We start from the raw sequence: 115,175 nt of genomic DNA, 5'->3' as shown, positions 1-115,175 counted from the left end.
AGATGTCCTGATTTTATAGGGATAGTCCCAATTTTTGGGTCTTTTTCTTATATAGGCTCCTATTACCCCCCATCCCCTGTCCCGATTTTTCACACTTGCTGTCAGGTCACCCTAGCCCCAGCCTGGAGCCCTCTTCCATACCCTGAACCCCTCATTTCTGGCCCCACTCAGAGCCCGCATCCCCCACCCAGAACCCATATGCCACACACACGAACCCCCTGCCCCAGCCCGGAGCCCTCTCCCACACCCCAACCCCTCATCCCTGGCCCCACCCCAGAGCCCTCACCCCCCTCCCACACTCCAACCCCCTGCCCCAGCCCAGTGAAATTGAGTGAGGGTGAGGGAGAGCAAGCGACAGAGGGAGGGGGGATGGAGCAAGAATACCAAAGCAGCCCACCACTGTAGCATTTAATTTCAGAAAAGGGGAACTACAGAAAAATTAGGAAGTTAGTTAAACAAAAATTAAAAGGAACAGTGTCAAAAAGTATATCCCTGCAAACTGCATGGAAACTTTTTAAATACACCATAAGAGACACTCAATTTAAGTGTATATCCCAAATTAAAAAACATAGTAAGAGGACCAAAAAAGTTCCACCATGGCTAAACAACAAAGTAAAAAAAGCAGTTAGAGGCAAAAAGGCATTGTTTAAAAGTGGAAGTTAAATCCTATTGAGGAAAATAGAAAGGAGCATAAACTCTGGCAAGTGAAGTGTAAAAGAATAATTAGGAAGGCCAGAAAAGAATTAGAAGAACAGCTATCCAAAGATCAAAAAAGTAACTGTAAGTAACTGCAAAAAAAATTGTAAGTACATCAGAAGCAGGAAGCCTGCTAAACAGCCAGTGGAGCCACTGGATGATCCAGATGCTAAAGGAGCACTCAAGGATGATAAGGCCATTGTGGAGAAACTAAATGGAATTCTTTGCATTCGTCCCCATAGCTGAGCACGTGAGGGAGATTCTCAAACCTAAGCCACTCTTCAGATGACAAATCTGAGGAACTGTATCAGATTGAGGTGTCATTAGAGGAGGTTTTGGAACAAATTACTAAAATAAACAGTAATAAGTTGCCAGAACCAGATGGGATTCCCCCAAGAGTTCAGAAGGAACTCAAATGTGAAATTGCAGAGCTACCAACTGTGGTATGTAACCTATCATTTAAATTAGCTTCTGTACCAGATGACTAGAGGATAGCTAATGTGACAATGATTTTTTTAAAAAGGCTCCAGGGGTAATCCCAGCAATTACAGGCTGGTAAATCTAACTTCAGTACTGGGCAAATTGGTTGAAACTATAGTAAAGAACAGAATTATCAAACACATAGATTAACATGATTTCTTGGGGAAGAGTCAACATGGTTTCTGTAAAGAGAAATCATGCCTCACCAATCTACTAGAATTCTCTGAGGGAGGTCAACAAGCATGTGGATCCAGGTGATCCAGTGGCTAGAGTGTACTTAGATTTTCAGAAAGCCTTTGACAAAATCCCTCGCCAGAGGCTCTGAAGCAAAGTAAACTATCATGGGATAAGTGAGAAGGTCCTCTCATGGATCAGTAACTGGTTAAAAGACAGGAAACAAAGAGGAGGAATAAATGGCCAGTTTTCAGAAGGGAGAAAGGTAAATAGTGGTGTTTCCCAGGGTCTGAACTGGGACCTGTACTGTTCAACATATTCATAAATGATCTGGAAAAAGGAGTAAACAGTGAGGTGGCAAAATTTGCAGATGATACAAAACTACCCAAGATACTTAAGTCCAAAGCAGACTGCAAAGAGTTAAAAAGGGATCTTACAAAACTGGGTGAATGGGCAACAAAATGGCAGATGAAATTCTATGTTGATAAATGCAAAATAATGCACATTGGAAAACATAATCCCAATTATACATATAAAATCTAAATTAGCTGTCACCACTCAAGAAAGAGATCTTGGAGTCCTAATGGATAGTTCTCTGAAAACATCCACTCAATGTGCAGCAGCTGTCAAAAAAGTGAACGTTGGGAATCATTAGGGAATGTTGGGAATCATTAGGGAAGGGATAGATAATAAGACAGAAAATATCATATTGCCTCTGTATAAATGGATTGAATACTGTGCGCAGATGTGGTTGCCCCATCTCCAAAAAGGTATATTACAATTGGAAAAGGTACAGAAAAGGGAAACAAAAATTATGAGGGGTATGGAACAGCTTCCATATGCGGAGTGATTAATCAAACTGGGACTTTTCAGCTTGGAAGAGAGACAACTAAGAGGGGATGTGATAGAGGTCTATAAAATCATGACTGGTATGGAAAAAGTAAATAAGGAAATGTTATTTATCCTTCTCATAACACAAAAACTAGGGGTCATCAAATGAAATTAATGGACAGCAGGTTTAAAACAAACAGAAGGAGGTATTTCTTCACACAATGCACAGCCAACCTGTGAAACTCTTTGCCAGAGGATGTTTTGAAGGAGGCCAAGAGATAACAGCGTTCAAAATAGAACTAGATAAATTAATGGAGGATAGGCAGGGATGGTGTCCCTAGCCTCTGTTTGCCTGAAGCTGAGAATGGATGACAGGGGATGGATCACTTCATGATTACATGTTCTGTTCATTCCGTCTGAAGCACCTAGCATTGGCCACTGTTGGAAGACAGGATACTGGGCTAGATGGACCTTTGGTCTGACCCGGTATGGCTGTTCTTATGTTCTTATTTAAATCAATGCAATGGAGTGAAATACAAGTGACATTATGAGACCTCAGTAAAGGTGCAAAGGTCCACTTTCAGAATCAGGGCTTAATTTAAGATATAACAAGATATAACAATTAATTATTATTTATTATTATTTTATTTGTACTTCAGAAGTCCCAGCCATGGACGAGAACTCCAGTGTGCTAGGCACAGTACAAACACAATCAAAAAGGCAGTTCCTGCCCCCAAAGAGCTCAAGAGACAACAGGTGAAGACGGACAGACAAAGGGAACGCAAGGAAACAATGAGAAAGACAAGTAGATATAACAGACAATTGGGGAATGGGACAGGTTGATAAAATTGTGTGGTTACATAGATTGTGCACTATTAATTTGTGTTGAGTCATTCAAAGTCCAAGTTCAATTTCTTTTTAGGTTATTTAGTACTGATATATATACATGCATAATTTATTTCCCTTTGCTTTTTCTTACTTTTGTAAAATGCATTAAGTACTTGTGGCATTATAATTGTATGTTGTAATGGCAACATGGTTAATTTACAAACATAATTATTTTTAGTTCTCTATTTTGTTTTTAAATGGGTAAGTGGATTACTAACTCACAGCAATGCACAATTATTTTATTTTACGGTAGCCAAACCTCTTTGGTTATTGCAGATCGTCAAATGTTAATCGTCAGAGCTATCATTTTTATCAGCCAAATCCTGATCCCGTTTACTTCAATAACAAACCTCCTGTGTGTAGCTATATAATTTTTTTGTTTATTGACACCTGACTAAAGTATTTTACTATAATTATTTTTTGTTGGTTGTACCCTGTGACACTACGATCCATATTCTTCATAGAGATATTATTATAATATGGTTATGGCATAACTATAAGGTATTTTATGCAAGATAGGTCATGTGAGATATCATTGAAAAGGTTATGATTTACTGAATATGATTATCCTATTTGTATGCATGTATCATTTTGGTATCTGAAGTTAGGAATATTGTCTATGCATCTATTACAAATGTGTTTACACCTGGGGAACGCCCACTAGGCAGAATGCAATCAGTCTAGACGGCTGACTGGGAAGGGCCATTAGAGAAAACAATAGGCCTTTGAAGAAGTTTATCTCCCAACCTGGGAGCCTTCCTGAGGATGCTTCAAACAGCCTCAGAGTCATGACTACTATGACACTTCAGGGGCATGTGACCAGATCACCTGGTACTGGACTCCATCTTGGAATACCAGTGTTTTTCCACTGAAAGGCACGGGAACCTAGCTTAGAAACAAGGGGTTCCCACCATATGCAAAAGCTATTTAAGGCAGGAGAGTGACATCATCGTGGTTCTTTACTGACTCCCCACCCAAAGAGACTCCTGGAAACACCTGAGGAACAAGGACTGAACTGAGGGGAAGGGCTGGACCCAGGCTAGAGGGATTTCTAGGCCAGAAAACCTGAGGTATTAAGCTGCAAGCAAGTGCAGCTTGCCTTTTAAGAGCCTGCAGCCATCTAAAATCATCATTTAGGGTAAGAATTTGCTACTCAGATCTAATCTTTAGTATATTAATCTTAGATTGCATTTTTGTTTATTTGCTAGGTAACCTGTTTTAATTTGTTTGCTATCCCTTATAATCACTTAAAATCTATCTTTTGTAGTTAATACATTTGTTTTTGCTTTATCACAAACCAGTGTGGAAGTTATAACTTGGCGTAAAAAGCTGTTGTATATTTCCTCTCCATATTGAGGGAGGGGGCGAATTTTATGAGCTTACGCTGTACAGTTCCCTGTGTGGCGCAAGATGGTATAATTTTGGGTTTACACTCCAGAGGGGGTGCATGCCTAGGCGGCTGGGAAGTTCCTTCACTGAAACCTTCCCACGCAGAGCTTATCACATCATCTGCATGGTGGGTGTGTTCCTGCCTGTATTTGTGCTGGTGAAGGTGCAGACTGGAGCCTGGGAGAGGGCTTGGCAGGCTGGTCACTGCAGTACAATGTAAAGGAAACCCAAACAGGTGGGTCAAGAGGACTCAGTAGTACCCCAGTTCCAGGTGGCACCATGGGCGTACCCATCACATACCCATTTTTAGTTTTTTCTATATAGATATATATGGTATAGGGACCACCCTTCCTTACAGTCACAATAAAAGCTAATTACACCTGCCTACTGAGTGTATCAGCTCCACTTCTGGATTGGCCAGAAAAGGCTGCTTGAAAATGCCGTGAGGTACAGCCCCTGTCAGGACTAAACTTAAAATAAGCGGCACATTTCACTGTTTTGATTGCCAGCCTGGCCAGAATACAATTATATTAAATAGCAACATTTAACATACTTATATAAACTGAAAAATAACTGTTCACCGCACAATTATTATTTTTGTAGGTTTTGCTATGCAAGTAGGCATACCGGTGGCTGTATTATTGCTCTCTATGGACTACTTGATACATTATGATGAAGTATTCCTGTATATGTTCTTCCCCATTGTGCGTTGTACCTTTGTGCTTAAGATGTTCATTCACTACATATATTAGGCCTGAGAATTCAGCATGAGTCCACTTTATTTCCCAAATGTTAGAGGACAGAAAACTGTACCCTCCCGCTATCTGTACATTTTTGAGCATGTTTGTGTGACAGATTTGTTCTTCCACAGCTAGAGAAGATAAGTTCCTTTTCAGGAACATGTCTTTACCTTCTCCATAACCGAATTTCCATTTTTCATATCAGGACCTCTATCCCCACATCTCCAACTAGTTGAGATCTAGCCAGGAAACTCCTCTCCCATTTAGCAATTTGGAAAGGGAAAAGGGGTTGAGATCCATATGTTGACAAGCCCTCCTGCAATGCACTATTGTTGCATCCATATACAACAATATGAGTTACCAAACACGTAAAAATATAATTTGTGATTCATAGAGAAGTATTAAGGTAAATGGTAACATAAATTGAAAGGAACTAATGGGTCTACACTATTCTTTATTTTTTTTTAATATATTAAAATACTCTCAAGTTTAAACTTTTTTATACTAGGAACCGAAGGTACTTTGACAAATGAATGGAAAGGTTGGTTTGATTTTAAAGAAATATTTTTAAACTGCTGTAGGTGGGAGAAATACAAATAGTGACTTAAAAGAATATGACAGGTTTCAGAGTAGCAGCCGAGTAGCATCGCAGAGTAGCAGAGTAGCATCTGAGGAAGTGAGCTGTAGCTCACGAAAGCTTATGCTCTAATAAATTGGTTAGTCTCTAAGGTGCCACAAGTCCTCCTTTTCTTTTTTTAAAAGAATATGGTATCTTAAGGTTTGATAAAACACGGCAAACTTATTTAAAATGGTTACAAATACAGTGGGTTTTTTTTTCTGAGTAGCTTATAAGTAACAACTAATTAGTAAGTAAATGGTATATGTCCTTTCTTAGACCCTGATTCTGCAAACATTTATGCAGGTGCTTCATTTTGTTACTATAATTCCACTGATTTAAATGAGACTGCTCACAGTAATAAAGTTAAGTGCATGCATAAGTGTTAGAATTAGGATCTTAAAATGGTCATGGATGCAACTGCAAAGAGGGAATCATTATTGTTTATATAATGCCAAAGATGAGCATGATGCTTTACAATATAAAGATGGATTCGTTGACCTAAAGAACATACACAAGATTTCCGTTCAGCTACGGTGGTAACATGGGCTGCTAGAAAGTTTTAGAAATGATTGGATAAGTCCATAATGGTCAGACACCAGTAACCAGTAAAACAAGTCCCTGGGACAATTATTATCTTGTCCAAGATGTTAGCACTGTAGCATGAGAATTGGGCTTTTATTCTTTTTCTTGTGTTATATACACCACTGCCCTCTGCTGGATACACGGTGTTAAACCTGTTTCAGAGTAACAGCCCTTCAGAGTTATAAACACCTCAGGAATGGAGGTTGTTCCTAACACTGAAACGTTCGTAACTCTGAACAAAATGTTATGGTTGTTCTTTCAAAAGTTTACAACTGAACATTGATTTCATACAGCTTTAAAACTTTACTATGCAGAAGAAAAACGTTGCTTTTAACCATCTTAATTTAAATGAAGCAAACACAGAAACAGTTTCTTTACTTCGTTAACTCGTTTTTTAAACTATTTTTTACTAGTTTACATTTAACTCAGTACTGTTCAGCACAGAATTTGGGGTTTTTTTGGTCTCTGCTGTTTGCGTACTTCCAGTTCCAAGTGAGCTGCGTGGTTGACCGGTCAGTTCGAAACTCTGTTGTTCGTAACTCTGAGGTTCTACTGTAAATGACAACAGACACAGAATATCTTGTATGCAGTGTAGTTTACTCCTGGGAGAATTCTGCACTGAAAAATTAAAAATTCTGTGCACAATATATTATTTGTCAAAATAATACAATGTAATCATGCCAGTTTCAATTATTTTGATAATTTATTTCAAAATACCCATCAGCAAGTATGTCTGTAACAATACAGGAAACAAAAACATTCAGGAAACATTTTTTGACAAATAGATTATTTATTAGGCATATTAATACAGAGCTTTGCATAATAATTAATTTAAACTACAGAACAGAAACGTATTTCCCGTATCCCTCAGAAGCAGTGCAAAGGCTTAGGGGAGTCGGGGGTAATGGAGGAGCTGAGGGAGAGGAAGGTAAGTGCTGGGAAGGAGCCTGGGTGTGAACTTGGAGGGTTGTTGGGTGTGGGTGGGAGAAGTATGGAACAGGTTTGTTTGGGGGTGGGGAGGGATATTGAGAGAGTTGGGAAGCCTCCCCCATGTAGACCCTGGCTGACCCCTAGCCTCTCCCATTCAGTCAGGCACAGGTTGCAGAGCAGTTTTTAAACTAAGAATGAGGGAAAGCGGATTGCTGCAGAGGAGCACATGGATCAGACAGAGACTTCTCTTAGAGGAGAGTCTACTGATAGAAATTCTCTAGGTTTTAGTCAGGAGGAGAGGATGGAAGTGGATAAAGTATCAGCCAGATCAGATGAGAAACATTCACATAAAGAATCTGACACATCAGAAAGGGGCAGACAAATAAACAGTGACAAGTTTTTAAAGTGCTTGTACACAAATGCTAGAAGTCTAAATAATAAAATGGGTGAACTAGAGTGCCTCATGTTAAAGGAGATATTTATATAATAGGCATCACAGAAACCTGGTGGAGTGAGGACAATCAATGGGACACAATCATTCCGGGGTACAAAATATATTGCAAGGACAGAACAGGTCGGGAGGGAAGGGCGGGGGGGGGAGTGGCACTATATGTGAAAGAAAATGTAGAATCAAATGAAGTAAAAATCTTAAATGAATCCACATGTTCCATAGAATCTCTATGGATAGTAATTCCATGCTCTAATAAGAATATAACAGTAGGGATCTATTATCGACCATCTGACCAGGACAGTGATAGTGACGATGAAATGCTAAGGGACATTAGAGAGACTATCAAAATAAAGAACTCAATAATAGTGGGAGATTTCAATTATCCCCATATTGACTGGGTACATGTCACCTCACAACGAAATGCAGAGAGAAAATTTCTCAATACTTTAAATGACTGCTTCTTGGAGAAGCTGGTACAGGAACCCACAAGAGGAGAGGCAATTCTCGATCTAGTCCTGAGTGGAGCGCAAGATCTGGTCCAAGAGGTAACTATAACTTGGAAATAGTGACCATAATATAATAGCTTCCTGTGGTGGGAAGAACACCTCAACAGCCCAACACTGTGGCATTTAATTTCAGAAAGGGGAACTATGGAAAAATAAGGAGGTTAGTTAAACAGAAATGAAAAGGTACAGTGACCAGAGTGAAATCCCTGCAAGCTGCGAGGGCACTTTTCAAAGACACCATAATAAGAGGCCCAACTTAAATGTATACCCCAAATTAAAAAACACAGTAAAAGAACTAAAAAAGAGCCTCAATGGCTTAACAGCCATGTAAAAGAAGCAGTGAGAGATAAAAAGGCATCTTTTAAAAAGTGGAAGTCAAATCCTTGTGAGGTAAATAGAAAGGAGCATAAACACTGCCAAATTAAGTGTTAAAATGTAATAAGAAAAGCCAAAAAGGAGTTTGAAGAACAGCTAGCCAAAAACTCAAAAGGTAATAACAAAATGTTTTTTAAGTACATCAGAAGCAGGAAGCCTGCTAAACAACCAGTGGGGCCCCTGGACGATCAAGATACAAAAGGAGCACTTAAAGATGATAAAGTCATTGCAGAGAAACTAAATTAATTCTTTGCTTCAGTCTTCATGGCTGACGATGTTAGGGAGATTCCCAAACCTGAGCCGTCCTTTGTAGGTGACAAACCTGAGGAATTGTCATAGACTGAAGTGTCACTAGAAGAGGTTTTGGAATTAATTGATAAACTGAACAGTAACAAGTAACCAGGACCAGATGGCATTCACCCAAGAATTCTGAAAGAACTCAAATGTGAAATTGCAGAACTATTAACTATGGTTTGTAACCTGTGCTTTAAATCAGCTTCTGTACCCAATGACTGGAAGATAGCTAATGTAACGCCAATATTTAAAAAGGGCTCTAGAGGTGATCCCAGCAATTACAGACTGGTAAGTCTAACGTCAGTTAAACAACCAGTGGCGCCCCAACTATACATACAATATGATGGGGGCTAATTTAGTTACAACTAATCAGGAAAGAGATCTTGGAGTCATCGTGGATAGTTTGAAGACGTCCACGCAGTGTACAGCGGCAGTCAAAAAAGCGAACAGGATGTTAGGAATCATTAAAAACGGGATAGAGAATAAGACAGAGAATATCTTATTGCACTTATATAAATCCATAGTAAGCCCAGATCTTGAATACTGCATACAGATGTGGTCTTTTCATCTCAAAAAAGATATACTGATATTAGAAAAGGTTCAGAGAAGGGCACTAAAATGATTAGGGGTTTGGAACAGGTCTCATATGAGGAGAGATTAAAGAGGCTAGGACTTTTCGGTTTGGAAAAGAGGAGACTAAGGGGGGATATGATAGAGGTATATAAAATCATGAGTGGTGTGGAGAAAGTGAATAAGGAAAAGTTATTTACTTGTTCCCATAACACAAGAACTAGGGGCCACCAAATTAAATTAATGGGCAGCAGGTTTAAAACAAATAAAAGGAAGTTCTTCTTCATACAGTGCACAGTCAACCTGTGGAACTCCTTGCCTGAGGAGGTTGTGAAGGCTAGGACAGGGTTTAAAAGAGAACTAGATAAATTCATTGAGGTTAAGTCCATTAATGGCTATTAGCCAGGATAGGTAAGGAATGGTGTCCCAAGCATCTGTTTGTCAGAGGGTGGAGATGCATGGCAGGAGAGAGATCACTTGATCATTACCTGTTAGGTTCACTCCTTCTGGGGCACCTGGCATTGGCCACTGTTGGTAGACAGGATACTGGGCTGGATGGACCTTTGGTCTGACCCAGTATGGTCATTCTTATGTTCTTATGGCTCCGTCCCCCTGTGTCCCTTCACCCCCACTCAGCCATCCCCCATGGTTCTGCTCCCCATCCCTACGTGACCCTGCACCCCCACTTAGCCACTTCTGCTCCCATGGCCCTGCACTCCCATACACCCAGCCCCATGTGGCTCTGCACCCCCACTACCATTCAGCCTCTGGCCCAGTCTGTTCCCCCAACTAGCCCTTCTGAACCCCAGTCTATGTGATCTCCCAGTAGTCCCATGTGCCGTGCTCTGTTTTCCCCCTTCCCCCCAATATCCTGTGCCTCACCTGGCCCCATGGGCAAGGTGCTGTGAGGAACATAGCTTCTCCTCTTCTCTACAGGCTGCTATGACTGGTCCAGCAAAAGATATTACCTCACCCACATTGTCTCAGAGAGAATGTTCACATTTGTATAGAATGCTTTTGTAGAAGGGAGGGTCTGAGTTATACTTATTTAATTTAATGAATTAGAGAAATACCTATTGCTGTGGTACCTATGTAGTTTGTAACATGACTTTAAACTCAAATTAAATAGTTACCCAGGGTGAATGGTAGGGTAGCATTGATCACGCAAACTATGTCCCTCCATCCTGTCTCAGAATATGTCTTTTCAGCTTGATTTTACAAGGTGCTGAGCAATCTGGCCCTAATCTTGTAAACCATGTGCCTAATGCCACTGACTTCAATGGAATGACTCTGAAAAGGATCAGGGGGTTATAATAGATCACAAACTGAATATGAGCCAACAATGTGATGCAGCTGCCAAAAAGGCTAATATAATTCTGGGGTGTATATAAGACATGGGCGGTAACTGTCCTGCTCTGCTCTGCATTGGTGAGGCCTCAGCTAGCGTACTGTGTCCAGTTCTGGGTGCCACACTTTAAGAAAAATATGGCCAAACTGGAAAGTTTAGAGAAGAATAACAAAAAGATAAAAGGTTTAGAAAACTTGACCTATGAGGTGATGGTAAAAAACTGGGCACGTTTAGTTTTGAAAAAAAGAAGACCGAGGGAAGACATGATAACAATCTTCAGATATGCTAAAGGCTATTATAAAAAGTTTGGTGATCAGCTGTTGTCCATGACCACTGAAAGTAGGACAAGAAGGAATTAATGTAATGTGCAGCAAGGGAGATTTAGGTTAGTCTACTGACAAACCAGCCAACCTGGGGATGATCCATAACAATTTAACAAAAGGCACTGAAATGTAATCAACTTGTGTGAATTTCAAAGAGATATATTAGACTCGCAATTGTTAACAATTATTTGTGCAATTGTTAACTCATTTATTTGTAATAATAGAAATCAAGGGTAGATGCTAGGTGTGACTATAATATTATCTATGTTGTCTTCAGCTTAACTATCTATGCTATAATGAAGTACTGGCTGATTGCCTTATGTGAATGAATCCAACTAGTTTACCTGTGTATGCATAGGAAATAGAAAATTAGCTTGAAAGCAATGGTCCACAGACAATCTGCACTCCCTATTCTTTCTGGGGGGAAGGTCCTGCTTTGACAAGAGGCTTCTCAGCTTGCTAGAGAACTATAAAGGGTCTGATCCTGCCATCTCTAGTCTGCTTAAACTTTGAACAGGGAAAGTATAAGTCATAAGATGGAGAACTTCCAAATAATTATTTGGAATATCCTGGAAAATGCATGGATTTTAACAGACATTACATCTAAGCTGCCTTTGGATTCTGACCTGAATCCAGAAAGACTTTTATAAAGCAGCAGCCTCCCCATCTCTGCTATGAAACTGTCATGAGGACTTGACACATATTGGTATGTATATTGATCTTTTAACCATTTGCAACTCTCATTCTTTTTCCTTTTATTATTAAACCTTTAATTTTAGTTACTAAAGGATTGGCATCAGCATAATTATTGGGTAAGATCTGAGACTCATATTGGCCTTGGGCTAAGTGTCCGATCTTTTGGGATTGGTGAACCTCACATATGATAGGTTTCAGAATAGCAGCCGTGTTAGTCTGTATTCGCAAAAAGGAGTACTAGTGGCACCTTATAGACTAACCAATTTATTTGAGCATAAGCTTTCGTGAGCTACAGCTTACTCTTTTTCTTCTCACATATGATGAATCAGGTTTTCAGTAACCCCTCACTATATTAGATTTGGCAGTCTAGATGGGAGTCATGGGCTGGAATTCTTGAAGGGGACTATAATTGGCTTCTTACTAATCAGTGTGGTATTAGAGAAGCTGTTTCCTTACTGGCTTGGTGAATCTAGTCATTATAAAATAAATCACCACTTTTGGGGATTGTCTGCCCTATTCCTCACAGTCTGCCCTAAGAGTAGCATTCTCAATATGGCCCATCCAGGCACTGCGGTTACAGTTAGATATTAGGAATTTTTTTAAAACTGTAATGATAGTTGAGCACCAGAATAGGCTTCGAAAGGAGGTTGTGGAATCCCCTTCATTGGACGATTTTTAAGACCAGATTGTACAAACACCTGTCAACAATGGTCTAGAGTTACTTAGAGGAGTCCAATGGCACCTTAAAGACTAACAGATTTATTTGGGCATAAGCTTTCGTGGGTAAAAAACCACTTCTTCAGTCTTTCAGGTGACATTGTGTGGATACAGACTAACGGTGTGGATTGCACCCTCAGCAAGTTTCTGGATGACACTAAACTGGGAGGAGTGGTAGATACGCTGGAGGGTAGGGATAGGATACAGAGGGACCTAGACAAATTGGAGGATTGGGCCAAAAGAAATCTGATGAGGTTCAACAAGGACAAGTGCAGAGTCCTGCACTTAGGATGGAAGAATCCAATGCACCGCTACAGGCTAGGGACCGAATGGCTAGGCAGCAGTTCTGCAGAGAAGGACCTAGGGGTGACAGTGGACGAGAAGCTGGATATGAGTCAACAGTTTGCCCTTGTTGCCAAGAAGGCCAATGGCATTTTGGGGTGTATAAGCAGGGGCATTGCCAGCAGATCGAGGGACTGATTGTTCCCCTCTATTCGACAGTGGTGAGGCCTCATCTGGAGTACTGTGTCCAGTTTTGGGCCCCACACTACAAGAAGGATGTGAAAAAATTGGAGAGTCCAGCGAAGGGCAACAAAAATGATTAGGGGACTGGAACACATGAGTTATGAGGAGAGGCTGAGGGAACTGGGATTGTTTAGTCTACGGAAGAGAAGAATGAGGGGGGATTTGATAGCTGCTTTTAACTACTTGAAAGGTGGATCCAAAGAGGATGGATCTAGACTATTCTCAGTGATAGCAGATGACAGGACAAGGAGTAATGGTCTCAAGTTGCAGTGGGGGAGGTTTAGATTGGATATTAGGAAAAACTTTTTCACTAGGAGGGTGGTGAAACACTAGAATGCGTTACCTACGGAGGTGGTGGAATCTCCTTCCTTAGAAGTTTTTTAAGGCCTGCCTTGACAAAGCCCTGGCTGGGATGATTTAGTTGGGGATTGGTCCTGCTTTTGAGCAGGGGGTTGGACTAGATGACCTCCAGAGGTCCCTTCCAACTCTGTTATTCTATGATTCCTCTGATACTTGGATTTACTTCGTCCTGACTCTGCTCAGGGGGCTGAATGTGATCGCTAAGTCCCTTCTGTGACTCTCTGCTTAAAATTAAGAATGTCCTTAAATACTTTACTAGATAGCAATTAAAGCAGGCAGCAGGATCCTGTCCCTTGCGGGGAAGGAGTGCTGTTGCTGCAAGGCATTAAGGCTGCGGACAGCTACAGACAGTGCAAGACCCCCGCCAGCAAACCCTACAAGGAGGCAGCAGAGCAATCACTGCTCCGATGCGCCTCGTGGGGGACTCAAGTCAAGCTCAGCGGAGCTGACCGCAGCTCTACCAAGCCCCACGTGCTTCGCCCCAGCGGCGCGCACGAGAAGGAGAGATCGATCGATCGATCGATGGGCAGGCGACCGCTTCGCGCGTGAAGCAAGCGCGGCGAGCTGAGCGCGCAGCCCCGCCCCCGGCCGAAGCCGTCTTCATTGGAATGTGTAACGCTCACGCACGCGCGGCTCTTGGCGCCGGCCTGGGCGGAGTTTGACGTTCCTCCCCTCAGTCCGTATTGCGTCACTTCCTGCTCACGCGCCACCGCGCAGCATTGTGGGAACGGCCGCGGGAAGGAATCGCCGCGGGAAAATGGCGGCGCAGAGGGCGGCAAGGGAGGGCGGCGGCGGCGGCGGCAGCAGCAGCAGCGGGCGGCTGAGCTCGGACCTGTTGCTGCACCCGGAGCTGTTGTCGCAGGAGTTCCTGCGGCTCACCCTGGAGCAGGTGCGGCCTGGGAGGGGGGCCCTCACCAAGCCCCAGGGAGTCCGCGGGGCGCCCGCCACCGCCGGGGGGGGGGGGATCCCTGGGCCAGGAGAGCCCCGCCTGGGCAGCGAGCCTCTCGCCGGGAGCCCTCCGACCCCGGGCCCCGCAACACGTCCCCCCCGGGTCGTGCCGCGTGCCAGCCTGAGCCGGGCTTGGAGGCGGGGAGGTCGCTGCTGTAACCCAGCGCGCCCCGCCGGGCGTCGGGACCCGAACTCGAGTCCCTCCTCTGGTTGTACCCGTGTGACGGTGGGAGCCCGTGTCACGCGGATCGATGCTTCCCCGTGTAACGGCCTCTGCACATCGCAGGCAGGCCCCGGAGAGGCGCTGGCCTCCTCCACCCCAGGATAGAGTCCGCTTCCATTTTAAAGCTTTATTTTAACAACGCATTGTCGGTTCGGTTTGGAAAACTTGTTCCCCTTGAAAGCTGGCAGATTTGCCAGAAAGTAAAAGAACATTGGCACGAAGTTAGAAGGGAATTCGTCAAACTGTTGGGTTATTTTAAACGTACATTATTAAAATACCCTGATCCGAAAGTAACTTTAAGTAAATATATTAGTGTACATCGTTGTGGACAGTTTGAGTTCAACTCCTTCTCCAGTTGAAGTCATAGGGGTTTATTTGCTATCAGTTTAAGTGGAACTAGAATTGGGTACCGTTACCCTTAGCTTGTTAAATGTTACCTATGTGAGTAGTTATCCTGAATTTTAATGTGCTCTCACATATAGAATTATAGGCATAATGGTTTACAGGTTCAAGGCCCATGTGTGTGGGAGAGTATGTTTCATTGTCTTGGTTGGTTGTATCTTAGAAAATCAGCATTCGACTATAGATAGCTAATGGAGATCTGCCTTCCACTCAGATGATAGATGCTTGTGTTTTGGGAGCTGAGGAATCAAGAATCCAGATCTAGGGACTTGAAAGACCACCTGTGTGTGATTTTTTATGAAGAGGTAGTAGCTTCTCTGCAAATAAGGTTGCAAACGCATTACAAGGTTGGCTTGATCCCTTTTGTAATTCAGAGAAATTCTCATAATTTAAAATGTTTGGCATTGAGTTTAATTGAACTAGAATGTGCGCTGAGAATTATTTAAACCCGTTTTTTCAGATGACCTAACAAAGGCTGTGATCCTGCTGTTGGGTCCATGCAGGTACCTCCTTATACCTGCATGGAGTCTCACCAATGTATGTATTGATGATCTGCAATGTTCTATAAATCATGTATTTCATTACTTGTTTAAAATGTTAGTTATGCTAAATTAACTGTTGAAAAAATGAAATGCCATTAAAGTTATTTGCATTTGGAAGTTTCTCCTGTTAATAGTGGCTATGTTCCTTTTCCCACAGAAGAACATACTAGTTGAAAATAGTGCAAAGATCGACAAAGATGGCCTCACTAATCTCTATGTTCAACATGCAATACCATTGCCTCAGCGGGACTTACCCAAAAGTAGATGGGGAAAAATGATGGAAAAGAAAAGGGAGCTAAATGAAACAAAAAATGAGAGTAAAAGGTAATTCAATTGTGCTTGTAACTCCTGGATTGCTGTTGGCACATTTTGGAAAACAAGATCAACCTAATTATTTTCTACTCAATTCATAAAACTTGTAAATTGCGATTTCTGTACATGTTGCTAGCACTTGCAGGGGATGCTGTGTGTGAGATTTCAGAATGTATTACCATAATGGTGACCCAAAAGGGGAAGAAGTTCAACTGTAGCAATAAAATGCTGATAATAATAATACCTAGTTCTTATACAGTGCTTTTCATCAGTAGATCTCAAAGCACTTTGCAAAGGAAGTAAGCATCCTTATTCTCATTTTACAGACGGAGATAGATAGATGAAAAGCTTAGCACTTGTCATGGCTAATAGTAATAGTTGTTACTATTATTACTTGTAATTGTTACTATTGACATTACTGTTACTAATTGTAGTTGTTAGTTACAGTTAACATGTCTCAAATCAATATCCACTCATAATATAATTACCCTATATCATTCACACTCAGCTGGTTATGTCTACTTTACAGAGACTATACTTATGTAGGTACGTTGCTGTAGCTATGCTGGCATAACCCTGTAGTGTTGGTGCAGCCTTGATGGAAGGGGTTTTTCCATCAGCATAGGAATACCACTTCCCTGAGCAATGGTATTTACATTGACAGAAGTATTATTTCATTGATGTAGCTTCGTCTACATTGGGGGTTAGTTCAGAATAGTTACATCAGTCAGGGGTGTGGATTTTTCATACCCCCTGACTTATGTAGCTGTGTTGACCAAATTTTTAAAAAGTAGACCAGGCCATAGTAATTTATGCTTGCTTGTGTGCTAGGAATTGAGGAAGGATTTTGGGCACCAGTCTGCAACAAAAGTGTGTGTTGTGTTTAATTCAAGACCACTTTTTGAGTTGAATAGCTCTTCTCTCATATAAGGCCTTAAACTCAACTTTGATCAGAAAATAAAGTGGTCTGAAAATTTTATTTTATTTATATTTCAGTTCCACACTGTGGTCCTAATTCTGTAATATGATGATCATGGGCAGATCTCTATACCCATGCCAAATTCCTGTGATTTTTTTAAAGGGCTTCCCTGTGCTTCACATTAAAGGTTCAGGGCCTCAGTTTCTGACAGCTTTGTGTGAATGCAACAGATAGACAACTAGATGAACTCATAAAGAAACTGTCTGTATTCACGCACTCTGCAGTACTTCAGCCAGTGAGCAGACATAAGCATGCAATACTGATCTCATACATCAACAGTGTTTTGAAACAGCTGAACTGGACTTGAAGTTTTTGGTACAGGCATGCAGATGAGCACACCAAGAAACCTACATTTCTTAAGAATTCCTGTACCCAATTTTACCACTATATATAGATCTCACATGTGAGTGGAGTTTGAGTTCGCACATTAGAAATAATTATGATGGTACAAATAAAACTTGTTTAGAGTTACACACATTTTATAATAAAAAGTAATATATGAAGACCAAATAATAGAAATAGGCCCATTTAGACAGCCACTCTGTTTTTGGTAAGGGTTGCACTGTTAAGGTTATTTTATTGGTGTTTAATGTATGTTGAAAGTCCAATTACTGTTTAGGTGCTTCCTATTGATTAGCCACTATTAGGCAACTTTAAGACTTTTCAGTAGTTAACCTTCTGTTCATGTTCAACGCTTAAATAATTTTGTCTGGCGAGTGTTTTATTGGGTTATCTTTTTACTGCTAGCATTCATGATGCACACAGTGTGGAGAGGGTAGGAGACAGGCTGCTGAAGGCTTTTGAAAGTTCTAGACTTAGAGCAGTTTTGGTAAGTAAAACTAAAATGAACATAGAGAAACTTCAGTTATTGTAACACCCTAGTGAGATGAATCAAAGTAGTTCACACGCTTTTAGGAGTGTATAACGTCTCCTCCTCCATTTCTGTTGATGACCTTGTAGTAGAACCAATATGGTTCTACTTTGCATGAGATGGAGCAGTATTTGGAGAGCTTCATAACCATCCTCTGTGTGCTGTAGAGTTCAACTCCATGAGGCTGCCTGAGTGTTGCTGTAAAGAAGGGTTTTGTGAGTGTGGGGGATAAATCTACCAGCTATACCCCGTAACACAGTATGGAAGCTGCTTCAGTGATAAAGCTGAGTTGCTGCTAAAGAGCAGCTTGCCTGCTGTGGAGCTTGAAGGGAAAGGATTCTTGCCTCGCCCTACCAGACCTTGATGAACTCCTCGGAGCACAGCACAACTGTTTAGACTGTGTGCTGGGGCTCGGAGTTGGGCCTTAGACAGTTGATACCTCTCTGTTGTTTCAGGATATCTGTCTGCAGGCTCAGGAAGACAACACTACATCAGTTTGCATTTTGTTCACATTCAGCAGGTAATCGTCACAACTTTAAAGATTACACATTGAATTGTTTTTGAGTGGAAACTGAAATTCTGCAGAAACAGAGAGTTACCTGATTGCCCAGAAGTTGTTTCCTGCTTTAGTGGCTTCTTTAGGAATATCTTCTAAATAAGATATCACTCTGTCATTTGTGATAACAAAGGTGCTGTTACTCCTCAAAAATACAATATGAGTGATCCCCACAATAATGAATTCCAAATATCCTACCTAAACATATATGTAGCTCCTGAGTGTCAGTATCCACAACAATTACTTAAAGAGCAATCTTTAACTAAGGAATATCTGCTACATCTTTAAGCATGTTAAGGAAAGAGACTGAAACAGATACTATAGCTTTGTATACTGGTTTATTGGGGGTGGACTTTGAAGATAACTATTATGGAGTGCATTCAAGATTAGGGTGCTGTTGTCAGGAATAAAAGTTGCAAGGAAAAATCCAGAGTGAGTGGTAGAGATTAACTCTCTTCATTTGTGTGGGTAGGTTGCTTTTATTAGGCTCTTTACGTATTTTGCTCATTTAAGTGTTAAATTAATGGAATCATTAAACACAATTGCAGTATAATGAAGGGCAAATCCGAATGGCCAGCTTTGATGCACGGTCAGTTAATGTTGTCCTGTGAGCATGGATGCATATGCACTCTTCAGCTGTTGTTCCTTTCATTTTTAAAGAAACGTTGGTAAGTGCTATCATCACACAGCAGATCTCTGGAATTTCATTTATTTTTGTATTTAAAGGCTATCAGCAACTCCATGTTTAGTGGCTATTCTAATGATGATGTAATTGAATCAGATGGGTGTCATGACGTGGGTATTAAACATGATTGTATGTAAAGTATATTCATTCTTATTTACATTTAAATAACCATGTATCTCTAAACCACTCATGTATAGCCACCTCAGTGATACTTATGTTATAAAGTAACACTTTATTTGGACAACTTCTATGAAATGTATCACAAATATAAGGTATTGTCACAAATGAAAAATCAGTAAATGGAATGGTTGACGCTGGAATCTATTCATTAATTTACAGATTTTCAGGTTTCCTGGTGATTGTCTTTTCCATGTCCCTGAGGATTAGAATGCTTTTAGTCCTTACCTCAGTGTGCGTAAAAGGACAGTTATGTTAAAATCATATGTTAACTTTTTTGCCACGTATGCTGTTTGTTTGCCTTTTGAATTATCTTTTGGATATACACAATTTGACAGTGTTTCTCTGTTTATAAATAAAATATTTAATTAGCCAGACTTGATTGCATGTAGATTCAAAAGCATGAGCAATTCTAACAAAAAATAAATTAGGCCTGCTATTTTGGCTCAGGAACAATTTATTTCAGAAATAGCGGTTGGGTTTTTTTGCTAAATATTTTCACTAATTCTCTGTCTAGCCCCCATTTGGGCTTTTTCACTGTAAGAATCATGAATAAATGCAGATGTTCACAGTGATTTTTATAAAATTTCAAATTGATGGTGAATCTCAACTTAGACGAAGAGGGCAATTCACAGCTCCTCAGATATTTGCCTTATATCTGGAATAACTTGTATCTCTTTTGATACTGTCAAATCCTAAAATAACTGTAAATGGCAATATTAAGGCTCTGCTAAATTTGACAGTCGTATTGTTTGGAATGAGTTTAAATAGGGTAGCTTGATATTTTTGAAGCAATTGCTTTAATTTAAATTGGAGCGAGTAAAACAGTTTAAGGAAAATGACTGACAAATATTGCCAGGTTGGGCTAGATTAATTTTTTGAATTGTCTGTTTACATTGCATATATCCTGAGTTATTAACTGAACTCTTGATGATCTAGTTTGTATTTCTGAGAACTTTAAAACTTGTATTTTCAGTGTTACAACTGTGGAAGGCTTACGGAAACGGCCACTAATTGTATTTGATGGCAGTTCAACAAGTACAAGTATAAAAGTGAAAAAGACAGAAAACGGAGCTACTGATAGTCTAAAACCTCCTCCAGCTGGAATCACTGCTGATACTTTTAGGAGATTATCTGTTCCTTCAAACGCCTCAACATACATTTCAGCCTCCAATTTATCACAGGAGGCTAAACTGGAAACTGGGAAGAATAAGGATAAACAGAACAGTGTTCCAGTGACTAATAGTATATTGGCTAATCTGAAGTTGCCACCTTTGACCCCAGTAGCAGGAGCTGCTGTTGTGAAATTAAAGAGAGCAGCTCCAAAAGAAGAATCTGAATCAGCGGTATGTATGTTCACACCACTGTCTAGCTTTTTGCAAATCTTTTCCTTGAGCATATGAAGGAGCAGGTAGGTCCTCAGATCCCTTTATTGAGAATCCTTTATAACATTATAACTGTTATATTTTAGCTTTATTTGAAAGTCATTTTATATAATTTGGTATACACATTACTGTAGTACATACAGTATGGTTGGTATTGTGCAAACACCATAGGAAGAGACAGTCATTCCCCTGAAAAGTTTAGTAGTCTAGTGTAAAGAGACCAAACAGACAAAAGATGGGAAGGTAAACAGGGGCACAGAGAGATGAAGTGACTTGCCTAAAGTCGCATAAGAGCTGGGATTCGAATGCTGGTCTCTTGATTCCCTGTCCTATATCTTATCCATTAGACTGCCCTGCCAGTAAAATAGTAATTCTTTAGCACTCATCACTCATATTAATAACTAGCATTGCAAAATCACCTAGGAGTACCAGTCATGGGCCAGGATCCCATTGTCTGGGTACCTTTCAAAGAAAACAAAAAAATGATCCTTGTCCCAAAGATCTTACAGTCTAAGTACAAGACAGACAACAGGTGATTAGATGAATGAGCACAAGGCAGCGATGAGATAATACTGGTCAGTATGATAGCTCTATCAGCTGTCTAGCCATTATCAAGTTGCTTTTCTAGGCATTGTTACCCAAGGTTTTCAGAATCCGAAGCTGTGGATTAACTCTTTCACTCCAGGTGGTTTTAGGAATAAATCAGTGGGAACACAATGCTTCCATCTGATGAAATATTGATACAAGGAAGCGTGCTCTTATCTAAAACTACTATTTATTAGATTTAAGTGTGCACACACGAGCAATAAGTTTAGGACATCCAAAATAATTACCTAGAATCTGAGATGGTATTGAGTAATTAGCAGCAGGTCAGCAATGACCGCTTGCTTCCCTGCCGGGGAGTATGGTATCAGGAAAACGTCTCTCATGATAGCTTCAGCTCCAAAGTACGGTCTATTATCTAGTCTTTTTTTATCACTAAATTTTTACAGAACCATATCTCATAGCAACCCCCAATGGGTCATTACTACTTCTAATTTCAGTCAACTAGTTATCAACAAAACATTCCTAGCAGTCTTAGCCATAATAAGCTTCTACAGCAAAGGCACCAAAACTATAAGTCTCCATCCACTTATTTTCTTTGTTTTTATTTGTTTTATTTCGTTCCTTAGAAGGCTTTATTTCACAATGAAGCAAGACTCAAGACCACATTATGGCTGATTGAGTAACACTTAGCAAACATCCACCCTGTTATCACAAGACCCTGTGACCCCATAGAACAATCTCAGCTAATGGAGAAAGTGGCCCCACCCCCAAAGAAATGTTCAAGTCAAGAACCTTTGAGGAATGCTAGCAGCCACCATCAGCCCCAAATGCTCACTGATCACTATTTTAACTTCTTCTCCAAAGATGATACCAGCTTCAGCTACTGGTCTCCAGTTACTTGGGAAAGCAAGTCTTCCTTTAAAAATCATCTGTGCTATTAGGGAACCTTCTCAGTAGTTTGTTTACTGTCTTTGGAGATAAGTTTCCCATCTGGCCCAGGGACTCCTGTTTAAGTCTTTCCTTGTGCTCCGCATCTGTCTTTGCCATACAGTCATAGAATGTCTGGATCTCCTTGGCACAAACTGCATGGCTGAACTCATTCTGCTTCCAGCAAGCCTTCGGTAATGGCATCTCTGTGGTACACGTTACCTCTCCCAGGTGCAGGCGGTGGTTCGCCACCTGGTTGGCCAGCATCAGGGGGCGGGTGGGGCACATGGTGGGGCCCACCTCTGCTGCCTGGTGGCCAAGCGCCCGAGCCAGGCCGGGTACACAGGTGCTGCCATGGTCCTCGCAACGGGCCGTAAAGTGACAGACACCTAGTCCCACGTGACCCCCGTTCCCAGTTCGTTGAATCTTTTTTCCCCTCCTCCTATTCTGATTAGCAGAAAGTGCAAGCCTGTAGCTAGTATTTGACCTTGCCTCAAAAGCCCTCCTTGTCCAAATTAACCCTTAACTATGTGGTGTTCTATTTTATTAATTCATGGTGGCTGAATGCACACACTATGGCTGCAATTAGTGTGATCAAATTCTGGTGTAACATACCCCTCAATTCCGGGGTAACAGCACCACAGCAAAGAAGAAGGGATTTGAAGGAGTACAATGGGGTGGCTTTATGGATGTTGTTGGGGAGCTCCTCATGCATGAGGAGCAACATGGGAGAAAGCATGAAGGTGCTTGAAAACTTAACGGAGCAGTGAAGGCTGGTGTCATTGGCGGAGCAAAGGCAGGAGTTAGCATTGCGATAGCATATGAGAGATGGTAGGTTGGGGAACAGGGTTTGAAGGGCCTTGAACTATGTCTTCACTTTCATGTTTGATGCACTGGTTAAGTAGGACCCAGTGGAGCAATACAAAGAGAGATTTCAAGTGACAAGCTGAGGAAGTGATCTTCACAGCAGCATTTTGAGCATTTTTGGCTGTGAGTGGGGCAAGAGAAAAGGCCACTCAAGGCTAGTGAAAAGGATGTTGCAGGAATCAAGACACACACTATTGAGGGTCTGGATGAGTCAGGTACTCATTTGTATGTTTAATCTCAAAGGCAGCTCTTCCAGCAGCACTTCAAAGCCATGCTGAAGCACTAGATCAATACTGACCCAGCACGAAGCTGAAAAACATCGCTAAACTACTACAGTGTTCTTTAGAGATCTTTTAGTCAAAACTTAAATAGGTTTTCGAATTTGTTTGGTTCACAGCACAAAGGTGCTGTATGGTACGTCTACAGGTTTTGTTCACCTATTAAATATTTAATAGAGCTGTCCATTAATTGCTGTTAACTCAAGCGATTAACTCAAAATTAATCACAGTTTTAATTGCACTGTTAAACAATAGAATACCAATTAAATGTATTAAGTTTTTTCAGATGTTTTTCTAGATTTTAAAATATATTGATTTCAATTACAACACAGAATACAAAGTGTATCGTGCTTACTTTATAATACTTTTGTTACAAATATTTGCACTGTAGAAATGATAAAAGAAATAGTATTTTTTAGTTCACCTCATACAATACCATAATGCAATCTCTTTATCATGAAAGTGCAACTTACAAATGTAGAATTTTTTTTGGTTACATAACTGCACTCAAAAACAAAACAATGCAAAACTTCAGCACCTAGAAGTCTACTCAATCGGACTTCTTGTTCAGCCAATCTCTAAGACAAACAAGTTTGTTTACATTTAAGGGAGATAATGCTGCCAGCTTCTTATTTACTATGTCACCTGAAAGTGAGAACAGGCATTCACATGGCACTTTTGTAGCCTCATTGCAAGGTATTTACGTGCCAGATATTGCTAAACATTCGAACGCCCCTTCATGCTTCTATGCTGATGATGCTTGTTAAAAAAAATAATGCATTAATTAAGTTTGTGACTGAACTCCTTTAGGGAGAATAGTATGTCTCCTGCTCAGATTTACCAGCATTCTGCTATATATTTCATGTTATAGCAGTCTCGGATGATGACCAACACATGTTGTTCGTTTTAAGAGCACTTTCTCTGCAGATTTGACAGAAAACAAAGAAGGTACCAATGCGAGATTTCTAAAGATAGCTACGGTACTAGAATGAAGGTTTCAGAATCTGAAGTGCTTTCCAAAATATGAGAGGGACGAGGTGTGGAGCATGCTTTCAGAAGTCTTAAGAGTAACACTCTGATGTGAAAACTACAGGATCCAAACCACCAAAAAAGAAAATCAACCTTCTGCTGGTGGCATCTGACTCAGATGATGAAAGTGAGCATGCGTCGGCCTGCACTGCTTTAAATCGTTGTCAAGCAGAACCCCTTATTAGCATGCATGCATATCCTCTAGAACAGTGGTTGAAGCATGAAGGGACATATGAATCTTTAGTGCATCTGGCACGTAAATATCTTGCAACGCTGGCTACAAGAGTGCCATGTGAACACATGTTCTCACTTTCAGGTGACATTGTAAACAAGAAGTGGGCAGCATTATCTCCTGCAAATGTAAACAAACTTGTTTATCTGAGTGACTGAACAAGTAGGACTGAGTGGACTTGTAGGCTCTAAAATTTTACATTGTTTTATTTTTGAATGCAGTTTTTTGTACATAAACTTACAAATGTAGAATTAACTTTCATGATAAAGAGATTGTATTACAGTACTTGTATGAAGTGAATTGCAAAATATTTATTTTGTTTTTATAGCACAAATATTTGTAATCAAAAATATGAAGTGAGCATTGTACACTGTGTTCTGTGTTGTAATTGAAATCAATATATTTGAAAATGTAGAAAACATCCAAAAATATTTAAATAAGTGGTGGGTCTGTTATCGTTTAACAGTGCAATTGCAATTAATTTTTTTAATCACTTGGCAGCCCTAATTTAAATAAATTCATGTTCAGAGTTGATTACCACTGATATTCTTGAAATCAAAATCTTTACTGCAGTTTAGATTGTTTTGTAGTCTGTTAACATAAATAATTTAGGCCCCAGTTTAGCAAGATATTTAAGCATGCGCTTTAATTTAAGCATGAGGTGTCAGTGTGAATACTCATGCTTAAAGTTACGTTTATGTTTAAGTATCTTGCTGAACTAGGCTGTAATGAATGAGCCAATGGTTTAATTTAACTTAACTATTAATTAACCAATGGCTTCAGAGTTCCTAGAAGAAAAGTATAAAATAGGAGTTAGTGTTTCTTGGTCCTTGAATTACCATGTTCCAGACACTTATTTAAAATTCTGTCAGTACAGCCCAAATTCCTCATGCAATTTTAATTTGGTAATACTGTTTACTTCCTGTCCTAAACTCTTTTGTAGAGTTTGGTTGTATGGGAAGTGATTCGTGTGTGCATATTTGAAGGATGGTATATAAATGGAAGATATTTTAATTGATTTTAAGAGGGGTGTATCTTCTGTCAGAATAAGTGACTTCCTGTTTTGCTGAAATTTGGTGCACAGGTTGTTGGTCATGAGCAGACTTTTTTCCATAATTAAAGAAAACTGTGTACATAAGGTAGTAAAGAATCTTCAACATACGAGAGACGCTGCTGTTGGGAATGTTACTGTGCAGCATTAAACTAAGTCTCACCAAGGGCCAATGTTAAAAAACTGTTTTGCTAAAGTGGCAGATGGTTCCACTAGTATGAAACCCAACAGACTTCTTGCATATTGGTGCTTTCCATTTCAGGCATGCTGCTGTTTGTTTAAGAACCACTCATGGTGTTGGTGTTAATTTGTAAAGTCTGGTCTGTGTCCTGATTACCTTAAAGACCATCTCTGCAACTTCCCAGTGGCTGAGATCAGCTGAATTGCTGCTCACAACATCCAGATTTGCATTCTCAGTTTGGTGTCAGCGTCTGTTTTGAACTCGAGTCTGGATCCTGCTCCCCTGTTTGGTCTGCCAGAGCTAGTTTGACTTTCAGGGTATGGTGCAAAGTCCATCTGTTTATTCAGGTGTTTGCCTGTCTAACCAACTGAAGACTGTTTCATAGTTCCTTCTTATTTTTGATGACTGTTGGAGATTGATTTGGAGGTTGTCTGTTTGCTGCCAATTCTTATGAATTTTTTATTTTTAAATTTGCAAGTGCACAGAGGCTTAAGCAATGGGTTCCTCATTTATACGTGGTAGTGTAAAGAAATACCTGTTTTTCTGTAGTTGTAATTTTTCAGCAGTTTTACGCAAGTAGTCTTTTAATTGTCTTTAGAACAGAGCAGCATTTTTAAGATTCTTTAATTTTTAAAAATTAGATTTAATTATATTTAATTTTAAGAGTAGATATTCCTATATTTGCTTTAAAACATTCTTAATGGATCAGACTTTAGTTTAAAGTTCTTATATGGATGTATTTCTAAATTACTTATGTTTTCCAAGTAAGAGGGATACTTTTGGTAAACGTGCTCACCACCACAAAAAATGGATGAGTTTGCAAGAGGTTAAATTTATCAGCCTTTATAGTTCTTCTTCCTTTTTACTTTCTGGGTAAGCCTGACATTTTAATTTCCTCCAGAAGATGGCATCAGAAAGTTACTATAATGTTCTCAGCTATCCCTCTCTGGATATTGTACAATAACTACTAAATACTGTCTAGTGCAGCACATCTAATATTGTATACTTTCTTCTATTCCAGAATGACCTAAAACCTACAGAAGCAAAGAAGAAAATCCAGCATGTAACATGGCCATGAACTAGTGGGGGTCCTGGAAATGTAAATATATCATTCCTGTAGTTCAGAACAGTTGAAGTACATTTCTCTTTAAACTATACAGGGATTCACATTGTTGTGGAGTTTTCTTAAGTTTGAAAGCTCCCTAATACAAAGCTGGAATCAGTCTCACCAATCACCTTAAAAGTGTCTACCTTCTTGCATTGAGAGTGGTTTCACTTTCCCTTCCAAAGGTGGTGGTATTACAAGATACTAAAAAAACCTGCTTTTGAATTTTCAATTATACTGTAGTTCATTTCCTACGTGTCTCTACAAAACACCTTTGTGGGTTTAAAAATGTTCATATTTTATACTATACAGCTAAATTCAGTTTAGTAGATCATGTCCTGGCTAAATACCCAACACAATTGTTGAGGTTCCAGGTGTATGAAAGATTGTGCATCCAAACCCTTTTTGGGTTCCAGAAGATAGTTACTTAAACAATATAGTATAAAATCATCGGATTGACAGCTTTTATTCTAGAGAAAAAATTATTTTTGTTATATAGAACAAAACTACAGAATTGTATTTGTATTACATTTTAAAATACAGGTTAAGTTGGTAATAACAGATGAACTACGTAACATCCTTGCTTCAAATTGAAGCTTCTATAGTCATTTGAGATGAAAAAATGCACATGGAAGCACATTATTAGAATCTATATTCAGCATGAATCTGAGGGAAAAAAATGAATGGATTAGTGCCATGCTTTTATATACAAACTTCTGTATGCATGTGTGCAACACATTTCTTTTGTTATCCCCGTTATTATAATGCTTGTTAAAATAAGTGGGAAATCCTAGAATGCGGGCCAACACTCTCCTCTCATCAACACATAAAGAGGTAACAATCACTGCAGTGAGTTAGGATAGTATACTCTTAACAATGTCTTGCCTCTTTCATACCTGTGACAGTTATTAAAATGAGATCTTCAGTTTTTCTTTGAATCCCAGTGGATTCCATTTAGATTATTACTTGTGTGGTGTAATACACTGGATTTGGTCCTATGTCCATTAGAATCAATGGCAAAACTATTGATTTTGGTGGTTAAGTGGGCCTGATCCTTCACGTACTTTGAGTGTATGTGGTAAACAGTAAAGCTTCTATATACAAAAACTAATTTGAAATCTTTGTTCCTCCCATATGAAAGCCTTTCACCACTGAATTTAAACATGAAGAAATCCTTGTTCTGGCTTTATGAGCCATTTGAAAATGCTGTCAGCAGTGATCTGAAAGCTTACTTAGAATTTTTTTAAATATATATGTATTGAAAATATGAACAGTAGTCTACATCGGATATGGCTGAGACAGGAGTTTCCCATTCATTATTGTGGAATCAAAGGCACTTCTGAATGCTGTAAAATAGTAAGAATGGTGTGTTTTTTTTAAATATTGTGTGCTTGTTTCCTTTTACTAAACACTAAAACCTGTGTGCAGGTTTTATACTTCAGTACAGAAAAGTTTCACATGTTAATGTACATTTTGTATGTAAAGAGTGGTCTTTTAAGTAGTTTTATCTTATTTAAATAAACTGAATTAAAAGTAATCTTTTTCAGTAGTGTAGATCTATTTTGTAATGAAATTAAACCTGTTGAATTGAAATAGTGATGTGGAAGTGTACTCGAAGTCACTGAGACGACTACTTAAAGTTATGTGCATAAGTGTTTGCAATATTGCGGTTGTAATTTTGGTAAACGTTACACCTTTTTTACTAAATCATCCCATAAACCTAACTTAATTTTAGAACACTTGTCACAATAATTATTGTGACATCTTACTCGGGACAACCGGAATTGTTAGCCACCATGTTACCACTCTGCCTTAGGAAGAGTGAACTTTGCTGCTGCTGCTGAGCTATGTTTCAGCTCCCTGGCACACCAGCTTGACAAGCTTGACACACCTGCCTTTCCAACAAATGCTTCAGGACTCTGCCAGTCCAAACCTTGCATTGAGGGTAACCATCATTGAACCCAAGTTCCCTGGAGATGTCCTTCTGCAGTGTTCAGTCCCTCTCAATAGACACTCACAGAAGTTAAGTTTGCTGCTTCCAAAAAGACAGAGCACACATTAGTCTTAAAATAGCTGAAGACTTACACTTCGGTATAACAGCACTGAGAGTTTTGTAACAAAACAATAAGTTTATTAACAAAGAGTGTATGTTTGAATGATTTCAAGCAAGAGTTAGAGATATGAAAGATAGGTTACAAACAAAACACGCTTTCTAGTGACTGAAACAACTTCAGAAAGTTAGTCTTTGTCTAAGCAGATTTCCCACCTATAGCCAGTTCGCAGAGACATCAGTTTCCACGGTATGCATCCGATGAAGTGAGCTGTAGCTCACGAAAGCTCATGCTCAAATAAATTGGTTAGTCTCTAAGGTGCCACAAGTCCTCCTTTTCTTTTTATTTATCTTATATGTAGATGTACTTCCATTGTTTTTGGCCTGACCTTCCTCCGTTTACATTGGAGACACAACATAGTCAAGCAGGTAAAACAATATTCATTTGTCTAGGACAGGCTGAGCTTATGCATTGCTTGCAAAACACATTTTAAAAATATATTTCCAACACCTACTATAGTTCTTTATACACCACCCATCCGTGCATCATGCAATAATATTAATGACCAGCATCTTACCAGTTTGCATACAATACCTGTGTGACACCTTTTATAAACAGATTATGATAGCAGTGACTTTGTCCATGTAAGGCACACTTTCTAGCTATTCCCTAATTAGAGCTCCTTGAATATAAATTGTTTGTTCTTGAAAGAAAGATTATGCAGTTTAGGAAATTATTTGAAAGGTAGATACATACATTTTCAAACATATTACATAAAAAGAAGTAAATTGGCAAGACCGTTAAATTATAACCTTTTTTCATATTCATGTCATGTTAAAAATTTTTAACAACTTTATTATCAGGTATATGGATCTCTTACAAACCACTGCAATATTTAAAATAGCTTAAAGAATGAAAGTGATCAACAAATATCTGACCAAATACCCAGCTCTATATATGTCTGTCATTGGTATATTTCTTCTAAAGAGCTATTTGTTCAAGTATACATTCCTTGTGTGTCTATGGTTCTGTGATAAGAGGTCATATTTACTTAAAGATTGTTTTTTTGTTAAGGCCAGAGGGGACCATTATGTCTGGTTTGGCCTCCTTAACTATGCTCCAGGGAAGAACTGGCTTGTGTACCTTGGATGATGCTAGATTTTAAGTTGACTCCCTTCCATCCATCCCCCCCCCCCCCCAGTTGTGTATCTAGAAGTAAGTATAGATCACTGTATGTTTAAATAATCTGAACAGCATTTTTAAATGTTTAATTTTACTTGGATGAACTTTCTGATATTTTCCCCACAAAATAAATGGCCACATGTCTGCATGCTACCCATTTAAAAAGCAAATCAAATCAAAGAACATCAGGGGTTTTTTGTTTTTAACCATACAAGATAATGGAAAAACTCTAGGCCAGTTCTAGCTTTTTCACTGCTGACAATAAAACCTGGAGAAGGGAGTTCAGGGAAGGAAAATTCTTCAAGATTCCCCTTGAAAAATTTTCCATTCTGTCTTGGCTTCAGTTTTGGCTCCTTGAGGGATAAGTCATTGGGATTCATAGAAGGCTAGGGTAGTCCCTCCGTACTTGCTTTGGGACATCAACGTTCCCCTCTGCTTTCTTGAAACTATATTGCTAAGGCAGTTCCTGTCCGTGGCTGTTCACAGAGGCTTCATCCATCACTCTTTTTAAAATGGGTTCTTTAGGGTTTGCCCTCTTTTAAACCTATATATCCTAACTCTCAAAGGGGGCTGCAGAAATCACTGCTCTCTTCCCTTCTGTACAGAGCAGGGGAGATTTAGACATGAATTCCAGGTTTTCATTTGATCAGGTTATGGCTGGTCCAGCTCTCTGCTGTAGAAATGAGTTCCACTGCTGTATTTTGGTTCACCTTCTGAATTTTTCTTTCAGATGTTGATTGCTTTTTGAACCAGTAGCTTCTGATGCACACCTAATTTGCAAAGTTTAATAACTGCAACAATAATTCTAATAAAATCACTTGTGGTGTTGGAAGTGAGACAGTAATTCCATGTCCATGTAATCTAAATACTGAGAGGTAATACCTATATGAAAAATGTGAGAGCCAGTCAGTGAGATGAAGTTAATGTATGTTGGGGTTATAAGACTTTCTTGTATGAATGTATTGCTCGAGCTTAATAGGGGGCTGTGGGGGAAAGCAAGCATGGAAGCAACACAGGGGCTCCCGGCAAGCAACCTCCAAACCAACCTTGAGGGGCAGTTACAAGCTGGTGGGAGAAAACATTGTCTTCAGCCAAAATGCAAGCCTTGTTTTGCCAGGGTGGGAAGCCAGAGATCAAAAGAACACCTAACAGTCAAAAAACCCTTTCTGGGGGAGTCAGTTTGCGGAAGGGCAGGTTGACACAGAAAGAGATTCTGCAGAAGGGTCCGAAAGATTTTGTGTCTTTCCCCAGATCCAGGAAACAGTAAGTCTTAGGGAAAGGCAGATATATGCATATAAGCTGGTTTATTGTTTTTCAAGATGTTTTTTCTCTGAAATGCTGTTCTATATAAACAATGCTTTGATTTAAGAAAGCTGTTTGGTCGCTGGTTGCCACTGCTATTACTCCTGGAGGAAACAGGTATGCAGGGAACTGAGCTTCTGTCACACCTGCTGAGCTAAGTGCAGTTAGCACCAGTAACTACAGCCCAACGCCTGGTCTGAGAGTGAGAGAATCATATGATTCCACCCACAGACAGATGATGGCTTAAGACCTGAGAGAAGGGGATCCACTCAAAGTGACTAGGAGGGATCAAAGGTATGGTTAGTCAGGTAAGTGTGACAGTGACTTCTGGGTTATTCTATATTGTGCACAACACAGATACCTAGTGTACTTGTTGATGGTTCGGGTCCTCACTTTTTTTTTTCCTTAACACTGTGAAGAAGTTCAGGTCCCAAGTGTGACCTGTTTAAAACTATTGTTTGATCCCAGATACATTGCCACCTTAGCATGAAATTAGAAAAACATTGACAGGATATTACATATAAAATTGTGTTTTATGTCCTCCTGGCTATTTTTTAACAAACACTGTTTCCAGAGTTGTACTGACATTTCTAAGGTTACTAGTACACAATGATGATGAATATATTGTTTTTTTTAAAAGTTAATTTGAAATTTTGGCCTGTCTCTTCCCACCCCAAACCCACCTGGTAGATGGTCTTGAAGAGATTGCTAGGGAGCTGTGCTCTGCAGTATGCAAGATTTATGGTAATCTCTATGTAGCCTCTCTTTGCCCTGACCATTTCCACTCTGGTTCTGCTGCATGCAGGACATTCCAGAGCCTTTACTTAGAGGGCTAATTCCTGCAGTCGGAAGCTCAGCAAATTGATCAGGTTACAGCTTCCTGCAGGAGGCGCACTCAGGAAAGAAAAGCTACAGGAGGCTTCCATCTTGGAATATCCTGAGGAAGAATGCCTTTGTGTGGTTTTGACAATGCTTTTTTTCCAGAAGTATGAGGGATTTCTCTTATTCACTGTGATTGAACTTTTAACTAGAATTAAACCTAAAATAACAGTATCTTGTAAGAAAATTACAATTTATTTTCTGCTTCCATATTAGTTTTTGAATATTGTTATTTCTCCGTTTGTTTTAAATGAAGGAATTTTGTGTAGAAGGTAGAAGAACATAATTACAGTTCATTTGAGGGTCACATGATGCCAAGATAGTTGGAGAGCATAACAAATGGCATGTGCAACAAAAAAATGGACTACATTAGTACTTCAAAAAAAATCCATTGGTTTCAAAGTAACAGCTGAATGGTGAGAGAGGTTTCCAACATACAATTTACAAGTGTATTTTTCTCTGTCTTTGTAGTGCACCAGCTTACACTGCTGGTGACATCACATGAACTCTGTTGGAGCATGAAATTGGGCTGTCAAAACTTTTCAGTCTATTGTACAGTTTCTCAAAATTTAATTTTCTGACCTTGCAGCGAATGATGTAAAGGTGAAACAGACCTAGGATACTAGAAAAGAGCACTTACCTTTACTCCTAAGGACAGCTGTATGCTTCAGCAGACAATAAATTAAATTCTAAATACACTGCTTCGCAGTGTTGGGTCAACCAGCATACTAATCTAAAATTGATGGATTTAAACAATAAACATGACAAACAGGGTAGTTGAATCTGACTTTATATCTCTGTGGATGAAAAGTTTGGAAGTCTGTTTCATGCCAAAATTAGTGGAATTTGGCCTCTACCCAAGTACCCTTTGAAACTGTCTTGATATTTTAGGAATCCCATAGAACTTCTGTGGACCAGCAGTGAAGAGATTAATTTGGCCTGGCTACAACCTGCTCATTGCGGTTTTCAGTGTATACCTTGAAACATGGATTATTTTTGAATCTTTATTACTAATATAACCAAGAATTTGACATTGCTCCTTAAAATAAAAATGAACTTTTCTGGTGACCAACAACATGGAAACATTTGGAAGGTTTAGACTAGCAGATAGTAAGTACCCTGTCGTATATGGGAACAATCTTGTCAACAGCTGTCTGGGATGCAAACATGGATACAGAAACCAAGTGATCTATTCTGAAAGTATGTAGAAAAAAGTATATCATCTGTGCTTAAGGTTTCCATACATCCAGGCACACAGTTCAAGGACAACTGCTACCATATTTTGGAATAATTTATTTATAGTGCCTAGAATATCACTTTTCTGGTGTGCTGCTTGGAGAGCCATCTTGAATGCAATCAGTACCATGATCAGATACCATGGTGATAGATGCAGTATAAGGACCTAGGTGGGTAGTATTGTATGAGTGCTAAGTGCATTTTTGCTCATGTAGAAAGTCAGTGATAAAAATGATAGGGTTCACTTATCTGATATTGTAAAACCAAAATTGTTTGGGACTGGATGGCTTTTTTTCTTCATTAAATAATGTGATTGTGCAGGTAACTCTCACATATACAATTAGTTCACAGTTCTGTTTGCAAAACCGCACTACTCTACTAATTTTATTTTTTAAAGGCACTTCATTGCAGGTAATAAGTAACCCATGTTGGGTACAAAGATTTCCAGAGTTGCCTTTTCTCTCTTTATTCTGAAAGCTGATTTGCATCGGTAACTATGACAGGGAAATTCTTATATTCTGAAAGGACGTTAGGTATAATTAACTGACTGAATACAAATTACTTCCATCTGGAAGCAGGTTTCAGAGTAACAGCTGTGTTAGTCTGTATTCGCAAAAAGAAAAGGAGTACTCTCTAAGGTGCCACAAATACTCCTTTTCTTTTTCCATCTGGAAAGTGCATAAAGAGGGTATTCACTGTCTGACATGGCCATTATTCTTGAAGTTTGTGCCAGGAGTCTCCTTCAATGGATTGTTTTCCATTATAATATTCCACTGCCAGCACATTCTGTCACCCACAATTTTCTCTGCTGGAAATCTAAACTAGAAGTGGTGCCAGACCAAAAGGTGTTGGACATGAATACACATGTTGCAACAGTAGCTATGCAAAGTTAAAATTAACATTTGTCCTGGAAGGGAAATTACTTTGTGACTTCTGTACAAATAAATCTCTGGTGTGTTCTCTTAAGCTCTTAAATTGTTTGCTAAATTTTGAGCTTAGACCTAGAAAGAATTATGTAAATTAAAAAAACAGCATATGGCTGGATTAAAGTCTTGCCTTCACTGGTGAGGCTAAACCACCCCAAAAAATTCATATACCAGTCAACAGTTAAAGTCCATTCATGAATACATTTGGAGATGTTAATTTAGTTTTTCTCCACCAGTAATGTTTATTACAAATTTATACCACTTGTAGCATAGTGAGTGACCTGTTCAGAAGTTGTCTTGTACTGAGCAAGCACAGCAACTGAACTGAAATATTTGTAGGTAACATGAAGACTTTGGAAGGTATGATTGAATAAAATACAAGTTGATAAATTGGAGAAACTGGCTGAGATTGAAATAAGATTGAATACAAAGACATAAAGAGGTTCATCTCTGAGGAATAATCAAATTCACAAATATGGTATAGAAAAATGATAGGTAGATGATAAAAATAGCTTAGAGACAGCTCTCCCATTTTATAAAAGCCTTGTATAAACTTGAGGGAGGTAAATATTATCTCAGTGTTACAGGTGGGGAAATGGAGCTATGAATTGAATTACCGAGTGCTGCATGCACAGACTCAGAAAAGTCCCCATTTCTCAGCTCTAATTTCAGTCCATTAAACCGTACCGTTAATAACAGAAGGATCTGTAGAGCCCTGCAAATCCGCTTTATAGCTGTGGACCATGTTTGCGGATCACGGATTGTATGCAGATACAAATTATGTATCTGTACAGGGCTCTAAGGAGCTGAAGGCAAAAAATAATGGAAACAGGGTCAGCAATGGTACATTGTTACATAAAAAAAAAAAAAGAAAAAAGTTTAAATTAGGATGTACTTAAAAAGTAATGTGTAAAACAAACCAGGTAACTATTACACTGTATCCAGCTCTGAGTGAGGTTGCAGCAGACAACTGCTGTCACCTGTGAGAACTATATTTTAAAAAAAAAACATGGGGAGAGGAAAGAACAAATTATATTTTTCAGTGTTAACGAGGCTCCTACTGTCTGCAATTCTGGTCCCCCATGTTTTAGAAAGATGAATTAAAACTGGACCGGGGTAGGGCCGGGCTACTAGGATGATCAGAGGAATGGAAAAGTAACCTTATGAGAGGAGACTCAAAGAGCTTGGCTTGTTTAACTTAACCAAAAGAAGGCTGAGGAGAGATGTATTTATAAAGAACAATCATATCAGAGGGATAAATACCAGGGAGAGGGAGGAGATATTAAAGTTAAGCACCAGTGTTGACACAAGAACAAATGGATATAAACTGGCCATCAAAAAGTTTAGGCTTGAAACTAGATGACGTTTTCTAACCATTAGAGGAGTAAAGTTCTGGAACAGCCTGACTACAAGACTGAGCTTGATAAGTTTATGGAAGGTATGGTCTGATGAGACTGCCTACAGTGGTTTGTGGCACATCTGCGACTGCTAGTAGCAAATATCTCCAGTGGTCTGTGATCAGACACTAGATGGGAAGGGCTCTGAGTTACTACAGAGAATTCTTTCCCAGGTGTCTGGGTGGTGATTTCTTGCCCACATGTTCAGGATCTAACTGACTGCCATGTTTGGGGTGGTGAAGGGTGCCCTGGGATCAGATTGGCAGAGAAGATAGGGGGGTTTCACCTTCCTCTGCAGTATGGGGCATGGATCACTTGCGGGTTTAAATTAGTGTAAATGGTGGATTCTCTGTAACTTGAAGTCTTTAAACCATGATTTGAGGGCTTCAGTAACTCAGCCAGAAGTTATGGGTCTATTAGATGAGTGGGTGGGCAAGATTCTGTGGCCTATAATGTGAAGGAGGTCAGACTAGGTGATCATGATGGTCTCTTCGGGCCTTAAAATCTATGAGTCCTTAATCCTGAGCAGTGTTTTATCCTGCGGGACTGCCTGGGATACACTACTCATACTCCAGGAAGGATTTGACCTATTCCCTTTGGAGCAAGGTCCCATCCTGGTAATGCTAAAATTCTACCTGGCAGCATAAATTAGGCTAAAAGACTACAACATTTCAAATCAGAAAGAGATTAAGAACACTATAGATCAGAAGCCAAAATAAGTTGTGTGTTAGATGAATATTGGTGCATGACTTGAATGTGTTGTGAGGGATGACGCCAAAAGCAGAATGCCTTCAACCATCTGAAAGCTGTTCATTATGTCTTTGGCTATTTACTCTTCAAATATCCCCCTAACCATAGTTCATGTTGCTTTTTTGTTTAATTTTGGGTTTCCAGTTTGTAATGAATAGATCAACTAGCTCTGGCTAAAGGCAAGAACTTTGCACTCTGAGTTTCCAGAGAAGAGACTCAATTATATAAGAACATACCCCTAGTAATTGTGAACCATTATTAGGAAAAATTAGGGCTAAAACACTTCTGGAGATCAATGTCTGCAAATGCTTTCAGATATTTCATGATAAACTAGGTGAGAAAACCAAACCAAAACAAAAAATTGCTGTGTTTTACCCATAAAATCATACAATGTTTTGGACATGGTCAATATTTTTATATAAGGCCATACGGATTCTAAATTGACCACCTGTCCTGAAAATAAAGATTTTACATCAACTACAATTTAGAAGAATCCTTTTTACCATATTTTTAAATACAGCAATTGAGCATACACTAATTATTGTAGTGGGTGATATTACTTGGTCTTTTTGCACATTTCAGTTACTATTTATTTCTCTTTGGAGAGCCTTCCACCCCTTGAAATCCATGGGAGATTACCTGCTATTTTGGTGTGTCCATTTGAGGATAATTATCAGAACCCTGCAAATTCACTAGTACTTCAGGGAAGTGAGTTGTATTTATATGGCTTATGTTGTATTTTTTTAAACTTTGGAAATGTTCTATGTACACTCTACTTTAGCAAATGTTGACACTTTAAAAGTAATAAAATCAAAATCACAAAAAAATTGAATTTATTAAATGATTTTATTTTAAGAAATACAATATGTAGTGTAATTTCAGTTGATACTGACAGTCACAATTTGTTCTTCACACAATGATCATCTAGTCATGCAATAAAATATTTGTTACAGAACACTCCCACTTAAATGATTAATAATCCTTTTCTCTTAGTTAAGGCATGGCACAGATCCTTGAACACTTGATACACGCCCTACATTCTCATCTTTCTACACACTTGACAGCACAGTGCAATTACACATTCCAAGAACACTAGGCTTGAACTCCTGGTCCTATTGAAGTCAAACCGAGTTTTGCCATTTACTTCAGTGGGTCAAGATTTCACCCTGAATCTCTATCTATGAAGTTATAGCACATAGCCATTGTAATCCTTCAAACATATCACTCCCTTAAAGACTAAGGTTTGTAAATTCAAATATTCAGTGAAGAAAAGAAAATGTCAATAACAGCCAAAACATTTCATATCTCAAGTCTTGCACTGATCTAGGTTAACAGTGTAAATTCTTAACCATCAACAATCCATCTAGAGATTCTGAAATCATTTCTTGCCTCCTTCCCAGTCCACCTTTGGATTTAGATAGAAGGAAAAAAAGGTTACGTGATGTGAATGGTACTGAGAAACACAGAAGAGTAGAGTCTTCATATGGTTGACTAAAGCTAGTACACAACATCGCATGTTTCGAAAAATGTCTTGCAAGCACAGCTCTGCTTTCCTCCTTGTTTTAAACTTTAAATATCTTTCCCACACTCGGGGCAAAGGATGTCATCCCTTTCTGTGAGGAAGCCGCGGCCCACTAATGAAAGAGAACACTTCTTACAGTTAAAGCAGTCATTATGCCACTGCCGTTCTTCAAAGGAGATATACTTGGTTCCTCCGAGTCCTATTTAAAAACCAAAAGTGATAAGGAAAAACAATGGAGTACCAGTCATCAGGTGGCTTAGTGTAAGAATGTATTTGGGGACTACTATTGATATCAGATATAAGGCAATGAAAAACTTTTTGTGAGAGAGAATTCCATTCCTGCTTTGTGTTAGTCTAATTTTGCCATCCTTACACTTGTTGAGTAGCATCCTAGGGCTTATCTACAATTAAAACACTACAGCTACGCTGCTGTAGAGCTTCAGTGTAGACACTTCCCTTTGTCAGTGGGAGAGGTTCTCCTATTGGCATAGGTAATCTACCTCTCAGAGAGGCAGTAGCTAGATGAATGGAATAATTCTTCCATCGACCTAGTGCCGTCTACAGGGGGATTTAGGTCGGCTTAACTATGTCACTCAAGGGTGTGGATTTTTCGCATCCCTGAATGACATAGCTGGTTTGATGTAATTTTCTAGCATAGACCAGCCTTTAATCTTCATGCTACTCAGTGTGAGTATGAACTGGACCTTAAATGATGGACTTGAGCCTTAACTGATGGATTTGACAGAGAAATGGGGTATAATGTACACGAGGGAGTCAGAACAGAGAGGAAAGATATGGGTTACAGAAATAAGATAACACGGTTATTCAGTACAGGGATACATATGTCCTGAAAGGTTAGGGTTTTTTAATTTTTTTTTTAATGTGAACTTGCTCAATTGTGAAGGTGACATTGCAGAACTGGGATTGAGTGATCTGAGTAGAACGAAGGGAATGGTTTGACAGTTTTGATGTGGGTGTGTCAAGAAAGTGGAACCATGAGAAGAAAGTGCAAAAATATTTGAGAGAAAGAGGTGAAGGGGCCATTGAGGATGGCCTCATTGGTGAAGCAGAAGTTTGGAGGAATGTAAAAGGGGACAAGGGCCCAGATTTCAGGATGAGCTATGCGTTGCATGACCTTGGAAGCAAGAACAAGCTGTTTGAACCTGATGCTGAGGGAGCAGTCAGAGAAGAGACTGAAAGGATGTGTGCAACGTGGTTGAATTGACAGGTGAGAGATGATTTTGGCAAGAGTATTTTGGACAGTTGGGAGGGAAGTGAAGTTAGTATCAAAAAGCTCAAAGGGGGGAGATTGCAGCATAAAGATAGACAGGAAATGTTGAATTTCCATGATGGCAAAGAAGTGCTAAGTGTGCCATCCAAAGTGGACTATTGGTAATGGCAGGAGAGGTGTAAGCAGACAGGCAACGAGTGAAATAATGGCGTGGGGCAGAGCAGTGGTAGTGTCAGATGAGAGAGACTCAGAGTTGTGGCTCAGAACCTCAGTCTTGGACTGTATAACTCACATGTCTAAAGCATTGACCACCTCACATGGAGGGTTATATTTTTATGCTTAGTGATGTTAATTCAGCACTATATAATTGTTCTCTTTAATATTTTTATATTGAATGGCAGTGCCTCAAAGCCTTGTGATTTCTAGGCACCTATCCTGAAAATCCAGGAAAACCCCATTGCAGTCGAATATGAGACATAATTAAATGTACTTCTGGGAGGGAAACTACAGTTGGTAAGTACGGTAGTGTCTCAGAAATAATACCATATGGGGTATGTATGTCCTACTATATGCAAAGCTGTCTTAGGATATGTCTACATGTTCCTTGGAACTCAAATGAAAAGGAGAAAAATTCAAAGTAAGGACTCATTCAAATTTTTCCAAGACCCCAAAGACTCAAGTAAAAGTGCTCAAATTCAGGATATGATAAGATTGGGATACTTGTTGTGTCTCTTAAATTAAGCTGACCACTACATTGCTCACAAATATTTTTAAAATTAATTGCTTTCGGAAGATCATGGTGGTAAGACACCTACCACTGATGGGGTTGGTGCATCCCGCACACTTTTTGGCATAGAGATTGCAGAAGCAGCTCAGGCAATATGCAAACTCATCCCGGGAGGTAAAGCGCTGTCCAGACAACTGCTTCTTGCATCCAGTACAAACAAAGCACTCCTTGTGCCAGGGCTGCTCCCGGTATGTCACACCTCCTGTTGTGATAGCCTGTGGGGTTGGGGGGTGGTGGTTGTTTTTTTTTTTCAAGAATAAAAGAGGTTTTGTGAGGTCACCTTCTTACTGAGGATGACTTATTTTTAAACCAGGTATAACATTTATGATTGCTGGCAGGAACTGACTTTGAGACGGAAGACTTGGTTTGGGATAAGTGATTATTGTGCCCAATTATGCAAAGTCTCATCCTTAAACTACTCATTTGCTCCCTTTTCATCTTGTAATCTTGCTCAAACTTGTCCGCTTTGTATATAAAACCCTTACACCATTCTGCTTCATTACTATGTTTTTCTCTACTCCTTTCCTTGTGCTCATCTCAACGTTGGCCTCCTTTCCATGCTTTCACATAATCCCATCCCTGGTGGTGAAATAATTTATCTCTGAAGCTTCTGCTGTCTGAAACAGCCTTCTTTAATTTTTCCTCCTCATCAACAAAACATTTAATTTCAAATCTCTTCTGAAAATGTCTCTCTTCTCCTTTGCTTGCATCTCTTTGACCCAGTCCTGGACATCCATCACATAATGAGTCATTCAAACCATCCCACTGAAGTCAATGATACTAAATTATCTATGTGAGCAAGGAATCAACCACAATCAATCCTTCGGGTTGCAGGATCAAGTCATAATTTATTTCTTCCGCTGGTATTTTTAAATTCTAATTCACTATAGAATGGTGGCATATGAATTGTAGGAAATATGTTGTGCAAACAATTGACCTGATCCCGCAAACACCTGTGACTTGTTACTGAGTAGTGACTTCAAAAATGTTGATTTCAGAAAATATATGCTATAAACATGGCAACTTTTTTTTTCTTTTTTCCTCTTGATCTTTATGGTTGGGATTTCCAAGAGGATTCTGCATGAGACTAACTCAGCTCCTGTTGAAGTCAAGGGGAAAATATTATTGATTTCAGTGGGAGCTGGGTTGGACCACTGCGGAGTGCTTTAATTTGAAAATTTCACCCTCCATGCCTTTCCCGCACTCAGAGCTAAAGATGTCATCACCTTGTAGGAAACATCTCATGGTAATGAGCATTGAACTTGTTAATAAGGGTTTGCAGGACTGGACCCTAAAGTTGTACTGCATTTCCTAAGGTCAGTTGATTTTATCATTGTTTTCATAACAATTTATCTCACACATAGGAAAAACAAAAAACCCTCCACCAATTTGGTAGGTATGACAAATTTTTAAATTTGAGATACATAAATTAAGAATAATACCTTCTTACACTGGACACACTGCATGGCAAACTGCTTTTCATAGCAGGGTACGCAGAAGTTTTGATTATCTTTGGGGATGAAGGTCTTTGTTCCAATTGGTTGTTGACAGCGATGGCAGATAAAGCAGGTCTCATGCCAGCTGTTGCCCTTATACTCCATCTTGCGCGTACCTGTCATGAGATCAAAGCACAAAATGAAGCCCTTCATGCTGACAGTTATAGCAGTTTTAACCATTGTAGTTTTTAATTGGTTCTACTGATTGCTAGAACCTGTGTAGTGATTAGCTAGCATAGCAAGGAGTTAGGTGCTGTTCACAGAGGAAGTTTCCAGAGTTTGCGAGTTATGGTAAGGAGAGAGGAGTAGCTACAGAGAGCCACAGGCTTCCTTCAGATGGCACTGTGAGAATTCATTCATTAGGAATTCTTGTGAAATCTGCAGTATTAGCCTTACCTTTGCTCTGTTCCACACCTTTTATTAAAGTCCTACGGTTATTTTTTCATTTAGCTTTTGCTTTGTGTTTGTGCCTCAAATACAAGAACAAGCGGACGAGTCTGATGGAAATGCCAGTTATGTTATTCCCTGACCCTTTTACATAAGAACGGCCATACCGGGTCAGACCAAAGCTCCATCTAGCCCAGTATCCTGTCTTCCAACAGTGGCCAAAGCCAGGTGCACCAGAGGGAATAAACAGAACAGGTAATCATCAAGTGATCAATTCCCTGTCGCCCATTCCCAGCTTCTGGCAGAGCCTAGGGACACCATCCCTCCCATCCTAGCTAATAGCCATTGATGGACCTATCCTCCATGAATTTATCTAGTTCTTTTTTGAACCCTGTTATAGTCTTGGCCTTCACAACATCCTCTGGCAAGGAGTTCCACAGACTGACTGTGCGTTGTGTGAAGAAATACTTCTTTTTGTTTTAAACTTGCTGCCTATTAATTTCATTTGGTGACCCCCTAGTTCTTGTATTATGAGAGAGAGTAAATAACACTTCCTTATTTACTTTCTCCACACCAGTCATGATTTTATAGACCTCAATCATATCCCCTCTTAGTTGTCTCTTTTCCAAGTTGAAAAGTCCCAGTCTTATTAATCGCTCCTCATACGGCAGCCATTCCATACCCCTAATCATTTTTTTGCCCTTTTCTGAACCTTTTCCAATTCCAATATATCTTTTTTTTAAATGGGGTGACCACATCTGCATGCAGTATTCAAGATGTGGGCGTACCATGGATTTATATAGAGGCAACATGATATTTTCTGTCTTATCTATCCCTTTCTTAATGATTTCCAACATTCTGTTCGCTTTTTGTGACTGCATGTTGAGTGGATGTTTTCAGAGAACTATCCACTAGGACTCCAAGCTCTCTTTCTTGAGTGGTGACAGCTAATTTAGACTTTATAGGTATAGTTGGGATTATATTTTCCAATGTGCATTACTTTGCATTTATCAACATTGAATTTCATCTGTCATTTTGTTGCCCAGTCACCCAGTTTTGTGACATCCTTTTGGAGCTCTCGCAGTCTGCCTGGTACTTAACTGCCTGGGATTTTTCCAATAAAACATATACTAGTTGGGCCAGGACATACCCATCACATCTGCTCTATGCCTCTGAAGTCTATAACAAAATCGATAACAAAGTCTTCTCTGATTTAAACGATGAAGCATCTGACCCTGCGAGCATCGTTGGCTGGCTGCATGCCCATTCAAACATTCTCTGAGATCAGTTGCCTTTAAACCATGCTTTTTGTTGAGAAAAGGAAAAAAACTTGAAACAATCTTAATTCTTTGGAGTCAGGAACCTAAGCCCTCTTCTTGCCCCAGCATTTCAGAGGTTGTTCTTAAGCATTCCAGACAATATCACAGATGCCACATTTTCACGTGCAAACTTCTTCATGTACTGACGCATATTTTTCTCTGTCAGCAAATTAGAACAGGAATAATCCAGGCCAGAAGCAAAATATAACTACAAAAGAAATTACTACCATTTGTATTGTCAAACAAAACGTATAGATCGTATGTTTACATTTAAAAGAATATCAATTTGCGACAAGCTGATCAGGTATTAGCTGGTGGCTAAGGGCATGATTCTGCCCTTTGATGACTGATTTCAGTGGATGCCAAAAGCATTTATCCAAGGACCTTCCCACCTCTCCTTCCCCAGATTTTAGATCTTTCCCTTAATAGCCCAGTGTGTCATTCCTTCACTTACTTTTTCTCTTCTTATATTTCTAAAATGTGTCCTGAGACATATGATAGGACATGTTTTAAAAATGAAACATTAAATAAAGAAATAACTGATTCATAGCAAATATGTTAATTGACAATTATCTTGCTTCATGACACTTCAGTGCCTCAATGTTTCTTATTTTATTAATGCACTACATTAATAATAATTTTCAGATGAGACAAAGGAGCAACAGAATCAGTCCCTAAAGAAAAGAAATATCTGGCTATTAATGAGAGGAGATCTGGAATCTGAGAGGGGTTGCATGCTGGAGCAAAATATTTGTTTTCATATCTTTGGTTGGGAGGCAAGATGCATTGGGCTCTGAGGTAGTGATGACAATGAAACACAGTCCAGTGAGGCTTCCTTGTTAATTTTATATCTGCCAGACTGAAATCAGTGGAAGTTTAGGCTGTGTGGAGACTGCATGATCAGTCTTTTAATTACTGTAGTGTTTAATGTAATGTCACAAAACTGCTTTATCACATCTAAATTGAACATTCGGTGCAGCAAAGTAAAAACCAAGAGCAGCATCAATAACCATCTAGACATGTATCTAATCTCTCCTGTCTGTCTTGGGTCTTCCTGAATTAATCCACCTGGGCACTGACCCCGTTGCTGCATCACCGCTCATATAGCACACTAAGGAAGAAGATGGATACTGCATGTGTAGCTCTCTGCTCACAATGGTGCATACAGTGTAGAGCAGTGGTTTTCAAACTTTTTTTCCTGGGGACCCAGTTGAAGAAAATTGTTGATGCCCTCGACCCAACGGAGCTGAGGATGAGGGTTTTGGGATGTGGGAGGGGCAGAGGGCTGGGGAGCTGGGGTGAGGGCTGTGGGTGAGGCCAGGAATGAGGGGTTCAGGTTGTGGGAGGGGGCTCTGTGCTGGGGTTGGGGTGCAGGAGGGGTTCAGGCTCTGGGCTGGGACTGGGGATGAGGGGTTTGGGGTGCAGGAGGGACTCTGGGTTTGGGGGTGCTCAGGGCAGGGGGTTGAGGTGCAGGAGGGGTGCAGGGCTTGGGCAGCATGGCCCCGTGACCCCCCTGCCTAGAAGCCGAACCCACTGCTGGCCGCTTCTGGGGCACAGTGCGGTGTTGGAAAAGGTAGGCACTAGCCTGCCTTAGCTGGGCAGCACCCCCGTCAGGACTTTTAATGTTCCGTTTGGTGGTGCAGGCCAGAGTGACCCAGCGCCTGACGTGCCATGACCCAGTAGGGGGTCGCCACCTGAACTTTAAAAAACACTGGTGTAGAGCAGCCTGATTACCAAGTGTGCTGGTGGCTTTCGCTGCATACATTAGGCAGGGATGTGGTTGCAAAATTTTTCATTAATTGATTTCCTGTCTGGGTTGTAAGCTTAAAACAAATGGAGCACACCAAACACTAGGAGATGACTAATTTAAAATAATGTTCATGAACACTCCTCCTCACAATTAAAAATGACACAATTAGCTATTAACATACAGTTTGTATGGTAACTTCCAACTTATCTGTATGTGTGTATATATACATATCTTACTATATGTTCCATTCTATGCATCCGATGAAGTGAGCTGTAGCTCACGAAAGCTCATGCTCAAATAAATTGGTTAGTCTCTAAGGTGCCACAAGTCCTCCTTTTCTTTTTGTGAATACAGACTAACACGGCTGCTACTCTGAAACCTGTCAATTAACTATAGTTCTCAACTAATAAAACACAAGTAATGTATCTATGCTCCTGAAAAGGGGAAAGAGAGTACATATGTGGAACCCTAAGCAATTTTGGCCATCTGCTTTTAAAGACTTTTGCATTATTTCTATTTGTACATCCTATCTTATATCCCAAGCCCCTGCAATTTTTATGTCATGGCCTGTCAGGCACCCATGCCAATTTTCACGTGGTTAACATGAGTGCCAGTTCAGAAAGGATTCAGCTGGAATAACATCCTGTCGCTGATCATTACCAGGCATACATAATGGATTCCTGAATTTTAAGAGTAAAAACTGGTTTTATTATCTATTTCTAGATCCAGCCCCAACCTCTGCCCTTTTAAGCCTTCAAATTGTTATGGAATGTTATGGCATTGTAAACAACAGAGCATGTTTAATGGTCTCTTACCATGTGCCTCTCAACAGCTGTTTCTTGGATAGCCAAACTTGACAGGGAACTGGTTCCCTCGTTTCAGACTCAGGGACTCAACAGCACTTTGGAGGTAGCCTGGCTGCTTTTTTTCACCTTTCATTGAAAAGCTAAATGGGGAGTATTTAGCTCCCAATTTAGCTATTTAAGTAAAAAGTTAAACTTTAAAAGCACCCTGTTGCTCTTCAGATGGTAGCAGCCAGTCAAGATAGCGTACAAGAAAGAAAGACAACACTAGACAGACAAGGTGTATAAGAACTTTGGCTGTCCAGGCTGCATATATAGTGTACAAATTGATTATGGCACGATTTGAATGCTTATCAAAAATTGAATTAAAAATAGAACTGAGACTTACTTTTCCCCCTTTCTTTGTATTAATACATCTCATTTGTATAATTGATGTATGGAAATCTATTATGTGAATTAGGTGATCTGGATAACTTAAAACATAGGTTATAAAATCCCCAACTGGCCCATCAGATTATGAATTAGGACATTCAGTACTGTAAAGATATTTGTTACAAAGGAGGCTGGGGTTAGTTTTGATATTTGACCCAGCTTTTTTTTTTTTTTCTTTTTTTTTTTTGGTCTCATCCAATTTCCTGCCATTGCAGCAGCCTTGGCATTTGGACACCTTCATCTCTCCCTCTGTCTCCCAGTGGCACATAGTTTAATTTCCTGAGGACTGAAATGCTTTAGTATAACTCAAGTCTTTGGGCTTAATATAAGGGCATCTGAAAATGAATAGCCTGTGATATACAGAAAATGGTTCCTTCTGGCCTTTAAACCATATAAAATGAAATGAAGTTGAGAGACTGTCAATGACTTCAGTGGGCTTTGGGGCAGGCCTTAAAGTACAGACAAATGAAAATTGGTATATCCTAACCTGGCATGATAGTCTTCTTACACTCATTGCATTTGGAAGAGTATTCATTGGAATAGCATTCAGTACAAAGTAGATGCTCCTCTTTTGCAGCAAAAGGTTTGTCCACCAATGAGTTCTTGCACTGGAAGCAGTGGAAACAGGTTTCATGCCAGTGCCGGTCCTTGTAGGACAGATCCTATAGAAATCCAAAACCACAGAATAAACAGAATGAATAATTTGCACAATTGTAAGTTGGGAGAATAGCCAAGCATATTCAAGTCTGAATCACATAGCCAAGTGTTGAGGCTCATTCATACAGCTCAGGAAAACAAATTGTCCTGCTTGACAATGAACTGAATTGCTGTGGTTACTCAAAAGGGCAAAAGACAATTCCATCTTCTTTAATAGGCTTTAAACAAAACCCCCCAAACCACGTAACCTTTGTTTTTTGTAATATCGCAGAGAAACAAGTAGTCTCATTTATGTATTTTCCCTGAGAATTAAGTCATTAACAGAAATATAATATATTTTCTACCTCTGTCTTGGCCATTGTTGTCTTCTAGGTCATTCCTTCTTAACATGGGTCTTGGTAGAAATCTCTGTTCCACGTTCATCTCCGGTATTAATTCCATTTATTAATGGATTTACACTAAGGATTGAACTGGCCATGTATCTCTCCATTTTTTAGGACTAGATTTAGTTCACTTTTACTAAGACACTAAATATGGGTCAGAACCGTTACTACCACTTTGCTGCTACTTACATTGCTACTTTGCCATGGGCACCCCATATAGACGCAATGTCACATCATTTCTGTAGGTGCCACTCTAGAATTGTCTGATACTAAGATTGGCATCAGAGTTCCAAACAATATTTCTTCCACTGAAATGTCAGTGCAGAAAATTATTTTAAAGGATTGTCCTTTTAGAAATTATTAAAAACCCATGTCCACTGTAACTCCCAAAGTCTTTGATGTTTCAGACAAAACCCAGATTCAAACCATCCCGGTTTTACAAAATAAATCTCAACTGAAGAGGTTTTGGAAAAAAAAAAGAAAGGGGAAAAAAAAGGAGAGCGCAACCCCTTTGCATTTTTGCGTAGGTTGAATAATCAGAATTCTTGGCTTACCCAAGGGCATCTGCCTCTTAAATGTATAGGATCTCAGAGTTTGCATTGATTCCTGTATCATGAAAAGGCAATTTTTAAAATACACTGGAAAAACTAACCTTTCACTTTCCATTTAAAGACTTACCTATAACTGACAAACTGCTTACACTTAATTATATTGGTGAACAGAAGAGAGAAGAATCAATCAAGGAATGTCAGCAATTTTCTATCATCAGTGAGACAGAACATTAACAGTGGCACAGGGAGAAAATCTTGTTTGAACATCTGCCCTGCTCACCTCAACTCCCTCAAAATCTTTTTTTCAAGTAGTCATTGAGGATGTTCTTGTTTTTTCCAACTCTGAGGTCACACAAAGTGTAACACCCATAGAGATTCCTATTTCACTGTTTTCAAAGAGTTATTCATACAACTTGCTCTGTTCACGTCAGACAAAACCTTCTGAAACAAACCAGTTTCTGATCCTTAAATATCAGATTTTCTAACATCAAAATGAAAAAAAAAACACCCTCTATCTTGTTGAAGAGATTGATATTTACATTACTTTCCTGAAAGGAAGTTGAACAACTTAATCATGATCTCCAAGGAATAATATTTTTCCTGGAAAAGTGTAACCTAGAGCCAACAGGGAGTTTTCCAAAATGTGAAACTTGCTTGCTGGAAAATGGAATGACTGCAGATCTATGTTCTTTATTGTTGTCTTTTGTGAAACTGGGGGCATTTTTAAACTTAGGAAACTGGAAAAATAAGAATTTATCTCTTTTTTTCTTTTTCTTTTCTTTTTTGCTGTGCTCTTCAAAGTATTTTTTACCTCCAAAGTTGGTAAAGTGGGTATCTGTTAACTGCTCCCCCCCCCCCTCCGCTTTTTGCTTATATAAGCCTCGCCAAAAATGTAACTTGTACTTTTTAAAGTTGGAAATAATGAAGCCCATGCCTTTTCCTTTTTTTAACAGTAAAATGTTCTTTGTCCAGAAGCCTCTAGAGTAATCAAAGCTAAACAAAGCTAGGTTAAATCTTGAAGTGTAATGTAGACCTATTGGCTTAGAGAAATTGCTGAGCTGTGGTTGAGCAATGGTGTGCAATGGTGACTTGAAGCCAAATTATGTCCTACCGCTGGACCAGTCTCCAGTGCAAGCTAGAGCAGCCTCAGACCTCCTCTAATTTGCATTGGCTGCTCACAACTGCGAGGAGCTGTTCCAGCAGCAGGGATCATGGATATAAAGACACTCGATCCATCATCACTGCATGGATGAGGCCAGGAGGGAGACATAAAGCCATTACCATGGTAGTATGACATTCAAGGATCCCCCAGCACTAGAAGGCATCCTCAAGAGACTGGTTAAGCTGGATTCATACCTGCTTTGTGCAACCCGAGTGGAGCAAAGCAGCCAGAGTGCAGATGAGGATTTGTCCCAACGTGTCCATTGACCCTGATTTTTTAAACCTGCCTCCAATATTGTGGGTGAAACTTTAGAGGCTGATTTTTGAAAATGTATGCTAGCTTGTGCCAACTGATGTACAGTTAAGAGATCCTGTTATCCTATTAATATGGGAAGCAAGCACAGGTGAGAAATGTAGAAGGATTACCCTGGATGGATCATGGGTCTCTGACCCAAAGTGTACATATGCACATTTGTTTATGGTATGAATGTTGTATAGCCTATGCAAAGAAAGAGCGCGCTAGCCAAATCTGAGGGATATGTGTTACTGGTTAAAGCAGAAGGGGGAAATTGCATGCTTCTGCAGAGCTTAAAAAAAAGCCTATAGCAGAATCTACAGGGAAAATATTTAGCACTTAAGTAAGTTACTTTTCTTCTGAGCTCAAAAAATAATTTTCCTCCCCTAGCTGGTTTCATTTGATGAATAAAACCCCCCTAATTTAATAAACTTGTTTGAATTAGAAACAGGATGGGGGCGCTTCTCAGCCTGATCTTTCCACAAAGGTCAGTACTGCATTACATAATGTTGTCCTCAAAGCAAACTTCTCCAAATCAAGCCACCTTATGTGAAGTGAGATCGTATTTTTTCCATAATTCTTCCAAAATTTACACATTCAGGAGACAATTTATTTTTCCTCTTCTGTGATATGACTGTAGGTGAATAACTTTTTTTTTAACTGAACAAAATCATAAGATTAGAGTTACTCGGTTTTATAAGCATAAATCCCTTATTGCCCTGAAACAGTATTGTTTTTTTGTTAGGCTTTACTACTCAAGCCATTGTGTTTTCCACTGAACTTGGTCTCCTCAGAGACCACAGTAGGAAGAAGGAGATTAGAGAGGTTATGAACAGGAAAGTAACCAAATATATTTGTGTTCATGAGTTAGTGAAAACATCAGCATTTTTACTAGAAACAATGTTCTCCTTAGAATCTAAGGCAGGAAGAGTAGGATACAATTTCAAAGTTTTGTGTAAATTTTTGGTGTGCAGGTCCTGTGGTTGAGTGATGCACTACTAAAACCAGCACCTCGCTGCTTAGAAAATGTACAGGTGAAGGTCCTTGGTGTCTCTTTTTCCCTTCACAACACAACACAGGATATCAGACAAGTCAGATTTTCATTGCCAAAGCAAAATAAGAATTGCAGCTCAGCAAAGGATTGAGATTTAATTGAAGTGTTGTTAAGATAACCATCCTGTTCCATATATTACTGTTGGCTCCATTTTCTGTTTGCCGTGCATATTTAAGATTGATCATTTTGATTAATTTTTGGCCCACCTGCTGCCAGAATAGCCTTCCACAACAATCCTCTTTTAATTTTTTTCTCAGATTTTGCCAACAAATTTTTTCATTCCTGTGTACATCATCTTACGGTCTGCATTAGAAAGGTGAGTTGTGGGTATTTCCTGTATTGATGATGATCTCTGCGCCAAAGAGACTGCAAAGAAACTATTTTTAAAAACTTGTAAAGAATGCTAAGATCAACTCAAAAGTCAAATTTAAGCCGTTAAGAAAATGTGAATATCTGAGGTTTTGAAAATTACAGAGGAATTTCCAGAAAGAATGTTCAGAGTTTCAAGCAAGCAAGAGTGGGGAACAATAGCTGCAGCACAAGTCCACCAGTGACTTGGGCTTTGAAACCTAATGGTTTTGATACAAATTCATTCTTTCTTAAGAGATGATCCTAGGAAGCTGTTGGCATATGAATAATGTGCAATGGCTTTGAAAGCAACACGGGGGTATTTTTTTAATGTCTACTAGTGCTTCCTGCCATTCAATACACAATGTTTTTAATCTGCCTGTCAGAGTTTTATAAACATTAGCTAGAAATGCTTACAGTTAACACGATGGCCTCAGGCCAGATGTATTATTAACATCACATGGTGTCATTTAGTTAACTGTGTTTCTGTGAAAACCAAAATTTTCAATAAAGTACCAGTCTGTATAATTTGTGAATTATATTCATAGTCATCCATTCAAGTACTATAAAGAGACTGCAAGATTTTAAAAAAAAAACCCTTTTTTTTTTTCAGTGTAAGGCCCTGTCTACACTACCCCACTTACGTCGGCAAAACATATGTTGCTCAGGGCTGTGAAAAAACACACCCCTGGGTGTCATAAATGTCACCAGCATACGTGGTGGTGTGCACAGCGCTATGTCGGTGGGAAAGCTTCTCCTGATGACACAGCCTCCACCACTTGTTAGGGGTGGATTTATTATGTCAACAGGAGAGCTCTCTCCCATCAGCATGGAGTGGCTACACAAGTGATCTTACAGCGGCCCAGCTACATTGGTACAGCTGTACTGCTGTAAACTCACTAGTGTGGACATGGCCTCGATGTCTTACAGAGAGGGTTTAGTGGATTGTGTTCTGCGTTGCTGTGCTGGAGACCCAGAGCCTGCCTCTCCTGTCCTCTCACAGGCACCTATTTTACACCGCTTTGACTCCATAGACGCTACTCCTGACTTACACTGGTGTAAATCAAAGGAGGATTAGGCCCCTACTGCCTTGAACATTGTGTGCTCATTTACACCTGTGCACAGTGGATATGAAGTGTTACCAAAGCAAATACGTCAACTGTACTTGTGGTAATATTTTACACCCACTTTCCACAGTTGAAAAAGACCCCTCAAGGTACAAAGCGGTGGAGAATGAGGCACCCAAATCCTTATCCCAGTTCTGGCCTCTTGCTACCTGGCTATCGGGTAGTAGGAGTCTGAGGAAACAATGAACTGAGCCACTTGGCCATTGATAATAGAAAAGTGCTATGCAGAACTGAATTAACCCATCACTGGGCCCTAGGCACGCATACACTTCTGGGCCGCTACCTTCTAATATGACTCCCTGCAGCAAGTCACAACATCACTCACTCAAATTTAGCCCAGTGCCACTCCATAATTTGAGTGAGTGGCGTTGTGACCTAGTGCAAAAAATCCCAGTGCCGCTCATATTTGAGCCAAACTGCCCCTACTCACCACCTCCCCAAATTTGGGTTCTAAGCATGTGCCTAATTTGCCTATATGTTAATCCAGCTCTGTGCATGAGGCAAAAATGAACGCTTTGCCAGCTGCAGAGAGACTCCTCGGTTTAGAAGCATGGCAGTAGCTATGACCAAGGGCCTACAGGGAGTATCAGAAGTCCATAAACAAATAGAGATCCTCAGGGCTCCATCAGTGACATTGAGGACTGGGGAAAAAAGTAATCTTACTTGGTTGTCTTGCTTCTACTCTCACTTACACCAGTGTAACTTCAATGAAGTTACTCTTCATTTACACTGGCATAAGTGATAGGAGAATCAGGCCCATAGGGTGTTTCTTAAATGTATCAAATTCTAGTTTGAAAATTTTCAGCTGTATAGAACCTATACCTGAATAAGAAAACAAATACAGATCCTTCATTGGCCTTCGGTTTTTATTTTATATGCAGTAGATAAAATGATTAAAATCAGCTTCATTCTAAACTCACATCACGATGCTTGTCAATATTGACAGGTTTCAGAGTAACAGCCGTGTTAGTCTGTATTCGCAAAAAGAAAAGGAGGACTTGTGGCACCTTAGAGACTAACCAATTTATTTGAGCATAAGCTTTCGTGAGCTACAGCTCACTTCATCGGATGCATACTGTGGAAACTGCAGAAGACATTATATACACAGAGACCGTGAAACAATACCTCCTCCCACCCCACTCTCCTGCTGGTAATAGCTTATCTAAAGTGATCACTCTCCTTACAATGTGTATGATAATCAAGTTGGGCCATTTCCAGCACAAATCCAGGTTTTCTCACCCTCCGCCCCCCCCCCCCCACACACAAACTCACTCTCCTGCTGGTAATAGCCCATCCAAAGTGACCACTCTCCCTACAATGTGTATGATAATCAAGATGGGCCATTTCCAGCACAAATCCAGGTACTCACCCCCCCTTTTTTTTCCCAAAAATCACACACACAAACTCACTCTCCTGCTGGTAATAGCTTATCCAAAGTGACCACTCTCCCTACAATGTGTATGATAATCAAGGTGGGCCATTTCCAGCACAAATCCAGGTTGGGCTATTACCAGCAGGAGAGTGAGTTTGTGGGGGGGGAGGGGCGGAGGGTGAGAAAACCTGGATATGTGCTGGAAATGGCCCAACTTGATTATCATACACATTGTAAGGAGAGTGATCACTTTAGATAAGCTATTACCAGCAGGAGAGTGGGGTGGGAGGAGGTATTGTTTCATGGTCTCTGTGTATATAATGTCTTCTGCAGTTTCCACAGTATGCATCCGATGAAGTGAGCTGTAGCTCACGAAAGCTTATGCTCAAATAAATTAGTTAGTCTCCAAGGTGCCACAAGTACTCCTTTTCTTTTCACACACACAAACTCACTCTCCTGCTGGTAATAGCTTATCCAAAGTGACCACTCTCCTTACAATGTGTATGAAAATCAAGGTGGGCCATTTCCAGCACAAATCCAGGTTTTCTCCCCCCCCCCGCCCCCCCCCCCACAAACTCACTCTCCTGCTCGTAGTAGCTCATCCAAACTGACCACTCTCCCTACAATGTGTATGATAATCAAGGTGGGCCATTTCCAGCATAAATCCAAGTTTAACCAGAACGTCTGGGGGGGGGGGTAGGCTACTTTGCATAATGACTTAGCCACTCCCAGTCTCTATTTAAGCCTAAATTAATAGTATCCAATTTGCAAATGAATTCCAATTCAGCAGTTTCTCGCTGGAGTCTGGATTTGAAGTTTTTTTGTTTTAAGATAGCGACCTTCATGTCTGTAATTGCGTGACCAGAGAGATTGAAGTGTTCTCTGACTGGTTTATGAATGTTATAATTCTGGACATCTGATGTGTGTCCATTTATTCTTTTACATAGAGACTGTCCAGTTTGACCAATGTATATGGCAGAGGGGCATTGCTGGCACATGATGGCATAAATAGAGACTGGGAGTGGCTAAGTATTAGTGCAAGGTAGCCTATTTCCCCTTGTTTTTTCCTACCCCCCCTCACCCGACGTTCTGGTTAAACTTGGATTTATGCTGGAAATGGCCCACCTTGATTATCATACACATTGTAAGGAGAGTGGTCACTTTGGATAAGCTATTACCAGCAGGAGAGTGAGTTTGTGTGTGTGGTTTTTGGAAAGAAAAAGGGGGGGTGAGAAAACCTGGATTTGTGCTGGAAATGGCCCAACTTGATTATCATACACATTGGAAGGAGAGTGATCACTTTAGATAAGCTATTACCAGCAGGAGAGTGGGGTGGGAGGAGGTATTGTTTCATGGTCTCTGCGTATATAATGTCTTCTGCAGTTTCCACAGTATGCATCCGATGAAGTGAGCTGTAGCTCACGAAAGCTTATGCTCAAATAAATTGGTTAGTCTCTAAGGTGCCACAAGTACTCCTTTTCTTCTTGTCAATATTGTTATTTTTGTGGTTTTTTGGGGGGGAAGGGGGCTGTTTTAAGACCTGTGGGATAGATCCATCCTGCAGTAAAAAGAAAACTATAATAGTAGAAATGATTTATCTGTTTTGTTATTCTTTCCAATAACTTTTAACAAATCTTCACTGAGAAACTCTCACCTTCATTTGCAATACTGCAGTTACATTCTCCACAAAGACAGTTTTGTCTTTTCCTTACACTTCGAAAAAACCCCAGTTATCTGAAATATTAAAATGTTACTACCTACCTTTATCAGCCATTAAAGAGTGTCTAGTTTAAAAACACAGAAGATAAGTATATTGGATAACACCCACACTCCCTAAATCCATAAAACTGAGTTGAAAAGTTCAGCCTGAATAATTCCTGAATACTTTGTCTGAGATTTGTTGAATTCAGTCCAAGGTTTGGGATTCTTGAATGTCAACGCATGGAAATATCTTCTCAGGGTATTAGAAAGAGACATTAGAACAAAAGTGCATTCTAGAGAGGGGCAGAAATATGATTTCAGTTTATCAGGTCAATCAGCCTCTCTCCCTTCCCTGTTCTGTGTGTTTATGAGCTATAGAAAAGTTGGCACTGAATTTACCATTTCATAGATTATTGCCTGTTCCCTGCCATAGGTAGCAAAACCTTCTCTCCTATCTCCTAAAGGGGCCCTCCCAGTGACTTTTCAGTTGGGCTGGGTATGACACGGAGGCCCACTGAGGATTCACTACTTTGCGTCAGCAACTCTTGTCAGGCCTAATGTACTCACTACACCTCACACACTGGTGTCATAAACTGGATCTAGAAGGTGTCATATAATATATCATTTGAGAACTAATGACACACTGGTGATTAATATAATTGTGAAATGTGCGTGTTAACACTTTTTGAGGAATTATGGATGTTCACTGAGTCTGTGACCAAAGGGAGAAAGAAGTTTTCTCCCAGACAGGAGGGAAGGCAGCTATCTAGCTGTCTCCAATGTAAATTAAGCAAGGTGTGACCAAAGACAAACACATTTACATGCAAGGTAAACAAAGCCACCAGGTGAGCCCTAACTACTTAACAATCTCAGTGGAGGTTGGAGATTGCACCCCCAGGAAGCCTTCCTGCCTCTTGAAGCAGGGCCAATGAACTCTGGGAAGATATAAGCAGGGAGAAAAGGACATTTTGGCATCCATCACTTGAGGAATTAAAGGGGTCAGAGCTCTTGAAATCACAGAACGCTGGATCCTTCAACCAAGGGGGTTGAAGTCTCTGGGAATTGAGCACAGGTGAGAAACTTGCTGAAATTAAGTTTTAGTCTTAGAAGCATATTTTTACTTTTGTTTGCTTGTGATCCCTTCTAGCTTAGTGATACTTGATATCACTTAAACAGAGGACTTCTTGTTTAATAAACTTGTGTTACTTTTATGATAAACCAGTTCAGTGCTGTGAATAAAATAGTGTTTGTCAAACCCCAGTTAAATGAATGAGCTGCTGTTCACTGTCTCATTAAAGGAGAAGTGAACTTAACTTCTGTGTGTTCCAGGAGAGGGCTGGACACAGCAGGGCAGACAGTTTTGGGGAAATGCAGGGCAGGGTGGGTGGGGGGGAATGGGGTTACTCTGCAAAAAGGAGCTGGAAGCCATGGTGTGACCTGCATGCGTGCATGCTGTCTGTTGGTGTTAGGGCTGTTCGCCACAGCACTATAGCATTAAAAGCACACAGAGTGGCAGGACAGGTGGTGACATAACCCCTTACTGGTCTGCATTGAACCCTAAAGCGTCACAGCGGGTGAATGAATTGGGAAGAGAAGAACTGGCATTTGTAACATTTTTTGAGAGTCCAATCTCCTGACCGCACCCCTTACTAGGTGCCTAGTCCTTAGACCCCCACAGTGCACTTCCATGCCCCCCCATTGCATTTCCACCACCCTAGGTCAACTCTCCATTGTAATTCTACCATGAAAATCATAGTTGTGCAAACTGCTTATTGGCAGTGGTTTGTGATTGTTACATGAGCAATTTGGACATGGAAAATGTATATATGAATGTCTGAGGTAAGTGGCTTAACTATTACATTCTAAACTGGACTAGGAAGGTTTTGAGATTATTTCTGGGGTCCTATACATAGACTGCAGGATTGTACCCTATTCAATATGGTTTTGAAAATACAGGCCACCACTCTTGGGTTCAGCTGAGCCATGCTCAGTGCAGAATCGGAGGGGAATGGGGAAAGATGACCTTATGCCATGTTTGCAGCTCTCTGATTCCAGGGCCAGATAGGGATGAATTTGGCCTCCAGTGTAAGTTAGAGGAGAGCAGCCTTAAAGCTGCTTTAAGAGCTGCCTGTGTCCTGAAGGAGGCATTTTGGCCGTCACCAGAGAGCTGGAACAGAGGAGCACTCTAGCCAATCCCTTGCCCCTGACCACATCTGCTAACCTGGGGGGTGGGGTGTAGAGCTGGTGTTCCTGAGAGAATACATTTATGCAGGGGTGCAATGGGCGCGTATCTACCTCACACATGTGGTGAAAGGATTAGTGTGGGTCTGAGAGACCAATTAACTCGTCTGGTTGCATAACGCCCAGATGGGGAGAAGCTAGGTGGTGTTACAAAGGAAGGAAGTCTGGAGCTGCAGGGAGAGAGATGATAGCTTTGCTATCACTCTCTGAGAACTATAGGGTAGAGAGACTTGCAGGAAGCCCAGGGAGAGAAGATGGTTGGAAGACACAGTACTGGAGTAAGGTCCTGTGGCTGACTGTCACAAGGGCAGGAACTGGACCTGTGGGAAGGAGCTCTGGGAGGTGTTGCTCATTACAAAGAGCCTGGGAAAGGGCTGGGAGAAAGGCCGAAGGAAAGGCTAATAGTAGGAAGGAATCCAGGGAGGCTGTGATCAGGTGTCTGGCAAAGCAGATCTTGGCTGCTGATCCTAGGGTCCCTGGACTGGAAGCCAGCACAGCAGCTGAACTTGGGTTCCTCTACCAGCCTTGAGAAGGTGGCATGAAGCTCCCCTGACATACGGGAATAAGGATGATTTAAAACCCTGATTGAAGGATGTAAGGACCATCAGGCCTAGGGTCGGGGCCAGAGACCTGGTCTTGGAATTACTTCTTATATTTTTTGTTACCCCAGAAGAGGATGGGACTAAAATGAGACCTGGCCAGAGGGCTGAGTCACGAGATGGGGCAAACTGCCACAGCACCATAGTGACAGTTGCCAGAGGAGACTAGAGAGGAAACAGCTGCTACATCATGCAAAGAGATCTGAGTGGTGAGTCCCCTACTACAGTCATGCAGAACACAATGCCATCCACAATCTCAGAAACAACCCTGACATTATAATCAAAGAGGCTGATAAAGGAGGTGTTGTTGTCATCATGAACACATCTGACTACCAAAAGGAGGCTGCTAGACAACGCTCCAATACCAAATTCTACAGGCCACTTTCCTCAGATCCCACTGAGGAATTCACTAAGAAACTGCACCATCTACTCAGGACACTCCCTACACTAACCTAGGAACAAATCAACATACCCTTAGAGCCCCGACCGGGGTTATTCTATCTACTACCCAAGATCCACAAACCCGGAAATCCTGGACGCCCCATCATCTTGGGCATTGGCACTCTCACTGAAGGACTGTCTGGATATGTCGACTCTCTACTCAGATCCTACTCCACCAGTACCCCCAGCTATCTCCATGACACCACTGATTTCCCAAGAAAACTACAATACATTGGTGATCTTCCAGAAAACACCATCCTAGCCACCATGGATGTAGAGGCTCTCTACACAAACATCCCACACACAGATGGAATAGAAGCTGTCGGGAACAGTATCCCTAATGATGCCACAGCACAACTGGTTGCTGAGCTCTGTGACTTTATCCTCACGCACAATTATTTCAAATTGGTGACAATATATACCTCCAGTCCAGTGACACCGCTATGGGCACCCACATGGCCCCACAATACGCCAACATTTTTATGGCTGACCTGGAACAACGCTTCCTCAGCTCTCGTCCACTCACATTCCTTCACTACCTACGCTACATTGATGACATCATTATCATCTGGACCCATGGGAAGGAAACCCTGGACGAATTCCACCACGATTTCAACAGCTTCCACCCCACCATCAACCTCAGCCTGGACCAATCTACACGGGAGGTCCACTTCCTAGATACCATGGTGCAAATAAGTGACGATCACGTTAACACCACCTTATACTGAAAACCCACCGACCGCTATACCTACCTTCATGCCTCCAGCTTCCATCCCAGACACACCACACGATCCATTGTCTACAGCCAAGCGCTGAGGTACAACCGCATTTGCTCCAACCCCTCAGACAGAGACCAACATCTACAAGATCTTCACCAGCATTCTCAAAACTACAATACCCACACGAGGAAATAGGGAAACTGATCAACAGAGCCAGACGTGTACCCAGAAGCCTCCTGCTGCGAGACAAGCCCAAGAAAGAAACCAACGGAACTCCACTGGCCATCACATACAGTCCTCAGCTAAAACCTCTCCAACGCATCATCAGTCATCTACGATCCAGCCTGGACAATGATCCTTCACTTTCATAAGCCTTGGGAGGCAGGCCAGTCCTTGCCCACAGACAGCCCGCCAATCTGAAGCATATTATCACCAGCCACTACACACCGCACCATAGTAACTCTAACTCAGAAACCAATCCATGCAATAAACCTCGATGCCAACTCTGCCCACATTTCTACACCAGCGACACCATCACAGGACCTAACCAGATCAGCCACACCATCACCGGTTCATTCAGCTGCACGTCCACCAATGTAATGTAGACCATCATGTGCCAGCAGTGCCCCTCTGCTATGTACATCGGCCAAACTGGACAGTCCCTATGTAAAAGGATAAATGGACACAACTCAGATATTAGGAATGGCAATATACAAAAACCTGTAGGAAAACACTTCAATCTCCCTGGACACACAATAGCAGATTTAAAGGTAGCCATCCTGCAGCAAAAAAACTTCAGGACCAGACTTCAAAGAGAAATTGCTGAGCTTCAGTTCATTTGCAAATTTGACAGCATCAGCTCAGAATTAAACAAAGACTGTGAATGGCTAGCCAGCTACAAAAGCAGTTTCTCCTCCCTTGATGTTCACACCTCAACTGCTAGAAGAGGGCCTCATCCTCCCTGATTGAACTAACCTCGTTATCCCTAGACTGATTCTTGCTTGCATATTTATACCTGCCTCTGGAAATTTCCACTACATGCATCTGATGAAGTGGGTATTCACCCACGAAAGCTTATGCTCCAATATGTTTGTTAGTCTATAAGGTGCCACAGGACTCTTTGTTTCTTCTACTACAGGGAGGAATTCCTGGGTAGCCAGTTGTTAGTTTTATGGACACTTTCTGCTACAAGAGTGTAGGAGACATACATGTTGTCTGTTTCATAACTCCCCTTCCTCCCCATGTTACCTGGGTAGTGTTTTTATTGTTAAATGAACAGCTAAAATATTAACATTTATCACTTGGAGAGAAACTCAGTAACATTTTTAACCTATTAAACACAAGGCTGATGTTCTAAGTTTCCCCTAGATGGTAAAAAATACTCTCCAGTTCTCATCTGAAGCACTTCACTTCCATTCAAACAATCCTAACGCCAGCTGTGTAAAGCAGGTAATTATTAATAGCCCTTTTATAACCCATAGAGAAACTGAAGCAGAGAGGTTAAACCCTAAGTTTTCAAAAGTGACCCTATAATTTTGGGTATTTCACTCTTCTGGGTGTCCAGCACTGGAACCCTAGAGCCTTATGTTCAGAGGTGCTGAGCATCCGCAACGCCAGCCAATGGGAGCTGTGATTACTCAGCGCCTTGGAAAAGTGGGCCTGAGCATAATCAAGTTAGGCATCCAACATTACTGGATATTCTTGGAAATCTGGACCGAAGCACTTCCTGACAGGTGTTGAGCTCTTTTAATTCCCCTGGATCTCCAAGGAGGTGCTTAGCACTTTGGAAGGTCAGGTTCTTAATTACCTAGTCAATAAGACGTTATGGAGCAGACATCTTCCACCCAGATCCCTCTATAATGTGGTGGGGTTCCCTTGTGGAGGGGTGCATGCTTTATGCAGGGAATGGACCTATCCAATCTATTTTGACAGAAGTGATGTCAATGAAACACAAGTCCAAGGTACCTTACAATCACAGCCAATTGGTTTTTTGCATTCCTCACAAGTGTTGGAGTAAAGGCTCTCGTAACACTTCACACAATAGGGGCTCTCCTCTCTCAGGATGTACTTCTTGCCAAACAGGGACTCCTTGCAGTAGTGACAGTCAAAGCGTTCAGTCATTTTGGTGTCTAGAATCCTGACCTGTCATGAAGAAGAAAACAAGCAGGTTCAGACTTATGACTTATTATCTTGAACTCCAATGAAAGCAACAAGATGGCATAGATCCCCTTCAGACCTATTGCATTGTACCACACCTATACTTAATTTGATGCTAAGTAATTTCAACACCTTTTTATTAATTAATGAATTAAATCCTCATGTGAGGGGAAATTAGGAACATAAGGATGGCTGTGCTGGGTCAGACCAGTGGTCTTTCTAGTCCAGCACCCTGTCTCTGATAGTGGCTAGTGCCAGATGCCTCACAGGAAGGTGCAAGCATCCTCATAATGGACAGTAATGAAATAATCTGCCCACAGGAAGTTTTCTTCCACAATAATGCTTACAAAGTTTGATTCAGCAGAATGGTCTTGCTTGGTGAACAACCTGGTTAATCTAAGCTGTTTCATCCAGTGTCTGAGTTGAGCATTTCTTGCTGTGAAGAGTTTTCAAGTTGTTTTGTGGATTATATCATTCAGATTTGAAGTGAGCTTTCTGCACATATAGAAATACAGTACAGACCCGTTTATGTGCGAATCCGCTTAAAGCGCCTTAGCGCCATGCCTCCCAGCGCTACCTATTTAACACGTGAGACTCGTTAACACGCAGTACAGGAACTTGCTATTTAGCACTACAAATTTGCTCACTAACTCACTGACCTAGAAAGCGACAGGAAGTGCGGAGTGGAAACGTGTTGTATGTCTTTACCAATATTGGAAAAGACTTATCACACATGCTTAGTCATTGTCACGCTAGAGAGAGATATAATATATAGTAGTTTTATATAGTAATTTATATACTACATTAGAAAATTTTAACTGTAGGCCTAATACAATGGCAGAGGGCAAGTGTCAGCGTTCCCACACTGCAGAAGAAAAGCCAGCTGCAATAGATCGACTAAAAAAACCTAGGCCAAAGTTTCAAAAGATGTTGGGACTCCCGAAGCAACTCTCCGAGGATGGCTAAAAAATGAATCTAAATGGAATGGCTTTGTACTAAATATCGATTCTGCAGCGGGGCTTAAGTGAAAATGTGTGTTATTCAGCAAATCCCACAACAGACACAGCCATGCACATGGGGTTTGCTCAGGAAAGGCTGAAAGTGGGCCAATCCTTCAAGCCCAAGCGACAAAATATGGAAATGTAATGGGGGATGAATCATTCCAAGCCAGCAAGGGGTTTATAAGTCGTTTTAAAAAGCATCAGGGCATAGCGCAGGTATCAATTTCTGGAGAAAGCCAATGAATCAGCTGCAAACGCGTTTCCCGCCGAGTTAAAATCTACTTTACAAAATGAAGACTACTATGAAGAACAACTTTATAATTGTGATGAAACAGCTTTATTTGCAAAACTGCTACCCGATAAGACTTTAGCCTTTAATTACGAGACACAGAAAACAGCTGGATTTAAAAAGATAAAAGATCGTGTAACTCTTCTTTTTTGTAGTAATAAGATGGGCAGCCTTAAGCTTGCCCCTCTTCTCGTTGGCCGCTTTCATAACCCTCACTGCTTTAATCACCTCAATAGAGCCAAACTGCCAATAATATACGCTAACAGCAAAAATGCTTGGATGACGAGACATTTTTCAACAACTGGTTCCACAATAGCTTTGTTCCAGCTGTTCGTAAGCATCTGCGGTTGAAGAAACTCTAAGCCAAAGCACTTTTGCTACTTGACAATTGTCCATCCCATCCTCCAGCCGAATCACTGGTTTCGGAGATTGTGTCATGCACGTCTTCAGGCATTTCTGAATCCCTGAAACAGTTAAACATGAAGGAAATTATTTATTTAGTTAAGAAAGCTTGGGATGGAGTAAAACAAAAGTCCATTGAAAACTGCTGGATAAAGGCTCTCGGTGATGCCTTTTCTGTCAAAGACTGCTCAGACTCAGAAAACTCCAGCAGAGGCACTGATTCAGAGCCAGACTTTGAAGGATTTTTGGAAGAAGATGTCCTACAAACACGCACGCAGACAAAAGAGGATAAAGGTAAACTTCTCTTTCAAATGATAAAAAATTTTAGTTTGGATATGTCACCGGAAATCATTACCGAGTGGCTGGAGATGGATGAAGATTGCCCGACTTCAGAATTTCTGTCCGAAGAAGAAATATTAACGGGCTGCGAGGCTACGTCAGACCGCAAAAGTGATGGTGAGAATTCTAATAACGCAGGCCCTAAATGACAATGATGATGATGAGGAGGAAGAGGATGTCGTTGAAAAGGTCAAAATTTCGCCCACAGAGGACCTCAGTGCTGTAAAAACTGTTGTAAGATTTATGGAGGAGCAAAATGTAGAAAATATCGAAATCATTCATCTGCGGCGAATGACAGACTGCATAAGAGAGAGAGAAAATGCGAGCCAGAAAGAGCAGAAAATAACGGCGTTTTTTTCTAAGTGAATCATAGATACTTTTTTCAGTACGGCCCTCTTAACCCACAGTCCGTTAACACGTGGTCATGATGGCTTGACTCCCGACAGCCGCGCGTAAATGGGTCTGTACTGTAGTTGAGTCAAATATGATGGGGAGACAGAGTGCTTTCTGTGTGAGGTGTGGCCTGGCCACTGCCAAAAGTCCTGAGAATGGTGTGCAGACTGCAACCTGGGAATTACTGTAGCTGTACAGTAATTATAGCAGCAATCATAAGATAAAGGGGTAAGGAACTGATAGCACAAATGCGAGATCTGTAGGCCTAGAACTATAAGAATAGCTTAAGCAGTTACCATAAGTATAAGGCCTTTCAGCCTGCATAACAGCAGTTACTCAATAAGCTAGCATAAGTAAGTAAACTAACGGTGATCTTAAGTCACAGGATGGCATAAGATTCTGTTCATTGTTTTGGAACAGTCACAAGCGTTGCAAGAAGACAGTCTGTACCTACCAGTTTTAGAGTATTTTTTTGAGGAAATATTGTATATGCCTAACCACAGGTAACCATAGTAATTCAATTGATGTATGTTAATAACCTTTGCTTAATTACAGTACTAGCTATAGGATAAGGGGTCTCTAATATTAAGAGCAAGGAAGTTAAGGTATGGTAAAGGAGGGAAGAGCTATGCATACATATGCATGAGGACCATCAAGGTCTATAAAACATCTGGTCTCAGGTACAGCCGTTGGGACTTCTTCATCGGCGTGCCGGAATCAGACTAGGATCTGTCTCAACTTCTAGAGCTCTCCCCAAGAACAGAGTGCGTACGTGGCTGTAATTGTGCTGGCTGCCTCAACAGTGTTCTATTACATCACTTTACTTGTCCGGGTTGGTCCACTTATTGGATTAACTATTTTAATAATAACAATTTTACAATCACAGAAGGTCTTCCTGGAGTGTGAGTGGTGTTGTCACTGGCGTGCCCCAGGGGGCTCTCAAAGCAGTAATTATGATAATACTGGGCCTGATCTTGGGACAAGAACCTACCGAATTTCAGAGTATTAATTGGATTCTAAATCAATAACCTAGGATCTGCTGAAGCCATTATTAGACAATGAAACTTGCTATCCCACAGGAAGGCATTGACAGCCAGTCTTCTATTAAAGAAGTGATTATTAGGATCTCACTAAGAAATCACCTTTTGACCCTGACAATCACTCCAGTTCTCAACTAGACTCCAGTCTTCCTCATAAAAGAATGATTATTCAGAAGGTTGTAGAGAAGGGAACTCAAATGAGATCCAGAGTCCTCTGGTCATCTTGGCATCTAATGAATTTGGCTGAGGCCTGGCTGTTGCTCAGACACTATACTGATTGTGTTGTTTTATGCTTCCTTCTGGAGATGTGGGTGAAGACCAGATGTCTATGCTGAGTCTTTTCGCTCTGTCAGTGGGATTTTGTACCACTGAGCTGTTGGCACACAATGGCATAGGCTAGCGGGGTCACTTTTGAATGCTTCCATTCCTTCTTTTTGAGAGATCCCAGTGAGTTGTGCTGTGCAATTGCTAACCTGCACTGAGCCATGGGGTGGCTTCAGTTGCTATTTCTATTCAGCTTGTTTATGGGCCATTAGATGGGTTAGAAAGGAGGTATGAGCTGGTCTGTAGATGACACCCATTCCTATATCTATTCCTCTGATACTATCCAATGCAGTTGACTGATTTATCCAGTGTCTATGAGAGACTTGGACATAGAGGAGAGTTAGCTATCTGAGATTCAGTTCAAATAAGACTGACTTAATGCTTATAGACTGGGAAAGCAACTGAAAGAAACAGCAGAGATTATGTCCACTTCCCTACATGAGGAATACTTACTCTTTTATTCAGGTTCACAAATTGGGGGTCTTATTGAACCCCACCACTCATTCTGAATATGCAGATAGCAGCTGTTTTTATTATTTGCCTTTGGTTAGAAGGCTGAGAGTTCCTTTTAGGTGCACTTTGTTACAATTATCAATGTCTTTTCAAATTAATTGCCGCATTGTGAGCTGTATCCAACTACACCTTAAAACCATTCAAAAATTACTTCAGAGTGTGTAACTGTCTGCCAGGGAAGTGGTTTCCCATGTGGACTGCAGTATACCTGTGCACCATACTCAAACTGTTTGCCCGTTGGTTACCAGATGAAGATTTAAACTGCTTTTGGTCTTATAAAGCCTTAAATGGTTTGGGTCCTAATAACTGAAATGACCATCTTCCTTACCTAAAAGAAAAGGAGGACTTGTGGCACCTTAGAGACTAACCAATTTATTTGAGCATGAGCTTTCGTGAGCTACAGCTCACTTCAGCGGATGCATACTGTGGAAAATACAGAAGAATTGATTTTCCTTAAGATGGAAGTGAAAATAAAGTTTCCTCGCTTAGTTAAAAGACAAACAATCAGTTCATCAAAAGCCCTGAAACTGGAACTAGCAACATGAATTATTATTGACCATATTTTCCTCACCGAACTCTGTGTGCACATATTTTGGCCAGGATTACAGGCAGTTGATGGTGTTACTGTGTAAGCAGCTCTCAGTTTCTGTAATTTCAGATAACGGAGGACAGACTTTGGGAGGTGGAAATAACTGGCCTCTAAGAGGAAGAAACAGAGGCCAGTTATTTCCACCTCCCAAAGTCTGTCCTCCGTTATCTGAAATTACAGAAACCGAGAGCCGCTTACACAGTAACTGCATCAACTGTACTGGTGGTGAGACCTCACCAACAAAAGACCAACAAAACATGGTGAGACCTCACCTGGAATACAGTCTGCAGTTCTGGTCTCCCATGTTTAAGAAGGATGAATTCAAACTGGAACAGGTACAGAGAAGGGCTACTAGGATGATCCGAGGAATGGAAAACCTGTCTTATGAAAGGAGACTCAAGGAGCTTGGCTTGTTTAGCCTAACTAAAAGAAGGTTGAGGGGAGATATGATTGCTCTCTATAAATATATCAGAGGGATAAATACCGGAGAGGGAGAGGAATTATTTAAACTCAGTACCAATGTGGACACAAGAACAAATGGATATAAACTTGCCATCGGGAAGTTTAGACTTGAAATTAGACAAAGGTTTCTAACCATCAGAGGAGTGAAATTCTGGAGTACCCTTCCAAAGGAAGCAGTGGGGTCAAAAGACCTATCTGGCTTCAAGATTAAACTCGATAAGTTTATGGAGGAGATGGTATGATGGGATAATATGATTTTGGTAATTAATTGATCTTTAAATATTCATGGTAAATAGGCCTAATGGCCTGTGATGGGATGTTAGATGGGGTGGGATCTGAGTTACCCAGGAAAGAATTTTCTGTAGTATCTGGCTGGTGAATCTTGCCCATATGCTCAGGGTTTAGCTGATCACCATATTTGGGGTCAGGAAGAAATTTTCCTCCAGGGCAGATTGGAAGAGGCCCTGGCGGTTTTTCGCCTTCCTCTGTAGCATGGGGCACAGGTCTCTTGCTGGAGAATTCTCTGCTCCTTGAAGTCTTTAAAGCACGATTTGAGGACTTCAATAGCTCAGACATAGGTGAGAGGTTTTTCGTAGGGGTGGGTGGGTGAGATTCTGTGGCCTGCGTTGTGCAGGAGGTCTGACTAGATGATCATAATGGGCCCTTCTGACCTTAATATCTATGAATCTAAGAGCGGACAGGTGTAGTGTATTAAATTTCTCCCCATAGGAATGTGCTACTTATGAAGCACCAGGACTGGCAGTCGTAAGTAGTGCACGTATGTAGCACATTCCTATGGGGAGCAATTTAATACACTACACCTGGGTAGGGAAAGCTGTGCCTCCCCAAACAGCCTGGCCCCCACCCCCTGTCCGCCCCCTCCCACTTCCTGCTCCCTGACTGCCCCCCTCAGAACCCCTGACCCATCCAACCCCTCCTGCTCCTTGTCCCCTGACCGCCCTCTCCCAGGACCCCCGACACCAACCACCCCCTCGGAACCCCACCCCCTATCCAACCCCCCACTCCCTGTCCCCTTACTTCCCCGCCCCCTATCCACACCCCTGCCCCCTGTCAGGCCCCCTGGGACTCCCACACCTATCCTACCCGCCCTGTTCCCTGACCCCGACTGCCCCCTGGGACTCCCTGCCCCTTATCCAACACCCCTCGCTCCCCGCCCTCTTACTATGCCGCTCAGTGCACCAGGACTGGCAGCCATAAGTAGTACACCATAAGTAACACATTCCTACGGGGAGAAATTTAATACACTATACCAGCCCTCCATACAGTTTCGGAACCCCAATGTGGCCCTCAGGCCAAAAAGTTTGCCCACCTCTGGCCTAGACGCTATTTAGGGCTTGTCTACGCTTAAAACACTGCAGCAGTGCAGTGTAGCACTTCAGTGAAGACGCTACCTATGCCAACAGGAGGGGTTCTCCCATCAGCCTAGGTACTCCACCTCCCCAGGAGGCAGCAGCTAGATCCCATTGACCGAGTGCTGTCTACACCAGGGCTTAGGTCAGTTTAACTGCATTGCTCAGGAGTGTGGATTTTTTCACACCCCTGCGCAACATCGTTATGCTGTCCTAATTTCTTCATGTAGACGAGGCCTTAATAAACTAATCAGATTGCTTCACTCTTTACCTAGAACTCCCTCTTCTTGGCTGGTATCATGGATAGAGCGTAAGCTCTTTGGGTCAGGAACTGTCTTTTTATTGTGTTTCTTCAGTGCATAACACAACAACGCCTCCAGCTGCTACCATACACAGGTGCCGGCTTCCTCCGAGCCCCATGGGTGCTCAATCCCCTGCCCTCCCACTTCCTGCCCAGTTCCACCCCCTCCCCCGAGCATGCCTCATCCCCGCTCCTCCCCCTCCCTGCCAGCGCCTCCCGCATGCCGGAGAACAGTTGATTGCGGCGGGCAGGGGGCACTGGGAGAGAGAGGAGTTGATCGGCCGGGCCATTGGCAGATGGGGAGGGCTGCCGGTGAGCACTAAGAATCCACTAATTTTTTACCGGGGATGCTCCAGCTCTGGAGCACCCATGGAGTCAGCGCCTATGCTACCATAATACAAATTAATAATAATACCATTGCTATTTACATCAGTACTCATCAAAATCCTAGTAATAAACAAGCCTATCCCATCATAAAATCTCACTTCTACCATGATCCACATCATAAATAAAGCTCCAAAGGAATACAGAAATTCTCAGGCAACCTTTTCTTCACAGGCCTGGAAAAAAAGATGGATGCTTCAGCATGCCCAGAATGTTAATATGTCCAGGTCCTGCCATGCCAAGTAGGGCAGTGATTGTAAGACAATAATCAAAGAATAATTTAATACATTAACTTTACAATGTGCTTCCTTTCCTTTTTCCATTGAGTAAGCTCATTAGAAGAGAAGTGGTTACTAAAATTTACACTGCCACACTGAGAAACACTAAAAAGAAAAACAACGGTAAAAGCAAGAGGGAAATATCCTCACTATAAAATGTAGGAGACAAATTATATTAAGAGACTCAAAGCTTTTAACTCTCACTGTAATGGCATACTGAGATATGGAATGAAATCCAGGCACTGTTGAAATCAGTGGCAGCTTTGCGATTGACTTCAGTGGAGCCAGGATTCCACCCACAGTCTGTACTCCTGTGAGCATGAGATTCTGCTAACCCTCTGTTTAGAAATTAAGTGTTCCGTGTTCAGACACTTCCCACACATGTGATTCTTTTAAAAAACCGCTGTGTGCATGTAGGATTTTTCAAACCTTTTATTTTCCTTCATTCAAGAAAGGAAGATTTCTGTCTGGCAACTCCACTGACAAAGTCCATGCAGACACGGAGCATTTGGAAACTATTTATGTTAATGTTCCAAAGGCTAAACTGTAAAGATTTATGATGTCCTTTGTAGTTACGATGTACCAGTCTGAACTATACAACAGATTTACTGCCAAGAGATGATCTTTCCTGTAACTTAGCAGTTATGGGCACAATCGTTATCAATCATCTTGTTGCACCATCTGCCTGCGAATTTTCCAAGATCTAATAATTTTTCTGACCAAGACCATAATTCCATGCAGGCATCAGAGGCTAATGTTATTACTTTTTTTGTTTATTTGAAGAAGAGACTAAACGAACATTTGCCAGAAGCATTAGTTGGAAAAGAAGGCATAAAGGGCAGATGGAAATCCACCTGAATTGAGCTGTATGGACCCTAATATGGAATAGATATTGTACAATAAACTAGGGTGATTCTACGGACTGGCTGGCTGATGGGGAGAAGGAGATAAGATTGCTCACCTTTGAGCGCCTATTTGAGTTCTAAGTAGCCATTGGGCAAGGAGTATTCGTTTATGGTGAGTGTTATGCCTGATTCTCAGGAAGAGGAGCTGACTGTCTTGCTGTAACTTGTTCTGGGCCAGATGGAGCTATGCCGATTTGCACTGGCTGAGGAGCTGGACTTCCGTGTTTGCTGGGCTTTGTCATTGCACACCGTTGCTTTTTTTAAAGTCTATTTTAGGGCTTTCGGTAGCACCCATGTGGCTCTCAGGAGGGTTAGTCTGGTCTTCAGTATGAGGAGCCACAAATGGCTAAAATATGTCAAAGTTGAAGGTCTGTCAGGCTATGCATCTTTAGTGAAAGATCTCAGTTCTCTGCATGTGCTCCTGTGTGTTGTCTCAGAGGTGGCTGATTTTGTGGCATTTTTGGCAATTAACTGTCCGTGTTTCTAGTATGTGGTAGTGTCGCTTTCATGTGATTCTTCTCTTTCCTGGCATGCAGTCCTCTAAAGGTTTCCAGATTTAGTCTGCTTTACAGAGCTAATAAAGACAACAGGAGAGTTAAAACGCCTGGGGCGAGATTGTACTTAGTCCAGTGTGGAAAGAGGGCAGAAGGGGCTTTTCCTGCTTTCTGCCCCTGGGCAAGGGCTAGGTATAGTCCTGGACCTTGCATCCCTAACATGTAAGGACCAAGGAAGTCTAGCCCCGGCAATGACACTCGACTCACAAATGGATCGATGCGGGGCACTGGTCTGTGCTGCACCCTGGGGAAAGGTGCAGTAGTGGGCACTGCTGTGCGTATTCCACAAGCACAGTGTCTCAGAGTGGCTGGTGTTGTACTTCTCCTCCATGAAGGTGCACATTTCCCGTCCTTGGCTGAGGGGGAGGGAAAAAGAAGAAGAACTTTTCAAGGATACTTCGATGTTAACCTGAGTACCAACACCCCATTCCAAGCATAGAGACATCCCATCTTTCTGAAGGTCACTGACTCCTAGAGGGGAGTGGGCAGAAGCTTCCTCTTCTGCATTTCCTTTCATCATGGGGAAGCATGACTTCAACAATCTCTTCCATTTGGTGACCTGTGTATCCTGTATAATGACAGCTGTACTAACTCTGTTACCGGGTGCTTAACCACTCTCTGTGTAAACTTTGCTGCTAACTTTCTTTCTCAATTGGCTGGTTGTCCACCTCTTCTTTCTTTTGTCATTTCTTTTGAAGGGGAAGGGAGGGAAGCCTCCTAATACCATGGTACAGTGATCTTTTTGTAAGCAGGACCCAAGGGTTTAGTGGGAAAATTCAGTACTGTGCCTTTGAGAAACCAAAGCATCTTAAGAGATGCTGTTGCTCTCTTTCAGAACATGCCCAGCCTCAAACCCCATGACTGTAGTCAGACTGTGATCTTGACCAGTAAGTGCTGATAGAAAAAAGCAAATCTTTTAACTGTGGATTTGTTCCTTGCTTCATGCGCCTGGGGGTGTGTTTCCAAGAATAAAACAAAGAGTTTGGAGCTTGCAAAAAGCATTCTTAAGACCTCCCAGAAGTCATTCAGCAAAACCAGGGAAAGCATGGAAGGGTGCATCACTCTACCTCTCCAATAGATAAATAGAAGGTTTCTCAGTTTGGTACTTTACACAAACATTAAATAACAATGATCTATCTATATATCAAGGTATTTATATAGCCCCTAATACCATAATATCTGAACACCTCACAATTGTTAATGTAGTTACTCTCTCTGTGCCTCAGTTCCCCACCTGTAAAATGGGGATAATAGTACTTCTCTACTTCACAGGGTGTTGAGACTATTAGTCACTTGTCCATGGTCACACCGGACATCTGTCAGACCATGGTCTTTGAACCCAGCCTCCTACGACATAGGCTAGAAGTCTAATGACATATCAGCTGGATGTCCAGGTCCCAGTTGAGTCTCTGTGTGGGTTTTTTATCTCAATGTAAGTTATTTTAAAAAGTTACAATCCATTTTAACACCTCAAGTAATTCTGTGTCTACTTTTAAAATTATAAGACTTTGAAAATAATGGATCATCTATTCTGCTGAACAAAAATGTTTAAGAATTAAACACATAATGAAGAAGACTTTGGGATGAGATGAAAAACTATACTAAAAAAGAGGGAGAAAGAGTGACTTGTTCCATTCATGGTGATGCAGCATTAACTCCCATAAGCCCTGAAATGCAGAAGTTTACATTCTTATTGCAGTGTTAAACTCACTCAAGTTGCTTGTATTATTATTAGTGTGTACGTTACTACTCAGCAGCCTAATTATTATAATAAACTATTCTATAGAGAGGGGCACGTGCAAATTAACAATGAAATAAGAACCATCATTTTTTAGCTTTGTGACAGGCAGGGGTACTTGAATATTCAGCTTTGAAGGAAACCTGCAGTGTTTCCTGATCAAACCTTTTTCTATATACTTACTCACATACATAGCTAAATACTTTTGATATTCTGATTTCTCTGTGGCTGTTGGTATACCTCTGATTTATTCCCTGGAGGCTGCCAATATCCTACTATCTTCTACCCTCATTTGGGGTAAAATTGCATCACAAATAACTCAGTATATGTAAATGCAACATAATTTTAATTGTGCAATTTTAAATCAGGCAAAAAATGTAAATAAGGTCCCCAGTCCTTCGGGCTGACTGAGCTGCCATCTTTCTATCCTCCACCCATACGCTAAAGCTACCCGGGACCAGCTTATTCCCCAGCACAAGGTGAAACAGCCTCATGCCTACTTTAACCTACATGAGTTTGTAACCAGCCTCTGGGTGTTGGAGGAATGGCACTGAGCAGACCTTATGCCTGCTGGGGATTCCCAGAATGGGGGAACCCCCAGCTGCTATTAAGGCAGCTTTATGGCTCATTTGCAGGGAAGAAAAAGCAAGGACCTCTTCTTAAATGGTCCCAGTTGAACTTCAAAGCCTACCACCTTCCATCTGGTGTAGGTATTTACATCAGTGTGAGCTGGAGATAACATGCTGTCCTTCGAATATGACTGTGTTTCACACCCAGCTTACACAGGAGTAAATGACTACACAAGGTTCAGCTTATTTAATGGAGAATTGAGCCAAATGGACTTACTTATGTGGTTATGGGTTTTGGAACTGGATCTTAATTTTTTTCTGAAATTAAAGCTTGACTTTACAGACTGCAACAAAATTTGTCATGAGATCTTATAATTGCAAGAGCTGTAACTTTTGTCATAATCCTGATTTTCTCCAGCTCCTGATGTTCAAACCTAGTGGATTTTTTTGGGACAGTGTCATGCAAGTTTCTATGAGACATTTAAAATCTTCATCATGTAAACTGTTACAGCTCCAGTCCCTGTGCTTGAGTGCCTGACTCTGTGGGTGGGGAAAACGTCCATGTTGATTTCACAACCAGGCTTCATTGAGCTCGCTTAAAAATCATAACACCCTAGTTAGGAAGCCGGAAAGCCAGAGGGTACAGGCCCTGTCTATGTCCAGTATCCTTGATAGCATCCTAGCTGAAAACTCTCCGTACCTGCCCCCAAAATGCAGATTTGGCACCTCCAAGTGTTGGCATCCAAAGCAGCCACCCTGATTGCCTGACCCTGTCTTCAGGACAGGAACTGTGTTTTGGAGCATCTATGTACATTCTCCTAGAGTATAAGTAGCAAGCAGTGATAATCGACAAAAAAAATCATAGCAGAGGTGGAACTGAGCTTGTATATAGTGGCATGAACACTGCTAATTGTCTGGTGACCACATCATGTTCTGCAGAATGTAAGTCTTCATTTAAACAGAAAATCTAGCCCTATGATTGCTAAAATATGCAAGCCCATAGTGACCATGGAAGATTTGAATGTTCAGCAACAGCTGAACCATCTGAGCTGCCCTATTCATCTCAATGAAGTGTTAATTCTCAACCTAATGATAACAGTGTAAATACTAACATTGTTAGCTGTTTCACTGTTAATAACTTTAGTATAAAACATCCAGATGTTGTGGGATTATGGTGAAGTATTCCCACTTTTTTCTCCACTATGACACCTGCTCAACAGCAATCCCCCCGCCCTCCAATCATTTATAATTTTATTAGTATCCAGCTAATTGTTTTTCAAACTTGGTCAAGGCTATACAGAACTCTAAAATGAGCTCTACCTACAAGCCAACTTTCAAAGCCCACCCTTTTTCAGTTATCTGCCCGGGATGGGGAAACGGGTAATAATTTTTATACAGTGAAAAAAGTGAGGCGGGGGGAAGGGGGTGCTGGCCGGGGTTTCAAATCCAAATGGCTGAATCAATTTTTCTCAAACTTTCAGGAGCCAAAAAGTCATAATTTGGCTAAGGAAAAATAAATCAAAGATGTTAGCCCTAAAGGAGAGAGCTTCTGAAATGTAGAAACAAATGAAAATAAGGGATCATAATAGAAATTTAACTGCAAACTTAATTACAAAATTCCCTACCAATTGCCTGCAATAAGCTATTTGATGGTCCTTATTCTTCGTTTGATATGCCTAAGCCAACTCCAGTTGAAGTCAACAGAAACTGCATATGCATATCCAAGGGAAGATTTTGTCACATTATCATTACTTAATCCAAATTTGCTAGTTATAACGCTTATTATTTGTAATCAATCCTCTTAATCAACATACCTCTAGTTGTTGTTGAACAACAAAATGACATTTCTTGTGTATATTTCTATTATTGGTTTCCCTCTTTGGAATTGTAACTGGGTCTCAGTATGAACCTTGTTATGTACATGGAAATAGGATGCTGTCTTGTGAACAATATATCAAAACCCAAATATTACCTTGGGGAGAGGGCGAGGGTTTAGAATAATAATTAAAGCAGAAAAATGAAAGTTAACATTATTTATTGAAATGATCTTTCCTCTCTTATGTGTACAGAAAAATCCATGATAATCCACCTACATGATTGTGGTTTCATACACATTTTATACATATATATGGCAAAAGGAAAAAATTCAGAGCTATTTATTGCTTTTCATTCCAATCAAATCTCTCCAAATAAAAAAGTACACCCTTTTCCTGTGTACATTTTGTCCCTGGTGTGGGATAGCAAATAGGCAAAGCTACCTTTGTTGTATGTCCATCAGCTATTGCTACAGTGCAAAAATAATCAGCTCTTTTGTTGGGCTAGGAAGTATTAATGGAGGTGTTTTTTCAACAAAAAACCAAAACAAAACTGAGCTCCTACTTTTACGACCTCTCCTGTGGATCAGATAAACATACAATAGCCTATAGAATAGTAAAAATAGTAACACAATAAAATGGCTCAATGCCTCATCACCTTGCTTAAGATATCACTTACAGATGGACATAGAGAAGGATCTGCTTTTATGAAAAACCCTTCTTCCTAGCCTCTTCACAGCCCTACCTGTGTTTTTTAGGGGGGATTAACTATCTCCCCTTGCTCCTATCCTTATCCAATACAGAACACTTTTTAAGATTAAACATCTCTCAGTCTGCACCCTTTGTTATTTAAATCAATAACTCCTAAGGTATAGTCAATGGTGGGGGCGGGAGGGGGGGAAGGGATATCTACTTACAGAGCAGAAGCGGGCAGTCAATGTTTCTCCCTGGACCAGGCAGGACAGGGAGTCACATCCATTAACAAATATGTAAGGAGAGCACCTGGTCCTACTTGTAGAATACAGCTGCACAGCTAACCAGGGATTTCTACAGCCTGTGAAGGACAGCTCTTCTGATTTCTGCTCTGCAGCCAGTATTGTGTGGAAGCAGGCTGCTGCCTTCACAGTCTAGTGAAACCCCTCTGTATCATTTTACCATATAAGGAGACAAAAGCATCAGAAACACTCCTTCTTTTAGGATCTGTGCAGCTGGCATTCAACACTTTTTCTTCCAAGGATGTAGATTTTTTTTCTCCCCCTTCCTAACCATACTGTCTTTGTTGGCCCTCTTCCGAAAATGGCTCCCCTGCCCCCCCTCCACACACATTTGCTTTTTTAACCCCATGATGTTTGTTAGAAATGGAGCTTTGTTAAAGCCCAGTGAGCTCAGCTTGCAGAAAGAAAGGCTGAGAGCAATTCAAGCACAAACCCTTCGCTGATTTTTCTCCTCACCTGGCTGGGAGAATGAAGAATTTGGTTAGAAGTACTATAAGAATCTGCTTGCACTGGCTCTTCTGCCAGCAGTTTCACGCTTCTCTAAACAATGGATTGATTTACATTGTTTCTCTTTCTAGGTACTTGATGGATAAGGTCTCTGGTGTTCTGAGGAGCATGTGTGTATAATGGGTGCACCCGTCCATGAAGTCATAGCCCTTCCTGTTTTTTTTACCCCCTTAGTCGGGGGGTGGGGGGGTTAGGGGAAGGGAGGAAAGGTGGAGCAACTGACATTCAAAATCTCCCTTGTGTAGTTGGAAGCCAAAGAAGCAGGTTGCACACCTAGGGGACCATACAGAGAACCCTTCCAACGGCCATGTGTTAAATAAAGGGGGGACCATTAATCCCAACATAACCAGGAAATAATTTCTCTACTTCAAGCCTAGTTTCATATTTCAACCCTTCTAACAGAAACATATTAACTTAAAAATAGTGGGGGTCCTCAGAAACCTCCCAGGGAGAGACAAATTTGGATCCAAAGCTCATTAGCGGTGTTTGTTCTCTACCCTTGTGTGCAGTTCAAGTCGCTAATATTTCAGTAACGATGGACACGCTCCAAGAAGGGTAAGTTGTTCAACTTAAAGAAAAATTGCCAGGATGAATATAAACCCCGTAAACTTCCCGCTAGGAGCTACTGCTGGTGGCGCTGCAGCCCTTCCCTATGGGTGGCACATAGGTTAGTGGAAAAACAAATGAAGTGCTTTGTTTTGAATAGCATTGGTGTGTATGTGTGTTAGCAAGATTTCTCCCATGTGCGGTAAGGGATTCACAATTTTGTTGCTGCAGGTGCATCCCCCTCATGAACTTGTACAGTACTCTGCTCCATGCTTGGGATGAAATGCATCCGTAACAGCTCGCTCTCTCTCTCTCTCTCTTTTTTTTTTTTAAACAAAATCTACAACAAGCATGAGCCTGCAGTCCTCATGCGGGCAAAACACCCACTGCATAAAATGAGTGAGCCTTACACTTCTCTTAGGAATAAAACCTACTTCTTAAATGTTGTTTGATTCATAGAAATGCTAAAAGGGTTGTCTAGCCATATGCTCTTGGGACCTTTAAAACACAGGCAATGTGGCCTAGGGTATAGAGCACTGGACTGGGACTCAGAAGATTCCTAGCTCTGCCACTGACCAGTTGGATGACCTTGGGCAAGTCACTTTGCTTCTCTGTACCTTAGTTTCCCAATCTCTAAAATGGGGATAATGATATTGGCTTCCTTTGCAAATTACCTTGAGAGCTATGGATGAAAAGAGCTGAAGAAGAGCTAAGAATTACTTATTATCCTAAATTCAGCAGTTTAAGATAACCCACCACAAATCCTCTTTGAACAATCTCTGACCCCTAGAGTTACAATTCCCAACCCAGCTCCCATTTTCAAATGCCTGGGTAAAAAGATGAGCCTAGCCATGAGCCCTGAAGGTGATCAGATTTGGGCTGTATGAGATGTTATTTCTGGGTCTCTCTTGAAATAGGTTGTCAAGGTTCCTTCCCCACTCTGAACTCTAGGGTACAGATGTGGGGACGTGCATGAAAAAAACCCCTAAGCTTATTTTTACCAGCTGAGGTTAAAACTTCCCCAAGGTACAAACTATTTTACCTTTTGTCCCTGGACTTTATTGCTGCCACCACCAAGCGTCTAACAAATATAACAGGGAAAGAGCCCCTTGGAAACGTCTTTCCCCCCAAAATCCCCCCAAGCCCTACACCCCCTTTCCTGGGGAAGGCTTGATAAAAATCCTCACCAGTTTGCATAGGTGAACACAGACCCAAACCCTTGGATCTTAAGAACAATGAAAAATCAATCAGGTTCTTAAAAGAAGAATTTTAATTAAAGAAAAAATAAAAGAATCACCTCTGTAAAATCAGGATGGTAAATACCTTACAGGGTAATTAGATTCAAAACACAGAGAATCCCTCTAGGCTAAACCTTAAGTTACAAAAAGACACAAAAACAGAAATATCCATTCCATTCAGCACAACTTATTTTATCAGCCATTTAAACAAAACAGAATCTAACGCATATCTAACTAGATTGCTTACTGACTTTTTACAGGAGTTCTGACCTGCATTCCTGCTCTGGTCCCAGTAAAAAAAAAAACACCGACAGAGAGAACCCTTTGTTTCCCCACCACTCCAGCTTTGAAAGTATCTTGTCTCCTCATTGGTCATTTTGGTCAAGTGCCAGCGAGGTTGTCTTAGCTTCTTAACCCTTTACAGGTGAAAGGGTTTTTCCTCTGGCCAGGAGGGATTTAAAGGTGTTTACCCTTCCCTTTATATTTATGACATAGGTTTAGGTAGCATTTTCCTTGCTTTCCTCTTTTTCCACTAGTTTTATTTCCCTACATCACCCTCATCCACTCACAGTAGCCACAGTGCCAGCAATCTTTCAATGGTATTTCTGACTTGCTGCAAATTAATGTAATGTTTAAAATTCTAAGCTATAATGTATACTGGCTGTAGCTGAGCTATTGGAATGAAATATTTGGGGGTGGAGGGCCACATGCTGCCCTTTAGATGATAAAAGAGCTTTGGCCAAGTATTTAATCAGTTTTCCAAGTGAGAAGGGCAGAAGAACTTCTATTCGATTAGGCTCTGGTTGACTTTTTGGAGGCTTTGTGCTTGCCGTGGGACACTGGCAATGAATGGTCACATCACTGCTTTGTTTTATTGGTAATTATTTTTTAATGGGACAGCAGAATCACACACCCATTCTCTTCTACCACACCAAACCCATTGAACCCCACACCCCCGACATTCCTAATTCTCATTCCTTTGCCAGGGGAAATGTGTCGTGATTTTGATTTCCACAAAGCTAGTCTGAGTTGTACTCATATTATTTTCTTGTTATGTGTCTTTATTGTGATTTTCTTTTTTAACGCAACAAAGTAAATGACAAAACCACAGAATGATGCTATTGGCATGTGGGATGTTGCAGTTCACGTCAAGAATATTCCTGGGGCCATTTTGCAACTTAAACTAGATATTCTTGTAGTTTTAAATTTAAAAAATGATTTAGCAAGACAGGGAAATCGAGGTCCAGGCCTGCTCCCTCTAAAGTCAATGGAGTTTTGCCCTTGGACTTCAATGGAAGGAGGATTGGACTCATCACCAGTATTCTCACAGATGATTTGCTTTAATAACCTAGTAAAAGGGTGGGGGGAGAAAGCCCAGTGCAGAATTTCTTATTAGGCCATGGCCTGAACTGAGTAATTATAATCAGAATTTGCTTAAAATCTAATAGTTGTGTCAAATACTGAGAGGTGAGCCCCTACAACTCCTTTGGCCCAGAATGATTGATTAAGTGCATGCTGGGAACTGACTGTTTAATGAGAAACATATCGCTTACAGAAGAGTACAACTTTACTTTACTTACACTTGACTATACTGTACTGTTTGCTTGGTGTGGATTTTTTAAACACTTCTTTTCCTATTGCTTCTGTATCACAAGAGTGTCCTGACCAGAGGTGTCTGCCTGACTTTCAGCGTAGCCTTAGTCTGCAGTGAGAACAGTCTGCTCTAGTCTCATATAAACTTGGGAATGGTCCACCTCACCCACACATAGGATAAATGTAGCTGCTCAGGCTTTGTCTTCTACAAGTTAGCATCTTTCTAGAGAAACGTATTTAAAAAATTTTCTTGCAAGAAAGGCACAATGTCCCTGATTCAGCAAAGCACCTAAACATGTGCTTAAATTTAAGCATGTGTTTGGCCAAATCAGGGCCTACCCCAGTTTCCCTGGCCAGTGTAGATAAGTCCTATATTAATTATAAAATGGTTTGCAGAATTTGCAGGGAACTGGGCTATAACCGAATTTCTGTAGGGCATTGGATAAACGCATGGTGAGGGGGCTAGGCCAGGATCTGAAATCTGTCTATCAAGATTCTCCTTATGGGCAGGGCTTAAACATCCAGATAATTTTCAAAATGCAAACTCTTCATTTTTTGAAATCAATATTTGCATGATTTATGCAATGCAAAGCAGTAGTGCTTCAAAGACATGGTCATTCTGATGTAACAGCAATGAGCAGTCCTTAAAAAGGGAGGCAAGAGGTCCACATACAATTTTATTTATTTATTTGGACTAATAATACATATGCAAATTAAGCAGCTTTCCTACTGGCAGAGTAAATAATAACGAAAAAATAACTAATTAATAAAATAATTACCAATAAAGAACTTAAATATTCACTTTCCTCCCCAAACATTTTGACCTCCAGGCCTCTCCCCTTTTCCCCATAAATCTGACATCAGAGATGAACCTTGCAGCATGTCCTGAAGTTTAAAAGACACCAGCTATTTTGTACTTGTGGGGAGGATGATTTCCAGTATCAAGAAGCCCTCATAGAGAAAAGCTCTGCAAGAAGCTCCCTTGCCTTTAAATCAGAGGGGCTCAGGCTAAATACTTCCGGTGATCACAACTGCAGCAGTATATTATGAGGAACAGGCAATTTCTCACATAGGCCTTTAAGGGAAACTTACATTTGCATATCAGATTAATACGACAGACACCTTTGCTGCTGATGGTGCTTTTGGTGCTTAAATAGCTATCTGCGGATGCAGTCGCCCAACTGGCAGAGTCCATTGCGCAAATATAGACATTAAATCGCAAATGCATTTTTCTGCACAGGTCTGCTGAAAATCTTCTAAAAATGTTAGAAGTAACTGGCATACAATAAGGATTAATTAAGGTGCAGAACTGGAGCAGCTGAGTGGAGGAGATTTAAGGTATTCGGTCTGACTTAGCTGTAGGAAGAATTCCTCAGGTGCACTGGGTGAACATGATGAACAGCACCCCTTCTTGAGAGCTGCAATATGTGCTCCTTACCATGTCTGCCTTTAGGCATCAAGAGGTACACAAGGGCCAGAGTCCTGGCCATTTCCTTAGCCTCACTGGCCACACTCCTGATGAAGCATGAAGTGCCACAGGGGGCACTAGCCTGTCTCCTGATGCACTCAGGGAGTACTACAGGCAGTATTCTGACTGGTTCATTCCTGGTTGTGTTGTGAGGGGTTGGGAAAGTGGTTCTTTCCCATGGGCTGGAACACTTGTGTGGGAAAAACAGAACTTAGTCCTGAAAGTATAAGTAGCATTAATTTCCATCCCATTGTTTGTGGACATTTTATATAGCATTTATGTAGCTTTAATCAAATTGTATTAGTTTGGGTTTTCTCAGTGGTATGTGTATTGTAGCAATTTCCCAGTTCTTGAAGTTGACAGGCATATTGGCAATTTTCTCCACTTTGGTCAAAAATACAAACAGAACAAAGGTTGAGAAAAGGGGGCGGGTGGTGGGTAATTATATGCCATTCTCCTTTCCCCCTGCTAGAGCCATGAAATTGCTTTAATTCAAAGGCCTGTGAAAATAAAAACGCAACGCTGCAAAGTTTGAAAACTGCTCAGTTTCTGGCTGATTCCATGAACTGCTGCTGTATTCTGGAAAGTTTTGTGCTATCAAATTTTAATAAAAATTCAGCAAATCCCAGGATCCATTTAAGAAAATTGCTATTTTTGGCATTAATGCTCAGAGAGTAATATGGAATCATGCAAACCTTACATTTTAGTCAAATAAGATTAAAACTGTCGAGCAATATTTAAATATTTCTGAAATTTCATCATCATGTGGGACGTTTCAGGTGTTTAACATTCCCCAAACAGATTTGGAATACAGATTCATAGACTTTAAGGCCAGAAGGGACCATCATGATCATCTAGTTTAACCTTCTGCACATCACAGGCCACAGAACCTCACCCACCCAATTCTGTAATAGACCCCTAACTTTTGGCTGAGTTACTGAAGTCCTCAAATCTTGATATTAAAAACTTTAAGTTACAGAGAATCCAGCATTTACTCTAGTTCAAACTCGCAAGTGACTCATGGCCCATGCTGCAGAGGAAGGTGAAAAACTCCTCGGGTCTCAGCCAATCTGGCATGGGGGGGGGGAAATTCCTCTCTGACCCCAAATATGCCCATCAGTTAGAGTTTGAGCATATAGATGAGACCCACCAGCCAAACACCTGGGAAAAAATTCTCGGTAGTAACTCAGAGGCCTCCCCATCTAGTGTCCCCTCACCAGACATTGGAGATATCTGCTACTAGCAGTCATAGATGGGCCATATGCCACTATAAGCAACTTCACCAGACCATCCCCTCCATAAACTTAATGAAGCTCAGTTTTGAAACTGTCATAAATATAAAGGGAAGGGTAAACCCCTTTAAAATCCCTCCTGGCCAGAGGAAAAATCTTCTCACCTGTAAAGGGTTAAGAAGTTAGGATAACCTCGCTGGCACCTGACCAAAATGACCAATGAGGAGACAAGATACTTTCAAAAGCTGGGGGGAGGGAAAAACAAAGAGTCTGTCTGTGTGATGCTTTTGCCGGGGACAGAACAGGAATGTAGTCTTAGAATTTAGTAAGTAATCTAGCTAGATATGCGTTAGATTATGATTTCTTTAAATGGCTGAGAAATTAAGCTGTGCTGAATAGAATGGATATTCCTGTCTGTGTGTCTTTTTGTAGCTTAAGGTTTTGCCTAGAGGGATTCTCGATGTTTTGAATCTAATTACCCTGTAAGGTATTTACCATCCTGATTTTAAAGAGGTGATTCTTTTTTACTTTTTACTTCTATTAAAATCCTTCTTTTCAGAAACTGAATGCTTTTTCATTATTCTTAAGATCCAAGGGTTTGGGTCTGTGGTCGCCTATGCAAATTGTTGAGGATTTTTACCAAACCTTCCCCAGGAAGTGGGGTGCAAGGGTTGGGAGGATTTTGGGGGGAAAGACATTTCCAAACAACGCTTTCCTAATAAATAAACCCAGATAAACGTTTGGTGGTGGCAGTGGAAGTCCAAGGGCAAAGGGTAAAATAGTTTGACCTTGGGGAAGTTTTAACCTAAGCTGGTAAAAGTAAGCTTAGGAGGTTTTCGTGCACGTCTCCACATCTGTACCCTACAGTTCAGAGTGGGGAAGGAACCTTGACAGAAGCCCATTAGGATTTTGCCCCCACTGCTCCCCCTTGGGAGGCTGTTCCAGAACTTCACTCCTCTGACGGTTAGAAACCTTCACCCAATTTCAAGCCTAAACTTGTTGATGGCCAGTTTCTATCCATTTGTTCTTGTGCCAGCATTGGCACTTAACTTAAATAACTCCTCTCCCTCCCTCGTATTTATCCCTCTGATGTATTTATAGAAAGCAATCATATCTTCCCTCAGCCTATGCTTGGTTAGGCTTAAATAAGCCAAGCTCCTTAAGTCTCCTTTTGTAAAGTAGGTTCTTCATTTCTCTGATCATCCTAGTAGCGCCTCTCTGCATCTGTTCCAGTTTGAATTAATCTTTCTTAAGCATGACACCAGAATTGTACACAGTATTACACCAGTTTTCAAGGTCATCCAAATCTTCTTGTATGATATTATGGTCCTCCTCGATATTGGCAATACCTCCCAACTTTGTGTCATCTAATTTTATTTATAAGGTCATCACTTTTTGTACCAGAATCATGGATGAAAATCTTAAATAAGATTGGTCCCAAGACCGATCCCTGAGGAATGCCTCACTGATGGGCTTACAATTTCACGTGCCAGTTCCTTTAATATTCTTGGATGGTGATGATCCGGGGCCCCTGATTTGATCCCATTAAGTTATTTGATTTCCACCTTGGATGTTGTAATTTCTGTTTCCATATCCTCTATTCCATTGGCCGCCCTGTCACTGTCCTCAAGCTCCTCATTACACTGTTTAAAAACTGAGTCAAAGTATTTGTTTAGGTGTTGGGCCATGTCTAGATTATTTTTAAGTTCCACCCCATCCTCTGTGTTTAGCAGGCACACTTCTTCTTTCTTTGTTTTCATCTTATTTGTATGGCTATGGAACCTTTTACTATCAGTTTTAATTTCTTTTGCAAGGTCCAACTCTGCTTGATTTTTGGCAGTTCTCACTTCCTGACCTCCAAGAGAGAGGTCGGTAAGGAAAGCTATCCCATCTTTCATTCTTTGTAGGCTTTCTGCTTTCTCTTAATAACCTGTTTGAGATGCCTGCTCATTCAGTTTGGTCTGCAACCCTTCCCTATGAATTTTTTCCCCCTTGCTTGGGATACAGGCTTCAGATAACTTCTGCAACTTTGACTTAAAGTAATTCCAGTTCTTCAGTACAATCCACTTCCCTAACTAAATTCCCTTAATTTTTTTAAGTTTTACTTTTTTAAAATCAAGGACACTAGTTGCAGACCTAGTTTTGTTTATCCTTCCATTTAGTTTAAACTGAATTAACTAATGATCACTCAAACCAGGGATGTCTTCTACAAACATCACCTCTTGTTGGTGTGGTCCCTATTTAGTAAAGAAATCTGTCGGCTATCACATCCAAGAATATCTGCGCCCAACCATTATTATAGCACTTATCCTCCAATCTTTATCAGGGAAATTAAAGTCTTCCATAATCACACAAGTTTATTTCATTAAAAATGTCAAAGAGGTCTCTGTCTATACCCAAACAGGATCCTGGGGTTCTGTAGCAGACCGCAAGCACTATTGCAAGGGAACCTCTGTTACTTTCTTCCCAAGTGATTTTGACCCAAACAGATTCTGTTTTATCCATTCCATCACTTCTAATTTCTTTACAGTCTACCTCACCATTAATATACAATGCTACTCCACCACCATTACTTTTATTTCTGTCTTTCCTGAAAAGCACATACCCTTCAATACTTGTATTCCAGTCATGACTACCGTTCCACCATGTTTCCATTATCCCTGTAATATCTGGGTTCACTTCCTACATCAGTAGGTTTAGTTCATCTATTTTGATACCAGGCTCCTTGCATTGATGTACAGAGATCTTAGTAGTTTCTGCTTGGCTTTGCCCAGATTCCTCACCCGATTAGGCACAGTTGTTATACTGCCAGTATTGCCTGCCTGCCTGACTGTTAGTGTCACTGGTATTGGCACTGTCTTTCCTCTTGTTATCCATTCTCTTACCCTCTGTTGTTCCTTTCTCCATTGCCGTATCCTATCCTACTTGATTTTCCTCCTGCTCAATATTAGAATGAGGAGTGGAGATTACATGAGCATCTCCCAACCATCTCCCCTGAATTCCTAGTTTAAAGCTCTTTTAATCAGTTGTCCCAGTCTCCATCCCACAAGTCTGTTTCCCTCCTTACTCAGGTGGAGTCCATACCATGAGAGCAATCCTCTTTCTGTGAATGCCTCCCAGTGGTCAAACATCCCAAAGCCGTCCTTACAGCACAACTGCCTGAGCCAGCTGTTCATCATCATCGTCTGGTCTCATCTTCACTCTCCTTCTTTAGAGATAGGTAGAATCCCACCAAAGATCACCGCAGCCTCCGTTTCTTTAAGCATCTCCCCTAGCCAGGCATATCAGGCCTCTTCTATCAGGTGGCACTTCATACAAAAAAGCATCTTTCAGGTACCCCCTCCACATCCCATAGCTTCCACATCCCAGCCATCTCCCTTGTCTCTTCCATCCTTGGATCCTTACCACTGCTGTGTCTGTAGCTGTTCTAGCCTTCCCTCCTAAGCTTCTGTCCAAAAAACCAACTCTCCTCCCCAGAAAACCCAAACAGAACACCACACACACCCTTCCCAAACTTCCAGGACAAACTCCCATTCAGACTCCCATTTTCAGCTCTGCTTGCTGGCTCCTCTGCCACTGCTCCTGGATACGCAATGTATAAACAGATTTTTCACTGTATTTCTCATCTTCCCTCCTCCCCTTCAAGTCCCCAGTTGCAACTCCTATTTGCAGTCATCTGAATTTTCTCACTGAGTTGATATAGAGCCTCTGGGGCAAGCCCTCAGCTGGTGTAAATTGACATAGCTTGATTTCAGTGGACAGCTGAGGATCTGACTATTTGCTTCTGAAAGACCCAAGGCTTTTTCTTCTGCTGGGAGAAAAACGTGCTGCAGTTTATTCCTAAAGCAATCTGAAAAGGGTTGTATTTTTAGGAACTCTGGGCAAACTTGGAGAAATCATATTTCCATTCAATAAAGTTTGCTTTCTTAACATGTTTGAATAGTTTTCTCACACGGTCTTTAACAGTTACTCCTTTGCTTCAGTGAAAAAGTGACAGACAGGTTCTCATGGCTTGGTAGTTTTCAAGAATGTTTATTGTAATATAGAGGGGAAAACCAGTCATCTCACTGGGCTATTTCTGAAATGTCAACTATTTCCTCAGAATGTCTGTGCATTGTTACTATGTTATAAGACAGGAGATATCAACAGTAATAGTTTAATTCAAGGTAACCAGTCTCCAGTGGAGACTGAAAGTGAGCAGGCCAATGTGACACAGTTCAATATGTTGTTTGTCGGTGTGTATGAAATTACACTTTGCCGTTCATCCTCACGGGTCATCAGGCTCTGCAGAGGGTCTGCGACAGATGAAGCAGGTAGGAAGACAGAGAACTGCCGATGGAAACCTCATTCCAAGTCTTGCTGACTGTGTTATAAAGATCTCTCCACGTTGAAAAGCCGAGGGGCTGGGCTTGTGGTGCTGCTGTGAACGGAGCAGGTCAGAGGAGGCGATAGTGTTAGGACACACAAGGAAGCTGAAGGGAACATAAGTGAGAGTGATGCAGGGTCTCCCAACTAATGACAAATTCCTATTTTGATGATGATCTGAGTCTTGGGCAGCCAGTGAGGCTGAGGCACTGCATTAAAGCAGCTGACCGGTCCCATACTGGGTGAACAGCGCTGCTAGAAGAGACGCCTCAACTCTGCATGGAGCAAAGAGAGCAAAATCCTCATGGTTCCAACTTACATCTGACCTTCCCTTCTGGTGTTGCTCACAGACCAAGTCAACTTCTCCTGTGTCTGATCAGGAGTTGGGGGGATGTGGGGAACCTGGGCCCACCCCCTACACCAGGATCCAGCCCAGGACCCTGTGGATAGCATCTGTCTATGTCTCCTATATCAGTGGCATGACAGCTATAGCTGCAACTCCCTGAGCTTCTTCCCCATGGCCTCCCCCCAGCGCCTTCTTTATCCTCACCGGAGGATCTTCCTCCTGAAGCCTGACCACACTTGTACTCCTCAGTCCTCCAGCAGCACACCTTCTCACTCCCTGCTCCTTGCATGCCCTTCCCTAACTGATGGGAGGTCCTTTTTAAACCAGGTGTCCTGATTAGTCTGCCTGCCATAATTGATTCTAGTATATTCTTAATTGGCTCCAGGTGTCTTAATTAGCTTGCCTGTCTTAACTGGTTCTAGCAGGTTCCTGATTGCTCTAGGGCAGCCCCTGCTCTGGTCACTCAGGGAACAGAAAACTGTTCATCCAGTGGCCAGTGTATTTGCCTTCAACCAGACTCCTGTACCCCACTGGTCTGGGTCTGTCACAGTTCACTTCAGCTCTGGTTCAGATTCTTGGCAGAAACAGAACTGCACAGAAAGAAAAACTGAAGGGGAAAAGTGGAAAGAAAAACTATAGAATGAGTCAGAGGGCGAAGAACTATAAAATAAGTGAAGGAAACACTGAGTGAAAACAAGGAAACTAGAAAGACATTATCGGAAACATAATTGTAAAGCTAAAATGGCAAAAGAAACTAATGAAAGAGAATCACAGGTCATAATACTACAGTCATTATTGAAGCAAAACTTGCACTGAGTTCAAAAGGGGAGTTTTTTCTCTATAAGGACTGTAGAATCATAGCCCAGTTTTCCTCTCTGGATGCTACTATTTTTGAAGACATGGTTTAAGAAGTACTGCTCTATCTCATCCCACAGTATTCTTGCCAGCAAGTTAAAGAAGTATGGGCTGGATGAATGGACTATAAGGTGGATAGAAAGCTGGCTAGATTGTCGGGCTCAACGGGTAGTGATCAATGGCTCCATGTCTAGTTGGCACTGGTATCAAGTGGAGTGCCCCAAGGGTCGGTCCTGGGGCCGGTTTTGTTCAATATCTTCATTAATGATCTGGAGGATGGTGTGGATTGCACCCTCAGCAAGTTTGCAGATGACACTAAACTGGGAGGAGAGGTAAATACGCTGGAGGGTAGGGATAGGATACAGAGGGACCTACACAAATTGGAGGATTGGGCCAAAAGAAATCTGATGAAGTTCAACAAGGACAAGTGCAGAGTCCTGCACTTAGGACAGAAGAATCCAATGCACCGCTACAGACTAGGGACTGAATGGCTCGGCAGCAGTTCTACAGAAAAGGACCTAGGGGTTACAGTGGACGAGAAGCTGGATATGAGTCAACAGTGTGCCCTTGTTGCCAAGAAGGCCAATGGCATTTTGGGATGTATAAGTAGGCGCATTGCCAGCAGATCGAGGGACGTGATCGTTCCCCTCTATTCGACACTGGTGAGGCCTCATCTGGAGTACTGTGACCAGTTTTGGGCCCCACACTACAAGAAGGATGTGGAAAAATTGGAAAGAGTCCAGTGGAGGGCAACAAAAATGATTAGGGGACTGGAACACATGAGTTATGAGGAGAGGCTGAGGGAACTGGGGATGTTTAGTCTACGGAAGAGAAGAATGAGGGGGGATTTGATAGCTGCTTTCAACTACCTGAAAGGGGGTTCCAAAGAGGATGGCTCCAGACTGTTCTCAGTGGTAGCTGATGACAGGACAAGGAGTAATGGTCTCAAGTTGCAGTGGGGGAGGTTTAGGTTGGATATTAGGAAAAACTTTTTCACTAGGAGGGTGGTGAAACACTGGAATGCATTACCTAGGGAGGTGGTAGAATCTCCTTCCTTAGAAGTTTTTAAGGTCAGGCTTGACAAAGCCCTGGCTGGGATGATTTAATTGGGGATCGGTCCTGCTTTGAGCAGGGGGTTGGACTAGATGACCTCCTGAGGTCCCTTCCAGCCCTGATATTTTATGATTCTATGATCTCCTTGAACTGAAGATAGTTGGGGGCTCCCTGTTTTATATAAAGATTCTTTTATGTGGTAGCGATTTATTTCTGCCCAGTGACATGGTTTGTCTATTCCACATATAGCATGAGAGGCTCAGAGATTGAGTCTCAGACATACGTTATGATTAAAAATATTAACTCTAGCCATGCACTTTGAAGTAGCAGTCTTACCATTGATCCTTCTAGCCCCATGTTCCTTTTGAACTCTATAAATGTCCAGTCCCTTCTAAATAATAGGATTCAATACATTAATTTGTTGCTGATGTTGATTCTGATCTCTGGCCACTTATACATAACATTAACCCACAACTAGTCCACTTAATTATAAATGAAAAAATGCCTCTTAAAATTGCTATACACATATATTGGATTTCTTCCTGTAATGTTTTCCATAAACAGGCTGCCTACATGTGTTTTGAACTTCATGGGAATGGCTTTGTTTTAAAATAAAAATGAAATTTGCTGAAGCAGACTGCTTTCCAGTAAATAACATGATATGCCTTGAAAGCTGAGGTGACGCTGATGCCAAAGAATGCCACTTTTGAAATTATTACTGAAATGGTAGAAAATATAAATGTGTGAAGTATTCAGGCCTGGGGTGGGATGAAAGGGACTCAGGCACTCAACTGCTATTAAAAGTTAAATGGGCCTCTCACAGTTTGTATGGCAACTTCCACCTTCTCTGTATGTATATATATATCTATCTTCTTACTATATGTTCCATTCAAAGCCTCCGATGAAGTGGGCTGTAGCCCACGAAAGCTTATGCTCTAATAAATTTGTTACTCTCTAAGGTGCCACAAGTACTCCTGTTCTTTTTATTAAAAGTTAAGGGGGGTTGGGTGCACAACTTCTCTAGATGTTCTTTAAAACCCCACCTATAATATGACTTGTCTGTCCTATTGTGGTTTTCATTCATTTTCTGTCCTTTACAATAGTCTAAGCTGTTACATTTTAGAATGATGGTGTGCTAGGTTCAGGTTCCATTCTATTTTTAGAATGTGACTTTCTTGTAATTAATACATAGATATTGTTCAGAATAGCAGTACTCTCTTCTCTTCTTCAAACAATCTTATCCCACCACTTGTTTTCAAAATATTAAATAAAGGTATTTGAAGCTGATGGTTAATAACTGAAAAGATTGATGCTCAAATTTATTTTTCATATTCAGAACCAACATTCAGGATTTTATTCAGGTTGGAAGGACTACTTGGAACATTATAGTACCAAGAAGGTATTCTATTTGCTTACTATAGAAAATAGTAAGTGGAAGGTGCACGCGCGTGTGTGTGTCTGTCTGTCTGTATCTGCCTGTCCTGTTACTCCACTGAGGACAAAACATTCCATGTGAGTGTAACAAAGGTAGGAAGTAGACAAGAGAATGGTGAAAATATTTATATACCCAAGGCCTTGTGAAAAAATGAGTGCAACAAAATTAGGTCAAGAAAATACATGTATCTAGGCAGATGTCATCAGTAAGAAACAAAAAGGAAAGAACTCATAGTGAATAAAACTTTTTACTGTGACTGTGATAAAATGTTAGTCACAGGAGTATCGCCGTTTGTCCAAGAAGAAAAGTCACAACTTCATACGCCAACAATTTTTGTTCTAAGCACACACTTATTTTTATTGTGGAAGCACGGGAAGAACCCCTTTCACCAGTGGGAGCACACTGTGCTGGATGCTGCACAAGAGGAAGGTCCTTGCCCAGAAGGCTTAAAATTTAAATAGATAAGAGACAATAATAGGCAAATGACATTAATACAAAAGGTGAAAGGTGTATTTGTTGTGACTTCTTTAATTTATTTAGTTAAACTGTCTCGGTCCTTCCCCTACCTCCCCCATACCACATCGTCCAAATGTCCCAGCTAGGCTGCAACACCACTAATGCCTCAACATATCGTTGCTCCATCCTGCCCTCCCTGTGGAAGTGTAACCCATGCCTGCTTGGTGTGGCACTCTGTCCCCCTCTCGTGGCAGCTAGACCAGCTAAAGACCCATGAGCCTGCTCCCGGCTTGGCTAAAAGATGTGTGTGTTTTAGCTCATGCAACAGCAGCTCATGCATTAAGCTCCAGAGGTCCCATGTTTGATCCCAGCCACCGCTGACCGGGATCTGCCAGTGTTACAGATGCAGCTATAAAGGAGAACTGGTAGGTGGGCGAGAAATAAACATAGCCAATATGATGGTAATTATGTTAGCGAAGGTGTCTAAAGGCCATGGGCTTTCTTGCTCCTACAGCCAACACTACTCCTGCTGCTTCTCCCCATCACTGAGGAATGTGTGTATTGGACAGCAGCTCCTACCGCACGGCTTGCTACGGGTCAGGGGAGAAAGGTGGAATGGCCTCTCTTCCCTTTGCAAAACATAGATCTTGAAAGTGTGTGGTGACAGAATTCAACGTACAGGATATTAAAATAGAGTAATAACAGCCTTGGCATGTACCATACATAGTGATTTTCTTCTATAGGTTGCAAAGAGCTTTACAAAGGTGGCCAAGCATTAGTTAAACACTTTACAAATGAGGTATCTGATGCATGGAGAGTTTAAGTGCCTTATCCAAGATGGCCTAGTGAGTCAGTGACAGTAAGGAATACAGCAAAAGTCTCCTGAATCCCAGTCCTGTGTTCACTGAATCTAGCCAGCAGTGCCCAAACCGGCAGGTACACCAGGCGGAGCCAACTGGCCGTGGTGCTGGCTATGCCTCATTTCTAGTTGCTTTTACAGGCATCTAGACTTTTCATTGCAAAGAAGAACCTTGGCACCTGTGGAAACTGATGGACAGAAGGGGCAGGGTAGCTGCCTCTCTTAATGGGAGCTTGAGCTGAGGAACAGGAGAAGCAGCAGTGGCAGAGATTGGGATGAGAGGAGCACCTCACAGGAAGGAGAGGCACCACCAGCAGGGTGGCTGGCAGAGAGGCGTGGCAAGTGGTTAGCAGAGCGGCTGGTGGAGAGGCGCGACCAGCAGGTTGGCTGGTGGAGAGGCGTGACCAGCAGGGTGGCTCATGGAGAGGCATGACTAGCAGGGCCGCTGACGGAGAGAAGCTGGTGGAGAGGGCCAGAACAGAGGCCCTCAGAGGCGTGGCAATTGACCGTTGGGGTGTCAAGTGAGTGCCTGAGCAGTGCAGCATGTAAGGTGCCCCCTAACTCTCCCCCCCCTCCACCTCCTGCCTTCCACACTGGGTAGGATGTGAACTCTGCGGATGAACCTCTGAACTCTGGGGTTGCACTGGCCAAGGACAGTCACTGTACATGGGGTACAGAAAAGGGACAGCCACGTTAAAGGGACTTTTGGGTTACTGGACTTAACACCCTGAGGGGAAAAGGACACTGTCCATCTTACTTGGGGGTGGGTCTTTTGCTCATGGTTTGTGTTGATGAGCCCTAGTTGTGGTGTTTTCCCAAATTAATGCTGGGCTAATTTCCTCCTTTTATTAAAAGTTTTTGCTATACTCAGACTCTGTGCTTGTGAGAGGAGAAGTATTGCCTCTTAGAGGCACCCAGAGGGTGGTGTGTAATTGTCCCAGGTCACTGGTGGGGGCTCGAGCTGGTTTTGTGTTGTATTGTTGAAAAGGAACCCCTAGATTCTGAACTCGGCCCTTGTTGCTGCTGGCTCCACCTGGCAGAAGGGTTACATGTGTATGTTGCCATCGGTAGCAGGAGCTGAAAGAGGGGATGGAGAATGTGCCTCTCCATTTTGGAGCAGCAGCAGCAAAGAGCACTGTTGAACGCATGGCCTCCAAGCCTGAAGGCTTGTCTATACGTACTTTCATCCATACCAGAAAGGTGTGAATTCTAGGGCAACCTAGTGTATCATTCACTAACTAGCCTGTGTGGACCATGCTGGCATACACTAAAAGTTTTCTGGTGAGCAGGACAAGTGGGGTAGAGGGTGGGGATATGGGGGAAGGAGGTGAAGTGGGGGGAAGAGGCAGTGGGGAAGGAAAGGGAATGGGATGGGGCAGGGGGCAGATGTGGGATGGGGAGGAGCATAGGGGCAGGGGGGAGAGGAAAGGGGATGAGATGGGGAGACGAAGAGGAGGGGAGAGGATGGGGAAGTGGGGAAGGGGTGGGGGGGAATGGGGGAAAGCAGGAGCCCTGCATGCAGCATCTCTCAGCAGCAGCAGCTGGTGCTCCCCTGTTAAGCTGGCCCATCCGCTCCCAGCACCGGCAGCCCACCTCCAGTGGGTACCCCTGCCATAGGTACCCCCTCTAGTGCTCTCCAAATACCCTCTTCAGCACCACCAGATATCCCTCCCAGTACACAGACACCCCTCCAGCACCCCCCAAATACCCTCTCCAGTGTCCTCTATTTGGGAACTTGAAATATGGTAACCCTAGGGGTCGCTCTGTTCTCACAGCCTTGGTTTTGGGAGCTGGCGGGAGCGAGTCTTACCTGCCAGCAGCCGCCTGCCCCCAGCACCTGAGCTGGGCACCAGGTTTGCACGGCTGAGCTCAAAGCTTGGGCTGTGAGACCGAGATCCTGGCATCCATGGGGCTGGGGCAGGGGAGCAAGGGTAGGTTCTGCTCTGCGAGCAGGGAGTGTGGGGAGCGGCTGCAATGGCAGGTCCCTGGGCAGTGAGCAGGGTTTGACCGGGCTGCTGAGAGGCAGGTGCCCCAGGGGAATGAGTCCTCCAGGGAATAGGGAGCATCTCATGGCAGCCAGGCTCCATGGGCAGCGGCCAGCTCCAGAGGGTGTCACCAGCCAGCGCTGAGCTCCTTCAGGGAAGAGGCAAGAGTGTGCCAGGCGCTGCTCAGCGCTGTGCCCAGCTGTGCAGACCTGGCCTGGCTTGGAAAACAGGGCAGGGAGGGCTGCTGGGAAGTCAGCCAGTGTCCCGGCTCCCACAGTGTGGAGAGCCAGGGGTCCGAGCGGCTCCTACCAGCTTCCGATCTGCTGGCTCCGGGCAGGAGGCAACCATTTGCAAACTGTGGGGCGCATCGCCCTAGGAAGGTGTGCCCCACAGTTTGAAAACCTCTGTGCTAAATAGGAGGCAGAAACTGGGTGGGGGCCATGTGACCCCACATGCCCCCCACCACACGTCACCGCTTCGGGGTGAAAATATGGCTGCACGCCCTGGGCGCTAAAATGCTTAGTTACGGCTCTGCCCCCAGTTGCCAACTGTGACACCTCGCAGCCCCAATGGGCATGGCACCTGAAATAGCTTCCCTTTGGAGCCTGTGGACAGGAGCAGTGTGCCGTGACACGGAAGCAGCGTTCCTGAAACAAAGTATGATTTATTCACTCTCCGAAGTGTATTTAAAACAAGAAACTTAAACACCTGCTGCCTCCCCCGTGCTTGGCATTCACCTCAAGCCCCTTGGTAGACATGACTTAGCCTTGGTGCCACTCTATTTTCTTGGGGACCAAGTTACAGCCTGCTTGTGGCAGACCCAGGCTCTCAGGTTTTGACTACACAGCAAAAAAAACACCCCATGGCTGGTCTGTGCCAGCCGACTTGGGTTTGCGGGGCTTGGGCTGCGGGGCTGTTTCCCTGCTGTGCAGACGTCCAGGCTCGGGCTGGAGCCTGAGCTCTGGGACCCTCCCACCTCACAGGGACCTAGAGCAGGAGCAGCGAAAGCTTCCTAAAAGTGGGGAGGCCACTGGGGCCCGAACTGTGGCCCCACTCTTTCCCCACCCCCACTTACTCTTCTCTGCCTCCTCTCCCCTGCCTGTTATTTGCCTTATGGACGGTAAAACGTGTGGGGCTATGGGCCCCTGGTCCCCCCTGTTCTGGCACCCCTGCTTTAGAGCCTGGACTTCAGCCCGAGCCAGGCATCTACACAGCAGTGGAACTGCCCTGCAACCCAAGCCCTGCAAGCCTGAGTCAGCTGGCACGGGCCAGCCACGGGTGTCCAGTCACAGGTGTCTAGTTGCTGTGTAGACATACACTCGGATTGACAGAGGGTCTCTTGTATCCCTATCAGTACTCACCGATGCTCCCTGAGCAGCTTCTCTCAACTCATTCAAACCCTGTAGGCTGGGGTCCTGTAATAGTTTAATATACAAAACTGTTCTAACCTGAATGGGGCCAGGTAGGAAGTATTTCCCAATTAACAGCTTCCCTATTTTTTCCTCAAGGACTCTCATCTGTGTCATTGTTTTACTTTCCTTGCTTGGTTCCTCTACCAATCCCTTTGATCCATTTCCCTAGCAAGTAACCCATCATAAACAAACACACAGATATTCACCATATCCATTAAAATAGTACAGCTATTTCCCACTTTGTCACATATGACAATAACAGGATTTTGTCTATACTGTAAGATGAAACTGCAGTAGTAAATCTAGTTCCTCTTTACAGTGTAAAGCTGTATGTTACTGTATTGACACAGCTATTGCTAGTCCTGGTAGATTTGTTTTTGCAATATTCATAGATGGTGATGCGATTTCCTCATTATATTCCTTTACACTACAAAAACGTTATGGTTTTATTTACAATTGTGACATCTTACTAAACCTGAATTTTATTATCACAAAGCTCAGTAATGCTAGTGGGACAAATCTTGAAGTCCTTTCTCTAGCAAAAGTCTTACCAAAATCAGTGGGAGTTTTGCCTGAGTGAGGACTGATTAAAAATGGAGGGCCTCGGGCTGTGTCCCAGTTAGGAACTCCAAGGTCTCTCATGTTAGAATATCATTTTGGCTGTTTTTTTTTTCTCCTTTGAGTACCTTGTTACCAGACTTAGTTAACAAAGTACTATCTGCAGAGACAAAGTCTGCTCTCATTACACATTTATAACCCTGTAGAAGATTGAGGGCAGAATCTGATGATAACATGGTTGCACAAATAATTGAAGAGATACTCTATTCCTGGTGGTGATCCCTGAGCTAGAAAAAAAAGCAGCTTGACATTCAGGTCCCAGGTTGACCTTGCAAGGCTGCCAGTAAATCCATCATTATCTGAGTAAACTGAGCATGCTTAGTGTAGAAATCACTGAGAAGTGATAAATGTGGAACTCTGCCAGGCCACTTTTACAGTCTCTTTTTGGAAGAGAACTGGATTTTCAGCCTGGGTGCAGTGGGGAAGAGTTAAGACTGAGCACGGGAATGCAAAGGAACAGAGGTGTTTTGTGAGGGCAAAGCTGACTGCAACATGTTTTAAAAGATCAGAAACCACATCCTACCTTTACCAGGAAAATGGTTTCTTTTTAATGTTTAAATTAAAAAAAAAATCATTACTACTTTAGCAAACAAAGAAAGGAAGTTAAAAAAAAGTGTAAAATGACAGAATCCTATGTTCTAGGTGGTCAACAGCCATTGTCACTGGAGCTGCTTTGATATGTTTGAAAAGTGGTTCAGTAAAAACATATTGTTGTTCCAGTTCATGGCATCAAGCCATGATAGCACCAATGATCAGGCAAAATCGCATTCAGATTGTCTGTTTAGAAAACCTATTAGTACTTCCATCACAGATTCATTTTTGCAAAAATATATAAGGTGGTATAAACGTGTAGAGGCCTGAAACTTATTCTAGACTTCTTGGCCCAAAAGTACAATGTTCTTACAAGTTTAAAATAAATGTGTCTGTTCTTATGAGGCGATTGTCTATATCTATTATATTTTAAAATTAGCCAAATGGAAAATAACATTTTAGATATATATATTTACACTCGCTGGTTTAAAATGTTATTTTCTATTTGGCTAATTTTAAAATTATTTCTGTTCAAATAATGAAGTCTGGCTGGTGATTAGTGCACAAATATAGTTTTATGACTTTTTGGGTTTTGGAAATGAAAAATTATGAAGAACACCCTGAGGTAAATTTCTACAGAATCACATAGTGCATGAAACAAAGAAAATTCAGTACTAGATTGCCAACCCCAAAGACTGCTACCACCAGATCCCTGAACTGGAAGGATCACCTGTAGCAGGATAAAGTAGTCCAGGCTCTCTGCCTGTTCAGTCCTTTGCCTCTGTTGAGATGGCCAACAAGGTTGCCAGTTTTTGACGGTGGTTGTTATGAGATGCACACCAGCCCAGTAGGAACTGGACTGAGTTGACCATCAGATATAGCTTTTAGTCACTACTGATCTGGGCTGGATACAAACCTGAGGCGATTTAGATGTTAGGGGCTCTGTATTCCATTGCCAGGCTCTTGAGTCACCCAGACCTTCAAACACAGACAATTGCTAACAGGGTCCTACGCGTAACAGGAAAGCCAGCCTCCGGCACCCTCTCTCTTGAATCTATTCTCTGTGTTTCACTTCCTTTTCACTTATAAGGTGTAATTGTTTCTGTAGAGTATTGCTTCCTATTGCAACTACAATCTTTCTCCAGCTGAAAAGGAAGAATTCATGACTAAACGTGTTTCTCCCACCAACACCGCCTTCTTTTGACACAACCTGCTCATTTCTGCACTACCAGACCCGCAGATTGGAACCTGCCTTGAAGAGTTGAAAACAGCATTAGGAAGTGGAGCTAGAGCAATAAGAAAGGCCCAGTTCACCTCACCAAAAAAAAAACAAAACAAAAAAAACCCAGAATAATTACAAAGCGAAAGAAGACAAAAGGGAACAATGAGAGGGAAGTGGGTCACATCTGTATTATTACAATGACTCCATATTGCATCAGTTTTGCAATATGTTCCTTGGGAAGACACTTGCTGTCCTCATCCTCAGGATTCAGGAAAGCATCCTGGTTCACAAAAGTAGAAGGATGGAGGAGTGACTAGTACTAGCCTGGGACATAGAAGAGCTGGGTTTAATTCCCTGCTCTGCTACAGTCGTCCTGTGTGACCTTGGGCAAGTCACGTAGTCTCTCTTCATTCCCTATTTGTGAAATGGAGATAATAATACTTCTCTATCTCACAGGTAGAGATGACTGGTACGTGCTGATGGGAGTGGGGAGTGCAATTTAAAGGTTCACCCCACACACACAGTTTGAGTCACGCCCCTCCCTCTTACCCTCAGCGGCCCCTCTCTGCAGCTTGCAGCTGTTTGCTACTGCCTTTCTCTCTCTAACTTTGTTCTGCACCATTGGTGCCAGACAACAGAACTTCACTTGGGCTTTCCTGTTGTCCCTTATTGGGCCCTACACAGCCTCCAAACCCTTCTCAGCTCCTAGAGCTAACAGTTATTTCAGAAGGTGAGTCTCGTGCCCCTTTGTTTCCCCATCTTGCCACAGCATCAGTGGAAACAGATAGATAGGACTGCATTGTGATAATGTCCTTTGTACTTTCGGAGTTAAAGTACTCAGGGTTAGATAAATGGCAGAATAGTGGGTTACTGGGTGGTGATGTTAATTAGTAGGGCTACTATTTTGTCACACAGGTCATGGAAATCGCAAATTGAATAAAGTCTGTGAAACAAAGTGGCATTGCAACCTGGCAAATGGGATTGCAGTGCCACACAGGTTTGGCCCATCTGCCCCTCCACCTACAGGGAGCACATAGGCCAAACCTAAGTGGTGCTGTGACCATGTGTGCCATGTTGCAATGCACGGAGAGGGGATCCAGACTCAGGCCCTCAACACACACACATACCCCAACCTTTCAGCATCTTCTGACCACTGGAGTGAAACTGCGGTGAAAAAATGTCAACAACAAGTGCAAGCAAGGTGGGAAATATTTGGTGACCTTTCTGGGACTTATCTATTTTTTCCTGCACCTTTGCTATGAAATTTACTAAAAATGTCCAAAATTGTAGCCTTATCCATTAATAATGTAGGAAGTCAAATGAGATACATCTGATTTTTGCTACAGTCCTGTGGAGGAGTTTGACTTTGCTTTGTTAGCTGCAAACTGCCAATCAGAAGCATGCCATCTACGTTACACTGAAATCCTAGTTTCCTACAAGGGAAGGTGCGCAAATTTAAATTAAAAAAAAAGTTAAAATTCAGTAGTTAGAATTCAGTATCAGTTTTAAAGGGAAAGTTCTAACTTGAATATATATATATTTTAAATGTTAGAAGTAGTTTCAGAATTTACCTCTGCTCCGCTTGTACGCACGTGACAATGTGGTTTGGAAAATCATATTTTCCTATTTTTTAGACATCCTTTACTCTCCCCTGTTGCCATATGAAAGAACAACACAGAGAATTACACTTAAAATGCTGTCAAAGGCACAAAGTAAACAAACTGAAAAATAGAAGGAAAATACTTTTTCTTCTAATCACTTTCAGTTGTAGTAATCTGAGGTAATAATTGTAATCATAATCAGCCAATCAATTTCCAACAGAAGTTTGGTTTGTATTTGTATTTGTTTTTTAAAAATTCACAGTGTCCCTTTAAAATATATATCATTTAACTTTTCTTCCTTCTATGTTTGTGTAGAGAAATAGTCTATAGAAAATATGTAAAGTTGGTCACACTTTTTTTAAAAAGTAGGGACTATGTATAATATGCAGCCAAACTTCCTAAAACTAATCAGTCTTGTATGATGAAATGACATTGTTGAAATTGCCCTAGATTTATCATTGTCAGACTGAACTCACCAGGATACAAAGATAAAGATAAAGTATTACAGCCAGTAATAATTAGTCTAACGTAAAAACAACTGTCTGAGGCAGTTCAGATACTACTAACTTCCTATGGTCTGATCAGACTTTTTTCATTTAGCTAAAAAGAAGGAAGAACAGTAGAGAAAAATATTAACATTTTGTACTGTTACACACCTGTGCAAGCTCAGTGCCATTTAAAATAAAAGGAAAAGGGTGAAATTATGGTCTCATTGAAATCAATGGGAGATTTGGGCAAAATTCCCCATGATTTCAATGGGACCAGGATTTCACCCAAACTATGGTCTCTGTTTATTTTTTTTCCTTATAAAACAGCCCTTTAGAGTTTCTATATTGAACAACTGTTTTAATGGATTTACTCTCACCACACCTCTTGCCAGCTACTGTCAAAAGTTTGCCTTGTTCTGATTAGTTGGATATTTGGAAGGGAAAAACAAAGTTATTCATCCATTAATCATATTTTTCAAATGCTAGTTATTAACAGGGAATTATTGTTAAGGCTGCTTTTTAAATTGATTAATTTTTGGTTTCTCTTTTTCTCTCTCTGTATATACAAATTTCACTTTTAAAATCAAATGCAATGAAAAGCACTAAATTCCCTTTTAAAATATCCCTGCATCACACTGGCATTTTTTTCAAAGTAACATAAAATGTAAACTCATCTTTGGGCCAGACACTTATAGAAAGCATCTGTAAAATCAAACTTCCAATTCTTCATTGTGGATCCTTGCACTTGTTGCTTGTTAAGGGCGAATAAAAATCCCAAGAAAGGGTCAATATGCAAAGCTGATGACATATTAACAATAATTGCCTAGCAAGAATGATTGTTTTATTTCTCTCTGTTTCTGCCTAGAGGTTAGACCCGGGAACTGGGGATTTGAAGACCAGGGCAAGACACTATTTTGATGGAAGTGGGGCTGTTCTTTAGTATGAATACTGTATTGTAACTTGGTTACTGGGATGTTTACTGTAGGATTATGTTGATTTAGTTTTTGTTGGAAAAAACATGCAGGAAGTCAACTGAAATATTGCTATGGACTTCAGTGGGCTTTGGATCAGGCCCTAAGTGTCCTGATCTCCAGAAGTGCTGAGAATTTACAATGCTGATGAAACACCTGGGAGCTTGGAACTTTGAAAATCAGCCTACATTAATTTCAATCCCTCAATAATAGTATGGTAAATAACCTTGGGGCACAAAACTTGTAAGTGTTGGCTTTTATCCCTAGATGTACAGTCTGGGCAATAATTCTTACTTGTCCATGTAAAGCACTTTGAGATCCTTGGTTGAAAGGTCCTCTCAATAAAAGCATTATTCTATATAAAACGGTGAGTATGTAAATGAAAATACACACAATCTTCTATACACATATGCAAACAATCTTATTTTTCCAAAGAGGTTTCCTTGTATAGACTTCACTTGAAAATTAGCACTCTCAAGAGATCAGGATAACGATAATTTAATGTAACGTTAAACTGATAATTGAAGTTTGGCAGGTATTGCTAATGCTATTTCACACGTTAGTTATGAAGAATTCCTGCTTGACACTTGAGTAACACAGCAGTGCTTTTCAATTTCTTCTTTTGCACAGTTGCCATAATCCATAAGTAATTGTTTAAACATGTAATCAGCATCATCTGTAATTTGCCCCAGGCCATTAGGAAATGGTGTCAAAGAGAAAAAGCTGAACAGCAATATGGTCCTTCTTTGGATTTTGCATCCAGTTTCCAAATATTCATCAGTCAAGGAGAAGGTGCTGACAGAGAAAAATGTATCAAGAGCTTTCTGCCTAAAGTCATTCAATTTCCTATTCCAGCGAAGGAAAGTGGCTATACTTACAGATGGGTGTATCTTTCACAACATGAAAACATGACACTATATTATTAGTGCTGAAATGTAAAGAGCAATAGTTATTTAGCACCTGGCTCCCACCAGCAGGCTGACAACTTAGAGAAATGAAAATGGTACATGTACTTTGTTAGACAGCAAGAAACAAACAAGCTATTCAATATCCACTCCCTGTAAGAGGGAAGCATCTAGCTCACCATCTATACATAGAATGCTGACAATCTACTTCCCCTCTGCGGGCGAGGAGGAAGGACAGCAAAGAAACTGTTGTTTGCTCTTACCTTGCTGCAGCCTGGTGATTCTTCTGCTGTCTAGTCTGAGAATGAGAGTACAGGAACTAGTGCAGCAGCTTATTGCTGCATTGGATTACCCAAACTATGTATTTAGTAATTAGACAGTCAGGCCTTTGTTAGCTAGATGAGCTATAAATACACTATCTCCAAAGAACCAGCCATCTACAGGAGATAAGAACCACAACACCTCAGTGCATCCAGCCTTTTAAGGCAGCGTAATTACAGTCACACCAGACCTGGAATGGAAAGGAGCTGCCTTGCTCTTAGCAACCCCCATCCCTTTGTTCTGTTTAATTTGGAGACAGCTGAGATTTATATATACTTACCCATCTGTGTAAAGTGCTTTGGAATCCTCTGGATATTACACTGCTTAACTATTAGTATTTTATTATAAATATCTGAACAATAAAAAAGCCTCATTTTCAAGTAAGTTTTATTTATCACATGAGAGCTTAGGGCTTAATAAAGACACTTAGGAAGTTTCTATTAGTCTATGTATATAACAGAATCTCAGTTCCTTTAAGTAATCTAGGTAGGGTATATAGCCCCATTGCCATAGAATCTGAGCACCTCACAGTCTATAATATATTTACTTTCATTACACCTCTGTCAGCTAGGAAACTGCTATTAGCCCCACTTTACAAATGGGAAACTGAGATCAAGGTCCTGTCTATATGGCAACTTAGTATGCAGCAGCTGGGGTGTAAATCTACAGCACACTAGCCTGCTGTACACTAACTGACCCTGGGGCCCCCACTCTCATGCACTAGAAGTCCATAGTGCACAGCAGCTCTAAGCACTCTATGATCAGGAGTTAGGATCGGCATGGACAGTTAGTCTGCAGCAGGCTAGTACACTGTGCACTGTAGATTTATATCTCAGCTTGCCACATACTAACAATTCTCTGTATAAACAAGCCCTATGTGACTTGCTCAAGGTCACACAGTAAGTCTGTGCCAGAACTGAATTGAACTGAACCAAATCCCAGCTAGCTCCCTAACCTCTGGATCATCCCTCCTTTCTAATGAAGTTGTTACATCAGTTTAAAGAACTTTCATGCATTTAGGGAACTAAAGACCTATTGTATAATCACAGAGATTAGAGATGGAAAACATTAGATAGGCCTCAGTCATGTGCTGAGAACTATATGGGCAAAGCCCTGAGCCTGTTCAGAGCCTTGTTGACTTCAGTAGGGGCTCTGTACAGGTGCCGGGATCTGCCCATGCAGTTCTCAGGGCAGGCTGAGCACTACCAGTCCATCCCGTTACCAATGTAATATACCTACATCACTGTGCTGACAGGACAGATGCCCCAGAGTTCATAGATTTCAAGGCCAGAAGAGACCATTGTGATCATCTAGTCTGACCTCCTGCATATCACAGGCCATAGAACCTCCCCCAAATAGTTCCTAATGCAGAGCTTTTAGGGAAAAAACATCCAATCTTGATTTTAAAATTGTCAGCGGTGGAAAATCTACCACACCTTGAGTAAATTGTTCTGAAGATTAATTACTCTCACCATTAAAAATGTATGCCCCAGTTCTAATCTGAATTGGTCTAGCTTCACCTTCCAGCCAATGGATCATGTTATACCAGGGATCGGCAACCTTTGGCACGCGGCCCGCCAGGCCAGTGGGAGCTGCGATCGGCTGAACCTGCGGACGCTGCAGGTAAACAAACCGGCCCGGCCCACCAGTGGCTTTCCCTGATGGGCTGTGTCCCAAAGGTTGCCGATTCCTGTGTTATACCTTTCTCTGCTAAATTAAAAAGCACATTATTCAATATTTGTTCCCCATGTAGGTACTTATAGACTGTAATCAAGTCACCCCTTAATCTTCTCTTTGTTAAACTAAATAGATGGAGTTCCTTGAGTCTATCGCATGTTTTCTAATCCTTTAATTATTCTTGTGGCTAGTCCCTTAACCCCTTCCAATTAATCAACATCCTTCTTGAGTTGTGGGCACCAGAACTGGGCACAATATTCAAGTAGCAGTTGCCAAATACAGAAGTAAAATAACCTCTCTACTCCTACTCAAGATTGTCCTGTTTATGCATCCCAGGATTACATAAGCTCTTTTGGCCACAGAATCACACTGGGAGCTCTGTTCAGCTGATTATCCACCCCCGCAAATCTTTTTCAGAGTCACTGCTTCCCAGGATAGAGTCCCTCATACTGTAAGTATGGCCCACCTTCTTGGTTCTTAGTTATATATGTTTACATTTAGCCGTATTAAAACACATATTGTTTGCTTGCACCCAGTTTACCAAGCGATCCAAATTGTTCTGAATTAGTGATCTGTTCTTGTCATGATTTACCACTCTCCCAATTTTTGTGCCATCTGCAAATTTTATCAGTGGTGATTTTATGTTTTCTTCAGGTCATTGATAATAACGTTAAATAGCATAGGGCCAAGAACACATTCCCGTGGAACCCCCCACTAGAAACGCACCTGGTCGATGACAATTCCCCTTTTACAACTACATTTTGAGACCAAAGTTGAAGTTAGCTTCCCATATTAAGCCTGATTTTGAAATCTCACCATAACTTCCAGTCACAGGGTGACACTGGCCCTTTAAGAGAGAAGAGGCCAGTGTCCTGGACTAGCAAACTGACCCCAATTGGTCTTACAAGAGAGCACATGAGCCGTTGAGGGGAGAGATTAGTATATGAGAGCTGCCAGAGACCAGGAGACTGTAGGCAGTCCCGAAAGTAGTTGTAGGTCTGGGGGAAGGCAGGAGAACAATAAGAGGGATTGACGGTTGACCTCCCCAAGCCAGAGAGCCAGGGCCTGATAGCTGGTGAGGACAGAAGGCAGCTGAGAGAGTTGCCTGCTGACTTTGAAGCCAAAGCAGAAGGCTGAAGGCAGAGGGAGCAGCGAAGGGCTTACCTGCTGATGTCTCCATGCTGGAGCCAGGTGGAGCCACGGGAGCAGTGGACAGGACTGCCTGTTGGCCCATCTGAGACAAAAGGTTAATGGAATGGGAGGGGAGTAATGGATGTTCTCCTGGGAAGGAGGCACTATCAGCAGAGAGGGGTGGAGGTTCCAGCTGGGAAGAGCAGGGTTTCACTTGGGTTGGGGTGGCTGTCCTGGCAGAAGGACAGAAGAGGACCAAAGAGGAGCCCAGATGTGGCACAAGACACCAGCATGTGGCATGTGGACATCAAGGGACTAGCTGTCATGGGACTTCAAGAACTATAGGCATTGAGTGTGATAAATAGAGTCTGATTTGGGGTTTTTGTTAGTGAAATAAACTGGCCCAAAGGAGGGGAATTCCTGAGGCAAGAGAGGTTGCATGGAGTTACTGGGGACTGTGAAGGAGGGAAACTGAGGTAGATGCACCTGTTCTGCCACCCACTTCCACAAGAGGCTGCTCCAGGAGGAGTCATCCTGTAACACATCCCCCCAAAAGAAACCAGTTTGGGGTTTTGATAATATCGCAAACCATGTGCCAGGTTTTCTGAAAAGTTGAACCTAAACTGAGTTTTGAGCAAATCGGGGCAAGTTAAGGTTTGGATGGAACTATGCTGGGCGGTATGGTTTTGACTCCAAACCAATCAGAGCTTGGTGTTTTGGGGTTCATTCTAACACAAGAGCTCAAAACAAAATATTCTCTAGCGTGCCAAATAATGCAAATTGTCACATGAATAAAGTTTGCTGGAACTTTTACACAGCTGTTTCCTAGGAGTTTTCCATATAAATCCCCCACTTTCAGGCATCATGACAAGGAGCATGATCTGAAAATTTAGATTAGGAATGGGAGAACTATCCCATGGTTTCCTAATGAAAACATTCTTCATCACAGAGTGAGCAGCCTTGTGCCACATGTTACTGTAGCTACTGTGTAAACAGTCCTTTCTCATTTCCCAGAACAATAAACAGTTATGAAACGCTGTATAAGCATCAAGAATGCAGCAGTTAGGATATGTTTTTGGAAAGCCTCAACCTTTCACATTAGCCAATTTTTTGTTTTAGTTATTCAAAGGTCCCAGCTACACTATAAAAATAAGCTGGATGAAACATGTATGCAGTGTTGTTATAGCCATGTTGGGCCCAGGATATTAGACCGGAAGAAGAGCTCTGTGTAAGCTCAAAAGCTTGTCTCTCTCTCTCTCTCTCCAACTGAAGCTTGTCCAATAAAAGATATTAACTCATCCATTCTGTCTCTGGTTGTCCCCAACACAGTTTCATCTTTCAGTGTGTTTTCATGATGCCCCTGATTCACGTTAAATTCCCAGGCTTTAGCATGATTTACAGGGCACACTTAGGTCCCATGTACACTACAAGATGGAACCACGCTGGCGACAAGCATGCTGTAATTTGGTCTCCTGACCCAGTTCATCTGATAGCATAGACAGGACCTCAGGTGCAATGGTAAAATTGCAATACAAATGTACCAGTCTCTGTAAAAAATGTAACTCACCCATCTTTTGTCATGACGATTGGTAATAACTAAGGGAAAATATATTTTACTCACCTGTCAAAGTATTTTTCCAAGTAGAATTTTGTGGCTGGCACACCACACCCCTGGTTTAAACTGCTTCTCCTTCATTTTGGGGTATTACATTATTCATCTTTGGAGAATACTGGAAGAAAAAAGTGGGTGGGTTGACAGAGTGCTAAAATACCTATATAACCTCAAGGCTCTGGGCCTGATTCTCCTCTCACTGATGCTCTTAAAAATGGAGTGACTTCACTGAATAGGAGTGGGAAGAGACTCAGACTCATGATCTGACTTTGCCTGAGTTGAAGTGCAGAATGATATCATGTTAATGATGTAGAAGATGTATCTGAACGTATATTTTTAGGAAGCAAGCACTACAGAAAAACAAACTCAAACATGCAAGTCAACTATCTATGACGTGTCAAGGCAACAGCAGGTGTTGGTATTGGAATTTCTCTGCTGTTTAAATAAAGAAACAAATTGTAACCTAAAGCACAGTAACCCTGCTGCAAACAGTGGACCTGTGCAGTCTAGCCTCATTTTAAATCTCAAGTCCCTACTGCGCATCTATTAAAGAAAACTGGAAGTTTTGTCACTGACTTCAGTAGAAGCAGGTTCTGGCACTCATTTTGTGGAAGTCATGGAAGCCTATAGAGCTGAGGCACATAGGACGAATGTAAATCTGAAATAAGGTCAGCTCAAAAAGCTTGCCTCTCTCACCAACAGAATCATAGAATATTAGGGTTGGAAGGGACCTCAGGAGGTCATCTAGTCCAGCCCCCTGCTCAAAGCGGGACCAGTCCCCAATTTTTGCCCCAGATCCCTAAATGGCCCCTTCAAGGATTGAACTCACAACCCTGGGGTTAGCAGGCCAATGCTCAAACCCCTGAGCTATCCCTACCCCTGCACACTGACTCTATGGGTCTGGTTCAGGCTCCCTTTTTGCTCCTTCGGGTGCTGCTTTCCCTACAGCCCATCACCGCCTCAAGTGGGTGCCATGGAACAGAGGGGCTGCATGGAAAGGATGAGGCACCATTTTACGAAACAATTAAGGGTCTGTGATTTCAGAGCCGCTCCTATAGGGCTCCCCTGTCCTGCTCCAGAGTCTGTGTAAACAAGAATCCAGGGGCCAAATATTTTCTGAACATAAACAAAGATGGAAGGGCAGGCATAAATTTCTTCTTCACTGCTAGATTTATCTGACCAGCAAATGCCATAACTTATACAGGCCCCGGCTCAGCAACTGTCTCCTGGCCCTGGCCTTTACCGTGGTGGCTGAAATACTTACTCGTTCTGGTGTAGTTGTTGGTTTTGGATCATGCTAATACTTCTTCAGTCCACATCTAAATCCATCCTTATAATCCACCAAACTAAATCCTGATTAATCCAAATAGGTTTCATTTAACAGCATACTTCGATACAATTATCTGCTGGTTGTGACAGCAAAAGTATCCAGGTAACTGACTGAATCCTAAACACAGAGGGGAAGGTAATTCAAATGGCTCATTTAAACTCCTATGCTGGAAGACCCATTAACTTGCACATATTGCAGTAGCTAATTCTGGTGGTGAGCATATGTGCACACACCAGAAATGTTCTGCTTTTAGGGCTCCTGAAGAGAATATTCAATTTATCAGCTAGTAAATTTAATCGAGGGATGCATAGCTGGGTATGCTGGGTATGCTGAGCACAGGACTAAGAGTCAGGAATTCCTAATTTCTAAACCAAATTATTTTAGTTTGCAAATTCAGCCAAGCAAGGAGCTGTCTTACTTTACACGTCTTACTTTACACACAAACATTGTAAAATATAGCAACATGTCTATTGACTTTTTCTATTTATCTTTATTATTGAAATTTATCTTATGGCATTTTGATAGAGGAACAGCATGGTAGTAGTGTGTTAAATCCATTGACTGGATGCATAGAATAGTTCTATGGGGAAGGTTAGAAGAAAACTGTAGAAGTACCTTTTTAAAATCTAGAGTACTACTGAGTTCTTAGAGTAGCCGAATGCTTTTTAAACAAAATTAATGCAAATTACATTGGTGTAAAAATATGCTTTAACCTCACAAAAGATAATTATGATGGACTTTTTAAAATGTCTGTCCACTGGGTATGACTATAATAAAAGAACTGGTCACAGGAATACATTTACCTGGTTCTTTGAATATGCAATTTTAAACTAGGTTAAGGATTTTTCTCCTTCTGTTAACCAATCTTTTATTCACCATTAGCAATGTGTGAGGTTTTTTAATTTATTTAAACAACAAAAAATGAACAGCCAAGACTCATCTGTTCTTCACTGTTAGAAAAAAGCTGTGAATTAGCCAGAAAGCTGAGTGTTCAATTTAAAGAAAATTATTCATTCTGCTTTTAGTCTAACCCCTTAACTTGTATGCAGGGTGGATAGAATAAGGGGGTTGGACTAGATGACCTCCTGAGGTCCCTTCCAATCCAGATATTCTATGATTTTATAAAGCACAATACACACTTAAGGCAACATATAGATAATTTTAGCCTAAATGGTTAAACTTTGGCTGCTAAAAAACAGAGTCTTATAATGGAAAGTGTTAGGCAACCTTATCCACAGCCATCATTGCCTGTCTGCCTATAATAAATATTAATGATTCCAACAGGGGATTGACTCACTGCATCAATGTGGGCAAGACACATACGACCACATTTTCAAAAGCCATGAGTGCCAGCAACTAGGGGAGCTGTAAGTGCTCAGCACTTTTGAAAATCTAATTAAATTTTCTGTGATTCAAGGATCCCTATTTTACAAATGGGGAAACACCTACCTCACAGGGGTTTTGTGAGGATTAATTAGTTTACCAATACCCCTAAGGCCTTAGTGCCACTTGGGAGCGGAAACTTCACATAATTCCCCATCTGAGGAATACTTCTGACAAAGGGGAGTCCCCAGCAGGCAAAGAGCCAGCAGAATTAGCTTCTATGTCTCCTTCTCCACAGTCCTTGGCACAAGGGGCACGCTGAAATGAGGAGGGCTAGTGGCTAGAGCACAAAGTGCTCTGGCAGTACCCAGCTGATGTTTGATCGTTAGGGCACCATAGCCAGTTTACATATGTTAGAGAAGCCCATAGGCTGCTCTAAAATGTGGCATGTCAGAGAATCAGGGTGTCATAACCAGTTTTCTGAAAGCACCCCCTTTCCTGTGCCCAGCTAAAACTAGACACAGCAAAGAATGCGACTCTTCATGTTTTCCAACTGCAAAATATTGTGTGACTTTATCAGATTTGTATTAGCAGTTCTGGCTGCCCTAGACAACCATCATCCTATTTACAAATATTGCACTGTAGTGAATTTGTTATCCCTAGGCACACATCCGATAAGAATGAATCCTTAGTTGTAAAGTTAATATGACATTAATTACCTTCAAAGATATTTCACAAAATGATGCTTTACTAGAAAGTACAAAGCACGGGAGGGAGTCATGATGACTTTGCTTACCATAAATATTCACCTAAACTCTTCAACAAAATGTGTAAGCACAGTATCATCTCCGCACAAAATGAAACAGAACAATAGAATCTCTAAGCTCAGTATTCCCTTCGTGATGCCATAGCCTGGATGTAAATGCAGTGGTTCAGTTTTGCTGCAAACACATGTATGTGATTTGCAACAAGCATGGGGATATTAAAAAGCTATGTTTGAAAGCAGCAACTGTTGCCTTTATGTCCAATTTTGTTTTATATGCTCCCCATGGAGACACAATCAACCACATAACTGGTAACCCAATCCCTGGCAGTGGTTTCCTCCAGTGTTGTTAGAAGTGTGGTCCAGCTTGTGCTCATAGTGCTATGCCCCTTTTAGTCCAGTTAGCACAACGTGTGGAATTTCACTTGAGAGCCTAAATTAGATATGTAAGTGTGATAAATAAGGTGTGTGGGGGCCAGGGAAGCTCCCTTTTTGGAACACCCCGCCAGCCAGTTAGCTATAAAGTCCCTTTTGGTGGCTTCTTGCTTTACCTGTAAAGGGTTAAAAAGTCCCCAGGTAAAGGAAAGAGAGTGAGCACCTGACCAAAAGAGCCAATGGGAAAGCTAGAACTTTTTAAAATGGGAAAAAAGCTTTCCCTTTGTCTCTTCATTGTTCTCTCTGGGCTAGAGGGACAGAGAAGCAATGCTGTAAGCAGCTTTAAGCCAGGTATGATCATAAATCATCAGCTCATACCTAAAACTACTTATCTGAACTCCAGATGTGTAAGCAGATCAAAATGTTCAGCTAGATGTGATCAGGTTTATTTTTTTAAGGCTTGTGGATCTCCTCTGTGCTAACCTCAGATGCTTTTGTTTGCTTGTAACCTTTAAGATGAACCCCCAAGAAAGCTATTTCGGGTGCTTAATTTTTGGAATTGCTCTTTTAAAATCGAGCAAAAGCCTAAGTTCCAGATGTATTTTCTTGCTTTTTGTTTTTAATAAAATTTACCTTTTTTAAGAACAGGATTGGATTTTTGGTGTCCTAAGACATCTGTGCATATGCTGATTGATTAGCTGGTGGCAACAGCGAATTTCCTTTGTTTTCTTTCTCAGCTCTTCCCCACAGGGAGTGGGGGAGTGAAAGGGCTTGAAGGTACCCCATAGGGAAGAATTCCCAAGTGCTCCTTCCTGGGTTCAAAGTTTTGGGTTTTTTTGCATTTGGGTGGTGGCAGCGTTTACCAAGCCAAGGTCAGAGAAGAGCTGAAACCTTGGGAGTTTAATACAAGCCTGGAGTGGCGAGTATTAATTTTTAGAATCCTGGCTGGCCCCCACGTTCTGCACTCTGAGTATATATTATGGAGCATGTCTACACAAACATTTAGCTCGTGGCAAGCTGGGGTGTGAATCTAACCTGTCCTAGCCTGCCATGGTCTGTGTCCTTGTGGACACTCCTGATGCACACTAACAGTTTATTGGTGCACTTTAGTCCACTCCCACTTCAAAGCAGAGTAGATCAAAGTGCAATAACGAACTGTAAGTGCATGTCAGCAGGGTCCACGTGCATACAGTGTGTGACAGGCTCGTGCAGGATAGGTTCACTCCCCAGCCTGCTGTGATCTAAATGTTCATGTAGACAAGCCCATAATGTAAAAAGAAAATAACTGGAGCTCCATGTTTGAGGAGGGTAGTGCACTAGGTTTTTTCCCACTCAAGACTTGTATTCAGATTCCGAGTAGGTCACAAATTCATATGAATGCTTACAAGGGTGGCCTTATCCTAATTCCCAGTTATGTACATCACAAAACCATCCCTTAGTCATCTATAGGTAGGGTGATCAGACAGCAAATGTGAAAAATCAGGACGGGGTTGGGGGTAATAAGAGCCTATATAAGAAAAAGACCCAAAAATCAGGACTGTCCCTATAAAATTGGGACATCTGGTCACCCTATCTATAGGCTGCTTTCGCCTATAATCATAATTATTTCCTTGAGGATTCTCAGGGTCCATCACCACTGTGCTCCTCTCATCACATCCTGTCCCCTGGGCTCTCAACAACCCACAGCCCTGCAGTCACCTTTCCTTTAACTTCCTTTCCATCTTGGACACTCTAGATCATTGGTTCCCAAACTTGTTCCGCCGTTTGTGCACGGAAAGCCCCTGCCAGGCCGGGCCGGTTTGTTTACCTGCCGGGTCCGCAGGTTCGGCCGATCACGGCTCCCAGTGGCCGCGGTTCACCGCTCCAGGCCAATGGAAGCTGCGGGAAGTGGTGGAGGCCGAGGGACGTACTGGCTGCTGCTTCCAGCAGCTTCCATTGGCCTGGAGCAGTGAACTGCGGCCACTGGGAGCCACAATCAGCCGAACCTGCGGACCCGGCAGGTAAATAAACCAGCCCGGCCCGGCAGGGGCTTTCCCTGCACAAGCGGCAGAACAAGTTTGGGAACAACTGCTGTAGGTGTCTCGCAGTCAATCAACTCGCCCATCCACTCCAGGGTCACACATTCGACCTACTCCTCTCAATCTCTTCCTAGCCTTGCCATCACTGTCTCTAATGCGACTATTAACAAACACTCCCTCTTCAGATCTGCACTTCTTTTCTTAGCCTAATGCCCCTGCCCATCTGTCTCATTGTTACTATAGCTCCCTAGAACACCTTGGACTCCTCACTTTTCAATCTAGTTGGCATGGGCCCGCAAACCCAAACTAGAATTTGTCATCTCTTGCTGCTGTTTAACAGCTCTCAGTGATGCTGGAACATTTCTGTGTTACGGAAGCAGGCATCTTATGGAACATCCATTCAAATCAATAAATCTCCCAGGCACATCAGATATGGCCAACACTCAAAGCTCAGGGCAATTGCTTAACCTTGCTGGAACCACTGTCCACAAAAATGCGGAAAATTTGCAAAGATATTTCATTTTTGATCATAACCATTTAATACTTCAGTTATGCTAGAGAGTAGACGTTCTCTCTCTGAGCTGTTATTTCACTGTCTGGCTCCATTCTCAACAGGAGGCCAATGCCTGGGTTTAACTTGTAAAGGTTAAATTCACAACCAGAAGAGGATCATTTTTTTCAGAAAGAAAACTTAAATTCTATAGATTTCTGAAGAAAAAAAATGATCCCAGTACTGTGGGCTCCATAGCCCCAATTCTGTGCTGTGGCTGAGCTGAGCTTGATCCAGCTCCAGGGAAGAGGCAAATGTGGTTCTGTGCAGACCATCCAAAGCAGACGAAACAGTAGAGAGTCCTCTGAAGTGGAGACATGAGGTTCTCCCTGTTTTTCTAGCTTCCAAGAGATACTGCTTGATAGCTGTAGCCTTTGCCTTGAGAAGTGTCCCTTGAGAAGACAGGAATGTAAAGCAGATGCTAGATCTGATGCTGTCTCCCCTCTGGACAAGCAGCAGCTTCTGCACTCCTTCCCTGTCATAGCCAGATCTATGCTGACCCGATGGCAGCTGGCAGGTGGGAAACACGGCTGCAGAGATCCCTTTGCCTTACAGAAAAGTTTATATGGAATTCATAAGGATAAAATTCTTGGGGTCTTAGACCAATTGAATGTGGTTCTACAGCAGCTACTCTAAACACCACTAAAACTGAATAGAGTGAGGTTGGGATATAGGTTTGTCAAAACATCTTACAGAGTTCTGGAGAAGGGATGTAGCTCTGTGTTCACTTTCACCGGATGGTTCCAAAAGCCCACAGAAAGTTTTCTTTTTCTATCATATCTGATAGGACCTCGCTATAATGGCTCCCTTTGACCAAAATAAGAGCCTTGGTAAGTGGTCATCTGAAGCAGTCAGTTAGCTCAGGTGCTCCTTCCATTTTCAGTGTTTTACCAGGGTTTCCTCAAGTTGCTATGATGGATTTTCTTGGTAACAGGAAAACAGGCAGGCCTGATGCTTCCCCACTCAGTTTCTCCATTTGCTTCCTCTCAGCTTCAGCCTCCACCAATAATCAAGGTCTCTTTAGAAAAAAGACACTCGTGTTTAAGAATTAAGCAGAGAATCCAACAAAGTTGGTTCCCTCCAAGCATTTACCCTGTTGCTCATGGCAAGGGAAATGATAATAAACTGCACCATCTCACCAGTGTAACTCTGGCTTACGCTTGGTTTCCAGAGCTTCCTCCCTAACTTCCAAAAATCTTGAAAAGCTAGCAGAGCTGATTGCTCAGGCTTTCATTCATAGCTTTATGGATTTTACAGCCAGAAGAAAATGTGATTATCTAGACTGACTTCCTGTATAACATAGGCCATAGAACACCATCCAGTCATTCCTGCATCCAACCCCCAGAACTTGTGGTTCCAAATCACAGATTGATTTGTGGACTCACTTAACAAAAGATGAACTAGCTCCTTGGAGTGAAAGCAGGCACCAAACAACCAAGGGCATCCCAAATAACACTATAATAAACATGCCAACTATTAAGTTAATGCCACTGGGATTAGTGCTGGGTCCCAGGCTATATCTTTACATTCCTTATATAAAAAATTGGCTTGTGACACTGAAAGTTACACGTTCATGCCTGCTGTTCGTACCAAATTTAGAAAAACTGCAACTCCTGATGAACACTACAGTCATACAGAACTACTGTGATTTAATTGCAAGGGCTGCTAAATGGCAACTATAGCATGAACACAGATACTGAACCCAGAGCAATGAACTAGAAAGAATAAAACTTTGTTAAGAGAATTTCCAGTGAGATAAGTTATTTTGGATTTATTATCTTGCTAAAGACTTTCACAGTTGCTTGGAATAAAAGCAAATGGGACTGTAGACTAGATTGTAGTAAAAGCCTATGTAAACTAGACCCTTTGGACTAGAAGACAGCATACATGGCTGCAAGGGAGTGAAGTGATTAAAGTAGGTTGGTATATTACTTTATAACTATTGCACTCCTGTATTGTATAAGAATGTTTGGATTTCCATTCCTCCTAAAGAGTGTAAGCCAAGATTTACAAAAGTAACTAATGATTTTGGTTGACTCACCTTGAGACACATTAAAGACTGGTTTTCAGAGGGTTGGCATTTTCTGAAATTTTGGCCCCTTTCAAGTATCTAAAAGTAGGGCCCCCCCAAAAAAAACTGAAAAAGGAGGAACCCAAATGCTACATTAATGACAAATATCTAAAAATATCCATGGAATAGAAATAAACCGAGTGACTATAATTTAATTAAACTATCAGTTTAAACTGTCCAAGTGCAGCTTTTAGACTTTGTGGAAAATATGAGCACAGATAATTGCATTAGCTGAGAATAATGAGCCAAATAGCAATGTAAGACTAGAAAGGCAGAATGTCCAGTGTAATCCAAACTGCCAAATCCTGGGATTATGGCACTTTGCTTGTCCTGTCACGGACAGCTGAAGAATTCAAACCATAAATGTTTATTTCTGAATGGGCATCCAAAGGCACTCCTTAGATCGTTTGTTGCTGTTTAATATGATTGTGTCTATTCCCTTAATACGCACTGATATTAGTCAAACCAGCATTTTATATTCCTTGAACAAAAGCCATTTGCAAGAGAAGAAAGAATGCAAAACCTGGACTTTCTATTAACAAAATCTAGGTGATTTTATGTACACTTCAGGTCTATTCAAGGACAAATTGACCTGGCACATCTTACCTACTCTCAGCATGATTTTTTTCTCCATTGACATCGTGTATATTAGAAGATTGCTCCAAATTAAAAGATCTCTTGTGAGAAAGCGAGCTCTGCCTTTGAAATGACTGAAAGATTGGGCCCCAAATGGGCTCACTGAGAGTTAGATTGTAAGGGTACAGTATGTTGTGAGTAACACATAACATGTGGCTGTGCTGCCCAGGGAGCAGACCAGAGAATGAATTGTGGCTGTCCGACTCACACGATACCCTCCATTGTTCCCACCTTCACTCCAGTGGGGGAGTAACACACTACAATCTATATCAGTAGCCAATTATTGTTTCCTCCTTGCTGGTTCGGCAATGCTGGCTGGCTTGTTGCAGGTACAGGTGCAGCCAAGGTGCTTTCCATTCCCAAACCCAACCTGTCT

General features: G+C 41.5%; 2 protein-coding genes and 1 pseudogene across 8 annotated transcripts; 1 reads left to right on the top strand and 2 right to left on the bottom strand.

Moving 5' to 3' along the window:
- Positions 1–14,218: 14,218 nt before the first annotated feature.
- Positions 14,219–28,327, top strand: C1H2orf49 (chromosome 1 C2orf49 homolog). Of its 3 annotated transcripts, XM_073351199.1 has the most exons (7): positions 14,400–15,414; positions 15,528–15,604; positions 15,767–15,933; positions 17,648–17,729; positions 18,227–18,291; positions 20,166–20,535; positions 26,707–28,327. In XM_073351199.1, the coding sequence occupies exons 3-7, from the start codon at positions 15,884–15,886 to the stop codon at positions 26,761–26,763; spliced, it is 624 nt and encodes a 207-aa protein (XP_073207300.1). In that variant the 5' UTR covers positions 14,400–15,414; positions 15,528–15,604; positions 15,767–15,883; the 3' UTR covers positions 26,764–28,327. The 3 variants fall into 3 exon arrangements, with proteins under 3 accessions (XP_073207282.1, XP_073207289.1, XP_073207300.1); XM_073351181.1 differs by lacking the exons at positions 14,400–15,414; positions 15,528–15,604 and adding an exon at positions 14,219–14,383; XM_073351188.1 differs by lacking the exons at positions 14,400–15,414; positions 15,528–15,604; positions 17,648–17,729; positions 18,227–18,291 and adding an exon at positions 14,219–14,383.
- Positions 22,039–22,403, bottom strand: LOC140914129 (small ribosomal subunit protein mS37 pseudogene; annotated as a pseudogene).
- Positions 28,328–37,389: 9,062 nt separating the features above from the next.
- FHL2 (four and a half LIM domains 2) lies at positions 37,390–107,179 on the bottom strand. Of its 5 annotated transcripts, XM_073351220.1 has the most exons (7): positions 106,998–107,179; positions 105,743–105,851; positions 60,855–61,031; positions 46,728–46,902; positions 41,496–41,665; positions 40,082–40,268; positions 37,390–38,234 (listed from the first exon to the last, which is right to left on the bottom strand). In XM_073351220.1, exons 3-7 carry the CDS (start codon positions 61,008–61,010, stop codon positions 38,083–38,085), a joined length of 840 nt encoding a protein of 279 aa, XP_073207321.1. In that variant the 5' UTR covers positions 61,011–61,031; positions 105,743–105,851; positions 106,998–107,179; the 3' UTR covers positions 37,390–38,082. The 5 variants fall into 5 exon arrangements, with proteins under 5 accessions (XP_073207321.1, XP_073207331.1, XP_073207313.1 ...); XM_073351230.1 differs by lacking the exons at positions 105,743–105,851; positions 106,998–107,179 and adding an exon at positions 101,256–101,366; XM_073351212.1 differs by lacking the exons at positions 105,743–105,851; positions 106,998–107,179 and adding an exon at positions 75,229–75,528.
- Between the last annotated feature and the right edge of the window lie 7,996 nt (positions 107,180–115,175).

The sequence above is a fragment of the Lepidochelys kempii genome, chromosome 1 (genome assembly GCF_965140265.1).
Source record: "Lepidochelys kempii isolate rLepKem1 chromosome 1, rLepKem1.hap2, whole genome shotgun sequence".
In the NCBI taxonomy this organism is placed as follows: Eukaryota; Metazoa; Chordata; order Testudines; family Cheloniidae; genus Lepidochelys; species Lepidochelys kempii.
Note: the sequence above shows the minus strand (reverse complement) of the source record. Positions and strands in the feature narration are given on the sequence as shown.

Excerpts from the sequence above, each read along its gene's own strand:
- C1H2orf49 (XM_073351181.1), top strand. The coding sequence starts at position 14,252 with ATGGCGGCGCAGAGGGCGGCAAGGGAGGGCGGCGGCGGCGGCGGCAGC. Across the intron at positions 14,384-15,766 it reads TGCGGCTCACCCTGGAGCAG|AAGAACATACTAGTTGAAAA; the intron begins GTGCGGCCTGGG and ends CTTTTCCCACAG. Across the intron at positions 17,730-18,226 it reads CTAGACTTAGAGCAGTTTTG|GATATCTGTCTGCAGGCTCA; the intron begins GTAAGTAAAACT and ends CTGTTGTTTCAG.
- FHL2 (XM_073351220.1), bottom strand. The coding sequence starts at position 61,010 with ATGACTGAACGCTTTGACTGTCACTACTGCAAGGAGTCCCTGTTTGGC. Across the intron at positions 41,666-46,727 it reads TAAGAAGACTATCATGCCAG|GTACGCGCAAGATGGAGTAT; the intron begins GTTAGGATATAC and ends ATCTCATGACAG. Across the intron at positions 38,235-40,081 it reads ATGCACCAACCCCATCAGTG|GACTCGGAGGAACCAAGTAT; the intron begins GTAGGTGTCTTA and ends GTTTTTAAATAG.